At 43.7% G+C, this 121,896-nt stretch overlaps 2 protein-coding genes and 2 long non-coding RNA genes across 5 annotated transcripts; 1 reads left to right on the forward strand and 3 right to left on the reverse strand.

Moving 5' to 3' along the window:
* Nucleotides 1-4,624: 4,624 nt before the first annotated feature.
* On the reverse strand, nt 4,625-11,364 carry IL17F (interleukin 17F). Its single transcript, XM_061146117.1, has 3 exons — nt 11,278-11,364; nt 6,286-6,491; nt 4,625-5,204 (listed from the first exon to the last, which is right to left on the reverse strand). The coding sequence occupies exons 1-3, from the start codon at nt 11,302-11,304 to the stop codon at nt 4,940-4,942; spliced, it is 498 nt and encodes a 165-aa protein (XP_061002100.1). The 5' UTR covers nt 11,305-11,364; the 3' UTR covers nt 4,625-4,939.
* Nucleotides 11,365-44,724: 33,360 nt separating this feature from the next.
* Nucleotides 44,725-61,602, reverse strand: MCM3 (minichromosome maintenance complex component 3). 2 transcript variants are annotated; one of them, XM_061146901.1, is made up of 17 exons: nt 61,405-61,602; nt 59,991-60,103; nt 59,385-59,593; nt 58,784-58,914; nt 55,770-56,008; nt 54,978-55,086; nt 54,138-54,291; nt 53,648-53,779; nt 52,831-53,039; nt 50,767-50,941; nt 50,304-50,430; nt 49,267-49,417; nt 48,509-48,649; nt 47,526-47,629; nt 47,019-47,104; nt 46,560-46,629; nt 44,725-45,461 (listed from the first exon to the last, which is right to left on the reverse strand). In XM_061146901.1, exons 1-17 carry the CDS (start codon nt 61,480-61,482, stop codon nt 45,263-45,265), a joined length of 2,427 nt encoding a protein of 808 aa, XP_061002884.1. In that variant the 5' UTR covers nt 61,483-61,602; the 3' UTR covers nt 44,725-45,262. The 2 variants fall into 2 exon arrangements, with proteins under 2 accessions (XP_061002884.1, XP_061002885.1); XM_061146902.1 differs by lacking the exon at nt 59,991-60,103 and having other exon boundaries at nt 61,405-61,457.
* A 1,476-nt stretch (nt 61,603-63,078) lies between these two features.
* LOC133059579 (uncharacterized) lies at nt 63,079-121,453 on the forward strand. Its single transcript, XR_009693585.1, has 5 exons — nt 63,079-63,688; nt 80,932-81,055; nt 84,494-86,867; nt 117,265-117,495; nt 120,755-121,453. It is a non-coding gene; the product is annotated as an uncharacterized LOC133059579 (long non-coding RNA).
* LOC133059580 (uncharacterized) lies at nt 80,887-81,963 on the reverse strand. Its single transcript, XR_009693586.1, has 3 exons — nt 81,694-81,963; nt 81,434-81,541; nt 80,887-81,039 (listed from the first exon to the last, which is right to left on the reverse strand). It is a non-coding gene; the product is annotated as an uncharacterized LOC133059580 (long non-coding RNA).
* Nucleotides 121,454-121,896: the final 443 nt, after the last annotated feature.

Below are 121,896 nucleotides of genomic sequence, written 5' to 3' on the forward strand. Positions count from 1 at the left end.
CTCCAAGAAATTCTAGCCTGATGGATTAGTATTTTCAGAATTTTCCATGAGTGGTGTGTCCCTTCCAGGGAGGCCCATCGCTCTCAGACCCCACCCCAGCTTCACCACAGGCAGTCCATCCAGAGCTATGCCGCCCAGATCTGGTTTCTGTCAGAATCACGAGAATGTGGGTTGTGGGAAATGGTTACATGGGTTCTGGTGTTGTCCCCACCACAAACAAGGTCTGGTCCTTGCCTTCAGGCCATGCAAAGGGCTGTGGTGTGTCACCTACAGACACATGTAAGAAAACCACAGAAATAAGCCAGTGGAGTAGAAAGTCTCTGAGTTTTGCAACAGCCACAACTTCGAACAACTCATAAACCCATCTTTGCCTGGTACATTGATTTACTTGACTTTGAAAAACAAGAATTAAAAGGTGGGAGCATTGATTCACAGCCCTTGCATAAAGGGGTTGTAAGTAAGACTAGTAACAGCTAGTTAGAGCAGGAAGCTGCTTGATGTTTATTATTTCATTTAATCTATACCACAATCCTATGAGGCAACTATTAGGATCATCCTCATTTTACAGTTGAGGAAGCTGAGGCTCAGAGAAGTTAAGTAACTTGCCCAATGTAGGCTACAGTGAACATTTGGGCCCCAGGGGAATTTTATTAATGAGTTAAATCTATAGCTTCCTCCATAAAGGATCAGATTTGTGGTTACCAGAGGCAAGGAGTAAGAGAAGGGAGAATCAGACAAAGAGGGTCAAAATGTACAAACTTACAGTTATAAGATAAATAAGTACTAGGAACGTAGTGTGCATGCATTCTAAGTCATTTCAATCATGCCCAATTCTGTATGACCCCATGGACTGTAGCCTGCCAGGCTCCTCTGTCCATGGGATTCTTCCAGCAAGAATACGGGAATGGGTTGCCATGTGCATTTCCTTTCCTGGGGCCAAACAAAACGGGAAACAAGTTCTGTGCCTCTTGGGATAATGACAGTAACTAGGCGCTCACCATTTCCTGGGTGCTCAAATGTCTTTTATACTTTTTGTTTCAATTACATTACACTACTATTTTAAATAGGTGTTACCTTCCACTTCACATGTGAGGAAACTGTCTCAGAAGAACTAATTTGCCTACATTTATACATCCAGAAGAGAGTAGAATCAAGATTCAAAGTTAAGGGTTGTCTAAACATCAAATGAAATTTCTACCTTTCTTAGAAAAGAAAAGAAAACCAAACCAATTTCATAACGTTTCTCCTTATGCCACCCCGTAAGTACAGATGATTTTATTCAGGTTTGGGGAGGAGGAGAGAGGAAGAGAAAGAAATGAGAATGTGTTTTTCCACTCAGCCAAGTCTTCATATGTATGAAGTGGATATCAAAAGATAAGGCTATGTGCTTTGAAGTTTCCACGTGGAAAGATTTCCTTTCTCTACACACTATACTAGTGGTTGGTTTGGACACCAGAACCACTCAACTTGACTACTTCTCCTACAGGCAGAAGAAGACACTTCCAAGTCCCAGATAGCTGGGTGCAGAGTTGAGGAGCTCAGGAGGGTCTCAGGTGGTTGCCAGGGGAAGACAGGGAGCCATCATTCCCTAGGGACCTAGGCTAGGGAAGCTGGAGACAACAGGGTGCAGTGCGCCACCTTGTGAGGGGGGAAGGATAAGCTGTAACTCAGGGCTGAGCCTCCAGGGGGCGCCATGTACAATGTACTTGGAAATGGGGGCAAGGGAGGTCCTTCAGTCCCGGTTCCCAGAGCCAGCCCAAGGCCACAGAGAAATGACTGCTATGGGTCCTTATTGAAAATGCTATAGAACCAACATGAAAAGTCACGAGCTTGAAGTCGGTGAACCTGTTTCTGTCACTAATTACCCAAGTGACTGACCTTGAGCAAGTCATCTAATTCCTCTGGGCCTCATCAGCAAATGAGAAAGGGAGACAGGTGATCTACAGGGGCCCCTCCAGCTCTAACTTTGTGAGTCTACCACAGAAGTTGCCTTCTCTCTGACCGTCTTACTGGCCTTCCAGTTTTTACCCCTTTATACACTTGCCACCAAAATCCTCCTATGAAATAACAGCTGTGCTCTTTCCACATCTGTAATAAAGCATATACCATCCACCGTGGGCCTTGTCCTTCGCCTACTGCCACGTTCATTCATTCATTTACTCAATCTTTCTTTCAAGAACTATTTATGCGTATCCCCCACTATGTGGGCTTTCCTGGTGGCTCAGATGGTAAAGAATCTGCCCGCAATGTGGGAGACCTGGGTTCAGTTTCTTGGTTTGGAAGATCCCTTGGAGGAGGGCATGGCAACCCACTCCAGTATTCTTGCTTGGAGAATCCCCATGGACAGAGGACCCTGGCATGCTACAGTCCATGGGGTTGCAAAGAGTTGGACACGACTGATTAAGCGCAGCACAGCACCCCACTAGGTACCCCCACATTATCCCAGGCATATGCTGTTCCCCAGCACACAAAGGTTTTTTGAGCCTCAGTGCTTTTGTTTATACTGTTCCCTTTGCTAGGATTGCCCTTCTCTCATTTTCTTCTAAGTAAGTAACTGTTAGTTGCTCAGTCCTGTCTGATTCATTGCAATCCCATGGACTGTAGCCTGTCGGGCTCCTCTGTCCACGGAATTCTCCAGGCAAGAATACTGGAGTGGGTTACCATTCCCTTCTGCAGGGGATCTACCTGACCCAGGAGTCAAGTCCAGGTCTCCCTTATTGTGGGCAGATTCTTCACCATCTGAGCCACCAGGGAAGCCCCATTTTCCTCTAGAGGAATTCAATCATCCCAGTGCAAAAGTCATTGCCTCTCTGGAATGTCCTGATGAGCTATCGTCTTCTGTGTCTTCTCTAAATTTCAGACTTTGATCATAGTACTTGGCACATTGTTTTGAAATTACATGTGACCACATGTAATGAGATAATATCTTAATACACACAGACATGTATTTTTTCCCTCAATGTCCTTCACCTCTATATTTCTCTCGCCACTCAGTTGGAAGCTTTCTAAATGTATTACCCTCAGGGTAAGGCTATTACTGCCAAAATGAACAGAGAAAGGTCCATTGCACAGATAAGAACACCTATATGGACTTGTGGGATTCACAGCAAATTCATGAAGCTGATAACTATGAGAGAAAATATTCTTTTAGATTCCAAGAGGCTGAGCACTTTAAGTACGAACATCAATGTTTATACCATAAGCAGAAGACCCCGCAGCAAGAAGAAGAACCCACTTACCAGTGACTCCAGCCCCACCCCCACCTACAGACAGTAAAAGTTGCCCCCACTAAAGAGTGCAAAATGGCTTCTGAGCTCCTGCCTCTGCCCATCCTCAGACCAAGTTGCAGATGGGAATGAGAACTGATGTCCTATATCCTCTCTGGAAGGCAGCAGAATGCAGATGTGTCCTGAGCAGGTGGTGTGTTTCAGTGAAGGAAGAAATGTGGTGTATCTGGGCAAGAGAGGAGAGGGACCAGTGAGCCTCAGAGCAGTAGGGAGACCAGAATCTCAGAAGCTTTGTGTCCTCAAGAAGCATAAGCGATGCATGAAAGATCACCAGTGACCCCAGATGCAGTGACCACCATGGCTCTCGTGACCAAGGGGCTCTGTGGGCGGCTGCTACCAAGACGGTTGGCTGCCCACCCACCATGTGCATTTCTTACTTTTCTTCGTGTCTACAGTGGCTTCCATAGTGGCCAATGGATGTTCACTTTGTAAAATAATACAGCCAGGAAGATGGAGTAATAAAGAGTTATCAGAGAATGTGAGCTCTGTTTTCACCATTTTTCCTTAACTTTCCTGGTAATCCCCAAGAATCACTAATAATAGAGTAACTCTCCAAGGCATGGCAAAACAGAGGGAAGACTGATGGTTGCCAAGGGCAGAGGATGGGGGGAATGGGCAGATTTTGGGTGAAGGAAACATACTTTCAGTTATGAGATGAATAAGTTCTGAGGATTGAGTGTACTGCCTGATGACTGTACTTATTAATAACAATATTGTATTCTTGAAATTTGCTGAGAAAGTACATCTTAAATGTTCCCACCACACCCACAAAAAAAAAAAAATACCTAGGTGAAGGGATGGAAATGTTATCAAACTTTATTGTGGTAGTACTCATCTCTCCATACATACATGTATCAAATCATTACACTGTACAACTGAAATTTACACCAGGTTACTTATCAGTTAAGTCTCATTTAAGCTAGGGGGAAAAAAACTAATATTACCAAAATCATTCACAAATAATAATAGTAATTCTGACACTAGCACTCTGATGAAACATCAAAAATAAATGACAGCTATATAGAATTTCATAATCTTCAGGTTCACAAGGTTTGTGAATACAAGCTAAGACAGAACACAAAGATCTCAAGTGTCTTTCAACCATTAACAGTTTATTATATTAGCCCCTGATATATTAATTTTTCTCCCAGAATTTTATATAGTCCGTACATCATAAATACCTGGAGAGTTTCCTTACAAGTATAAATATCAGACCAACCTCATCTGTATTTAGCAATTTTAATAAACATGTGCTAGACCCTTAGCCCCACCCTTGCCACCCACCCCAGCCTACACAGCCCCTCCCACACTCTCTTACATTGTGGTTACATATCTGTTGCACTCTGTGACCCAGAAGTCAGTTTTGCAAGCAGAGCCCCCACCCACTGACTGTATGACCAGGAGATGGTCATCATAGCACATAAGCAGAATGGGACCTGCATTCTCCTCCATCTATTTTTAGGGGGTTGGGACATTGGAACATCTCAGGACAATATAAAGATTCTGACGCCCCAGAAAATGACTCTATCTAACACGAAGCCTGGAGGATCCCATGCAGATATTACGAAGAGACCTGGGAAGTGGAGGGAGATGGGAACCACGCTGGACTCATGACAGAGTGCTGGCTAAGCAGGGGCGTTTCTACAGCTTCTTCAGCTGAGCTGATCTGCCACCCTCGAGTCACCCACGTGGCGGACCACGGGGGTGACGCAGGTGCAGCCCACAGTCACCAGCACCTTTTCCAGCCGGAACAAGCCAGGACAGCCCTGGGGCTCCCTCCGCAGGACCAGGAGCTCCTGCTGGATGGGGACGGAGTTCAGGGACCAGTCTTCCTCCCCCTGGGCGTTGATGCAGCCAGTGTGTCTGCACTGGGCCTCCGCGATCTCTGAGGGGAACCGGTTGGGGTCCCGGGTGATGCTGTAGGAAGAAGCAGGGAGAAGTGGATGGTGAGATCAGGCAGGAAAGATGCACAAAGCCCCGCGGCACTGGACGCCCACCTGCAGGAAGGCGATGCAGGGTAACACGGGGCTGCAGCGCAGGCGCAGAACACACAGCCTGGACTCAGATGCCGGCCCCTGGCGGGGTGCTTAACTCCCTAAGTCTATGTTCCCTCAACTATAAAACATTGGCATCCATAAATGTTAGATTTTTTAGTTCCTTTTTTTTTTTTTTTTACATTTTTATTATGAGAGCCATCTTTCATCCTTTGATTAGAGATTGAACATCACTAGGAGGTCCCCCAATATACAGTCTCCAAAGCCTGCTGCTTGGGAAAGAAAACCAAAGCCCAGGGGGGTTGTGAATACAATGCCTTCTTTCAATTTCTCCCTCCATGCCAGGAGGCATAAAGGTCAATCCAGCCTACTAGCCACAGTACATACTCCCTTTCCGAGGAAAGGAAATACATGCGGGCAGCCCCAGAAACACTTCTAATAGTCCCCAGACTCTGTTTTCATACTTATATTTAGAGCATCTAAATGAAAGTTTGGTACTCCAAGAATCTCTGTGTAAGACAAAATCCCAAGTCTGTATCCTGAACATCCCCACCTAGCATCTTCCTTCCCCAGCTGGCCTTTCTCCTCCACTCTGCCCTCTCCACTCCTTGAAGATGGAAATCCAATCTGAGTGGCTTTCTCTGAACTGACTTTTCTGGTCCCCTCCTTATCCCCACACAGAGACCATTATGTGGGCTGCTTTAAAGAGCCCTCTCTTCCAACACACAAAAAAGTTTCTCAGTTCCAAACCCAGGGCTGCATGAAGCAGAAAAAGGCAAAGCATCAGGAGAGGTTGGAGGCAAAACAGGCTTTTGAGCACATAGGAGGACTTAGCCCAAAGTAGCAAGAAAAGGGGAGCTCCCAGGAAAAGTGGGATTTCTGCTTTTAAGAGTCAATGTAAGGACTCTTATTTTTTCTGTATTTTTGAACTTCTTTACTGTATGGTTAGAATAAATTAACATATTTTCCCAAAGAACGTGGAGATCAGTCTCCTCGGCACGTACTTGTAATCCCAGGGGGAGATGGAGCGGTTCTGCAAGTTGTGTGAGAGGAGACTTCCCTGGCTCTGCCTGCGGATGCGGATGTCAACCCTCACAGTGTGGTCTTCCAGAGGAGGGCAGAGGCCAGGATCCCCAGATTTGGGGGGTTTCCGAGCTTCCCCCTCCCCCAGGAGGGTGAGTCCCAATGTCAACAGCAGCAGGGACTTGACCTGGAAGTAGATGAGAATAAGGTTGGTTAGGGACTCTATGGTCATTTGCTGACAAGAGACAGGTCAATGCTTCAGCTGAACTCAGCATCCCTGGGACAGGATCAGGGCTCCTCAGATTGTCTCCTTCCTGGCAATGGGAGCAGTCAGACATGAAGATTCCAGGGTACCAACCTGAGAACTAAACTCTTTAGCCTGGTGAATGCACCCTCCACAGTTTGAGAGCTTTTGAACAGGGAGACGCAAGGATATCAGGATCTGAGACTGGGTTTAAATCCTGACCTGGTTCTCTCACTGAGCCTCTGCTTTCTCTTCTTTCCAGCCAGAGTGTAACACTTGCTTTATAATAATATTTACAAGATTAAATAAAATGTTCTTTGTAATGCAGTTATAATAAAAAATAGAGCCTTAAGAAATGATAGCTCTTCATTTCCAACCTCACATCCATAAATCCTCCGCAAAACCCTTTGTCCCAACCATTGCTGTCCCCACAGCCCCAGCCATCTAAATTTCCCCCTTCCATCAAGGACCCACTCAGACGTGGTCTCCTCCAGGAACTGTCCCAAAAGTAGTTCAATTAGAAGTATGTTAATTGCCCTCAAATGATAAAGCTTTTACCATCTAGCACTCAAGCAGCCCTTCTTTATTGTCTGGACATCTAGTATTTATGTTCACACACGTCTTCACCTATTAAACGGTAAGTTCCTACAGGAGAATATGTCATGGAACAGGTGTTTCAAAATACCTTCTGGATGAATGAAAGATCTGGTAGACGAATGAATGAGCAAAACAATTCATTTAAATTACCAACGTAGTTAAGCTCAACGCATTAAGAAAAACACCGTGCAAAACCAAATATAGCAGAGTTCCCATGATCCACGCCGACTGAAGGAAGCAGGGGCATTAAGGACATACAACAGAGAAATAAACACACATCTCTTTAGCTCCAGAACATTTATTTTTTATACTTACTTTGAAACATTGGTTTATCTGGCATTACAGGAATGCACAAAGAAAGCGCTTTGTGAAAATCTAATTAAAATAAGAGCTAAAAATTTCTCCAGCTTCCCTTTGTCAGAACCCCATGGTGACCACCAACCCTCACTGGGGATGGACAAGGCTCATCAATGACTCTCAACATAATGAAAGTGAATTGCTTTCATCCTTGGGGCTCCATGTTGGTCAGATTCACACCTTCCGTGAGTCAGGGTTGGGAAGGTGCCTAAATGTGTTGGTTTAAATTGCCTTCAATTTTTATCTTTTGCAGATGCTGGAGGCAAAAAATGATAAGAGTAAACCAAAAGGTCATGATGCTGTACTAAGGTAACTGATACTAAAAAAACCTGTAAAGCGAGATTGACCCAGATAAGCCCGAATGGGCCTAATTTGCCTCCAGATAATCAGCAGATGTCTACTTTCATCTCCCATAATCATTCATTCATTCAACAACTCTTTCTTGTCTCTGGAGTGTGATGATAAAGGACATGAGCTCTGGAATCAGAAGTCCTGGGTCCACAGCCTAGTTCCAGGACTCTCACTAGCTGCAACTCAGTTTCCTCCACCAGAAAATGTGGTGATTAAATGACAGGATCCATAGAAAGCGTGAAGAGCAGGGTTGGGATTTGGAGAGTATTCAGTACAGGAGCTACTGTTAGTTGACCTTTCCCTAAAGATGGGAAAGATATGGAATTTGCCCTCCTGTACCTTCTGTCTACACAAAGCACGATGATCCCGTATTGTAGGACCTCAGTTCCCCAACCAGGGACTCAACCAGAGGTCATGGCGTGAAAGCCTGGAATCCTAACCACTAGGTCACCAGGAAGCACTGTGAAGTTTTAAAAAGTAAAAGGAAACCTGCTTGGACAAGAGGGTCCTTAGCTTTCCGAGCATCACTTCCTTAAATTTCTTAAGTAAATCCCTCTTTTGTGTCTCCTCTTTCATTTTTTTGTGTCCTATTCACTGACTCATTTCCAATTTTCATTATTGACGCTTTAGAGTAAGTTACCTTGGCGTTACCAGGTTTATCAATGATTACCAAATATAATAATGAATTATAATTCTAATTAGTCATTATTACATTTGCATGTATCTTTAGAGTATTATAGAAAACACTTTCACATCTCCATAATCTCTAGATTCTCACACCTACCTTGAAGGATAGGTAGAGCTCATAATTAGTTACCCCAATAAGGCAGGTGAAGAAGCTCTGTCTGATGCTCTCCAGCCTGCTAGTGCCAGCCTGAGGACTCGAACGAGGTGTCTGTGGTCAGTGTTGCCACAGCCCCTGAAGCTCCTTACTGTTGTCATCAACACAGAGTCACCCACAGTGTTTCATCTCAGCTTTGTCTCACTAGAGGAGCCAGGCATTTTAAGCCATGTGACAGCCGTGTCAGAACTGCGTCAGTGTCGTAGGTCATGTAGCTTTTTATCAGAAATCAGATGAAATCTGCAAATCACTCTAGTGTGCTGCATGAAGCTGTCGATCTGAAACTGTAGATTTCAGTGGTTATGAAACACAGACCAGGGGCTGGATAAAATTCGTGCTGGTTCTTAAGAATGATACACAGAAGCGCACTTCTCTGAGAGGCTCAGATTATTTTAGTCCCAGATTCTTCTGTGCTGGCTTTCCTGGGGGCTCAGTGGTAAAGAATCCACCTGCCAATGCAGGAGATGCGGCTTCTATTCCTGGGTGGGGAAGATCCCCTGGAGAAGGAAATGGCAACCCACTCCAGTATTCTTGCCTGGAAAACTCCATGGACAGAGGAGCCAGCAGGCTACAGTTAATAGGGTCGCAAAACAGTCGGACAACAATTCTTCCATGCCATCTATGAGGCAGGCAAATGGACATCACGCCTTCTCTGTCTGATAGGAAACAGAGGTAAGAGAAAGCGCCAACGGAAGGTGGGCAGTGTCAGGACACCGACATGCTCAGCTTAACCCTGTACTTACTCTACTATGAACTCCCCTAGGAGAATATCTGAACACTTGTCTCTTGAACTCACTTGTGATTTGTGCTCACCCCCACGTAGAGATGTGCTCCAGAACCCAGCCAGCTCCTAGTCCATGAGATTTGCCTCACCTCTCTATTGAGGATGTCCCATGTGCCTGCGCCTCCAATTTCTAATATTATTCTAAGGTCCTTTGCCCTGTCATATTTCTTGCTGACAGTCCAACAGATTTCCTCAGAGAAACCAGAAATAGACATGGCTTTAGAACACAAAACTATCCAAAAATTTGTTTAAACACAATGGCTTTAAGTTCAGAAATCTTGCTTCTAAACCATTCAAGGGCAGAATGTTGTACTTGAAGTCATAAACCTAGATTCATGTCCCTTTTCTTGGGCATACAGCATCCGATGATGTTAAATCACTTAAATTCATTGAACTGTTGTTAATCTGTACAATGGAGACAGCAGTCCCAATTTGCTTCATTAGGTTGGTGGGAGATTCAGAGGTAAAAATAATCACATAATTAGTATTAGTATTTAATACTCTAATTTGAAAACATACATACCTCCTAATGTTTATAGGGGCACTGTTTCCAATAGCTGAAACACAGAAGCAATCTCAGTGTCCATCGACAGACAAATGGAAAAAGGAGATGTGATACATATATACAAGGACTATTACACAGCCATAAAAAAGAATGAAATAATGCCATTTGTAGCAATATGGATGAACCTAGAGATTATCACACTAAGTGAAGTAAGCCAGAAAGAGAAAGATAAATGTATGATATCCCTTGTATGTGTAATCTAAAATATGGTACAAATGAGCTTATTTACAAAACAGAAACAGACTTGCAGACATATAGAACAAATGGATGGTTACCAAAGGGGAAGAGGGGTGGGGGGAGGATAAATTAGGTGTTTGGGATTAATATATGTACACTATTACATATAAGATAGATAATCAACAAAGACCTACTGTTAGCACATGAAACTGTATTCAATATCTTATAACAAACCATAATGGAAATGATGATCTATTTATGCTATTATATATAACTGAATCACTTTGCTGTATACCAGAAGCTAATACAACATTGCAAATCAATTTTACTTCTATTTGAAAAAAAAATACTCACTGAATTCTTTCTCTGTCCTTATTGTTCATTATATTAAGTGGCCAAGTTAACAGAAGCTATGACTGCAGAGATCTGCTATTTCAGGGTATAGGTTTTATCATTCTCAGTGATATCAACTAATCCTCCATGAGGAAGATGAGAGGATAATAAGTCACAGAGGAATAACAAGGCACAGAGAGCTTAGGTAACTTTTCCCATATCCCACATTTAGTAAGTGGTGAAACCAGGTCCCTCCCCCAGGAACTGTCCAAGTGCATCGCTAGGTGGTTTCACTCCCTGCATCCAGAGGCACTCCTTGTCTGCCAGTCATCTTGGGAGAATCATCACCCCTCTCAGGGCCCCAGCTTCCTTGGTTAAAATAAATCTATATAGATCCTAAAAGGCTGGCTAAGCTTCCCCAGGAGATAGGGCCAACTTAATTCTATAAGCAAAGACCATGTCCAGTTGGTGATGCCAGGAATTTCACAAACTAATGCCAACCATGCCAAAGCCATTGGTAAAGAGCTATGGTTTTCACCCCACTATAACGTCTGGCTACTTTTTTCTTTTTCTCCAACAGACCAGGGTCAGTATTAAAGTCAGCTCTGTGTTTTAAAGAAATGAAACCCCAAAAGACCCCAATCCAGCCTCATTTCTTAGAAATCTGCTCTCCTGAAATCCCAGGGCTGACTGCACCCGCACAGGGGTGATGCTGACCACTCACCACGGCCGTGTCACACAGGACAGTCATTGTCACTTTGCTCCGGCCGCTTGCGTTGTGCAGGAAGCTCCTTCTGAGCCCGTGTCGCCTTGTGTGTGCCAATGTGGCGCCAGCGAGAGTACCTGTCAGTTTTATAGCAATCTCTGTCCTTGTTTCAAGTGACCTGCTTACTGCCTAAGTTGTGGTTGCCCCAGAGAAATTGATGAATGTAGTGTTTTTTTGTTTTTTCCTATTCCACTTCCTGAAGGGGAGTCGAAGGGGGATGACGAAGAAAGGACCAAATCTTCCTCTCCTCTGCCCCACCCCCACACTCACTGCCCTCAGTTCAGTTCAGTTCATTGCCCTCACACTGTAGCAAATCTCTTAACTGATGTACCACGGAGATGAACCAAATGACAAACGGCTGTCATGGGTTTTCATGTTCTTCCCCAAAATGGCTAAGAACCTAGTCACGCACCTTCTGTTCTACTTTCCAGTCATGCAATGTGAACCGTGATTTAAGTGGACGAGTCATCCTTCGAGGAGATGCAGTATCAGACTATCTTTAGCTCCACTTTATGAATGGAAAAACAAAACCAACGAAATGAGTGGCATCAGTGAGAGAGTCAGAGTTGATATCCCCAGGCAGTTAGTTTCATGGTTTCCCTGAAGTAATTCTGTTTTAACCCCATGGTTAGACTCTTACTGGTGTTTAATAGACCGAGAATCATTATTCACAGGACATAAAAACAACCGTTACCTTGGCTCTCTCTGACTGAACATGATTTGATTTTTTTAAACAAAATGGATTAGCAAGTAGAGCCTTTAAGTCTCTGATGTGTTATTTTAGATGACCTGCAAAAAATTAATTTAGTTCAGTACTGGTCAACATTTATTAAGAACATGCTGTATGCTGGGCAATATAGCCTAGGAATACACAGACATTTCTGAAATAGCAATAACTTACTTTTTTAAATGTCCATTCGACTTAGTCACTCAGTCATGTTTGACTTTTTGTGACCCTTTGGACTGTAGCCCAGTCCATTTATAGTATAAGCCCTTCTTATACTATAAATCATGGACTAACACTGGGGACACGTGATGAATATATGATGAACACACAGCTGATTATAGTGGAAGCTTTTCACTAACTGGCCCTGTACCACCCATGACCCAAGCTATTACCAACTTTTAAGTTTCAGTAATTCACCTGAAGCTGTCATTCAACACAGCCGACTGAAGGAAAGCTACACAGCTCAAAATAGCCTGGAGTTAAAACTCCCCTCCAGGTCCTCCCCACCATTCTATACAGAATAAAGAACTTTCTCCCCTGAAGAAAGGAATGGACATTAAGATTGATTACTTTCAGCTCCCAGCCAATCCCAGTTTCCGGCCAGTCTTAGGAATTCCTTACCCCAGTGGTTGAAAGCTAACTAATCAAAAATAATCATGAGGAAAAACAGACCCCCTCAAAATGATACATCTCCACACATACATGTTTTATATATATACCTACTCTCTCTTCTTGACTTAGCGCCGCAGTCCAATAATCTGACTGCTGCCCCTTCTCGCCTCATTCAAGGTGATCTGTTCCTGTAAAGTGTCCGTCTCATGTTTTTTTTTTTTTTTTCTCGAACCTCACCTTCCCTAACTCCCTTACCTTACATTTTTTGGTGCTGAAACCCAGGGGTTGAGGTTTCCTCTCGTTCTCCACGGACGGCTCTTCGGAGCGTGGAAGCCTGCCAAGCTCACTTTCCTGCCCAGGCTTTCAAGACCTCCTCGAGAGGACGCCCTGTGCCTGCTGTGAGTGGTACAAGCCCTGTGTTAGGGCTTTATGGGTTTTTCACGTACCCCGAGGAATACTGGCCTCCTTCTCTCTCTTCCTCTTTTCTCTACATTCTCTTTTTCACGAGACCGACCAGCTCCAGGACAGAGGCCTTTTACCATTCGACCTCCCTCCATCCACCATGAATTCTCGCCTGACCCAGTAGCCCAGGTAAGCTCAGACAGTACTCTAGGGCGCCAGAGACGATTGTCCTTTCCGGGTTCCCGGGGAACCCTCCGGCCTAAAGGCCCTCTGGGGAGGGACTTGGGGGATGCCCCTCCCTCCTTCAGAGTCTCTCTCTCCCTTTTCCTGGTCGAAGGATTAGGTGACGATCTTTTCTCTCGACTGAACAGTCGCTAGCCATTTGCTATGGGGTCAAGCCAATCCATCCCACAGGATTCTCCCTTGGCTTGCATAAAATGAAACCGCAAACCGCTGCTCTTGACCGATCTCAAGGTTCATAAACTGGAGTCACTTTGTACTCACATTTGGCCTCAATACAAATTGGATAACCAAAACTACTGGCCTGAGTTTGGGACTTTCAGATCTCACTAACTTCCTTGAATGGAATGGCAAATGGTCAGAGGTCCCCAAATTCAAGCCTTCTGGGACCTTAGAAGCCGTCCTTCTCTCTGCAAGGACTGTTCTACCTATCAAATCCTTCTCTGTTCTCTCTCCCCCTCCATTACAAAATAATCCAAATCTAAAGCCCCTAAAAGGCCCCCTAAACCCTCAGCCCCCGATTGCAACCCGGCAGATGAGCCTCCTCCCTACAGCCCCAGAGATGAGGCTTCCGGAGACAAGACCCCACCCTCTAGTCCTTCCTCCTCCAAATCGGGAAGTGATGACCCCAAAACCCCAAAAGAGATTTCCAACCCCCTCCATCAACCAGGACCCAAAGCAAACATGTGTTTCCTCTCAAGGAGGTAGCGGGACCGGAGGTCCCTACACGGGTTCATGTGCCTTTCTCAACTTCTGATATGAGCCAGATTGAAGAAAACTTGGGATCTTTTTCAGCAAATCCTACTAGATATAGGAAGGAATTTCTCCACCTTACACAAGCATATCATTTAACCTGGAAGGATCTTTATTACATTATAAATGCCACTTTAACCCCTGATGAAAAGGAACGGATATGGCAGGCAGCCTGAGTTTATACTGATCAGCTCCATAACCAAGATAGGGTTCATCCATCCAGTGGCTGCTGACGCAGTTCCTTTAGCTGAGCCACGGTGGACACATCAATCCGGCAATGCTGGCCTCCGGTACATCATATGATCACCTGTTTACTATAAGGAATGCTAAAAAGCTCTCACATTCATGTTAACTATGATAGGATTAGGGAAGTGACCCAAGGATGAAAATCCTGCCCTTTTTCATTCACGGCTTACTGAGGCAGTCCAGAAATGCACAAACCTCCATATTTCCACCCCCGCCGGACTCCTATACCTACATGTCCAGTTCATAAGTCAGTCAGCCCCCGATATTCAGTTAGAAAAGGGCCCTGAGGGAGGGGGGATTGGGACGGGGAACACATGTAAATCCATGGCTGATTCATGTCAATGTATGGCAAAAATCACTATAATATTGTAAAGTAATTAGCCTCCAACTAATAAAAATAAATGAAAAAGAAAAAAAGAAAAAGGCCCTGAAACCCCTCAGCGAGATCTCCTAGAAATAGCCTTTAAAGTTTTCAGTAATAGAACTGCCATATGACCCAGCAATCCCACTCCTGGGAATACACACCGAGGCAACCAGATCTGAAAGAGACACGTGCACCCTAATGTTCATCGCAGCACTGTTTATAATAGCCAGGACATGGAAGCAACCTAGATGCCCATCAGCAGACGAATGGATAAGAAAGCTGTGGTACATATACACAATGGAATATTACTCAGCCTTTAAAAAGAATTCATTTGAATCAGTTCTAATGAGATGGATGAAACTGGAGCCCATTATACAGAGTAAAGTAAGCCAGAAAGATAAAGGCCAATACAGTATACTAACACATATATGTGGAATTTAAAAATATGGTAACAATAACCCTATATGCAAAACAGAAAAAGAGACACAGATGTACAGAATGGCCTTTTAGACTCTGTGGGAGAAGGCAAGGGTGGGATGTTCTGAGAGAATAGCATTGAAACAAGTATACTGTCAAGTGTGAAACAGATCACCACCCCAGGTTGGATGCATGAGACAAGTGCTCGGGGCTGGTGCACTGGGAAGACCAAGAGGGATGGGATGGAGAGGGAGGCGGGAAGGGGGAGCGGGATGGGGAACACATGTAAATCCATGGCTGATTCATGTCAATGTATGGCAAAAATCACTACAATACTGTAAAGTAATTAGCCTCCAACTAATAAAAATAAATGGAAAAAATAAAAAATAAAGTTTTCAGTGATAGGGAGGAAGAAGCAAAAAAGGAAAAAGAAAAGGAAAGAAAGGCCAAATATGCTTTATTCTCTGAAGCTTTCCAAGAAAAAAAATTCAACCCCTCTGGCCCATCAACCTCGACCCACCCCTATGGGACCTAACCCTTCAGGCCCATGTTTCATATGTAACCAAATGGGACACTGGGCTAAGTCCTGCCCAAACCCCCAGCCACCCACCAAACCCTGCCCCACCTGCAAACAGTGGGGCCACTGGAAAATGGATTGCCCTCAGACGCTACCCACCAAATCTCGGGGTCCACCCCAGGCCCAACAACAATGGGTCAGGGGCCAGTCTCTGGGGGTCCTAGCACCCCAGACCATGGCTCCTCAGAAGAGATGGGAATTGACTCAATTGTGCCTGAGTTATTCCAGTGATGGAGCCCAAACTCCAGACCCCAAGTCCGTCCCATACAGACGGACTCGAAGCTTCAGGTAATTGGCACAGTGGCCAAACACAAAGTCTCATTCCTAAAAGACACTGGAGCGGCCTTTTCACTTTTAACCTCCTTTAAGGGCCCTCTCCAGCCTTCAGAAGTGGTCATCGAAGGGGTCTCAGGCATCGCTTTTTATCCCCAAATAACCCCTCCTCTCCTTTGTTCCTTTGGCAAAACAACACTAACACATTCTTTTGTAGTAGTTCCTCAATGCCCAGTGGCATTGATGGGACGTGATCTTCTGGCTAAGCTACAAATTTCTATAAACCTCCCATTCTTAGATCCCATATCAATTCTTTACATCCAAATGGCACCTGAACCCGTGGCCAGCCCTCACTCCCAAAACCTGCCCCCTGATCTTCCCCCAATAGATCCTCGGGTTTGGGACACAAAAGCCCCATCAGTAGCTCGACACCATTCCCCCATACAGGTGTTTCTTAACAATCCCTCTCAGGTCATAACTCAAACTCAGTACACCCTGACCACAGAATCCCGTCAAGGACTTAAACCAGTAGTCTCCCGAGTGCTCAAAGCTGGCCTTTTGCAGCCTATCTGTTCTCCTCATAATACTCCTATACTGGCAGTCAAAAAGGGACCCCACTCCTGGCGTCTAGTTCAAGATCTTCGCAAGATCAATGAGGCCATAATACCCGTACACCCCGTGGTCACTCACCCCTACACCCTTCTCTCGTATAGTCCCCCTGGCATACTCTACTTCACAGATTTAGACCTCAAAGATGCTTTCTTTATTATACCTCTACACCACTCTTCACAGCCCCTATTTGCCTTCACCTGGACGGACCCAGACACACATCAATCTCGACTATTAACTTGGACTGTTTTACCACAAGGGTTTAAAGATAGCCCTCATTTTTTCGTCAAGCCCTCCAAAGAGACCTACAAACTTTAGACTTAGGCTCTACTACCTCACTCCAATATGTAGACGATTTCTTGTTATGTGGTTCTTCTTGCCGTAACTGCCTAGTCCACGCTATGACAGTATTAAATGCCCTGGGCAACTGGGGCTACAGAGTCTCACTCTCCAAAGCACAAATTGCTTCCAACACTCAGTTACATGGGACTGCTTCACAGTCCCACATCCAAAAGAATTACAGCTCAGAGACTTCGAACCCTGACACAGACCCCCAGGCCCCAAACCAAGAGGGAACTTCTTTCTCTATTAGGTCTATTAAACTTCTTCCAAATATGGGTCCAAAATTTTGCCCTCCATGCAAAACCTCTCCACCAAGCTACTCAAGGAAACTTAGATGAACCCTTATTGGCCCCCACCTCTCTCCACACCCCAATACGAACTCTTATCAAACATTTACTACAGGCCCCTTCTCTTTACTTGCCTGATTACACCAAGCCTTTTTTCCTCTCTGTACATTCTCAACGAGGACATGCCTTAGGGATTCTTTGCCAGAAACTAGGGGATATATGGGGACCCCTAGCTTACTTTTCCAAACAACTCTATCTCGTCATGCTCAGATGGTCACCTTGTCTCCAGGCCTTAGCTGCAATCACCTCTTAATACCTGAAGCCCAAAACTAACCTGAAATACTCCTCTAAATGTATGTTCTCCTCATTCCTTCAAAGATTTGCTCTCTCATCGGTTTCCTTTGCTCTCTCATTGCTTTCCTTTCTCTGCCCCCTGCTCGACTACAGAACCTCCACACACACCTCCTCGACCCATCCCTTTCTTTTATGTCCTGTAAACCTCTTAATCCTGGCTAATTTACTCCCTACATCAGATCCAGAAGCAGAACACCTAGCTTTATGACTGTGTTCAGATCTTAGATATGACACTTAATCCCTTTGAACATATAACCGATCAGCCCCTTACTGACCCCACAGTCCCATCCTGGTTCATAGACAGTAATGCCCAAAAACAAGCCCCATTTGGGGCTGGATACACTATAGTCCAGGGACAACCTGACAATTTTATTCCCCCTCGCCTCATCAAGTCAGCCACACTCCCAGCTCAGACATCCTCACAGCAGGCTGAACTGATAGCTCTTACACAAGTCTTGACCCTAGCCAAAGACCAAAAGGTAAACATTTACACTGATTCCAAGTATGTCTATAACATATTACATTCTAATATTATAATCTGGAGTGAGAGGGGATTTCTAACTCAAAAGGGCACAACTATTCTCAATGCTTCTTTTATTTCTGAACTCCTCCATGCGGCTCAGCTCCCAAAACAAGTTGCTGTGATACATTGCCGGGGACATCAGCGGCATAGCCCTATCTCCTTTTATAATAACATAGCAGATCATGAAGCAAAGCGGCAGGCCACCTCTGTCAGTTCTGTCTTTACTGTAGCCCAGGTTGATGAACCTGACATCCACACAGTACTTTCATATTCACATTCCCTTTTCTACCCCTCTGCAAAAGTACTTAAGGCTTTCCTTCAGAACTTTATTGAGTTAAGTAAGGACAATGTGACTCATTTAAATAATCTGACCCAAACTTATACCACTTGTCAGTGGACAAATCCTAATTCTAACATGTGCCCCGCTTCTTTCCCTACCCACTAAACTCACGGGTATCTTCCCGCACAAGACTGGCAGGTAGATTTCACCCACATGCCACCCATCAAAAGGGTTAAATTCCTCCTAGTCTTCATAGATACATTTTCTGGATGGACTGAAGCTTTCCTGACTACTAACAAAGGAGCCCCTACTGTGGCTCGCCTTATTCTTACTGAAATCCTCCCCAGGTTTGAAATGCCTTCCTCCCTCCAGTCTGACAACGGGGGCCAAGTTCACATCCCAAATCACCCAAAATATTGCAAGAGCCCTTCAAATTCCTTGGAAGTTTCATATTTCTTACCAACCCCGGTCCTCTGGTAAGGTTGAGAGAGCCAACCGAGTCCTAAAAGAAACTCTGATCAAGTTAACAATTGAACTTCATCAAGATTGGACTAAACTAAACTCCTCCCTTTAGCCCTCTTAAAGGTCCGGGCCTTACCAAAAAAAACCTCTAAATAGCAGTCCGTTCGAGGCCATGTATGGGAGGCCCATAGTACCTTTAGGACTCCCCCACTTCCATGACGGTCCCAAACTGCCATCCCATCTTCCTTTTCCCTTGCTTGCCAAGATGTGAGATGCCCTTTGGCAACATATGGATAACCTCCTCCCTCGACCACATCCCAATCTCCCATACCCATCCCTCCAAATAGGAAACAAAGTCTATATGACAGTTCAGTCCCACTCAGATCTAACCCCAAAATGGCAAGGACCCTATACGGTAATTCTGCTGACCCCTACTGCTGCAAAATTAAAAGAAATCACCCCCTGGGAGCACGTTACTTGACTAAAAAAGGTTATGCAGCCCAATGATAAGAATGCTTACCATATTAATTCTTACCAAGTTTCTCACACAGGCCCTACAATGCTAAAGTTCTCACAGCTTCCACCGATCCCAACTGATAATGGATGAGCCCTTCAGTTCATTTGTATCACAGCTACAATTATTTCTGGAACAATTCCTGGCATATGTCTGGGTTGCGAGTCCTCAAGGATCCACGTTTGAACACGTAGATTACATCTTCACCCCATGGCTGCAGGGAACCTTTTATAACTTTTATCCTTTTGAAATCCAATTCTTCATAGTAGTCTATCTTATATTCGCTTCCCCAAATGTTGGTTAACATCTTCTTCTTATATTCTTTCTTTCCTCTGACCCAAGAACCCTTTCAAAACCCTAACCTTAACTAACTATTCTGGATCCTTAATTTAACCCATACTCTTCTCAATACTTCTAACTCACAATTGGCTAGAGACTGCTGGATATGTCTATCCATAACTCCTCTGGGAGATTCAGCCCTCCCCACATCCATCTTTGACGGGACCACAGGTATCATATCCATACACCGCTCATACCGTGGGGAGCCTTTATTTATGTCATATCTTAAATATCTTCACACTAATAATCAAATCTGGAATTCAGACAAATTCTTAGAATCTTTACTCACTGACCTTCCCTCCTACAATGGCAAACCTCCAATAGGAGGCCCTATCACCCAGAGAGTAACACTATTACAACCAGCTCCTTTTTGCATATCTAAAAACTCCCAAAACAGCTCATATGACCAACCCACGAGCATAACGCCTAAACCCATGTGTAACCATACATCCACTTTACTCTTTGCCACTGGAAAGGCCATATATAATGTTTCTGGTCCTACAGGACACTCTTTTACCTTTACAGGAAGGTTCCCCTCAGCATATTTCTCCACTTCTCCCATCATTGGAGCCACCATACCAGGGTCCCTGACCATTCTTTAATGAACACTCAAACCACCCCCCCGCCTCCCTGCGCCCGACTCCTGTTCGCCATCCACTTCAGCTGTAGTATTGTGACACCTGGTCTGTTTTTCTTACGTGGGGCATCTACATACCTCTGTTTACCTACTAATTGGACTGGAACCTGCACCCTGGTATACCCCAGTCCAAACATTTTTATAACTCCCAATGATCAACCCCTACCTATTCCTCTCATTCATAAGTGAATGAAACAAGCCATTCATTTCATTCCCCTTTTAGGGGGACTAGGGATAGCGGCTGGAACTGGAACAGGAACTGCCGGCCTAACCACCTCCATCTGAAACTACAGGCACTATCTAAAGACCTATCAGACAGCCTCCAGGAAATAGCCCAAGGTCTAATAACTATCTAAAATCAACTCGATTCCTTGGCAGCTGTAGCGTTACAAAAGAGAAGGAGATTAGATCTACTAACTGCAGAAAAAGGAGGTTTGTGCCTTTTTCTAGACAAAACCTGCCGCTTCTATGCCGACCAGTCGGGTATTGTCCAGGAAGCTGCAAAATACCTTACAGATCGAGCCTCTCAAATCCGCCAGAGATTAAGCAACTCCTGGCAGTCATGGTTGATGCATTAGAACTGGATGCCTTGGGTTTTGCCCCTTCTCGGACCATTCTTATTCATTATCCTCCTATTCACATTTGGACCTTGTTTGTTTAATCTTTTCCAGGGATTCCTCCAGGACCGAATCCGAGCCATTTCTCGAGATCAAGTCAAGACTGTCCTTCTGCTCGAGACCCTGGCAGCTAGGATAGAAAATCAACACTATGGGCCTTAGACTTCCTTCCACCCAGACCACAAACCCCCGACCCTCATTTACCAGCATGAAGAAGCTCTGAACATTGACAACGCCCATCTCTCTTTCTCTTTTTATATATTCTTAAGGGTCTGGAATGAAGGAAAGCTACACGGCTCAAAATAGCCTGGAGTTAAAACTCCCCTCCAGGTCCTCCCCACCATTCTATACAGAATAAAGAACTTTCTCCCCTGAAGAAAGATTGATTACGTTCAGCTCCCAGCCGATCCCAGTCTCTGGCCAGTCTCAGGAATTCCTTACCCCAGTTGTTGAAAGCTAACTAATCAAAAATAATCATGAGAAAAAACAGACCCCCTCGAAATGATGCATCTCCACACATACATGTTTTATATATATACCTACTCTCTCTTCTTGACTTAGCGCCTCAGCCCACTTCTGACTGCTGCCCCTTCTCGCCTCATTCAAGGTGATCTGTTCCTGTAAAGTGCCGGTCTCATTTTTTTTTTTCCCTCGAACCTCACCTTCTCTAACTCCCTTACCTTATACCAACAGCTACAATACTGTCGGTATACCAGGAGCCTGAAAAAAGAGACAGCAGAAAACTCCGTAGTTGTATGAATGAGTTACACCAAGCCTCCATGTGTAAAATATTATAGCTGCTCAAATATCCAAGTTAGTAAGGTTTTTGTTTGCCCTCCCACCTGCTGTGTTACAGGTAATAGACTCTGCTGGAAGAATCTCTACCTTAATGAGTTTAAAATCTAGTCTTGAAAAGAAAGCAAACACACGTATGTTAACCAGTAAGATAACAACATGGAATTAATTGTTGGGGATATTGATAGTTAAACGTACACATTTAATTTTACTAAATGTACCCTCAAGAGATTTCATCTTTACTCAAGAATGGGGAGTCTAGAGATCCAAGATGGTAAAGGAATAGGTAGACATGGAGTACATCTCTCTCCGCAGATATATCAGGCATACACCTCCAGATACAGAAGATCTTGCAAAACACCAGCTGAGAGTGAGCGGGAGTCCTGTCTATGGGAAAGGAATATATAGAACCACGCAAATCTCGGTTGGACAAAGGAAGGAGGGGGAGAAAGAGGAGAGTGAGTAGGAATGGATCTGCACATGGAGGGGTGAGGGAACTGAAGCAGGGGTCAGATCCCCACATCGGGGCAACTGTTTGGGACAGAGGTGAAGCATTTGAAGCTGTTGGAGAGTGAATCAGCTTATCTGTGAGCGTCTGAATGGAATGACAATCACACAGACAATCCTATTTGAGTTTGATCCCTGGGTTGGGAAGATCCCCATACGTACCCCAGGCAGGGATGCAAGTCCCCTAGAAAGCGCAGCAGCTGGGAGCTGGAGCATAGAGATTGGAGAGCAATCCCAGGGCGAGGTCGACTCTTCACTGCGGCGGCTGGAGGGAACCTGAAGGAGGAGATCGCGGTGGGACATGCTTGCGAAGGAAAGCCAGGCAAAGTGAAGGCAGGAGGATACTGCTGAATCATACGCAGTGGGTGGAGCCATCCCTATATCCTCGATCTCCCAACACGTCAGCACTTAACACCTGAAAGACCCCAGAGAGGGCTCTTTAAGCACCTGATGTCCTGAACCAGCCAGGGTGGCCCTTTAAATGCCTGACACGCCAAGAAATGGAGAAGGACCCCAACCTATGTACTGCACTTAGTCGCTCAGTCGTGTCCAACTCTTTGCGACCCCGTGGGCTGTAGCCCACCAGGCTCCTCTGTGCATGGGGATTCTCCGGGCAAGAATACTGGAATGGGTTGCCATGCCCTCCTCCAGGGGATCCTCCCAACCCAGGGATCAAACTCAGGTCTCCCGCATTGAAGGCAGATTCTTTACTATCTGAGCCACCAGGGAAGCCCAGGAAAGTCCAGTTTCCACAGTGGTTATCACATTCACCTAACACATGAAAGTTTCCTGGTTCAAAACTGGGTAGAAACATGAGTGCTCCTCTCACTTCTGAGTCTTCAGGGCTTCCCAGGTGGCTCGGTGGTCAAGAATCTGCCTGCCAAGGCAGGAGATGTAGGAGACATGGGTTTAATCCCTGGGTCGGGAAGATCCCACAGAGGAGGAAATAGCTCCCCACCCCGGTATTCTTGCCTGGAAAATCCCAAGGGCAGACGAGCCTGAAGGGCCACAGTCCATAGGGTTGCAAAGAGTTGGACACGACTGAGTGACTGAGCGACTGAGCACCTCTTATTCAGGACCCCAACCAGAGGATCCTGTAAGTGCCTGACTTGCTGAGAAACAGAGAAGGACCCCAAACAGGGGTCCTGTAAGTGCCTGAATGGGCCATGCGGCAGGGAAAGACCAGCCAAAGAGGCCCTCTGATTGCCAGCTGCCAGGGGCCAGGGAAAGACTCTGATCGGACCATACTCCTGCGGCTGGGGCAGCTGATGTCCCTGCACACTTGATGCCACCAGAGTTCCCATGATTCAAGCAGCTGTGCCACCTCTCAATCCTCACTGGGGCAGAGCTGCCAGAAGCTAGAAAAAATCCTACTAGCACCATACCTCCTGTGGCAATAGATAGCACCCCTGCATCTCTGTCATTGCCAGGGTCCCCATGATCCAAGCTACCGTGCCACCTGCTCACACGATCCCCACTGGGACATAGCAACCAGAAGCTGGGAAAAAACCCAAAGAGTGCCGTATTTCCTGCTGTCCTAGCCACCAGCTCCCCTGAGTACCTGGTACTGTCAGGGCCCCTGAGATTCAAGCAGCTACCCCATCTGCACACCCGGTCCCCCCTGGGACAGGCCCACGTCCTCCAGGGCAGCCTCAGAAGCAAAACTCCTGTGGACGATTCGCACACAGCAGTGGAGATAAAACCACAATTAAAACCCAAGGGCAGTGTGGCTAAGGAAGAGAACCCAAAACCTTCCCACCAGTGGTACAAGCTGCAGATTAAATCCACACGATCAACTAGGCAGACTCTGTGTCTATGGAATATGTAAAAGGACAAGGAGATGTCCCACAAAATAAAACGCACTAGCACTGGCAGATGCCGACATTAGAGGCAAGAACATGCAGAAATAGAACCAGATTAGAGTCAGAATTGCCCCTATAACTGGTCCAGAGACCAGCTCAGTATTGGAGAGCATCCTAGGCAGGTGAGGTAGTCTGTGACTCACAGAGATAGAAAAGATACTGACAACTGAGATCCAAGAAAAATGTTTTTTATTTTTATATTTTAACTTGTTTGGTAGTTGCTTCTGGATTTTTTTCTTTTTTCGTTTTTTCCCCCTTCTGTTGCTGTAGTTGTTGATTTAATTAGTACTATTAAATTTATTTACACTTTTGAGAATTTTTTGTTTTTGCTTCTGTTTTTCTTTTTTTTTTTTTTTTTAAGATTTAATTGTTTGTTTATTTCCATTTCCATTTTAACATTTTCTTTACCTTTATGTTTGTGATATCTTCCACCAACCTTACAAAATGCTTCTGTTTTTCTTAATCATACTTTTTATGTCCCTTAAATACTTCTGCCTGTACATTGGCCTTTCAAGGTTTTGAGGGGTTTTCCCTTTTTTGCTTTCTTTTTTAATTAAAAAAATTTTTTTTCAATTTATTATTATTTTTCTACATATATACTTTTGTTTGTTTTTCTTATTCTTTTCCTATTGTAGCTATTCTTTAATATATATAAATCCCTTTTACCTCTATTCAGCTTTGCTTTTCATTTGTTTCTTTCCTTTCTTCTTTTTCTCACCATATTTATGAGTCTGTTTTTGCTTTCATTGCTTTATTCCCCAGTTGGCACACTGCTTTGGTTTTGTTTTCCAGTTTATATTTTACTTAGTTTTGTTTTTAAATGGTTGATAACATTTTTGCTTTCCTTTGCTTGCCAGGTCAATCTCTTCTACTTTCTTTTTTTTGGACTGCTTTGGTTTTCTTTATGTGTATATATGTCTGTGTATATATTCCATTATTTTTGCTAATATTTGCCTGATTTTGCGTTTGCCATTTTTCTGAGCTTTGCATTTTGTTTCTTGTTTTAGTGTGTTTGTTTTAATCCCCTTTTAATGCCATAACAAACCATCTGTGGAATCTCAGTTCCCTGGCCAGAGATCAGGCCCTGAAACTTTGGAGTGGGAGTGCTGACAATACGACTCAAGACTACCAGAAAACTCCTAACCCTAGGGAGTATTTATTAGTGAGAACTCCCACAAAGGCCTCCACCTGTATACAAGATCTGGCATCACTCAACTAGCTAGCAGCACCCAGTGCAGGATGCCTCACCCAAACAATAAACAAGACAAAAACAAACCAAATCATCAGCAAACAGAAGGACCACCTCATACAGCGCTGCCCATCAGAGGGAAAAAAAACTTACCTCCTCCCACCAGAGCGCAAACCTGAGGCCAACAGAATTCTGCACAAAGCACTGGATCAACCTCAACCACCAAGGGCAGAACCCAAAAGGAAAAAGGAATTCGACCTCAAAGCCTGAGAAAAGGAGACCTCAAACACAATAAACTTTTTTAAAAAATGAAAAGGCAGAGAAGTATAGCGCAAATGAAGGAACAAAGTAGAAACACACAAGACCAACTAAATGAAGAGGAAATAGGAAACTACCTGAAAAAGAATTCAGAATAATGATAGTAAAGATGTTCCAAAACCTCAAAATTAGAATGGAGAAAATTCAAGAAGCAATAAACACAATTAATACAATTACCAAGGACATATAAGAAATAAAGAATAAATAAACAGAGATGAATAACACAATTACTGGAATTAAAAATACTCTAGAAGGAACCAATAGTAGATTAATGGAACCAGAAGAATGGATGAGTGAGCTGGAAGATAGAATGGTGGAAATAACTGCCAATGAGCTGAATAAAGGAAAAAGAATGAAAAGAAAAAAAGGAAATAAAAGAAAAAGAAAACGAAAAGAAATAAAGGAAAAAGAATTGAAGATAGCCTCAGAGCTCTCTGGGCAGTATTAAATGCAACAACATTCGAGTTATAGGGGTCCCAGAGGAAGAAGAGGAAAAAAAAAAGGCCCTGAAGAAATTTTTGAAGAGATTATAGCTGAAAACTTCCCCAGCATGGGAAAGGAAATAGTTAATCAAGTCCAGGAACCACAGAGAGTCCAATACAGGGTAAACTCAAGGAGAAACACATCGAGACACATACTAATCAATGGATACAAAAATGAGACCCATACACATGCTGTATACAAGAGACCCACTTCAGACCTAGAGACACATACAGACTGAAAGTAGAGGATGGAAAAAGATATTCCATGCAAATGGAAATCAAAAGAAAGCTGGAGTGGTAATTCCCGTTTTAGACAAGATAGACTTTAAAATAAAGACTATTACATGAGATAAAGAAGGATACCACATAATGATCAAGGGATCAATCCAAGAAGAAGGCATAAAAATTGTAAATATCTATGCATCCAACATAGGAGCACCTCAATACATAAGGCAAATACTAACAGACACAAAAGGGGAAATTGACAGCAATACAATAATAGTAGGGGACTTTAACATCCCACTTATACCAATGGACAGATCATCAAAACAGAAAATTAATAAGGAAACACAAACCTTAATGAAACATTAGATCAAATGGACCTAATTGATATCTTCAGAACTTTTCACCCAAATGCAGAAGACTACTCTTTCTTCTCAAGTGCACATGGAACATTCTCCGGGATAGACCACATCTTGGGTCACAAATCAAACCCCAGTAAATTCAAAAAAACTGAAATCATATCAAGCATCTTTTCAGACCACAATTCTGAGAATAGATATCAATTATAGGGGGGAAAAAACTGTAAAAAGCACAAACATGTGGAATTAAATAATATGTTTCTAAATAACAAATAGGTTACTGAAGAAATCAAAGGGAAGTAAAAAAATTCCTAGAAACAAATGACAATGAAAATACAACAACTCACTATGGGATGCAGCAGAAGCAGTTCTAAGAGGGAAGTTTATAGCAATGCAACCCTACCTTAAGAAACAAGAAAAACATCAAATAGACCACCTAACTTTACACCTAAAACAACTGGAAAAGAAGGAAAAAATACCCAAAGTTAGTAGAAGGAAAGAAATCATAAAGATCAGAGCAGAAATAAATGAAAAAGAATGAAGGAAACAGTAGTAAAAATTAATAAAATTAAAAGTTGATTCTTTGAGAAGATACAATTGACAAACCATTAGCTGGACTCATCAAGAAAAAAGGAGAAGAATCAAACCAACAAAATTAGAAATGAAAAAGGAGAGGTTACAACAGACAAGGCAGAAATACAAAGGATCATAAAAGACTACTATGAGCAACTATATGCCAATAAAACGGGCAATCTGAAAGAAATGGACAGATTCTTAGAAAAGGTCAATCTTCCAAGACTTAACCAGGAAGAAATAAAACTTATGAACAAGTCAATTTCAAGCACTGAATTCGAAACTGTGATAAAAAAATCTAACCCCCTCTCCACCCCGCCCCCCAAAAAAACAAAACTCAGGGCTAGATGGCTTCTCAGGTGACTTCTATCAAACATTTAGAGAAGAGCTTATCCCTATCCTTCTAAAACTCTTCCAAAAAATTGCAGAGGAATGAACACTTCCAAACTCATTCTATAAGACCACCACCATCCTGATACCTAAACCAAACAAAGAAAACACAACAGAAAAAGAAAATTACAGGCCAATATTACTGATGAACATAGATGCAAAAATCCTCAACAAAATTCTAGCAAACAGAATTCAACAACACTTTAAAAAGATCATACACCATGATCAAGTCAGGTTTGTCCCAGGGATGCAAGGATTCTTCAGTATACACAAATTCATTAGTGTGATACACCATATCAACAAATTGAAATATAAAAACCATATGACAATCTCAATAGATACAGAAAAAGCTTTCAACAAAATGCAACACCCATTTATGATTTAAAAAAAAAAAAAAACTCCTCAAAAAAAGGGCATAGGAGGAACTTACCTCAGCATAATAAAAGCCATATATGATAAACCCACAGCAAACATTATTCTCAATGGTGAAAAACTGTAAATATTCCCTCTAAGATCAGAAACAATAAAAGGGTGCCCACTATCACCATTATTATTTAGCATAGTTTTGGAAGTGCTAGCTATGGCAATCAGAGAAGAAAAAGAAATAAAAGGAATCCAGAGTGGAAAAAAAGAAGTAAAACTCTCAATGTCATTTGTAGATGACATGATACTATACATAGAAAACCCTAAAGATACCATCAGAAAATTACTAGAGCTAATCAGTGAATTTAGCAAAGTGGCAGGATACAAAATCAATACACAGAAATCACTAGCATTCCTATACACTAACAATGAAATATCAGAAAGAGAAACTAAGCAATTAATCCCATTTAGCACTGCAACAAAAAGAATCAAATACCTAGGAATAAACCTACCTAAGGAGACAAAAGAACAGTATACAGAAAACTATAAGACACTGATAAAAGAAATCAAAGACAACATAAACAGATGGAGAGATATTCCATGTTCCTGGGTTGGAAGAATCAATATTGTAAAAATCACTATACAATTAAATGTAATCTACAGATTCAGTGCAATCCCTATCAAATTAACAGTGACATTTTTCACGGAATTAGAACAAAAATCTAACAGTTCACATGGAAACACAAAAGACCTCAAATAGCTGAAGCAATCTGGAGAAAGAAGAATGAAGTTGGAGGGATCAACCTTCCTGTCTTCAGACTGTATTACAAAGCTACAGTCACCAAGATAGTATGGTACTGGCACAAAAACAGAAATATAGACCAATGGAACAAGATACAAAGCCCATAGAAAAACCCACACACCTATGGATATCTTATTTTTGACAAAAGAGACAAGAATATACAATGGGACAAAGACAGTCTCTTCAAAAAGTGCTGCTGGGAAAACTGGACAGCTATGTGTAAAAGAATGAAATTAGAACACTTCTTAACACCATACACAAAGATAAACTCAAAACGGATTAAAGACCTAAATGTAAGACCAGAAACTATAAAACTCTTAAAGAAAAACATAAGCAGAACACACTATGATATAAACCACAGCAAGATCCTCTATGACCAACCTCCTAGAGTAATGGAAATAAAGAGAAAATACACAACTGGTACCTAATTAAACTTAAAAGCTGTTGCACAACAAAGGAAACTATAAAGGTGGAACGATAACCCTTAGAATGGCAAAAAAAAAAAAAGGTAGTGAAACAGCTGACAAAGGATTAATTTCAAAAATATACAAGCAGCTCATACAAATCAATACCAGAAAAACAAACAACCCAATCAAAAAATGGGCAAAAGACTTAAACAAACATTTCTCCAAAGAAGACATACAGATGGCTAATAAACACATGAAAAGACACTCAACATCACTCATTATTAGAGAAATGCAAGTCAAAACTACAATGAGATATTACCTCATACTGGTCAGAATGGCCATCACCAAAAAATACAAACAATAAATGCTGGAAAGGGTGTGGAAAAAAGGGAACACTTTAGCACTGTTAGTGGGAATACAAATTGATACAGTCACTATGGAGAACAGTATGGAGATGCTTTAAAACAGTAGGAATGAAACCACCATTTGAAACAGCAATCCCACTACCAGACATATATCCTGAGGAAACCAAAATTGAAAAAACACATGTAACAACAGTGGAAACAGTGTCAGACTTTATTTTTGGGGGCTCCAAAATCACTACAGATGGTGACTGCAGCCATGAAATTAAACAACGCTTACTCCTTGGAAGGAAAGTTATGACCAACCTAGACAGCATATTAAAAAGCAGAGACATTACTTTGTCAACAAAGGTCCATCTGGTCAAGGCTATGGTTTTTCCTGTGGTCATGTCTGGATGTGAGAGTGGGACTATAAAGAAAGCTGAGCACCGAAGAATTGATGCTTTTGAACTGTGGTGTTGGAGAAGACTCTTGAGAGTCCCTTGGACTGCAAGGAGATCCAACCAGTCCATCCTAAAGGAGATCAGTCCTGGGTGTTCATTGGAAGGACTGATGTTGAAGCTGAAACTCCAATACTTTGGCCACCTGATGCAAGGAGCTGACTCATTGGAAAAGACCCTGATGCTGGGAGGGATTGGGGGCAGGAGGAGAAGGGGATGACAGAGGATGAGTTGGTTGGATGGCATCATCGACTCAATGGACATGGGTTTGGGTAGACTCCGGGAGCTGGTGGTGGACAGGGAGGCCTGGCGTGCTGCAGTGCATGGAGTCACAAAGAGTCAGACATGACTGAGCGACTGAACTGAACTGAACCCAATACTCATTGCAGCTCTATTTACAATAGCTAGGATATGGAAGCAATCTAGATGTCCAGCAATAGATGAATGATTAAGGAAGCTGTGGTACATGTATACAATGGAATATTACTCAGCCATAAACAGTAAGCCATTTGAGTAAGCCTTAATGAAATGGATGAACCTAGAGCTTATATACAGAGTGAAGTGAGTCAGAAACAGAAAAACAATCATTGTATACTAACATATATATATGGAATCTAGAAATATGGTACTGATGAACCTATTTGCAGAGCAGTAATGGAGACACAGACATTGAGAACACAACCTAGCAGTATACATATGGATACAGAAATTGATGCCTAGAAGTGAAGAGCTTCCATAGCAGAAGGCTGAAATTATGGCATTGTCCATGGTGGTCAGTTAGTAGACCATGAAGACAATGAAATCGGAGGCTAAAAAATGATGATCAATGTTGGTGGCTCAGACGGTAAAGAATCTGCCAGCAATGCCGGAGACCCAGGTTCGTTCCCTGGGCTGGGAAGATCCCCTGGAGAAGGAAATGGCAACCCACTCCAGTATTCTTGCCTGGAATATCACATGGATGGAGGAGCCTGAAAGGCTACAATCCATTGGGCAGCAAAGAGTCGGACACTACTGAGCGATTTCACTTCATTTTAATGTTATGAATGGCAAGACATTTGGTAAATTATTGCATGCAACAACTTCAGAGGCAGATATTGTACTTAGAGATCCAATAATACCTCTAGAGAAAAGTAAAACTGTTAGTTGCTCAGTCGTATTTGACTCTTTACGATTCCATGGACTGTAGCCTGCCAGGCTCCTCTGTCCATGCAGTTCTCCAGGCAAGAATACTGGAGCGGGTTGCCATTCCCTTCTCCAGGGGATCTACTTGACCCAGAGATCGAACTGGGGTCTCCTGCACTGCAGGCAGATACTTTATCACCTGAGCCACCTGGAGGGCCCTGGAAAACAGAATATCAGCTATGTGTGTTGGAAGCTATCACCTATATTTTGTGAGGTAACACAGGGAAGACAGCTCAGGAAAGAGACGGCAGGTCTGGAAAAAAAGAAAAGAAAATGAAGAGAGTCTAGAAATTCAGAGCCTTGCAAGACTAAAAAAAAACACAACTATTTCTATTCCTCCCCCAAAGCAAAAGATACTATTGGAAAAGCCTTTGAGACAGGAGTCCCCAGTACAACCTTTCAACCAAATACATTTCCTACAGGCATGAAACAAAAAGAAGCATTTGGAAATTTCTTAACATAGGTAAAAGGGACTCAGAAAAAATGGTCTAACAGTAGAGTTCTAGTAATCTACCAGTAAATCAAGAGAGGGAGAATTATAGGAATGGAAAAGCAAAGAAGTAGAGATGTTCTAGGAATTAAGCCACAAAGAGAACTGACTTAAGTAAAATGTTCAGCAAATTTTTGAGAGAGTTCTCAAAATTAATCATGAACCAAACCTCAGTCCTGTAACCATCTAGAAGCTAGAACAGGGCACCAAGGAAGCTACACTTGCCATCATTACTTTAGATGTGGCCAAAGAGATCATTGGGGGAAAAACCTCCCAAGGCAGGAGGTGGAGGCAACGACCTCAAAAAGTATTGGGAAGTAAGCCTCCCTTGAAAAGCAGAATTGGGGTATGATCAAAGAACATTCCACATGCTGTGGCCATGGGATTCCCACAATGTCAGCCAAGCAGGATTTCAAGGTTGTAACAGATCAAATCTACTGCATACATTTCCCATTCTTTCTCTCTCTAAATGGAAGTGTTTTATCCTAATCTAAACTGACTGAGAGAGATAGTAAATAATTTTATAGGCTTCTCTGCTTATTTTCACTTTTTTATCAGAGCTCTGACTCTTTATTAACAGCCAGTTAAACAATGTTGTTATAGAACAGGTTTAAAGAATAAATGCATAAAGAATTAAATGCAAAAAATGAATTATCACTATCTTATTATCATATCATTCACTATCTTATTCACCAAACAAAAACCATTAGCAAATAATTTACTTTAACTCCACTCTTCTTTTCCAAATGATATTAAAACACTGTCTCTAATTTCCCTGAAGTACTGATTTATGTTAGAGTTAGACTCCCTGAATATGGGTTAAAACATTAGGTCAGAATGGCCTCAAAGCATTATGGTTTTTATTCCTAACTTTCAAGTTTTCTTGCAGCTCTTCTCCTCAAGCACAAAAATTCTTCCTCCTCTTGGGTTATTCAAACAAATTAAGTATATGGTTTATTTGCCTTTTCAGTCTGAAGATCATTTTGAAAGTGCATGTCCCATTCCCTTTCATAAACCAACATCTCCATTGCCTATTGGAGAAAAAACATGGATCATTCTTATAACTATAAAGTCAGAGACCCTACAAACTCCACATGATCCATTTTTCTCCCTTTCAATGCAAAAGATTGTTTCTAGTTTCAGCATTTTTTGTATCCAATTCATTTTTACCTATTTGTTTGAGTCAAATATTCAAACCCATTATGTGTTGGGTTAGCCAAAAATATAAGATGTTACAGAGAAACTCAAATGAATTCTTTTGGCCAACCAATATTTAATAGAACCTCTGAAAAATGACATTCCATAGCAACCAATTCTTTTTTTTAAGGTCAACGTATTTCCACTGTGAAAAGATTTTCAAGAACAAAATGGCTTTACTTTCGGTTTAAAAATCAAAATTCATTACAGTGATTGTTTGTCAGGTGAAAATACCATGCCAGGGTCTTCATATGCTGATGACTGTGGGCATAGGAATTACTTGGGGCTTAAACACAGAAGCCTTCTTCCCTCTCTCTCACTCTTCCTTTCCCTCTCCTTCTCCCTTCCCTCCCTTCCTCTTCCTGTCCTTCCCTCCATGGGTGTGTTGATGTGTGTATCTGTCTATTGCCTAAAAAAACAGTACAATTCCTGATCTTCTGATGAAAAAGTGAAGAACCTATGAAAGAATTACAGGGGATAGAATTCAAAGGGGACAGAAATGAAGGGAGAGGATTGGAAGCAAAGGCTGAAAAGAAGAAAAGTAACATATGGTGGGGGGAGACTTAGGAAAGGATTTTCCCAGAGTGCTGCGTGAGAACCCTGGATGGAATAGAGTTGAGGTCACTGGAGAAAAGTTCCAGATTGCATGCAGGACCACTCAATTCTGAATCTATTCTATGAACCATGGAGCTATTTGCACCAGAATTTTATCTCCTCGTTAATAGAAACACCATTTATTAAATGCTCATTCTGTGTCAGTCACTGTGTTGAGTACTTGACACAGATAAGAAGAAGAAAAATAAAAGTACTACCCAAAAAAGAAGAAAATCAACATTACAGTTTCCTCCATCCAGGAGTGCCGTGGACTTTCTGTTAGATGGCACTTCTGTTTTGGAGAGAACTCACCTTGGACCTTTTTGGAAGTGCAAAGAAGAAGCCATCTCTCTCTAGGATAAACACAGAGAGGGAAGTTCTATTCTTTGAGGGTGAAACAGAGAAGGAAATTGTTACATATACAATTAACAGGAACTTGAGTTATCACCCCGAAGAGAAATGGAGAGAGATGCTAGTTAGAAACTTCAGAAGCTGACATAACAAGGGAACTTTACAGAGTCCCGAGTCTAGTATTCAAATTGTTTCCACGTCTACTTTGTGCCTTAATTCTCTTCCCTGATTTCCATGCCTGAAATAAAATTCTTTATGTGCAAAGCAGTCCTGTGAGGTCCACACAGCAGCAAAGTGACGTAGAAAGAAAGAAAGACAAGGCAGCCTCAGGAAAGGAGCCAGCAGAAATGGGTCAACAGGAATTTGGAATGAAAAGTACTTTCCTGGTGGTCCAGGGGCTGAGATTCCTGTGCTCCCAAAGCAGGGGGCCAGGTTCGATCCCTGGTCGAGAAACTAAGATCCCACATGCCACAGCTAAGATCCAGCACAGCCAAAAAATGAATTTTAAAAAAGAAGAAGAATTTGGAATGAGAAAGTAAGCACAATCCCCCCAACCCCCATCTAGAAAACTAGAACCTGGGAGCTTGTTAAAAAGGCAGAATCTCAGTTGATGAATATTAACCAAACTTAGTATGGTGATCATTTAGCTATATATGCAAAGGTGGAATTGTTGTTTTATAGCTGAAACTGATATACCAGGTCAATTATATCTCAATTATATATATAAAAAAGAAAAAGTTAAAAAGTTTAAATTAGAAGAAAATAGATAATGAATACATGAAGAAACAGGTTAGCCTCAAAAGCAAAGTAATGTAAATTAGAATAGAATTCCATATTTAGGCTATGAAATTGGCATAGATTTTTAAATGTGCAATATTAACAAGAGAATAGGAAAAAGGGACATTTTCAGGTATTTTAGCCAGGAGTGTATTGGTACAACTTTTGTAGGGTATTTACTAATGTAAAGCAAAAACCTAAAAAAATGTTCTACCCCTGGGAATTGTTCTAAAGAAATAGAGAAGTACTTGAAGATCCACGTACAAGAATATTCAGTGTGGGAAAATTGAAAATACATGGGATTTCTAACCGTAGAGTAATTGTTAAGTACCTGTTAGCATGTATTTATGATAAAACCTATGTAGCCACTAGAAATTATTTTCCAAGAAAACTTAATAACTAAAAATATCTTTTTCATAACAAATTTTGAAAATATTAAGGTACAGTTCTTCATATAAAGCAGGACATTCCTTTGATGTAGATACAAACATAATATATGCATGCATGTATATACTTGTATATATATGTATTAATGTATGCTCGGAAAAAAGTCTGAAAATATATGCAAAAAATAAATGCAGAATCTTGGGCCCTCATGTCAAATCCATTGAATCAGAGTCTTCCTTTTTATAAAATTTCCAGGTGATTCTCCTCACATGAAAGTCTGGGGTGTCCTGCTTTAAGGAACATTAAAGAAAGTGTGGGACATAAGAAATTTCTTATGAAATCACAGCGGGGCTCACTGGACACATTCCATTTTCTTAAGCTGAGAAATTCAGTCAAGTACCCTTGAGAAGTGATTGGGATAAGATCAGAGCCTTCAATCTCAGAGCTGCACTGCCTTAAAGCTAAGAACTGTGCACCTCATCTCCTGCTCTGGAGGGTCTCTTGGCAAGTGTAGGAATGGAGAGACCAGAAAAGTGAGGTCTTTTCAGGTCAAAACTCAGCAGCCGCTGCTTTAGGTTGACCTGACCAAGCCACTCATTGGCAAGCTGCAGGCAACTCAGGGTTTCGTGCAGGCTTTCACTTACTCAGCAAATAAGCTAATTTCCTGCATTGAGGTGAATGGTATTAGTCAGCTGACTACCGGAGTGCCATGCTCGGGGAAAGCCCAAGTGAGTGTCTGTCAAATGTTCCTGGCTTCCTCCCACCATAATTTCTCCCCAGCTGTTTCTACCAGGGTCATACAGGAACCGGGGATCAGCAACGTTCGCTCCTGGACTTCCCCCAGTCCCAGGCAGACAACCCACAAAATTTTGGGGTGGTGAGTGGGGATGGAGGAGCTTGCCCCAGAAAAATGCCCTTGCACTCCACTCTTGCCTCTGGGTGGGGATGACCAATCCCTGAGACAGTGGCCTAAATCTGATGCATGGCCCCAATCTAGTTTGTTAAAGGAAATCACCTTCCCAAACCATCCACATGAAAGAAACTCATTTTCCAGCTTCTGCTCCACAACATGTGTTGTATTTCTGAGCCCTTCTCCTCTGAAGGCCAGATCATTTTTCTGGGACGATCATATCAGTTCTTCTGCTGATTTGAAGTGTTGATCGCTCAGTCTTGTCTGACTCTTTGCAGCCCCATGGACTGTAACAGACTGTAGCCTGTCAGGCTCCTCTGCCCATGGAATTCTCCAGGCAAGAATACCAGAGTGGGTAGCCATTCCCTTCTTCAGGGGATCTTCCCAACCCAGGGATGGAACCCAGGTCTCCCGCACTGCAGGCAGATTCTTCACCATCTGAGCCACCAGGAGATTTAGACTCCACCCAAACTCCTGGACTCTTCCACAAAATCCATCTCCTCTGATGCAAAACCCACTTGTATCTGTCCCTCTTCTGGCCTCTCTGCTTGCTCTCGTGGCATTTCATTCAGCAGTTCCTGGAGACAACTTTTCTATTGTCTCCTTGAATGGCTATTTTCATGTACTTTGGCTTTTTAAACTTTCAAGTGTTTGTTTCTAATCTGCTCTCTGAATCTAGAACACTTTAGAAGGGACACCCATGATTTCTGCACACCCACATCCCAACAAATACACTAGCCATGGCTGATGCTCAGTGAATACTTACTCACTTGACTTGATTTAATTTGATGGTCATACTAGTGAACCTCCTCCTCCACCCAGTTTCTTACTAATGAGAAGGATTAGAATATGCCACACAAAAAATGCCACTTTGGCATAAGGTTTAATTTGAACTGAAGGCAAACTGAGAAACAGCCGACTCAGGAAAAACTCTCTGCCTTCCCTGTTTCTGTCTAAACGTACTCGACTTTGTGTGACCCTATGGACTATAGCCCACCAGGTTCCTGTGTCCATGGAATTTTCCAGGCTATTTTCCAGACAAGAATATGGAGCAGGTTGCGATTTCCTATTCCAGGGGATCTTCCCAACCCAAGAATCATATGAACCAGAGTCTCTTGCATCTCCTGCATTGGCATATATATTCTTTACCACTGCACCATCTGGAAGCCTTCTGTCTAGCAACCAGGCATTAATTTCCCTTTGTAAAGGTAACATAGATCTCCATTTGTAAAGGAAATTCACATATTACCAAGAGGTGGACAGCTCTTATGGATGGAAAAGATACCAACTTGAGTCAGCATAACAAACCCTACTAAATTACCGTTATCTTTAATTAGCTTTCCCCATATACTTACCTTCCCACTATCTACTTGCCCTAAAAATTCGACACTCCCTGTTTCCTTTGTCTAGTTATCTCTCTACATTTATGACTCTTTGTTAAAATGGTATCTAAGCTACTGAGTCTAATTGCATCTTTGAGTCTTCACTTCTTTTCTGCAAAAGCCTCTGTATACAAGCATAATAAATCATCTCTCTGGTAATCTGTTTTTGTTCGTTTAATTTGCAGGACCCCAGGTACTGAATCCAAGAGGGTAAAGGACAAAGTTTTTCCTCTCTTTCATTATTTTCAATTTCTAGTAGACCAGTAGCTTATGAAAAGTCTTAATTAGGACTTCCCTGGTGGTGCAGCGGATAAGAATCCACCTGTCAATGCAGGGGACGGGACATAGTTTCGATGCCTGGTCCAGGAAGATTTCATGTGCTACAGAGCAACTAAGCCCCTGCTTCACAACTAATCAGCCCGTGTGCCACAACTACTGAAGCCTGAGCCCTAGAGTCTGTGCTCTGCAACAAGAGAAGTCCACTCATGGCAAGGAAGAGTAGACCCTGCTCACAACTAGAGAAAGCCCACACATAGCAATGAAGACCCAGCGCAGCCAAAAATAATTAAATTTCAAAAAGATCTTAATTAAAGAGGGATATTTTGGAGGAAAAAAAAAAACTTATAGGCACACAACATTAGTTCCAAGTATTTAGAAAAAATTTTTAAAGGGAGAGGGATCAGACAGTCACTAGAAGATCATACTAAAGCTTGATAAACATCTGTAGTGACATTCCAGATAGGAATGGTGCACCAGGGAGCTCTATTTGAACTGGACCATCTCCATGTTCTCTTCCAATTTGGGGATCTGTCTCAGTCTCAGGAGTAGAGGTGTGTGTGAGTGCACACATATGTGTGTGTTTTAGTGTGTGCATATCCGTGGGGGGTGAGGAGTAACGTATCTTTGGTTTTTTTCCCCTTTTTCTGAAAAGCAATTTGAATCATTCTAAGTGCCATCATTTCATGTTTTCCATGAAAATACAGATTAAGAAGAGAAAAAAATGGAGGGGAGGAGGACAAGAGAGAAAGGCGCTGAAACAACCACACTTCTGAGAAATGTGTCACTTTCACTCCTGTGTGGACTGACTCAGAATGACAAATGAATCTCAGGTTCTCCTAGCGTTCCTAGAAATGCTGTAGAACCACAGGATGAAATGGGTTTCCTGTGAGAGACAGTTCTTCATCTTTGCTGAGGCGAGGGGATGAAGGATGCTTGAAGAAGAGGGTGGAGGAGAAGGAAATCGAGAGAGAAGAGGGGAGGGAGGCAGGAAGGACAGTGGAAGGGGCGAAACAGAGAGAAGTGCTTCCAGTGGGCAGGGCTCCCTCCAGATCTGCTCCATTGCGTTCGTCCAGCAGGAGATCAGAGGAAGGTGGTAGGGACATGGAGAGAAAATGAGGACTCTGAGAAGGCTCTTGGCCACGCAGACCTGAGCACTTACCTAAACTGGAGAGGAAGCTTCCTGTAAATTGCACATGACCATGTGCATTACGCAGGTTTTACGCCAACCAAGAAACCAGAGGGGACCCCATTGCCAGATTTCCTATCCTGTGATCCTCTCATACCCACAGGTGTCCTGAGCACCCCTTCACCTAGCACCCAGTTTAGATTAGCCATTAAGATAGGGGAGACAACTCTATACCTTGGCGGTCTGCTTCCATTGTAACTTTCAGGAGTAATCTGATTCAACCCTCTGACTAACGAGGGTGTTGGATGGTTTTCCTACAGATGGACCCAGACCGTGAGCCTTGCCTGGCTCCAAGCTTCCCATTAGTCTCCACCTACAAATAAAGGGATCTCTCTCTCCAGCTCTTCCAGGGCTGTTTTTCTCTTTAACAAAATGCTATGGGGAGACGAAAATGATTATAATATTATTAGCCTTACATTGTAGATAAAGCCATACAGCTTACAAAGTTTTTCTCATATATACCACTGTATTTGATGCTCACAACAAACCCATAAATCTCTCCACTTCACAGGTTAAGACTGCAAGGAAGTGCATGGAAGCAGTCATGTCTGACTCTTTGCAACCCCACGGACTGTAGATCACTAGGCTCCTCTGTCCATGGAATTCTCCAGGCAAGAATACTGGAGTGATAGCCATTCCCTTCTCCAGTCAAAAGTCACACAGCTATTAAATAGCAGAGCAGAAATTCAAACCCAGGGCTCATGATTCTGAGCCAAGAGAAGGAAAAATAACTTCCTCCAGATGCAGGGTGGGGAACATGTGAAACCAAGGCTCCCAGGGCCTGGTGGAGAGTGAGGGGTTGTCAAAGGATCAGACTTGTAGGATGAGGAGCATCTTCTAAGCCATGTCTGCCCTGAAGTCAGCACATCTGAGACACTCTGCCTGCTCGCTGAAGAAGATGGGAAATGAAGCCAGTCTTTCATCTTTTTTTTTATTCTAAATACTCTTTAGCCTTTGCACATAACCTTACACACATTTATTGGAATTCCAAGATAAATGAACATGCAATCAGATGGTTTCAATGACAGCTCTTAAGATGTCTCACTCTACCAACTTATCACCTCTGGTTCTCAAAGATTGTAAAGTGGTAGACAGTTGCCTTTTCTACATTTGTTATGTGTAATGATAGGAAGAACTTACCACTTACATAACTCTAAATTGCTAGTGTTACTGAAGGTATGATATGAAAAGTGAATGATATGAGATCTTAAAAATTAATTTCAAATTCCAACCAGAGTAAATTTGGCAACTTTAAATAGGTGAGAATGGGTGAGTAAATGGGTGAGAATAGGTGAGTAAATTTGGCAACTTTAAATAGATGATATCCAATAAATCATAATGGGAAAGAATATGACAAGGAATGTATCTGTGTATAACTGAATGTTGTCCAGCAGAAATTAACAAAATATTTTAAATCAACTGTATTTCAATAAATTTTTAAAAAAAAATTAAGATGGCCCTGGGTTTGGATCTAGAATCCACCATCTACTAGCCATGAGACCCTGGGAAACTATGTAATTTCTCTAAGCCTATTCCCTCCTCTACAAAACTGGGATCACAGAACCTACTTCATAGAATTGCAGGGAAGGTTTATCAAGATAAACTATCTGATGCCTAGTCTATGGTAAACCCTTAACCATGATAGTTATCAATGGGGGCCAACTCCTTCGTACCTTCCCCAATCACTACTGCTCAAAGAAGTTGTCTCTGAGTCAGAGTTTGCTTGGGAACTTGGGACAGCATCCCTGTGTTAACTTCAATTTGCTTAGTTTTTTTTATCATCCATCAGAGTGAAAAATATGACAGGTGAACTTTTGCACTTCTTCTGTAGGAAGATTTTCAGAAATCTGAGTTTAATTCAATGTTTCAGAAATACTCCTAATCCAGGACTTTCCTGGTGGTCCAGTGGATAAGAACCCATCTTACCATGCAGGGGACACAGGTCTGATCCCTGGTCAGAGAACTAAGAACCCACATGCCTCGGAGCAACAAGAGATCCCTCATGACATAATGATGATCCCTCATGCCACAGCTAAGACCTGACACAGCCAAATAAATAAGTAAATACTGAAAAATACTCCTAATCCCTAAATTCCTGTTGTATATGAATGTCAGTCTCAAACGCCTGATCTGTAACTTGCTGATACCACTGGATATGTTGTGAAGTGTCACCTTTAAAACTGGTTTTAAAGTTCACCAAAAAAAAAAACAAAAAATAAATAAAGTTCACCAAAAATAAATTATAGTAGTTACATTGGAGTGGTAAGATAATTTTTGTTCTCTGTTTTCCCCAATACTCTATATTGTTTTACTAGTCACAATTATCATTTTTAAAAAACAGAACTATGCCCAGAGTTAAATTCCAACTTTATTCAATGTTTTGCCACGCCCAGTTCCAGCATCACTCTCATTCAGGACTCGACCCACTTAAATTAGTACAACAGCAGCAGGAGCTGACCTTTCTATGTCAAAGTTAAATATTGGAACTTAAATGTAGGAAGGTTTAGCTTGCTGGGAGTACCTTCTGGGAGAGCTATTATCAGAAGGCAAACCTCAGCAGAGGTTAATATCCTCTTACCAATTGTGGGAAAATACATAGCATTTTAATAGTAAAAATGTTTAGGAAAAAGAATTTAGAATCTTAATTCTCTCCCTTGAATTCTCTTTCCCTTGAGGGAAAACGGAAGAGAATGAGGTAGAAGTCCATTCTGGTTAGTAAAGAACCAGGCAGAAACCAGCATTCATCACCAAGGCAGCAGACCAGGGAAAAAAAAGAAAAAGAAGAACTTATTAAAACCAATTAAAGTGAAGTTAAATAAAAATTAATTTTATTCTAAATTTTTTTCTAGGAATTAAATACAACTCCCTGAGATAGTGGGAAACATCCTGGAGCTCCAGTCACAAAATTAAGAAGCACAAATATCACTAACCTCAAAAAGTGTATTTAACAAGATAGTAGACTCATTCTGACCTGCCTCCACGTGGTACCAGGGCTAACGTGTCTTCTGGGTAGAACTGACCCCAGTGTCTCATGCGTTACTGGAAGGGACCTCAGAGATCATCACCTAGTTCAACCACCTCCTCTTCCAGATCAAGAAACCAAGCACTTCCCTGCAAGGAAGTGGCTCAGCCAGCCTGGCACATGAACTCAGCCACTTACTGCCGGAAAGGAACTCAAGCTCAGGGCCCCTGCTGCCCAGTATGTGTGTGTGGTGGGGGTGGGGGTGGGGGTCCTCACTTCCTCTGCCAGCTTTAGGCTCTTGGGGGAGGTTACCTGCCCATCCAGAACCAGGGCACAATGCCCCACCTCTCAACTCCCCTCCTGTGGAGCAGAAGCGGTGGCACCTGGCTCCTGGGGAGGGAAGGGGGACACTCGGGAAGGGAAGGACTTAGTTGGTATGAGGATGGAGCAGCCAGGGAGCTGACCCACAGGTGACCCCAGCACCTGCCTGATTCCACTGACCACACCCTCTGGGGAAACCTCACCCCAGAAAAAGTCTGGAGTCATTAGGACAACAGGTGTGTTGAAAACTCAGGGAAAATGAGAAGGGGACAACCTATGGATTCTTGGTTTCAGGGTCTTTCCCCTCCTTTCCTTCCTCATCCATGTTGTCCTGATGACCCCATCTTGCAGGGCTCTTGTGAGGCCCGACATGACACTGCCCACGTTGGGCAGGCTTTGTCCCTGGGGGATGGCCAAGAGCCCATTGTCATACACCAAGGCAGGAGTCCTCCCTGTGAGATGGGCCTGGGTAAGAGCTATTCAGACTGGAGGACAGGAACCATCAAGCAAAGCTTGGAAGGACCTCCCTGGGGGCCCAGTGGTTAAGACTTCACCTTCCAATGTAAGGGTTGCGGGTTTGATCCCGGATCGGGGAGCTAGGATCCCACATGCCTTCTGGCCAAAAAACCAAAACATAAAAACAGAAGCAGTACTGTAATGAATTCAAAAAAGATTTAAAAAATGGTCCACATCAAAACAAACAAAAAAATTTGTTTTAATTGGAAAAAGAAAGGAAAGCCTGGAAAGGCAGGAAAGAGGACAGAGCTCTGGGACTCCACGGGGGGATATTATTTTCAATGATTTCAATACAAGGATAGTGAGTCTTTTCCACACACCAAAATGACTCACTTTGTTTTAGTGAAATTTGTAATTTGCAGTGATAAGGGCAGAACCATGGAGTATTTCCCCGCCAGCTAGCACCTAACAGCTGCCCTCAGTCACCTCACAAAGGAGAGGTGCACCTGCAAAGCCAGAAGTCAGCCCCATTTTACAGATGAATTAGCAGCTCAACACCTGAAGTTATTTGGTAAGTGGCAGAGGACTGCATTCCATCGGCATCGACCAACTCTCTGTTTTGACAACTCTCCTCTCACACTGACATGTCCTTTATCTAGGAGGGTTCAGGAATAAGGTAACAATCTTTCAAGACGTAACTGATTTCTCAAAGACCCCCAAAGTACTTGACCTTTTTTAGATGGCACACATAAATGGAAACAAACTTCTGTTTTGGAAAGAAGTGCTTTTCCCCCCCGGTAAATTTGGGCCACCTCTGCCATCTCTGTGGCCACGGCAACGCCCTCAGAGGACACTGACCCACAGACCAGATCCCCTCTGCCCAGCAGCCTCCTTCAGGTCCTTGTAGCAGAAGAGGGGGTCTCTGGGCAAGAAGTGAGAATTATTTCCTTTAAATGCTCAGCAATGCTCTTCTGTTGCTTTAAGTTGGGAAACAACACACACATGTTTTTAGAAACTCAACATGGAGATTCACTGAGTACCTGAGTCAGGTTATTTAATTCGGGTAACATCTATTTTGACAACTGATACTCTTCTACCTTCCATTCTTATGGTTAAATGTGGTATTACAGCTGGTGCCAAATCACCTTATTCACCTAGTTACTCTCCCACCCCGTGCCTGTTTCATCAGGCGTGAAGGAGAGAGGACTAAAGTCCCACTGACAAAGCATTCGGCCTTCCAAGAAACGCTCCCCTGAGGAGACCTTAGCTCTTCTTCCTACAGCACATCAGAAGCTCCCACCTCGTCCTGACTCTCCTGGCCCGTCAGTTCCTTCAGCTCTCATGTGCATGTATTTTGGTTTTCAACTCTTCACTGACACATTAGATATGTATATCCCCAGCCTGGAGGCCTTCAGAGCATCAGGTCCTCTATCTGCACCCGGCACAGTCCGAGACGTGCTGCCGTGTGCAGTTCTGTCCAAGTCCTCCTCTTGTATCACTGCTCAGTCCCTGGGCTGTACTCTCTGGGGCTCTGCCAACAAACTTGATATTTCACGTCTGTGAAAAAAACATGAAGATAAAACTGAACTCCCCACCACTGCTTCATGGCCTCAGGGTGACAGGCCCCCTCAGCAACAAGGGGAAGGAAGCAGCTCCCAGATCTCACAGCTGGGAACCCACACCACCTCTTCTCAGAGCAGACTCAAATCCATGCGACCCAGGCCTCCCGTTGACTCACAATTTTTTTTTTCTTTTTATTTAAATAACCTCAAAAGTTCCTCAGAAGCTACCAAAACCATACAGAGGATAGAAGTCTTGCCCTGGACCCTCCAAGACTTCTGTGCAAACAGACCCCAAGGGCTGGACACCAGGTGTTAGGAGGTTTCACAAGGATCCTGTAAGGGGATCTCTTAATGGGCAAGAATTCACCAATTTTGAGGGTCTGACATACTGGGTATTATTTTTGCATGAAGGGGCTTTGATTCCTGTTCAGAAAAGCCATGCAAAGGGTCAACTCTCCTAGATGTTCACACACTGGCCTCCTGTGGCCACTAAGCTATCCTGAATTGGCAAGGTTTGGTTTGCAGTTTTAACAAATAAATGCTGATGTCCTTGGGGAAGAAATCAGCCCAGAGGAGGCTTAACCCCCAATGAGCACGGCAGCCTGCTGCCACCTATTGGTGATGCGGTGCAAACGCAGGCAGCCCATCCCACAGGGTGGAACTTTTGGAGGAAAATACAATGAAATGAGTCCAAAAAAAATCACACAGTATTTAGGCCACATGGAGAGTATAAAATATGAGTGTTTATTTAATGTCTTGGATGTTTGGGTCAAAACTCCATGAGTCTTAACTGGTGCTACCGCAAAGCAAGCTTTCTAGGCCTGAGGATTTGCCTCAGAGTTTCTCCATCAGCACAGAACCACCGGAGTCTGTTCTAGACCAAAGTGCTGGGGGGCAGAAGCAAACACAGAAAGGATGAACAGAAACCAGCTGTGACCCCCTAACATACTCAGAAGCTGTGCTGTCTACAGTGAAAAATGGTGTGGCTTGTTTGGGGCCGGCAGTGGGGATGGTCCAGTCTTGTGCAGTGAAGATGCATCTCCTTGGTCCCGTCCACCTTCTCTTGACCCCACGGCGGTTTTCCTGACCCGTCCTCAGGCTTCCACCGAGTCCTGACTCTGCTTGTCACCCATCCTCCACTTCAGTTCAATTCAACACTGACATTCAAGGAATGAAGGCAAAGGCTGGGCTGGAGGGAGGGTGAAGAGGAAATTGGAAGGAACGTTCTTGGCTGGACCCCACAGTCGAAAGACGAGGGCCCTCAGATGAGGAAGACGATGCCCTCGGAGACCATGACCTGGTTGTCGTCCTGCATCCTGCTCAGCGCAGCCTGGATCTCCGCGGAGGAGAAGGGCTCTTCGTTGTCACGGTTGACGGATTCCGTGAGGCGACTCATGCCAACTGATTGTGCGTGAGCTTCCCGGAATACCTCTAAGAGGGCCGCCTTGAAGGCCTTCAACCTGCTCAGGATGGGAGAGAGGGGGTGAAGGAGGAGGAAGCTGCCACAATGATGCTGGAGCCCAAGAGCATCGGTGTACCCCACAGACTGTCCCAATGGCTGCTCCGCGCCTGAGCTTCACCCTCAAAGCTAAGCGATTAGGTTACAGAGCTTCCTGCCCATAGAGAAATAACAGCATTTTAAAAACCAGAAGCCACTGAGGATATGGGAAACTGGCATCTGTACACTGTTGGCAGAAATGCAAACTGGGATGACATCTTTGGGAAGCAAGTTAGCCACATGTGTTATAATTCTTAGGTGCATCTCCTCTGACTCTGGGAATCCATTCCTAGAAACTAACCCCACAGGTCCATCCTCACCACTGCAGTGACATGTGTTAAGAATGTGTTTTACTGTAAACAGCAGCCTTAGGAAAGTCAGACATCCCTCATTAGAAAACACAAGAATGTACATGTTCATACTATGGAAAACCCGCAGTCATTGAAATGAGACCTCCAAGATTCAGAGAGTACTTTCAGATATAGTTGATTCGCTGTCCTGGGGGCTGGAGTTACACTTGATCTTAATGTTTCTTCCTAAATACTTTATGATGTGTTTCAACTTTTTTCAGTGAAGACACTGTGTATGTTAAGGCTAGCCATGGAGTTCCTTTGATATCCAGTAAATATAGATAAAACAGTTTTAGATAAAACTGTTTCTGAATGTCTACTGGTAAAAACTGATTATCTCAAAACAAATAACAACCATCCAGTGAGAAAAAAAAAATACATGTTTTTTAAGTATATACATAACCTACTGAGAAGACTCCAAGGTTACAGTGAGACACAAATTCTAGCCTTGCTCTAAGACTCCTCTTTCTAATGGCACAAGGATATCAGATTTTAAATTCTCACAGAGAATTATGATGCAAATGGTAAAACCTAAACAACCAGGGATTCTAAGAATATATGAGTTCTTTACACAATTTTCATAAGTTTTTTCAAGCCTGAAATTGCCATCAGAATATAAAACATTCTAGAAATCCTTGGGCCTCTAGTTTTGAGCTCTGTTGATAACAGCTTATTTCCTACCTCCAGGGAAGAGGTCCTTCCCTACTCACCTGGATTCACTCAACTCCACCTTCTGGGACTCCTTGGTCTCCTGTGAATCTGTCGCCTTTGGAGTGTGCACTTGAGGGGAAAAGGTTACAGAGAGCAGAAAACAACAAGGTGAAGCCACGTCCACGACCCCAGAGGCCCCTCTCCACCCGCTGAGCCTGCAACCCTGGGGCTCACTTGGGGCCAGCCAAAGCAGCTGGAAGAAAGGCTCTGGTCAGGCAGGAGCCCCCCAGCCCATGGGATCTGGGACGCTCACACCAGGCTTGGCAAAGAGCATGGTGCACCAAGGAGGTAGACGAGAGGGCAAAGCTTACTTCCAAAGCTCTGAGTTTCCTGGATTCTTGGACACAGGGCCCCAAGCAGCGAGCTGAATGGGAACCCACAAGCAAATGCATAACACAGAGCATTAAAGAGCCAGGAGACCCAGACCACCTTTTTACCAGTGGGGGCTGCTCGCTCACCCTGAGGCATTTCCTCTTCCGTGTTGGTGAAGTCATAAGGGTCATAGGAGTCCCCTTCCTTGGCATCCGAGGGATGGGTCCTCCTCCTAAAACACCGACAGTCCAAATGGAATGCTGGGCCTGGGCCTGTACAAACCGCTGCCTTTTCTCAAAGAGACCAAAGGTCCCTGGACTAGAGCACAAGCAGGCCCTGCTTCCCGAGGCTCTCTCCCTGTCGCCCACCCTCAGAAATTCAGTCTCAGGCCTGAAATGATAACCCGGAGGAAAGACTTCTGAAATGTGAACCCAGCAGTCTCCCAGAGCTTCTCTAGCGAGAGAGAGGGCCAAATCCTCACATGGAGGACAAAGGAGGCTGTAACCCTGTCTGTCCGGGTCACCTCCACCCTCCAACCCTCTGCAGCATTGGTCTAGCCACCTCTTCCTGCAGCCTTGACCTCCCCCCCCACCAAACACCCTCCCCAGTCCCAACCAGAGTCTTTCATCTCCTTCCTCTGTGCCCCATCCAACCTCTTCGTCTTCTGCTCCTCGTCCTCCTGGCTCTTCTCCACTTCATCTTCCGTCTCTGATTCATCCTCATTTCGCTTCTTACGTTTCTTCTCCTTCTCGAGAACCTAGGACCAAGCCACGTGTGGGTGGGCGGGAGGGTCATGGATACTGGGGACCGAATGAAGAACAGCCCCCACCTGCCCAACCACCAGCAGCAGCAGTGACCCCCGTGGGTCTGATGCCCTGGCCTCTCATTCATCCCTGAGCCCAGGATGGGGGGCAGGGAGTCAGCTGTGACCCATCTTTAAAACTGCTAGGAGCCGTGTGCCACACCCTTCTCAGAGCATGCACTCTAAGAGTGTCCACTGAATACAGAGGTGAAAGAGAAAAAGTCTATCCCATATTGCTTAAGTGGAAAAACAAGCCATTTCTTTATAGATTAGGTATTTAAGACAACTCCCACGCGAGCAAAGAGATTGTCAAAAAAAGCTCATCAGACCCACAGTTGAACACCCAAGGGCTACAATCCATCTGACTGGTGGGTGGGGAGGACAAGGTGGAGAAGGGAGTCGAGGTCTCCAGGCCCACTGTGTAACAAGACAGACACACACTGTCACAGCAGCAGACACGGGGGAACTTCCGGGAGGAGCAGCAGGTGGAAAGGACACCTGAAGAAGCTGCCAAGAGGAAGGCAGAGACTCTGGAAACACTTGCTTCTTCAAGAGGCAAAGAAGGAGCAGACAGAGGAGCCGTCAGCTGAGATGCCGCTCATCAATGAAACCAGAGTCTTTGAGGCCTCCAGGGGCTCTGACTTAAGTATTTTAAAGCCTTCCAGCTGGTTCTCACATGCACCACGGTTGACAACTACTGGAGAGGGAGGGCACTGGAAAGGCCGCTGCTCTCTGCCAATGTTCCCGATGCCGGGGTCAGCCATGCCTGGCTGGGAGGCCCGAGCACAGACGACCCACTCAGAGGAGCTGCAGGCGCAGCGCCTGGACGCTCACCTTCTTGAAGTAAGCGTACTGGACGAGCTCCACAGCCTCCTCTGCGTCCTGCAGGTCCACGGTCTTGCTCATGCGGGCCTTGGCGTGGGCCGTGGCCAAGCGAATCAGGGTTTCCAGGGTCCGGGCTGTCACTGGAGATGTCTGGGGGGAGAGAACAGGGGGACCATCCTCCAGAAACCCGGCGGCGTGCCCGTCAAACCCACCTGCACAGGGAGGGAAGTCCAAGCCACCTAGCCAGAAAAACTACATAAAATTCCCAAAGAAAAGTAACCAGGGAAACATGATAGAGAGCGTTGAAGGAGGGGGGACGAGTTGAACAGGGAAGAAGACAACCAGGTGTCTCCCGGCTGGAGTGAGGACAGTGGGGAAGAACCTTCGCCACAGGGCCCGCCACAGGCCAGGACCCCGCTTTTATGTTCAGTGCCAGTCATTAATAACCTGGAGCAGCTTTAGAGATGAGGAAGAGGGGACTCAAGAGTTTCAAATACTTTGTCCAGAGTCACACCCACATGTCGGGGGGAGGGGGTTATGAGAGGGGTTATCTGACGACAATCTTTCTAAAGCTGGGAGAACCCACTGAGGCCCAGATGACGAGCAACCGGGTAACAGGAAGCCCTTCAGGCCAGAGAGGAAAAGGGAAGGAATCACGGCACTAAAATGACTCCGTGCTCCTGGGGGCGCGGGCACTCCTCCCCGGCCTCGTCCTGAGGGGCTCCGGTCCCCACTCTCCGGGTCACCGTCCCCGAGGGCGGGCTCACCCTGGCGGTGTCCGAGCTCATGCTGTCCTGACTGCGCAGGCGTGAGTACTCCTCCGCGATGTAGGCGGCTGACTCCTGCGTCAGCGCCGGCTTGATGATTTTGGCCACGTGGATGTACTTCCGCATGAACGCCGCACTCACCATCTTCTCCCTGGACCCACACACACGGTGACTGTCAGTCCCCTGCCGCAGCCCGGGCACCTGCCTGGGGTCCTGGCCGTGCCCCTCCTCGGGGAAGTCAGGGTCACGTGACAGGGCACACATGGCCTGGAACCCAGTGTCACAAACCCCTGTTATACAGGACATGTCCAAAACCCTCTCGTGGGTTTTATTTAATTCTACAGTATTACTTAAGTATTACTTGTGACGTAGGTAGTTTAGGTGTTATCTGTCCTGCTTTATCGGTGGGAGAAATATGGCTCAGAGAATTTTAAGTGGACTCAAAATTCCTTTTCTGACTCCAAATTCTACATTCTTAAACCAGTGTGTTTCAAGATTACACAGTGTTTCCTACTGCACCATGGCCAAACAGAGGCATGCCATGGCTACCCACTCCAGTATTCTTGCCTGGAGAAGCTTATGGACAGAGGGGCCTGCTGGGCCATGGACCACGGGGTCACAAGGAGTCGGACACAACTTAAGCAACTGAGCACACCTGTCAGGCTCTGGGCACTTGAGCACAAGTCTCCTTTATCCACATCTGCCTGCAGACTTTCCAGTGTTTGTGATCTACCAGCCCCTTCAACATGCGCTCCAAGGGCCATGTGACTTGTGCAATGCTTCATGTGCATGGGTAACAAGACACACCCACCACCGGTTAGGCAGGTCGTCAAAGCCTTCCATTTTAGGAAAAGACCAGAACCTAAGTTTGATCACCCACAAACATTCACAAGGCAAGTGACCATGAAAAGTTATGCCAATCCGGAAAAGAAAACAGATCCCCACGATGATGACTCCAAGCATGACCTTGGCCTGGGCAGCTCTAACGTGACACAGATCTCAGGTTCCCTCCAGGAGGAGGTGTGGAGAATGCTTACTTCTTCTTCTTGACCCCGTGCAGAAGGCTGTCATGCTTCTCGTAGATCTGGGTGTCCTGCTGGTCATCCGGGCTGAAGTTGGGATCATCCGTGGCCAGGATATCCACAGCGCTGCCTAGAGGCATAGCTGAGAAGCCCAAGTTGGGAGAATGGAGTAAGAAAGAGCTGAACCCAGAGAAAAATCGCTTCGTCTGAAGACAGGTGAGACTCACAAAGTAAGGATCCAGAAGGAAGCAGACACATGGGCCCCACAAATAAGGAAGCAGAACCACTTGGTCCACAGGAGATGCTCTGAGGTGCTCCCAGACCCCAAGATGGACAAGAGACACACCGTAGGAACCAGGGAGGCTAGGGCACCTTCACATCAACCCAGATGCCGCCACGCCCACCACCCCGGGCTGGGCCTGGGCGCGGCCTGTGTCTGGACACCCCCCACATCAGTCCATCTCTCCCCCCGCCTCACCGTCACCATCCTGCTCTCCGGGTGCCCTGTATCGGTGCATTCGGAGGACGTGGTCTGAGATCTCCCGGTCCTGCTCGGGATCCATCTGGTCCAGCATGATGAAGAGGAGGTCGAATCGGGATAGCAGCGAGTCCTGCAGCCCGATGTTCTCCATGGGGGTCTTGTACTGATCATACTGTAGGGGGAACACGGAGAAAAGGAGTGGGGAGATAACGTCGATCACAAGAAAGAACAAGGAGGCCAGATCAGTCATGGGAGTGAGAACAGAAGGCCAGACCCTCGGAATACAAACCAAACAAGCTGTGAAGAAGTAAAGCATTTCAAAGCTACTAGGAAACGGAATTCATCTCCTCTGCCTGCAGCCCTTTCCTCATCTATGCTCTGTGAACAGAGCCCCAGCCTCCCAGCTCCAGTGCCTCTAACAGGCCAAGTGTGGGTCTCAGAGCCAGCCTCCTCCTTCTCAAGCTTTACTCTGTGCTCACTCCCAGGCAGATCAGCTCTAGAAGATGAGTCCCTTTTTCTACCTATGATGAAGACATGATAAGCTGGCTAAGCCAGAAACACCTGAAACCTTGGGCCTCTTTACTCGGAAGGTACTGGGTAAAGTCTCAACAAAAATGGGTGATAATCTATAAGCCACAGTACCTTAAGGACCCAAGGAGGTTTTCCTGGGATTCAAGAACGCCTATGCTCTTATCCTTCAACTCTAGGCCTACCAGCCGATGGCTCCCCACAGTCAGAGGCCTGAAAACCTCACAGGTAACATTAACGATTCTGATCGCGTTCACATTTCAGGACCTGCCATTTTCTCCCTACATTTGCCAAATAAACCTTCAGAATGACATATCACATGTTACCATTAAATCTAAATATCGTACGGTTCTCAACCCACACTAACCCATTAGAACCAACCTATGGAGCCTTCCTAAACCAGAGCCCCCAGGAGCCCCAATCCAGAGATTTGGATTCAGAGACTCTGGGCTAGGACTGAGCACCTGTATGTTTAAAAAATATGCCACCAAAACACGTGTTTCCATGCACTGTGGGATCATAAACTGTCAGCGCACAGCATGGGCTCTGGGTTGAAACCCTCTCTGTCATTTTCTAGTTTGTGACTCAAGCCTTTTGTGCTTTCATTTTCTCATCTGTAAAATGAAGATAATACCTCCCTCCCTCACACAGTTAGTGAATGAAAGGAGATAATAAATGTAAAGCATCTGTAAATATTAGTTAACAGTATAACAATGGTACAGTCTTTAAAGGGGGCAAGTTAGTAATCTCTACCATAAAAATGCATGTAACTGTTAATCCAGTAATCCCATTGCCAAGTATTCATCCCTGAATGTTTAACATAATGCACATTAAGGGGTATTCACTGCAGCTTCAGTCATAATAGCAGGCAGGAAAAAGGGAAAACACCAAATGTCTATCACGTGGAGACTGGCTAAATAAATCTTAAGTCCATACAATGGAATAGACTGTTGCTTTAAAAAAAAAAAAAAAATCAACCCCCTCAAACTACACAAACCCCAAGCTGCATAAATATAAAAGATTACACCTAAGCACATCATAGTCATACCAAGAAACAAAGACAAGTACATTAATTCTTAACAAGGAGATAATATATTTACTGGCACAGGCTTAAGTTTTGGTTTCCTGAAGCACTCAAGAGCTGTCAGTAGTTTTCTCTTGGGAAATGAACAGGAGAGAGAAGGCAAGCTATCAATCTCCTTATTATATCTCTCTGCTCTGTTCATAAACCCTTCCACCACATGCGTATAGTACTCTCATTTCAATGTCAATATCAGCTACCTGGGTTGTGACGCTGCAGGTCACTTTGGTTTTCTTCCTTGTATTTTTAAAAATGTGTTTTAAGTAACTTTCCAGGGGATTCTGATGTGGATGAATGGGTGAGGAACCACTGTCCTAAACCAAGGGCAGTAACAAGATGACGAACTTACTGTAGTCTGTAGTCTGGGTCACCTGGAATAAACTCCACAGCCCAGTTACTCGGCAAAACCATATGAAGGTGAGGACAACAGCTGAGTGCCTGACTCCACTCACCCTGCCGTAGACGGGGTTGGCAGCTGCCAAAACACTACAGCGGGCGTTGAGGCGGGCGTGGATGCCGGCCTTGGCGATGGTGACTCGGCCCTGCTCCATCACCTCATGAATGGCCGTGCGGTCCATGTCAGACATCTTGTCAAACTCATCGATGCAAACCACGCCTCGGTCAGCCAGGACCATGGCCCCCGCCTCCAGACGGCGCTCACCTGGGAGGTGGGGAGGGAAAAACACACACTACCATCCAGGTTGTAGGGGGACAGGAGGGGAGATGTCAATCTACTTTCTAAGCATCTTGCACCATCACATGAGTGGGAGAGTGGAATGAAGAGGTGTCAGCTTCTAAGACTCAGAGCAGACCCTGCGATCATCTGTTCAAGCTCCGATCTGGACAGTACTACTTGTCCCACTTTGATACCTAAGCAGCCAGCCTCCAACAGCCCTCCTTCACAGATTTCCTCTTTGAGCCTCATCTTCAAGCCATTTCCCAACTAGATCTCTGTTCTCTTTTCACTGGCCTTCAAAACCCTTCCTCTAATGTATAAAGTAGTAGCAATCTTCATTTCTATCTCTCTTCAAATGTCAGAAGCTTTCTCCTTCAGAACTCTCTCTGACCACCTTCCAGGAGACATTCTTGTCACTAGACGGCCACCCAAGCCATTTACATCATTTACTCACTGTTGCCAGTCCCCTCCAGGCAGGCCTGCTCTAACCTCTCAGGTGTATCTTCCCAACACCAGCCAGGGCCCAGAGCAAGCTCTAACCATCTATGCGCACCTCACTGCCGGATCTCTGCTAAGGACCCTCCCCCCCTTACCTGTTTCCTGGTCTGTGGTGACAGCGGCCGTGAGACCCACACCGGAGGAGCCCCGGCCGGTGGTGGGGATGGCCCGCGGTGCTGTGCAGAGCACATATCGCAGCAGCTGGGACTTGGCGACCGATGGGTCTCCTGCAACGGGACAGGGCCGCGGTGACTCACGGAACCCCCCACCCCCACCCCCAGCGCCCCCAGCCGGTGCTGCTTTTCTAGCACAGATCTTGACACAACAGAAATATATAGTAACGGGTTGTTCGTGTAACTTTTTTTTCAATTTCCCTTTACCATTCCTGGAAGAATAGACATTAAAAATCAGAAAACCCAGAAATAATAAAGATATAACTTTAAAAATTCACTTCAGACTTCTGCCCTTTGAAGGAACTGAAACACAGCTAGGTACAGACACACACATTGACAGATGCCAGATCCTGCAACCACACCCCACAGGGGAAGACCAGGCAGCCAGGCTACACAAGTCCCCACACCGTACCTATGAGAAGGATATTGATGTCCCCACGGATGTGGCTGCCGTTCTCGAGGTCTCGCTCCACCCCGCCCAGCAGCAAGCAGAGGATCGCCTTCTTGACATAGTCGTGCCCATGGATGCTGGGCGCCAGTGACCTGGCCAGCTGGTCAAAGATATCCTAGAGGAGGGACAACCACGGAGTAAAAAGCCTGAGGAAATGCCCTGGGGCTGGATGAACTGGCTTCATACTTCAGGCCACAGATGATGCTTGAAGAAATATTTTGTTTCTAATGGTAAAAGCTTCTTCTCTAAGACTTTCACACTGATCAGAGCATTATCAAAATAGACACAGAGAAAGCCTGGATTCCAACTCCTGCTTGGAGCTTTAATTTTTAAGGAAAACAAAAAGTGTCTCCAGGCCCAAAACATTTTGGGTTTAATAAGACTGTGTACTATGCTTCAGCAGTAACCTTTGTCATACATGCACCTGTTCAGTTCTAAATATGGGCATTCTGTCTTTAAAGATAGAAATTTTTTAAAGAAAAATAAGAGAACTAAAACAAAAATAACATATTTCAAATTTAAATAGCAATCAATGTATCACTGATATATCCCATATAGACTTTGTACACTAATATTCTAACTCCTATTCTAATATTTATATTAGGTTCACTTAACAGGGAACACAACAGAAATATTAAAGAAAAACACCCTTTTGCTTACTGACTCAAAACTAGAAGCTGGCACCAAATACTTCAGAGAAAAAACCTTGACCTTCCTCCTGATCCAAGACAAAGATGGCCATGCCCAAATATGACCCTAACAAATTTATCCCCACCCTCAGATCCCCAGTGGATGCCAGACCTTGGAGCGGGTTTTACTGAACTTCTTGATCTTGGCTATGTCCTCAGCGGAGAAGGAAGGCTGAACATCCTTGCTCATCTGTTTCACGTTACAGGCAATCAAGACAGTCCTGGGACAGAGAGGAAAGCATGAGGCTATTTTCAGTTGCTAACACCAAAACCTTCTTAGGCTCCTAACCTAGGATGGCAAATCAAGAAAGGAAGGAAGTAGAAGGGAGGAAGAGTACAAAGAGGGAGTAAGGAAGAAAAAAAGAAAAGAAAAGCTGTTCTGAATTCAACCACTGATTCTCTTCAGCTACACTAGTGGTAAAGAACCCGCCTGCTAATGCAAGAGACATAAGAGATGTGGGTTCAATCCCTGCGTTGGGAAGATCCCCCGGAGAAGGAAATGGCAACCCACTCCAGTATTCTTGCCTGAAGAATCCCATGAATGGACAAGCCTGGTGGGCTACAGTCCAAAGGGTCGCAAACAGTTGGACACGACTGAAGTGACCTGGCACGCATGACACAAATCTGCTCATGGCGCCTCACCTTGTCAATTCACCCCCTGCTGACCTACAGAAATGAGTGTCCTGGAGGGAGGTGGAAACACACGAGAAACCCCCAGCAAGCCAGGAGGCTATAACCATGAGACCAGTAATTTCCACTCTTAGCAAAAGACAGTTCATCTTGCAGGCAGGCAGTGTTCTGTCCATCTAATGGAACTCTCATGACGATGGCAAACTGGAGAAAGATTGCCACCAGAATGCACTCTGCCAGCTGCATTCCAGACACCTCAGGACGGACCATGTACCTGAAGGTGCCCGAGGTGTAGCCTCCCTTCTTTCCGGGAAGGCAGCGGTAGGTCCCCACCACCTGCACCCGGTCACCGGGCTTCACTCTGTCCACCAAGTCGTCATCCAGGATGACGTCCACGGAGCGGGGAAGCTGGCCGGCGGGAGCCTTCTCCGGCATTTCCTGGATGGTGATGGTCTGGTGGTCCTTGTAGACAGAAAGGCCATATTCTGTCTCAAGGGGATTGTTTTCCTCATCCTGAAAAAGGCACACGGAGCAGCGGTCACCTCAGCCCTGTCTTAGAAACACCACACACTCGTTTTGTTACAGGAAACAAATATAATTCAGAGATACCCTCACAAGATTAGTATCTAGGAACATAATGCCCCAAGTGTCTTCTCCAGTTCTTCACAATCCTGTCCTAGTAACAAACCATCAAATGGAAGGGGTGATCTACAGCCAGAGGGACCACGGTTATATTAACACATACATATAAGATACTCACTTCCTCTGTGCTAGGACTCGGTATTTCCACTCCTAGGTTAATACCCAACACAAATGTTCACCCAAAGCCACATACATTACAAGTACTACTTGTAATAGCCCAAAACTAGGAAAAATTCAAACGCCATCAACAAGATGGTTAAATAAGTGTGGTACATCCACATAAGTGAACACGACGCGGCAATGAGTGTATGGAGTGCACCTATACACATGGATGAATCTCAAAAACATACACTGAACAAAAGAAGCCTGACACAGACAAGCATTTAAACATAAAAACAGAGAAAACTACTCGTAACTGCTGTAGATGTCAGGATCTCGAGGGCAGAGCGGCCTCAGGAGGGACTTCTGAGCACTAGTAAGGTGCTGCTTCCTGATTCGGATATTGATTTTATAGTATATTCATCTTGTGAAATTTCACTGAGCTGTACACGCAATGTAAGCTTTTCTGTACATTGTGTGTGTGTGTGTGCTGTGCTCAGTCATGTCCGACTCTTTGCAACCCCCAGGACTGTAGACCACCAGACTCCTCTGTCCACCGGATTCTCCAGGCAAGAATACTGGAGTGCGTTGCCATTACCTTCTCTAGGGTTCTGTATATTAAAACTTGAATAAAAAAACATTTTGAAGTTTTACTTCCTTGCCATTTAAATTTTCTAAAAACACAACAGCTATCACTTACGGAGTGCCTACTATGTGCAAGGCACTGTGGTGTAACTTCATAAAATTATCTCATAGGATCATCACCACAACTCAGTTACCAAAGCAGGCCTTTTTCACATTTTACAAAAATAAGGAAACTAAAGCTGGGAGAGGTTAAACAAGTTCCCCACGGTGATCGCCAAAGCCCATGCTCTTAAGAACCATGCTAGACGGTCACCAGAACACCTGGTCTGGTATATTTCAGGTCCTGAGCTAAGAAGTTTGGCCACAGCAATCAGGAGAGTACCCCCTGAATAATTCCAAGAGAATAAATTCTAGAAAGTAGGGATCCTAACGAAAAAGAAAGCTGGGTGCCTCAGAAAATGCAAGTGGCCCGAGAGTAAAAAGACAGGGTCCTAGTCCTCGGGGCCATCAGTTACTGGAACATAAGCAAGTCATTCCACCTCTCTGACCTTCACATTTCACCAGGAAACAGGCTAAATGGCTCTCAAGTACAGCTCAGTTACAATTCTAAGAAACTAAACCTTGCTTGGAGAAGGCAATGGCCAACCCACTCCAGTACTCTTGCCTGGAAAATCCCATGGACAGAGGAGCCTGGTAGGCTGCAGTCCATGGGGTCGTGAAGAGTCAGACATGACTGAGCAACTTCACTTTCACTTTTCATGCGTTGGAGAAGGAAATGGCAACCCACTCCAGTGTTCTTGCCTGGAGAATCCCAGGCACGAAGGAGCCTGGTAGGCTGCCGTCTAGGGGATTGCACAGAGTCAGACACGACTGAAGTGACTTAGCTGCAGCAAATCTTGCTTATATGTTGATTCCTCCACCAGGTGATAAAACTGAAGACAAGGACTCAGTCTTCTTTAGATCTGTGTTCTCCTCAGTGCCTGACAATCCTTTGGATACAGTCGCTCTAAATTAACATTGGATGGCAGGAACTTTTAAAAACTGCCAGTTTTCGTGAGATGCAAGTAAGATAATTTGAAACCAGGATATTAATGATTTCTCATCTTGACTTTTTTTTTTCAATTCTAACATAAAATGAATTTGATTGGAAAGGGAAACGGCTACTGGGAAGCAATTTGCTACTGTTACAGTTATCTGTACATTCCTTGTTTAATTGAAAAACTAGAAATGGAGGTAAAGAATTTAAGATAAGAGTACTGATTGGATGATTAGCATTGGCTTTTACCTTTTTGTTCTAACAGCAGGAAAATCATTTCTTTATATCCCCCTCCTTCACCTGTATCAATTTTGTTTTCTACTGTTAATTACATTGTATATTTATAGTTCTTTACTTACTGTTGTGTATGTACTGGCAATAAAAACATTACTTGGAAAAAAAATCTGATGGCAGGGACAGAATGAGTTCAGATATCAAATAATCAATATTAATCATCTTCTTTTGTCTCATTCAGTAAGAAGGCCTTACACATCCTCAAGTCAAATGAATTTGAACATCAAGACTAAAATCATGTTCTACGCCAACCTTCTCTCAAACCCAGAGTAAAATATTTGCAAAGATTTCAGAGTAACATGACTGCATTAAGTATTTTTCCATATTACTCTAAGTAGATTATGAAATCATGATACTTTAACTTTGCTAAAAGATAAATGTACATTAAGTGACCTTTTTGCTTCCTTCAACTCTTCCCTAGTTTTCCAAATTTCCTAAGAGAATATTTTCCTCAAAAAAAAATTGTGGCGTTTTCATATTAAACTATGGCTAGCAATCTTCTTTCAAACGAATCCTTACTTTTCACCCTACTCACATTTAGAGGAAGACTTTACATATTACCTAATTACTTGCATTAAAAAACAACTTTGAACCCAACCTCTGAAGAGGTCCAACTAATTGATTCCCCTCACCTTGGTGGGATAGACAGAGCCGGAAGGAAAGGCCACCAGGGTGGTGAGATCAGAATAACGTCGCTCTATGGTCTTCTTGGTAGCAGGACAGTAGTGGACACTGCGGACGACTTTGGGACGAACTAGAGAGCCTAGAAATAGAAAGTCACCCAACTAAGCAGTGAGAAGGGGATCTGACCCAGGCAAGTCCATGATGACTCCAAATTATGTTCTTCCAACTAGTCAGGTTATCCCAATACTAGCTGTCGTTAATTCATTTTTATATTTACACATAGAATAATACCATATCCATGTAAAACCTTAAAGTATCGCTGATCCCGACCAAGCAGAAGGAGGAATTCAGGGTCAGAATGAGGAGACTGCCAAGAGCCAAGGCTCCTCCATTCTCAGCAGATTCACCATTCTGCTGGCACAGGTGGTCACTCAAAGCTCCCCTAGTTACTGTGCAACACTTGAGTTCCTTCAAGTTTCACCCGGTAATTTCAGTGCTGTACCTTTTTGAAGCCATAAGCTCCCCAACTCTATTCCGCCTCTCCTGCCTTCCATACCCCCAAGTCTACCCTACCTCCCTTCCGCGGGTCTCCAACTGTAGCCCACTTACATTTAGTAACAATGCCCTCCACACAGACGACACAGCTCAGGAAGCAGGAGGTAAGGGTCCGAGGAGAGACATGCTTGGAGCCAAAGCTGCCCTCCAAGCCTATGTAGAACTCCTCGTACTGCTTGGCATACGTAGCATCAATGGAGGCCACGAAATCCTTCAGGGCCCGCTGGAAGGCAACCAGCTCCTCAAAGGCATTGCTCAGGAGGCTGCAGAGAATCATCAGGCAGAGACTGCAGAACTCAAAAAACTTGACCCACAAGACAGAAGTGGACATTCTTACTTGATCAAAGCTTAGGAGTGAAAATCTAGATTCTACTTTCTCCTGCCATCCTACTAGGCCCAGTAAAACACATCAGAGCTGCGGGCCAATTTTAACTCAGTGATGGGGAAATGATACTCAGTTAAACATGGAAGGAGAGGAAAATGCCCACCACCTAGTTTGCGAAGAAGTAAAAAACATAGAAGCAGGTGAGGGTGACGTACTAAGGGCTTCCTGGTCAAATATATTTCATCCAGGTCCTCCCCTGGGAAGCTTGCTCCAACCTGGGGAAGAGAGAGGAGCCGTTCTCACTCAGGACTAGGGATGTGCTCTTGGAAACTCACCGGTTAGCCCTCTTCTCGTTTTTCCTACGCAGGTCATTCACGTTGACAATCAACCGGTACTGGTTATCACTAATCAGCTCCCGAACTTTGCTCTGATAAATTCCCTGGTCTTCCTGCAAAATAACCACCACATGCTACAGCAGCTCACAAATTAAAACACTGAATGTTTTTAAAGAGAGGCAGCTCTCACAGCAAGATAAATATATCCATCCCTGCAGCAGACCTGAGCCCCCACTTCACCCACATTTTCACTCATTAGCTTCGGATTCCAAATACACCCTAAAAAGCCAGTGTATAAATTATAACAACTTCCTCAAGGTTATTATTCCTATTATCACCAACAGCTCTTCTGTATGCAGTCACTTCTCAACTTTTAATGGGGAATTAAAACAAGCTCATAAGAAGTCTAAAAAGACAAGTAAAAAACTTGTCAAAATGTAAATTAAAGGGACTTTTAATATATCAAAGTAACTAACTCTAACTTAGTTGCAGTAATATATCTGCAACTTCTGTTGCAGAATCTTGTGTGAAAATAAAATATTTTACTTCCCTATTATCTGTATAACATAAAAAGAGTTCTCATATAAGGGACCTAGGAGTTGGGAGCCTTAGTTACATTTACAAACAGCACTATCAATCCTTCAAGATGCTTTACCAATATTCCATGGCTGTCAATCCTAAATTGCCTATAGTGAAAGTGAAGTCACTCAGTCGTGTCCCACTCTTTGCGACCCCATGGACTGTAGCCTACCAGGCTCCTCCGTCCATGAGATTTTCCAGGCAAGAGTACTGGAGTGGGTTGCCATTTCCTTCTCCAGGGGATATTCCCGATCCAGGGATCGAACCCAGGCCTCCCGCATTGTAGGCAGACGCTTTTACCGTCTAAGCCACCAGGGAAGTCTATAAAATCCCCTTTATTTGCGTTACCAACCCTCTTTCTCCGCTTCCCATCAGGTATGAAAAAAGAATGCGGCCAAATTAGAAAGTCTTTTCCTCCGGGTAGGAAGTCAGTCATTAAAGCCTGGGGACCCTATAACGGGGCGGGTCACTACCGATTTCCCGCGGTCCTGTCCCCACTCTCCCCCCAAATTAAGAGAGCAGGGAAAAGTGGGAACGATCTCTAAAAGGTCAACGTGGGCTTTACATTTGGTTTGCACTTGGAGAAAACCTGTTGACTTTCGCGAGACTTAGCCACCATTTGTACTCAAGAGAAAAATTACAGGATCGCTCTTAACCACTCCGTCGCCAGGAAAGCTACCAGATCGGGGTGGAAGGTCCCGAGCAGCCGCCCAGCTGCCGCAGCCTGGAGGCCCGCGGTCCCCTTGGCCCCTAGTGTCTCCGCGGCCTTCCTCAGCTCCTGCGCGGCCCCTGGGCCTCCGAGCGCCCTAATTTCGTGACTCGGCGCCTCTCTCACCTCGTCGTCCAGGAAGTCCAGGTAGTCTCTCTGCGCCTCTCGCAGCTCCACATCGTCCAGCACCACGGTCCCCGCCATGCTCGCCGCCCAGGGATTTCTGCGCTGATGCCCTTTGGCTGACAAGCCCCGGCGCGAAAACGTCCCAACTTTTCCCGCCAAGAAAAGTAACCTCAAGGAGGGGGCGGGGTATCGTGGAGCGTATGTACATTCCGATTGGCTGATTTTCTTACGCTACAACAGCGAGCATCCAATCGAGAGCTGCTGCTTTTCCGGGTTTTCCGCGCGGCGTCTCGCGGTGGCGGGAAATGTTCCATCCGGCGCCCTCCCCTCTCCGCCCTTACTGACGAGAAGGCGGACCAATTGGACGAGAGGATACTCGCGAAACCCGGTCCGGTCATTGCAGAGCCCGCGAGACCCCGGAGCTGCATTCTGGGAGTTGTAGTCGTCCCCCTTTTCCCTGTACTTTTACAAACGTTCGTGTTTTTTTCCCCCAAGTTGTTTCCTGACCTGCTGAAGAGTGAAGAAACTCAGCCCCGCTATTGGACTGAAAGTAGCTTAGACGTCAGAGAACAGAGGTTTAGAACGCAGGGCGATAGAAACATAAAGGCAAGTCGTTTAAAAAATATATTCAAATCAGTTGTGCATGGATATGTTTTTCAGTCAACCAGTCTCTGGTGGTATCCGGGGCGGGTGGTTGGGGGGAGTGAATTTCGAGAATCTGAGGGGAAAATAGAATAACATCTTTGGAGAAGTTCTGTAGTTCAGTGACTCGTTTGCTAACTGAATACCGGGGCCTGAAGTAGCTCATAAAAATATCAAGCCGCAGAGGAGGGAAAAATGAGATAAAAATGGTCGGGATGTTACCCACTCTCACCCCTACTTCCCGCTGCCCTCCGAGGTGGCCTTATATATGTTACACGAAACTGTGGACGTAATTACTATACCATCCTACTTGCAAGCGGGTAAGTTAAAGGCTTTCTCCCCTTATTAGAAGGTCACAAGTTCTTTTTTAAAAGCTTAGTTTATTGAAAGATAATTAGGAGAAACAAAGGTGTTTCAAGCCTCTTAAGTAATGAACAGGACTAGACATTTGGTAACCATATCTGAAATTTCGACAAATAATTATTATGTTTGAAAGTCTCTGGGGCTCACTGTACACTTAAATATAATCCGCCCAAGCAAAATGTATATGCCATCTATTTGTATGTGTGTATTCTTAGTTATTACACAGTTTATAGTTAGCATATTTTTTGTGTCATCCTAGCGGGCAGATCCTTAGTCAGAGGAAAAAGGCTGTCATCTGGCTAGCTGCTTTTGTTTATAAAGGGAAAAAAAGGAAGGAATTCTAGATGAGGATTCTGTTTGCAAGTATGTAGTAAGATAATTATTTATTAACTTGAGAATGCCTTTATCACTTGATCTTAACTGTCAGTTTATGACTGTATTGAAGACCCAATGTCCTCTGCTCTGAAATCAACTTGAAATTAATGCTAAAAGAACCAGGAAGCTTAGTTCAAATAAGTAAAAAAAAAAAAAATTATTTGCAATGGAAAGTTCAAAAAAGTAGAAATATGAAAACCAAATCTTATGTTTCCTTTTTTTTTTTTTGGCCCTACTTGTGGGACTTGTGGGATCTTAGTCCCTTGACCAGGGATTGAACCCAGGCCCCCAGCAGTGAAATCATGGAGTCCTAAGCACTGAACCACCAGGGAATTCCCAAAAATTTCATTCAGAGTTGTGGAATTTTGCACAGAGAACCGTCCTGCCATGGTTCTGGATAAAGACTGGGTTTACTTTAATGTCATTATCCTCAGCTGTGAAAGACATTCAGATTTCTTTAAAGTTTTCATGTTATATTGGAGTATAGTTGATTAACAATGTTATGTTAGTTTTAGGCGTACTGCAAAGTGATTCAGTTATACATACATGTGCTTCTATTGCTTTCACATTTAGGTTAGTACAGAATACTGCACAGAGTTCCGGAGAAGGCAATGGCACCCCACTCCAGTACTCTTGCCTGGAAAATCCCATGGATGGAAGAGCCTGGTAGGCTGCAGTCCATGGGGTCGCTAAGAGTCGGACACGACTGAGCAACTTCACTTTCACTTTTCACTTTCATGCATTGGAGAAGGAAATGGCAACCCACTCCAGTGTCCTTGCCTGGAGAATCCCAGGGACGGGGGAGTCAAGTGGGCTGCCGTCTATGGGGTCGCACAGAGTCCGACACGACTGAAGCGACTTAGCAGCAGCAGCAGCAGCAGCACAGAGTTCGCTGTGCTCCACAGTAAGTCCTTGTCAGTGACGTTCAGATATTTATTCTGTATTATCTTCCTTTCATTAAGGAGTGAGATCTTTGAGCTGAGAAAGTGTATTTCCTTTGTTATGCTCTGCTTCTCCAAACTGTTCAGAAGGGACAATCAATCACGTTGTTGCTTAAAAAAAAGTTAGGGGCATTTGTATGTATGTCATATAGAATCCAGCAGAGCCAGTTGCCCTCCTCTACTTATCGATAATGAAGAAACAGGTGTTACCTGATGAAGCCCGGCATCTGTGGTTTCCGTTTTTGCTCAGATTCTTGTTTTCTCTCTGCATCTTTTTTCTCTCCACCCTAGGCCTTGGTAGACCTAAACCAGTCTCCTAAACTGAAGAAACACTAGGGGTCTCCTTGTAGAGCAAAAGTATGCAGGAAGCCAGTGAAAAACAGATTGCAAAGTATGGTAATACTTAAATTTTCCCTTGTCCTCTAGGAATGAGAGGTACCCAAAGGCACAAAACAAGCCCGTAATAAATATACTAAATAACATATATGTTTGCTCAGACCAATGAACAACATTATAAGTTGCAGAACTTTTTAAACAACACTTATGATTAATAACTAGTTTTAACAGCACAGGGAATATAGTCAATAATACTGTAATAACTTTGTATGGTGACAAATGGTAACTAGACTTATCCTGGGGATCATTTTATAATTTATAAAATAGATCACTGTCTTGTACCCTTGAACTTAATGTTGTAAGTCAATTATACTTCAACTTTTAAAATAAATAAATAGAAGAAATGTTTGGAACACACAAAACCCTAGCTTTAGGCACTCAGGAAAGTGCTAGAATCCATTACAGCTTTTTGGCAGTACCTCAAAGACCACAAAATTTTGGAGGTCAAAAACTACACCTCTAGGTGTCGGAGCAGCTTAAATTAAAACCTAGGAGTCTAGGCTTTCCCTGATGAAGCAGATCTGTTCTCTTCTTTATCAGAATCTTCTCCCAATGCTGGAGTCTAGGGTCAAGAGGGGGCTTACCTGGGCTCAGTGGTAAAGAATCTGCCTACCAAGAAGGAGAGGCGGGTTCCATCCCTGGGTCAGAAAGATCCCCTGGAGAAGGAAATGGTGACCCACTTCAGTATTCTTGCCTGGGAAATCCATGGACAGAGGAGCCTGGCAGGCTACAGTCTGTGGGGGTTGCAGAAGAGTCAGAGGAGACTTAGTGTCTAAACAACAAGAGCACCAAGACAAGCAGGCTCATTTTTCTTCTGGGCTGCTCTGCTATGTGACTGTGGTTAACTTAACCACTCTGTACCTTGGTTTTCTTTCCTACAAAATTAAAAGTAGCATCCAGTTCAAAGAATGGTCTGAATTTTGACTGGAACCAGTCCAGACACTTCTTTGAGTGAGACCTTCTTTGCTGCAAATTGGCTAAAGGAGGTATTGTTTGGCTCAGGCTCTGCCAGTGTTGAAAGCCATCAGAGGCATTTACTTCATGCTTAAAGAACATTGTGGAAGAAGATCACAAGGTCCTTAAGAGTTAGCCAGAGTGTCTTGTAAAGACAGGAGAGTTGCACAGCCTCTGCTCCATCTTTTGCTTCCTGCAGTCCTTCAAATTAGATTTGCTACAAGGAGCAGAAAAATCCAGGAGCCAGAGAGCTTCAGGGATCCTAATTTGCTCATTAGATTTGACAGCATAGTTGACCTGCCAACATTTGTGGTTCATTGTTATTTGCCAAGGTTAATTTCAGTAGCCAGGTTTCTTAGTCCCTGAAAAGTAATCATTCTTTTGGGTTTTTTTTTTTTTTCAGCTTTATTGAGGTAAAAGTGACAAGAAAAGGGTCATCCCCATTCTTAATTGCACAGATTTCACAGAAGCTGTGTTTGAAGAGTTTTACCTCATTCCTTAAAGACTTCCAGAGAGAAATTACAAAAAACTTGAGTGAATATAATATATGAAATTTGCTATTAATAATCCTACTCTGTAAATCGTGTCTAGGTTTATATGCATTAAAAAAAATAGTCCTTTATACTTTTAACTGCCAATGCAATGAAATGATGAAGAGATTTAGCTATATCAATCAACCAATCAAATATTAGTTAAGCATCTATATATTTTTGTTCTTGACCAGACTTTAGGTCAGCACTGCCCAACAGAAATAGAATGGAACACACATATATAAAAATTTTCTAGTACCTCCATTTTAAAAAGTAAAAACAATCGTTGTATATGTATAACTGAATCACTTTGCTGTACACTTGAAACGAACACAACATTGTTAATCAACTATACTCCAATTTTAAATAAAAGCTTTTTAAAAAGGAGAAAATTTTTTGAATACTAAGAAAAAAGAAATGTGAGATTAGTTTGATAATGTGTTATTTAACACAGTATATCTAAAATAGCATTTTAATGTATTTGTGTGCTCCATTGCTTCAGACATGTCCAACTCTTTGTGACCCTATGGACTGTAGCCCACCAGGCTCCTCTGTCCATGGCATTCTCCAGGCAAGAATACTGGAGTAGGTTGCCATTCCCTTTTCCAGGGGATCTTCCTAACCCAGGGATCGAACCCATGTCTCCTGTAGCTCCTGCATTGCAGGTGGATTCTTTACCTCTGAGACATCAGGGAACATGTAATCAATGTTTAAAAAAATATTAACGAGGTATTTTGCATTTTATTTATAATGAGTTTTTAAAATCTGCTGTGGTTTTTATACTTCCCTACAACCTGGTTCAGACTAACTACATCTTAAGTGCTCAATCACCACATGTGGCTAGTGGCTACCACATTAGACAGCACAGCCTTACATCTGTGCTGTCTAATGGTTTCCTGAAATAGCCTATAGAATCCGCCTACAATACGGGAGGCACAAGAGATGCAGGTTCAATCCCTGAGTCAGGACAGTCCCTTGGAGAAGGAAATGGTAACCTACTCCAATATTCTCGCCTGGGAAATCCCATGGACAAAGGAGCCTGGCAGTCTGCAGTCCATGGGGTTGCAAAGAGTTGCACATGAATCTGCAACCAAGCCTTAGTTTGACATAATAGCAACCATGTACTGAACATGTACTTTATGCCAGACATTCTGCTAAGTATTGTGTAACCTCATTTAATCTTTTCAATACCTTGTTACACGGTTTTTAAAAAATACTTATTTGTCTGCACTAGGTCTTGGTTTCAAAACTTAGTTGCAGCATGCAGAATCTTTAGGTGCAGCATAGGAACTCTTAGTTTATTGCATGTGGGGTCTAGCTCCCTGATCAGGAATGGAACCCAGGCCCCCTGCATTGGGAGCGAGGAGTCTTAGCCACTGGACCACCAGGAAAGTCCTATGATAATGGTTATTTTCAATCCTTATTTTACAGGTGAGGAGACTACAGCATAAAAGATCCCAGTAAAGAACATAGGTAGGATTTGGCCCCAATCTATATGACTTTATCAAATAGCGTTTTAAGAACAAATGAGTATGTTAAGATCCAAATACAAAATCTAACTCATGAAATTCAATAGAATTTACTTAAATATTAAGCAAACAGGTGTTTTATATTTTAAAATACTTTACTTGCATTAAAAACACAGTATATTGTATTTTTACATTAGTATATTATAGTTTTGCTTATCCATTTTACTGTCAAAGGTTTAGAGGGACCTTTCTCTGGACATGATGGATAGTTTAAGTTGGAGCAGCATCACACAACCTTATAAGTCAGTTATACTTCAATTTAAAAAAAGTTGGAGTAGCATCTGTATGTGTCTTATAACATTTGCTTATTCATTCATTTAATCAATTGCATGTAAGCTATATATGAGACAATAAATTATATATAATTTATAATCAGTTTTTATTCTATCTTTCAAGTAAACCATACATCATCATTTTGTGTGGAAAGCTCAGCAGAGTAGACTCTGAAAAAAGGACATGGACAGCCTCTCTGGGAGACTGACAAAACTTTACTTCTATAGCAAATCGTTTTATACATGAAAGCAAGGAAATAGCTTACAAAAACCAAGGTTACACAAATGGAGCTTGTAGAAAAACCAAGGTTACACAGATGGAGCTTGAGCATGTACAAAGTTGATAACAGCAAGTTTACAAAGTTCATGAGACACATAGACTCTATTTTCTCAGGATCAAAAGACAGTCTGTTTTCCTCAAGGCAAGCTTGTTATCCTCAGCACTATTCTCATGCAGTCGTAAAAGCCATATATGCAGGAAATGTTTCCCAGGGCAAAACCTTGAGACATGCCTGGCGGTCCTGGCCCTTTGCCAGTTCCTTGTGAGGACCTTCTCCTCAAGGCAGTCGCGTAGTTTCCCTCAACAATTTTGAAGTTGCAAAAATTTAAAATACCTGTCTTTATTCAGCTTTGAGGTGAATTCAGCTTTGAGATGCTGGTATTTATTCATACTGTAAATAATACTACTGGTATTTTATTATATGCAAGATATTTAGGGGAATACAAAGGTAAGATGAAACGTGTACAATCCAGTATCTAAAATAAGGCACAAACATAAATAACCATGAGAAAAGGCACATGTGTTCTAGCATGGTGCAGGGTGCCATATGCATTAAGAGAGGCAGATTTTTATGCATGTTTTTGAGGCACCTTGCAGCACAAGCTGCAGGTACAAATGTGCACAGGAGTGATGAGGGGAAGCAAAAGAAAGAGGGTAGTATTTGATTTGAGGATCAAAAGGTGGGCAGTAGTTCCTCTAGGGAGATGTGACAGCGGTGACATTCTAAGCAAAATGTAAAGGCAGCGTTGACTGGGAGAGGCCGAGGTGGATGGAATGAAGGGTCAGTGGGACGGGTTGGGGCACGGTAGAACTGGAAGCAATCAGGTGCATCCAGGCTGACTGTAGAGGACACTGACCAGCAGGGAAAGGAGATTGAGCTTCAGTTAGTAGGCAAGAGGGAGCCATGGATAGCTTTTGAGCAGAAGAGAGTATTAAATTTGTGCATCAGGAATGCAGACATGCTTTAGACATGAATGTCTAATGTAGACAGAGGATGTGTGAAATGGATTATTTTAATCAGATAGAGAGGAGAGCTGGAAAAGATATTCAAAGAAGGGACAGAAAGAAGAGGATGAGAGTGAGATATTCCAGAGTAAAAAATGGACAGATCTAAAAGCTGTTTGGATGAAGTGAGAATGAGCGGGAGAGAGAGATAAAAATTACCTATATGTAGAATAGATACGTTCTCACAGACAGTGCCTCAAGGACTTAAAAAAGCATATAGTTGGTAAATGATCTTTAGTAAGAATCAGTAATTATTTTGCAGTTAGGACACAGAAAAAGAAACTTAAGAGACAAACAAGTCTCTTAAAACACCAGTAGTTGGGAGAGGAATACAATGCTAGCGTTAGTTTCACAACTTTATTTCAGACAGTATGGAAAAGGAAGGAAATTTATATTTTGTTGAATTTTAAAATGAGGTATATGTAAACTGTATCTCCATAAAGTGAAGTATGTATAAATTATGCCTCAGACAAGTTTATTCTGAAAATGTAAGCAAAGAAAATAAATCATAAAAGCACTATGTGTGTGGTCAGCTTGACATGAGGGGGAGGAAGAATAAGTGCTCTTTGAAGTAAGCTGAATGTTCCTTTTAATTGGTACCTTGCCATTTGTCTAAAAACCTACAGTTCCAGTCCATAGCATTTACAGTTTGATAGAGGCCAGGGTCTGAAAAGACTGAATCTCTTCCTATCTTCTATTCACTAAACATTTGACAACAGCAGAGCAGGTTTTGAAAGATATATTTGTGAAGCACCGTGGTATACAAGCTTCAAAAATGGTTGTACTGATGACTCATCTGTCCTTTACAGAGATACACTTAGATCACCTCCTCTAGGCCCCAACCTCCAGCTCATACCCACAGTTCACTTCTAGGACCTTACTACATTCTTCTAGCTCAATTGTGGGAATCTTTAGATAAAAATTAGTACAAGCCTTTGTTATCCTTCTTCCAGCCCTGCACTATTCTGGGTTGTTTTTTTTTGTTTGTTTGTTTGTTTTTTAGTGTAGAAAATCCTTTAACACTCTTAATTTTATATGTTAAGTGCTACAGTGTTCAAAACAAAATCTCTGAGAAGCAGAGAGGTTTAGTGTTCACCTCTTTCCCCAGCCTTTCACTGGATTCTTTGATAAGCTTCCAGAAATATCTCAGATCTGAAACCAAACCCAGATGGATATTTTTCCTGGCCTGTGTTCATCTGGTTAACCACCTGTTTCTCTCTGTGCTCACACACGAAGGAGATATGAGAAAATGGAAGGTGTTGGCTCGGAGCCCGAGAGGTCTGGGGAGGGTGGCTTTTAAAATAATGATCCTTTATTCCCTGCCATGTTCCAGTGCGCCTGCATTAATGTAAATGCAGAGTGTGCCAGCAATGTTTATTAGAAATAAATGAATATCCGAATTGCAGAACTGGAAGTCACCTTAAAAGCCATTTAGTCTAAAGCCTCATTTTATAATCTAGACAACTGAAGTCCAGTTTGATTCTGAAATCAATATATTTAAACCAGATTTTTTTTTAAGGTAAAGAAATATTTAGGAGACAACAAGACCCTGAAGGAAGGGTAGATTTGAGCAAATCAAACTTTTACAGTTGGAAAATAGTTATTGAAAGCATAAATTAAGACTAGTCAAAAGCAGAATAGAAACATTTGTAAACTAGAAGATGGAGCTGAGGAAATTGCCATAATGCAGCAGAGTGGGGAAAATGAAAACTAAAGAGAAATTAAAAGAAAGAAATGATAGAATGAAAAGGTTCAAAATATATCCAGTGGGGATTTCAGATGGAGAAAAACAAAGGAAATAATAGTTGAAAATTTTCCAACATTGATCAAAGACTAGAATCCTCAAACTAAAGAATCACAATGAATCCTAGGCAAGGAATATTAAACCTTCACTTAGACCCACTGTAGTGAAATCCAGAAATATGGGAAAACTATTCAAAGAAATCCCAAAGAAAAGAGGAACATTCTGAATAATAGATTTCTCAATGTAATATCAAAGGCCAGAAGCAATGGAATAATATTTTAAAGGTTAAAAAAAAACCCCAAAAAACCTAACAACCTATAATGCTGTACTTTGTTAAGCTGTTATTAAAGAGGTAAAATATTTTCAGAGTAACACTCTGGACCTTTGTTGAATGGACTCTGTATTTGTCTCTAGGGCTGCCATAACAAAATACCATAGGCTGGATGGCTTAAACAACAGGTCTAGAGGCTGGAATTCCCAGATCAAGATCTGGAAGGGTTTGGTTTCTGATGAGAGTTCATTTCCTGGCTTGCACATGTCCATCTTCTTACGGAGTCCTCACATAGTCCTTCCTTTGAGCATGTGCAGAGAAAGAAAAAGCTCTCTTACACTTGTAGTAAGGCAACCAGTCCTAGTGGATTAGGGCCTCACCCTTACGATCTCATCTAACCATAATTGTCTCCTAAGGACCCTATCTCCAAATACAGTCAAATCGGGGGTTAGGGCCTCAACATATGAATTTTGGAAGGACACAATTCTGCCCACAGCCAGCTCCCAAAGGATACATTCAGAAAGAAAGAAATTGAATATGGAAGTAAGAAATGGGGTGTGAAAACATTGGTGAGCAAAGAAACTGGTAAACATAAAGGTAAATCTAAAGAAGTATTGACTCTAAAAAGCAATACTGATGATAATGACTAATTTGGAGGGAGGTAAAAACTAGATGGAAATAACTCCATTGTCCAATAGTACCTTCCACAATGATAGTATTCCATATCTACTCAGTTCAGTATGGTAGCTATTAGCCACGTGTGGCTACTGAGCGCTTAAAATGTGGCTATGCAACCAAGAAAACGAATTTATTTAACATTACTTAGTTTAAACCTAAGTATCCACATGTGACTTGTGGTTACTGTTTTAAATAGCACAACTTTAGGTAATAGTAACATGGCAAAATTAAATGTTTTAAAGTCTTTATTCATTTGGAAGGAGAATGACATTTTGAAGGCAGTTATGTTAAAAGTTTATGTTAAAATTTTTTAGGGCTTCCCTGGTGGCTGAGCTGGTAAAGAATCCGCCTGCAATGTGGGAGACCTGGGATCAATCCCTGGGTTTGGAAGATCCCCTGGAGAAGGGAACGGCTATCCTCTCCAGTATTCTGGTCTGGAGAATCCCATGGACTGTATAGTCCCTGGGGCTGCAAAAAGTTGGACACAACTGAGCAACTTTCACATACACACAGGTTAAAAATTTAAGGACAGGGGCTTCCCTGGTAGTCCAGCAGCTAGGACTCCATGCTCCCAGGTTCAGTACCTGATAGGAGAACTAGATCCTACATGCTGTGACTAAGAAGTTCATGTGCTGCAGCTAAGACACAGTGCAGCCATATAAATAAATACATCTTTTTTAAATTTAAGGATAAAGACTAAAAAAAAATTTATCACTGCCAAAGCAATAAAGGGAAAAGAGAAATAAAACACTATTGATGCATAGAAGACAGTAAAAGAGGTGGGGAAAAAAAGAAAAGCTGAGTAAATAGCATAAGAACTATTATAAATAAGGAGTGAATTGGTTATTCTTATAATGAAATGTAGACGTTTAATCAGGAGACTGCCACGTGAAAAAATCAGGTAGCAAAAGATACGTACAGTCCGTTTTATATGAATGCTTTCCTGGCCTCTCGTTAAAGTCCTCCAAGCCTTTCTCACTTGCTCCACTACCTTCATGAGTCCTCTTGAGACGTTTAGAATTTTAAACTTGGAAGTCTTTTCTCTCTCCTGCTCTAAGCTAAGACACTCAAACCAGCTTGCAGGGGTTGCCCAGGGCGCTTTGTCAGGAAGACAAGGGAGACAGACTAGGGGCAGTGTCTGGAAATGAGAACTTTCTGGGGGGGCCCCAGAAGCAGCACAGAATTGTACATCTGCCTTGTCTTACCTTGTGGGAGCCAAGAGGGTAATGGAGAGGGACGTGACAGTTGCTGACACCTAGTGTTCATGCCCTTCCTACCCTGTGTACCCAGCTGAAGTGTGGAGCCCCCAACAGCCTCCTCACAACCAGTCTTGGCCTTCCAAAGCCAGCCCTGGTCTTTATAACAGTCCTCTCTTTTCAAAAGGAGTCAGCTGGTGCTTACAGCTGTGGGTGGTATCTTAACAGAGACAGCAGTCTGGCCCAGCAAGATATTTCTGTCAGCTGTGCTGTGCGAACCGATCTGTTCTGTTTGGTTTCCATTGCAGGGATTTTCCAACAAAGATGTTTGTGCAGATGGTATGGTGGAGGGTGACTGGCCCTGCCTTGAGCCGGCTTCCTCACTGGCCAGCCAGCCTGAAAGATCTGCTGGCCTTAAGCAATGAGCAGCGCAGGGGCCCTGTTGAGGTGGAAGCAAGTAAGTGGGGGGCCAAGTAAAGCCCCCTGCACAATGCAGTGAAACAGACACACGAGGGCAGAGCAGTGGCTCATTTGGAGGAAGCCTGTTGTTTGCTTCAAGAGGGGACAAGACAGTAGGTCTATACTTACCTCTCCCTGTTGACAGATTGGGGTGGCTGTGGTGGGTAGGAAACTCCTTGTTGGGACCTGGGCAGGTCTAGGTCAGCCAGGATGGATGAAAGCCAGGAGACCAGCTCTCTGGTTCTGTCCCTCCCTGCGCAGACTCCAGCTGGAATGAAACAGGGGTCCAGTCTAAGGGCCTCGGACATTAGGAAGCGTTACTATCTTGGACCCTCCACAGCATCATCTGTTGTACCAGGCACATCCCTAATTATCTCCAGCTGCTAAAAGAACCCAAAAGGCAGCAGCCACAACAAATTCTGCAGCAGTGGGGCTTCTCTGGGAGTCCTTTTCTCAATAACATCATCCTTCACCTACTGCCATTCCAGCCACTCTGATATAGAGGTAGAAACAGAGTGCAGGGCCTTTTGTGTTAAACTGGCCTAGGTTAAGCTAGGTTTAGCTCCACCCTGACCCTCCCGTCAGCCCCAGCACCTTCCGGGGTGTCTGCAGTGACCCCTACAGCACACGTGAGCCAAGTGCGCCAGCTCCAGCCCAGAGCCACAGTGTCAGGTGCCACCTGACTTGCTGCCATGATTGCCTCTGATACAGTAGAGAAGAGGTGCCTGGTCAGCGAAGTGGCCTGGGAATCAGCTGCTGGGCCACCAAGACCATCACAGTTCCCCCATGGCAGTCCTGGTCCAAGACACCTACACCCGGCTCCAGGAGGCAGAGCCATTCTTCAGGACAGAATGGGGTGAGGGTGACGACTAACTGCCTGACCTGACATTGGAACATTCTTGTGTGGTATTATGGTAGGTGTCTCGTGTACAAATGGTTTTAGTCTTTGTAGGCATAGATACTGCCCATATTGGGCCTTAGGGTCTCAAAGCATCCTTGGTGTCTTATTTAGGGTCATATAGTAGAGAGTAGGGGGCTTCCCAGGTGGTGCAGTGGTAAAAAAAAAAAATCCACCTGCCAATGCAGGAGACATGGGTTCAGTCCCTGGGTTGGGAAGATCCCCTGGAGAAGCAAATGGAAACCCACTCCAGTATTCTTGCCTGGGAAATCCCATGAATAGAGGAACCTGGTGGCCTATAGTCCATGGGGTCTCAAAGAATCAGACACGACTGAGCACACACTCACACAGTAGAGTAGAATATCCAGATAACTCGTAATGATCACCTCCAACTCATCCTCAGGGGGAGGTGTGTTAGTGGATATTTTCAAACTCTCTGATGGGAAGACGGCCACCTGTGATGCTCTCAGCAGATGATGCTGAATCTGTGGGAGAGACTTATGTCTTTCTGTGCTTTTGGCTTTCTCAACCTCTGCTCCATTGTTCACCTCCAACCCCCGCCTTAGCCCGGCCTCACTGAGGCCATGATCAGACCTCCAGGTAGCTGCCTTCTGTAGTTCCAGAAGGTTGAGGCTGCAGGGATAGGAGAAGCAGGGTCCCTTCCTCTCTTCCCTTCCACTGCCACCCAGCTCCACCCAGGAACTGGGACTGACTCTGATCAGCAGCCAAACTTGACCGACGCCCCAGAGAATGCTGCTGGGTCTACAGTGCGTGAGCACCGTGACAACATTTTCACACGAGAAGCCAAGTGATCCTAGAGCACCCTGATCTCAGTTGGGCTCGCTTGTGTAACAGAGAGACCAGTTGAGACCTGAAGAGATTCCAGGACCTTGGGGTCCTAGGAGATGGGGTTCCCAAGTTCAGAACTTGTCCAACTTTAGGATCCACCCAAAGCTTACCTTCACAGACCGCCTCAGCTCTCTCCCCAGAAGTTTTCTCTTGGCAGAGTGCCTGCGCAAGTGAAACATGAGCCTGGGCTGTGCTTTTACCCTCTTGATCCGAGGACTGAGTGCCACCCCTTCTCCATGGTCACTGATTCCAGCTGCCTAAGGTCCCTGGGGCCCCAGGACCAGCCTTCCTCTTGTCTCAAGCCTGAAACAGCTCAGGAGGAGGCTTGTTCCTCTTCTTTCTCACCTCCAAATTAGCAAATAAGCGCCTGTCCCATCTCAACTGTATCCCCTGAGCAAAATAAAATCTTCCTTGTCTGCCTTGTTTTCATCATTAACTTTAAAAACCACCTATTACCCCCCCCATCAACGCCCCCACCCGCATAAACCTTAAAGGAGGGGAAAAGAGGAGGGGAAAAGTTTAACAAAAACTTTTATTAAGTTACACTTTTTAACTAGTAGAGCTTTCCTCATTGTGGTGTAGTTTTCACCCTGAAGTCCTCCCCACAACCCCCACCCGCCTCCCCACCCTCACTGCACCCACAACATGTTCACCAGTGAGTTTTTTCACTTCTAGGACACTGAGGGGAGGAGAGGAAACTGAAAAGGGGCAGGACACAAGGTAAACACAGCAAAATCAAATCGTAGCTGGGTCTAGGGGTTGTCTGGCTCCACTTCGAAAGATGGGGAAACCAAGGCTCCTGTCCAGCTCTGCACGACTCCAGCCCACCATTTGCCTCTGAGAGTTGTAGCCTCAGCTAGGTGGGTGAGGGTAGGCTGGAAGGAGGACCGAGAGAGGCCAAGGAAATGTTCTCACCTTCTGAAAACTGTAAGGGTCAGGGCAGAAACCACCTCTTTCAGGAATCCCTCTGGTTAACTCAACCCAGAGAACGAACAGCCCCATCATCCAATGAGCTACTGGGCTGCAGTCCTACAATGGTCAATCACAACCGGAAAAAGGCGGGTGCTTAACAAGGCAGAAGTTCTTGTGTGGTCTAATTGATTACCCTGCACACACACACGTATTCTAATTGACTACCACACACACAACTGTACCATTCACTCTCCACCCTTCCCGTGTAACTCCTGCTCACCTCCTAGCTGGTCCTCCTGTCCCCAGCTCCCTCTCCTTCCCCCTCCAGTTCATCCCTCTTTACTCCCGAAGGGTTATCTTTGTGTAAAGGCCAAAGTGATCATGGTACCTCTCTGGGTAATTTCCATCAGTGATTCTCTTTGGCTCTTAGGAAGATGTTCAAGCTCCTTAGCTTGGAGCCTCTGCAGCCCCACACTTCCCCTCTCACCCTACCCGGCAGAACTAACTGCAGTTCTCCCAGAGGACCACACTGTGTCACCCCTGTGCCTTCTGCAAGTCCCACTTGTGTTATGTTGCTAAGTTTGTGGCAGTTTGTTACAGCATATGTGCTCTGCATGTTTGCCTGCTAAGTCACTTCAGTTGGGTCTGACTCTTTTCAACCCTGTGGACCTTAGCCTGCCAAGCTCCTCTGTCCACAGGTTTCTCCATGCAAGGACACTGGAGTGGGTTGCCATCCCTCCTGTAGGGGATCTTCCTGACCCAGGGATCAAACTCATGTCTCATGTCTCCTGCATTGGCAGGCAGGTTCTTTACCAATAGTGCCACCTGGGAGGCCTGATACAGCAACAGTAGGAAACTAATACAGATGATTATTTGAACAGAGTTGGTTAAGAGAGGGCATATTTGTGTGGGTACTGGTGTAAAGGCATATAGATAAATACTTATACCTTTATGAGTGATCAAAGTGGGGCCTAAGAAATTTAAAGTAGAACCAACAGATGAGCGTGTCGGCCACTATCAACTACTTGGGCTATAAAGCAGCCACACACCTGTAACCAGTTGTTTACAGGCTCCTTTGACAGTGAAGACAATTTGTTCCCCTATGGCTGGGGATGACCAGCGTGCATGCCCTCTCTCAGCACTTTATAAGAAGATAGAACACCTTGGAGCCTTATTAATACAAACATCAGCAACAGTACTTTCTTCTCAGGAATGGGAAAAGGGGGGTTAATGTGGAGGGAAGGAAAAGGACCTGAAGGGGAAAGTCAATGAAAAAGCAGGATGGATAGTTATCACCTCGAGTTGGCCCGGCCTGGAGTGCCAGGTTCTGGCTGTTGGCTTGATGCACTTGGAACTTCAGCAGCCTTTGTGCCTCATCCTTTGTGGTTCTTCTCTGTGCCATAGCAAGGGTGGAGGCTGTGGTCCAACTCTGGGCATTAGACCTCTCCTCAAACAACCCAGAATATTCTTTGGAAGGACTGATGCTGAAGCTCCAATACTTTGGCCACCTGATGCAAAGAGCTAAGTCATTGGAAAAGACCCTGATGCTGGAAAAGATAGAAGGCAGGAGAAGGGGACAACAGAGGATGAGATGGTTGGATGGCATCACCAGTTCAATGGACATGGCTTTGAGCAAGCTCTGGGAGATGGTGAAGGACAGCAAAACCTATTGTGCTGCAGTCCATGGGGTCACAGAGTTGGACACAGTTGAGCAACTGAACAACAACAGCAGCAATGCAGATTATGGAGCCAGCAACAACCAGTGACCACCTCACCGATACACTCTGCTTCCCAGTGGCTATACTGCTGCTGGCCTGTCAGCTGCCTGAAGGCCTGCTCCACAGTGCCCCAGACAGTCTGCTGAAACACAGCTCCTCAGGGGTGACAGGTTGGTGGTACTGGGCTGTACGCCACTGATGGAGAGGATACGTTCCACCACCCACTGGGACAAGCCCTGTGACACCCCCCTATTTCTTTCTGGACAGTGGGTAAGAGAGTGCCTGCATCTCCCCTATGGCAAAGCTGACTTGCTTCCAACACATGTGAATTATGGCTGGATCCAAGGCAGCTGACAAACACTTGGCTGACATAAAGGTCGAGACCAGCAGGACATGAAGAATCACTGAAAGGCTCTGACAGCTGTTAAGATAGTTTTCCACATAGGCCTCCAGTAGCCCCACCTCATGTTGGGATCTTTCCATGACCTCCTGTAGGTCAGGCTGCCTTTTCTGGAGGTCCTGAAAGGTGGCACAGATGGCATCTCCAGTGTCTCGAAAGGCATGCCCAGCTCTAGATGAACACTCAAGGTCAGAGGCACCAGGGAGGCCAGCCAATATGGTCTAACAGCTGCTTTCTGAGGCACAGAGAGAAGCAGTTTCAAGTGGGTGGCCTCCCTTTGAAGCTACAGGCCAGCTTTTTGCAGATAAAATAAAATGTCTCCTGAGACATCTGGAAGGCTTGCCTCCATCTGTGGGGGCTTAGTCTACACACTCAGAGGTCCTGCCAAATATGAAGCAGCGTGGGGAGCACCCTGGTCCTGAGCTCGTCTTCCAAGGTCGGGGGGACAAAGTGTCTCTATAAGCAGAGTGTGGATGACCACAGATAGAGGATGGCTTGATTCAGTTGGACCTGCATGCCCTGGGCTGGGGCAGCTACCGCTCAGCCTCCCCACTCCCAGCCAGAGCATGGCAGCCATGCAGCACTTCCCCAGCTGGATCCACAGAGCCTGCTTGGGGGGTTGTGGGTGCCACTGAGCTGAGCTGGCCAGAGTGATGTGTGGGTGTGCATGCTTTTCCTCATGATGGTCAGTGAAATGTTTCTCCCCCAGGTAAGTATGGGCACCCACCAGGAAGCTCAAGGTTGTGTTAGCTGATGAATATCAGCCCTGCCATTATGAACTGTTTAAGGGTGTGAATGTCATTACAGTTATGTAAACCACATATGGGCATCTTCTGCCCATTTTCCTACAGACTCAACAGTACAGTAGCCAGGACAAAGTGGTGGTGATTTAGTCACTAAGTCCTGTCTGACTCTGGCGATAGAATGGCCCAGAGCAAATAAAACTAGGTTCTTAGTGGGAATTTGAGATTGTTTTCTTTTCTTCACAGATGATTTCTGCTAAAGGACTTTTAATTTCTCTAGGCCTTCTGACTCTCTTCTCCAAGCTAACATATTAGTGAAATTCAATGGAAAGTCCCCTCCCATGCACTAAAATCAAAGAGTGCCTTGAAAAACCAAACTACTTCACAGATTTTACTTGTCCTGATCATGCAGTGCTCCCACAAAGAAACATATGAAGAGATAGGAATTTTTTGGGCAAAAAAGACAAGATCCTTTTCAATCTCAGATTTCTGGGTTTTAATTAAAATTTTAACTCTGGATTTTGACTTTATTATTATGAAGAAGGATCTGCTTCACAGGAGTGCAGAAGAAGGACAGAGAAGTTATTCCTTAGCATTTTCAGGATGAACAACCACTAGGAAGAATAGACTTTAACATGAGAGTTCTGACATTGCCAACTCACATGGAAAGCCCTATGAACTGCCTAGAGCTGGAACTAAGAAGCTGCAGAGGACTTCTGCTCAGGCCACTGCAGTGCCTTTCCTGATGCTTTTCCTCCTAATGAAAATCCACTTTGATAATATATGTCCTTTAGGTTACTCCTTCTCTAAGAACTAGCGTTCATCCTAGACAAAATTAGAAGTCAGAGATGATGCATTTGTATCCTAGCTCTTATAGGCTGTGTGACCTTAGAAAAGTTACCATCCCTCTCTGATTTTCAAGTGTTTCTTGTAGAACAAATAGGTTAACTCACCTAGCCCTAAAGTCCCTTGCTGCACTAACATCCTCATGCATGTCCAACTCTTTGTAACCCTATGGACTATAGCCCACCAGGCTCCTCTGTCCATGGAATTCTTCAGGTAAGAATACTGGAGTGGGTCACCATTTCCTACTCCAGGGAATCTTCCAGACCCAGGGATAGCAATGGCATCTTCTGCATTGAGGGGGATTCTTTACCCACTGAGCCACCTGGGAAGCCCGCAAACATCCTCAGGTTCTTTTTTTAAAAGACCAGATCCCACAGGATGTCAGCTGAGAAGATGGCTGAAACGCTATATCTCAGGGTTTGTCTCCAAGGTAGTTTAATAAATATAATGGAGTAAACATGAAACCAACAGTGCATTCCACAAATATTTATTGAGACTTACTATGTTCAATTGCAATAGGAACAGAGCATAAAGTGAAATAACCATCATAGGTACAGAAACCAACCAAATTTCATGTTGGTTATTGGACCAGCATCTTGGAGAAGGAATGTACAGTGGTCATCCCCTTCCAGGTAGTTGTTTATAACTGAAAAGTCTGCTTGTTATTGATGGCTGATTTTTTTACTTGGACAGGACTGAATATTCTGACACTTAAGCCTTTAATGATTACAATTATTCCTTTTATGAAGTAATTAAACATATTTCCTAAAACCCTATCTGAGGTAGAGTTTATTAGTCACTGTCTCAGAATCTTGGGGCTGACTGCAGTTTCGTTGTAATAGCATATTCCCTGCCCACCTGTCTGGAAAATTATCTCACTAAACTTTTATCATTTTTCACTTGGAAATGACAATGTAGCCAACCCCCACTGATCTAGAGGAAATGTAGGTTTCTCTTCTGCTTTCTTGGCCTTATGATTTCCTTTGATGTAAGGTAAGACCTCTTCATGACCCGTCTTCAGCAATAACTTCTAAGATCTTCACAACTCTGGGCTTCCTCCTTAGTTACTACTAACTCATTACCATCTTAGGACTTCTCACAAATCATTTAAAGTTCCTCCAAGCAGTCCTAAACTGATCTCACTGGGCTGTATGCAGAGATGGAGGTGAAGGGGAGTCACCTGCTGATTTTCTCCCATCCCATCGCTACATAAGAAACAACCGCTGCTGCTAATAAGCCACTCTCTATTAATTCGTTGGTGAAAAGAGAGGAAAATTAAGGTTCCTACTTGGCCCCGCCCCACAGCTGGGGAAAGAAAGAAATGCATGAGGAAGGTTTAAGAACTTTATGTTCCCATTCAGGTTCAAAACTTCTCTCACAGAAGCTAGTCCCCAGATCCCCTTTACTAATTGCTCAAATCGCTCCGTTCTCCCAAAAGTGTCTCTCCCCCAAGCCACCCCCCAACCCGCGCCACCCGCAGTTTTTAAAGGAAAAGGTGTTCTGTTAAACATGAAAACCTGCACTAGGTCGTTGCAGTGCAGAAGCCACCGATGAACGAAGACCGAAAGCCTCGCTTTCCCGCCTTCCTGGTTCACTTCGAGAGGGGCTTCTGTTCACCGAACTTGAGCTTCAGGCTTCAAGCAGAGGCAGGTGAGAAACGCCGTCCCCGCCCCACCAATAGCCCCCTCTTCCCCAGAGCATTGGAAGCCGGGGGTCCACAAGCTGTGCACTCGCAGCCCGCACCCACCTTGCAGCCCGCACCCACCTAGCAGTCCTGACCGCCCACCGCACCGCCCCCTCTCTCGCCCCGCCCCGCCCCCTCTGGCCCCTCGCTCCTCCTCCCGCGCCCTGACACTGTCTCCGACCCCCTCTCAGACTCTCTGCTCTCCCTCTTTACGTTCTTCTTTTCCTCCTCCTAGCTTCCTCCAGACAGAACTTAGTCACTTTTTTTAAAGTACCTTTTTTTTCCCCCCCCAATTTATGGGGAAGTTTCAAACAGGGTCGGAGGAATCCCCTTCCGCCATTTACCTAAAGTCGCCAGTCGTCGTCTTTTGCCCCATTTACTCTCCGTAAGTAGGAGGGGTCCTCTCTCCCTCCCCAGGCCAGCCGGGGGTCTCGCTGCCACCCACCGAGGGCCTGCAATTCCAGGGGTGGGAAGCCGACTGTGACGTTAAAGAAGTTAAAGAACTGCAAAACCTTTCTCAGGAGGGAACAGGTGACCTCGAGTACCTTCTCAAACCTCGGGGCTGGGGGTTGGGGCGGGGAGAAAGAATCCCTGGGCCGCTGACCTGGCTGCTATTCACTCTTGAAGTGAGGGAGTGAATTGGTTTTATTCCAGTCAGATTCTTAGCTGAAAGCCAAGGAAAGTAGGTCCTCAGAGACAGGTCCAGGGCGAGGGTGTCCCCGTCCAGGACCGTCTGACTCGGATTCTGCATTTTGTGAACTTGGCGCTCACCAAGGGAAAGCTAGAATGAAAATGAGAGAGAAAAGGGAAAGAAGAAAGTACTCCAATGAAAGAACAAACAAACAGAACCCCCAACAAAACAAAACTTACACGTTCTGGCTACCACTTCCTCTGTGCAGTCAAGGTTTTCCTGAGCAACTACAAAACAAAATTCAGAAGTAACACTCACTGGTGCAAGACGTTGGCCCCTAGGGAACCTAAGCTGTTAGAAAAATTTACACTTAAATTCCACCTGTGACAGTGAAATTGCTCAAGCTTTGTCAGCGTGCTTCTAGTTCTGTTGCATCTACAACCAGCTGTGTAGCTTCCAGAGTCCAGTGTAAACGACTGGGGGGCTGTTTGCACCTGAAACATTGAACACTCTGAGGCCAGGCTCGTGGTCCAGTGTGCTCAACCTGAAACTTCACACTTCAGACAGAACTCAACCCACAGTCTTCTAACTGAAACCACACAGCCTGTCTTAGGACTTTGTGAAGCCCAGGTTCTTTTTGTCTGGGCCAGAAGGAATTCAGCAAAGTGACAGGTAAGAAGTAGATTTATTAATAGCCTTTGTAAAGAGGTTGCAGGAAAATGGAGCTCTAGAGGATGGTCATGTCCCAGGTCTCAGGAGAGTTATGAAATAGGCTGACATGTGAGGGTCTTTAGCTTTAGGTAGGAAAGAATTCCCAATGGCAACCCACTCCAGTACTCTTGCCTGGAAAATCCCATGGACAGAGGAGCCTGGTAGGCTGCAGTCCATGGGCTCTAGGAGTCGGACACGACTGAGTGACTTTACTTTCCCTTTTCACTTGAATGCATTGGAGAAGGAAATGGCAACCCACTCCAGTATTCTTGCCTGGAGAATCCCAGGGACGGCAGAACCTGGTGGGCTGCTGTCTATAGGGTCGCACAGAGTTGACACGACCGAAGCGACAGGGCAGCAGCAGCAGGAAAGAATTCAAGAACGGAGCCATAGAAAAGTGAAAGCGGAGATACACAGTCCGTAGGCAGAATGAGGTCTGTCTCAGAAAGTGAGAATGGTCCCCAAAATATGAGGTAGTTAGTTTTTATGAGCTGGATAATTTCACAGGCTAATCAGGGGGAGGATTATTGCAACTATCTTGGGGTAAAGAAGTGGAGATTTCTAGAAATTGGGCCACCACCCACTTGGAACCTTTTATGGTCAGCCTCACAACTGTCTTGGCACCTGTGGGTGTGTCAGTTAGCATATGCTGATGAATTACAATGAGTGTATACTGAGGCTCAAAGTCTACTAAAAGTCAAATCTTGCTGCCATCTTGGGCCTAATCAGTCTATTTGGTTCTAACCAGTTTATGTTGTATCCTCAATGGCTGTGTTGTGCCCTTTAAAGGTTGTGCCCTGCCCCCTTACCCCCTGTGTCAGATCTGTCTGTGGTCTTATGTTCTTTTAATTTTTAAAAGTTAATTGCTAATACTAAAATATTAGGAGATTTGTTATAAAATCTGGATTTCCAGCTTTGGGGGAAAAAAGATTCATTCTTTTCATCAACCCTGGACCTTTATTTCATCACATTTTAGCAGAAGACAGTTATTAGATACATTAGATGCTATCCTTACCACACCAGATGCACATGTTGCTTCCTGTCCAGTCCCTGAGGGAATTTGAGTGTGGGCCTCTGCCCTAGCTCTCTGCCCCCTGGGAGCACTCCTTCCCAGAAGGCTGACCCTCATCTTCTGCACTTAGCCTACTCTCATACCTCCCAGGGACTCTTTGGAACCTTGCCCTGCCTCTCCCAAGTCTTGAGAAAATATTTTAGGAAGTCAAGTTGAAGCCATCAATTGATATAAAACCAAAGGAAACTGAAGAGACAAGGAAATGAATATGGTCATAGATGACAGTTAAAGAAATTTAACTACTTCATCAAAATAAAAGGAGTTGATAAAAGACTGTTAGAAGACCTGTGAAAGGATATGGTTATTAACATTGGTATCCTGTGCTTCATTCTATCCTGTGCCCTCTTCTAGTCCCATGACTTAATAGTTTGTTGAAAATAATAACAATTCTCTCTATTGAATATTTACCATACACAAAAGATGAACTCCCCAGGTCGGTAGGTGCCCAATATGTTACTGGAGAAAAGTGGAGAAATACCTCCAGAAAGAATGAAGAGGCTGAGCCAAAGCAAAAACAATGTCCAGTTGTGGATGTGACTGGTGATGGAAATAAAACCCAGTGCTGTAAAGAACAATGTTGCATAGCAACCTGGAATGTTAGGTCCATGAATCAAGGTAAATTGGAAGTGGTCAAACAGGAGTTGGCAAGAGTGAACATTGACCTTTTAGGAATCAGTGAACTAAAATGGATGGGAATGGGTAAATTTAATTTAGATGACCATTATATCTAGTACTGTGGGCAAGAATCCCTTAACAGAAATGGAGTAGCCCTCATAGTCAACAAAAGAGTCTGAAATGCAGTAGTTGGGGGCAATCTCAAAAATGAAAGAATGATCTCTGTTCGTTTCCAAGGCAAATCATTCACTATGACAGTAATCCAAGTCTATGCCCCAACCACTAATTCCAAAGAAGCTGAAGTTGAACAGTTCTATGAATACCTACAAGACTTTCTAGAACTAACACCCAAAAAACATGTCCTTTTCATTATAGGGAACTGGAAGCAAAAGTAGGAAGTCAAGAGATACCTGGAGTAACAGGCAAGTTTGGCCTTGGAGTACAAAATGAAGCAGGGCAAAGGGTAACAGAGTTTTGCCAAGAGAACGCACTGATGATAGCAGACACCCTCTTCCAGCAACATGAGAGATGACTACTCTACACACGGGCATCATAGATGGTCACCACCAAAATCAGACTGATTATATTCCTTATAGCCAAAGATGGAGAGGCTCTATACAGTCAGCAAAAACTAGACTGGGAGCTGACTGTGGCTCAGAGCATGATCTCTTTATTGCAAAATTCAGACTTAAATTGAAGAAAGTGGGAAAAACCTCTAGACCATTCAGGTATGACCTAAATCAAATCCCTTATGATTATACAGTGGAAGTGACAAATAGATTTAAGGGATTAGATCTGATAGAGTGCCTGAAGAACTGTGGACAGGGTCTGTAACATTGTACAGATGGCCATGATCAAAACCATCCCTAAGAAAAAAAAATGCAAAAAGGCAAAATGGTTGTCTGAGGAGGCCTTACAAATAGCTATGAAGAGAAGAGAAAAGCAAAGGAGAAAAAGAGAGATATACCCATTTGAATGCAGAGTTCCAAAGAATAGCAAGGAGAGATAAAGTATTCCTAAGTGATCAATGCAAAGAAATAGTGGAAGAGAGTAGAATGGAAAAAACTAGAGATTTCTTCAAGAAAATTAGAGCTGCCAAGGGAACATTTCTTGCGAAGATGGGCACAATAACAGACAGGGACGGTATGGACCTAACAGAAGCAGAAGAGACTAAGAAGGGGTGGCAAGAATATACAGAAGAACTATACAAAAAAGATGTTCATGACCCAGATAACCATGATGGTGTGATCACTCACCTAGAGCCAGATGAAGTGGGCTTTAGGAAGCATCACTACGAACCAAGCTGGTGGAAGTGATAGAATTCCAGCTAAGCTACTTCAAATCCTAAAAGACAATGCTGTGAAAGTGCTGCACTCAATATGCCAGCAAATTTGGAAAACTTTGCAGTGGCCACAGGACGGGAAAAGGTCAGGTTTTTATTCCAATGCCAAAGAAAGGCAATGCCAAAGAATGCTCAAACTCCTGCACAGTTGTACTCATCTCACACGCTAGCAAAGTAATTCTCAAAATTGTCCAAGCTAGGCTTCAACAGTATGTGAACTGAGAACTTCCAGATGTTCAAGCTAGATTTATAAAAGGCAGAGGACCAGAAATCAAATTGCCAACATCCACTGGATCATAGAAAAAGCAAGAGAATTCCAGAAAAACATCTACTTCTGCTTCATTGACTATGCTAAAGGCTTTGACTGTCTGGATCACAACAAACTATGGAAAATTCTTCAAGAGATGGGAATACCAGACCACCTTACCTGCCTCCTGAGAAATCTGTATGCAGATCAAGAAGCAGTTAGAATTGGACATGGAACAACAGACTGGTTCCAAATCAGGAAAGGAGTATATCAAGGCTATATATTGTCACCCTGATTATTTAACTTTTATGCAGAGTATATCATGCAAAATGCCAGGCTGGATGAAGCACAAGCTGGAATCAAGATTGCTGGGAGAAATATCAATAACCTCAGATATGCAAATGACACCACCCTATGGCAGAAAGTGAAGAGAAACTAAAGAGCCTCTTGATGAAAATGAAAGAGGAGAGTGAAAAAGCTGGCTTAAAACTCAGTATTCAAAAAACTAAGATCATGGCATCCATGGCAAATAGATAGGGAAACAATGGAAACATTGATAGCCTTTCACTGCAGATGGTGACTGCAGCCATGAAATTAAAAGATGCTTGCTCCTTGGAAGAAAAGCTATGACCAACCTAGACAGCATAGTAAAAAGCAGACAGATTACTTTACCAACAAAGGTCTGTCTAGTTAAAGCTATAGTTTTTCCAGCAGTCAGGTATGGATGTGAGTTGGACCATAAAGAAAGCCGAGCACCAAAAAGTTGATGCTTTTTAACTGTGGTGTTGAAGAAGACTCTTGAGAGGCCCTTGGGCCACAAGGAGATCTAACCAGTCAATCCTAAAGGAAATCAGTCCTGAATGGTCATTGGAAGGATTGATGCTGAAGTTGAAGCTCTAATACCTTGGCCACCTGACGTGAAGAACTGACTCATTGGAAAAGACTCTGATGTGAGGAAAGGTTGAAGGCGGGTGGAGAGAGGATGACAGAGGATGAGGTGGTTGGATGGCATCACTGGCTTGAAGAGACATGAGCTTGAGCAAGCTCCGGGAGTTGGTGATGGACAGGGAAGCCTGGTGTGCTGCAGTCCATGGGATCACAAAGAGTTGGACTTGACTGAGCGACTGAACTGAACTGAACCATACACAAGGAACAGTGAGGTTAGTACTGTTATTATCTCCATTTTATGGGTGAAGAAGCTGATGCCCAGAGAGGTCACGTTCTTTCACAGGTCACAAAGCTAGTGAACTCGTGGAGCTGGGATTTGGACTCAGGGTATAATTCCAGAGTGGGGACTCTGGTGTCTGTGCCTTGGAATGCCTTGAAGTCTGGGAATTAAGTCTGCCTTTTTGCATCTCTCCACAGAGATATAGATGCTCAGAAATTATTAAATGATAGTAAGTAAGGAAAGGAAAAAGAAGGGTGGAGAGAAAAGAAAGAAAAGAAAAATGGTGGTAAGAGGGATAAAGTTATCTTTCAGAATATGTAAAGCTGCCCTCATTCTGACTGATTACCTGGTAAATACCTACTCTTGTTTCCAGTTCTAATCTCAGTGGTTCCTCCTCTGTGAATCCTTTTCTGACTTAGATGCTAAGTGATGCAGCACTGCACCTAGTTCATGCCTTCATTGTTGCACTTTTCTTGATTACTGTAACTTTATATGCCTGTGTTGATTACAGAAAAACACAACTTGAGTTTCAAGTTGTTTTATTTGGGGAACAAAACCAAAACAACAACAAAAGTTTTATTTGGAAAACTTACTGAAGACTATAGCCTGGGAGATAGCCTCTCAGATACTCTGAGGATCTGCTTCAAAGAGATAATGGAAGAGCCAGGATAGATTGATTTTGTTGGGAGAAAAAAACCCTACAACTGAACATCAATAGATTGCTGCTAATCACACACACACACAAAAAAAACACCCAGATATCTCAAGTAAATAATTGTAGTGCTTTTCTATATATTGGAAGATGCAAGAGTCTGGGCTCATTGAAATGAACCCTTTGATATGCATCTTAACTATGTAGGGCCACTGTCCTGTTTTTTTTCCATCCTAAATCTCCCAAAGGATGTACCATCAGGGTCAGCTGTATTGGTTGATGGCTTGATGGTGGGATGGCTGACAGCATTCCTTTTCCACACATGTCTTCCACACTATGCTCTGAGCTCTTTGAAGGTAGGAGCTCTCTGGGTGCCATCTAGTGCTTAGGATGGGCGCAAAATCTATAAATCATTTAATGGCCTATTATGGGGTCTGATCACAGATTGACAAATAATACCCTTCTATCCTCTTGCTATTCAGCCACAAAGACAGAGAGAATAGGAAGGAAAAATAGGAAGAGGGATGCAAGACCAAGGAGGCTTCAAAGCTGTATATGCCACAACTTCTACAGGCAGCCTGTTTATTCATTTCACAATTATTAAGCACCTGCTGTGTGCTGGAGCTGTGGTTGGCAGTTGCATACAGCTGTAAGCAAAACAGTCAAGATTTCTTTTCGCATAGTGCATATATATGCTAGGGCAGGGAAGAAATAATAAACAAGTAATTAAACACATACATAATATTTTTTAAATAATAAATGAAAAGAAATGAAAGAGGGAAGGTAAAGCAGAGTGAGCAGGCTGGGCACCATAGGGTGGGTGATCAGGGAAGGCTCCCTTGCAGAGTTGACCTTTAATCTGAGACCTGAATAATGAAATGCAGTGAGATCTAAGTATCTGGAAACGAGTGGATTGTTTGGTTGGGTTTTTTTTTTTTTTTTAATATTTATTTATTTACTTGGCTATGCCTGGTCTTTGTTGCAGCACACAAGCTCTTTTAGTTGCTGTGTGTGGAATCTAGTTCCCTAACCAGGGATCGAACCTGGGCCCTCTGTATTGGTAGCACAGAGTCACAGAGTCTTAGCCACTGGACTACCAGGGAAGTCCCTGGAGAAAAGTGTTTTGTGTAAAGAGAATAGCAGGTGCAAAAACACTGATGCCTCTTTGTGCCATTGGCCACAGGAATGAATATCTGAATGCCATCTGAGAATTAGCTGGTGTACTATTTTTATTTTGGGGGGCTGTGCCATGCAGCTTGTGAGATCTTGGTTTGCCAGCCAGGGATTGAGGCGTGACCTAGCAGTGAAAGCACCAAATCCTAACCACTGGACCGTCAGAGAGGTCCCTATTTTTAAATACAAGTGATATGGTACCTGATGTTCAGGCCATTTATAATGTGGCCATGCATCTTATTTAACTAATGTGATTACCACTCTCCTCTCATTAGCCATCCCTCCCTTTAAGAGAGCTGGTGCCCTCCCTCCTAAATTCATCCATGTCTCTGATTTCTTTCTCTTCCTTACTCTGAAATACTCTCTTCTTTCCTTTGTCCTTCAAAACTTACTTAAAATTCCATCTCCTCCATTAAAATTATTTTTGATGTGGAGCTATTCACTACCTTGACTGCAATGGTCAGTTCAGCTCAGTCGCTCAGTTGTGTCCAACTCTATGTGACCCCATGGACTGCAGCACACCAGACTTCCCTATCCATCACCAACTCCCAGAACTTGCTAAAACTCATGTCCATCCAGTCAGTGATGCCATCAAGCCATCTCTTCCTCTGTTGTCCCCTTTTTGTACTGCCTTCAACCTTTCCCAGCATCAGGGTCTTTTCCAGTAAGTCAGTTCTTTGCATCAGGTGGCCAAAGTATTGGAGCTTCAACTTCAGCATCAGTCCTTCCAATGACTATTCAGAGCTAATTTCTTTTAAGATTGGCTGGTTGGATCTCCTTGCACTCCAGGGGTCTCTCAAGAGTCTTCTCCAACACCACAGTTCAAAAGCATCAGTTATTCAGCGCTCAGCTTTCTTTATGGTCCAACTATCACATCCGTACATGACTACTGGAAAAACCATAGCTTTGACTAGACAGACCTTTGTTGGCAAAGTAATGTCTCTGCTTTTTAATATGCTTTCTAGGTTGGGCATAGCTTTTCTTCCAAGGAGCAAGTGTCTTCTAATTTCATGGCTGCAGTCACCATCTGTGGTAATTTTGGAGCCCCCCAAAATAAAGTCTCTCACTGTTTCCATTGTTTCCCCATCTATTTGCCATGAAGTGATGGGACCGGATGCCATGATCTTAGTTTTCTTAATGTTGAGTTTTAAGCCAACTCTTTGACTCTCCTCTTTTATTTTCATCAAGAGGCTCTTTAGTTCCTCTTCACTTTCTGCCATAAGCGTGGTGTCATCTGTGTATAATTGATACTTCTCCCAGAAATCTTGATTCTAGCTTGTGCTTCATCTAGCCCGGCATTTCGCGTGATGTACTCTGCATATAAGTTAAATCAGCAGGGTGACAATATACAGCCTTGATGTACTCCTTTCCTGATTTGGAACCAGTCTGTTGTTCCACGTCCAGTTCTAACTGTTGCTTCTTGACCTGCATACAGATTTCTCAGGAGGCAGATAAGGTGGTCTGGTAGACTGCAATGGTAGATGAGCAATACTGCATAGGTGATGAAATTGTATAGAATTTAATACACACATACAGATGAGTACAAGTAAAACTGGAGAAGTCAGAATAAGATCAGCAGGTTATATCATTAACTTGATTGTAAAATATACTGTAGTTTTGCAAACTATAACCACTGGGACAAACTGGATAGTGTACAGAAGAGCTCTCTGTTTTATTTCTTACAACGGCATGTAAATATACAATTATCTCAATTATTTTAAGTAAACAGCCAAAAAATTACATTTTTTCCTGAAAACAAGGAAAATTTAAATTCTTTATTAATTTGAAAAAAATTCCAACTTGCTTTGAGTCCATAAATGCTCATTCTAATAAGCATAAGACATTGTCTAAATAAAAAAATACAATTCTTTTACCCTATAAAAAAATCCCACTGAGATTCATCTGGAATAATGTCTTCTCAGGGAGAACATGCTGGCACCTACTAATGATTTCCTTCCCCTTTTTGATGTTCATGAAATGCCCTTCAAGAATTTGCCCAGGACTGGCTCCTACCATTGGAAGAATCAGCTTTCTTCCCCCTCTCCCAAATTGGAACAGTGTGTGCCCATTGACAGTCCTCTGGCATCCCTCCCTGGCTCCATAGTCCCTGGAAACCTGCCAATGACCTTCTCATATATAAATTCTATTGGTATCCCAGCTGGAATTGGTCCAGGCTTGGAGACATAGCTCATTTAAAGGCAAGCATGCCTTCCCTTATAGTATCCCACACTTTTTGTGCTTTGGTATCTTCCTACTGATATTTGTATGATGTGTATCCAACATCATGAAAGTCAGACCAGGTAAGGTGTTCTGAGGTGGGAGCCAGGAGGTCCTGAATGCAAATCCACATCCCATGATTTTCTAGAAATATGATGTTGGGCTAATTGATCCAATTCTCTGAGCTTCAGTTTGCCCATCTGCCAAATAGAACCAATAGGACTAGTAGTAGCTACCATTATTCTTAGGTGGTAAGATAATAGTGAAAAATAAATGAGATGGTATTTGTAAGAGTGCTGAGCACAAGTTGATAGTAACAACAGAGCAGATGAGATGAGTATATCTGCTTCCTCATCAGTGTGTGGATATATGTGAATTCACGGGACTTCAGAACTGCAAGGTCCTGGAGAAGTTGTCCGGTCCTCCCTCCCACTTACTGAGATCAGTGTTCATGAAACAGCAGATTTCAGCGTTAAACTCCATCACCCATTACCATCACAACTTCTGCACATGAGCAATATACCTGTACCAGCTGTGCTCTGTCAGAACTTGGAAAAGCCCTTTTCTTTGGTCCAGGTACTTTAAACCTCTATCTCATTAATTCTTACTACAATCCTGTAATGAATGCCCATTTATCTTCATTTTACAGCTGTGAAAACTGAGGCTTAGAGATGTTAAGTAACTTGTCCAAGGTCACACAGTTAGTAAATGGGATTCAGCCCAATTCTGTCTGAGTCTGAAGTCCTTGCTCTTTTCTGCACGATTTCACTACTTTTAAAAAAAAGTGTTTATTTTCTTCAAGTCTTGTCCCGCTTTTCTGTATAACTTTTGCTATGGACTGAATGATGCCATCCCAAAATGTGCATGTTGAAGCTTTAACCTCCCATATGATAGTATTTGAGGATGGGCCTTCAGGAGATATTTAGGATTAGTTGAAGTCATGAGAGTGGGGCCCTCATAGTAGGATTAGTGCCCTTATAAGAGGACTTCCCTGGTGGTCCAGCAGCTAAGACTCCAAATTCCCAATGCAGGGAGCCTGGGTCAGGGAATTAGATCCCACATACTACAACTAAAGATTCTGGATGCCACAACAAAGATCAGAAGTGTCACAACCAAGACTCAATTCAGCCAAATAAATAAATATTTTAAAAAATCATTATAAGAAAAAAGAAGGAAAGGCACAAAAGAGCCCTCCCCACCTCCCTCATCCTTGCCCCCATCCCATGCATGCAAAGAAAAGGTTCTGTGAGCACTCAGCGAGATGGTGGTCACCTACAAGTCAAAAGTCAAGAAAGGAGGCCTCCCTCAGAATGAAGCCTACCTTTGCTAACACCTTGATCTTGCACTTCCCAGTCTTTAGAATGTGAGAAATAAATGTCTGTTGATTAAGTCTCAGTCTGTGTATTTTGTTCTGACACAGTCCGAACAGTTCAAACAGACTCAGACACTTGCTGCATTCTTACCTTCCTTTTCCAAACCTGACCTCATTCAAGGTCTTGCATTTCAGCCTGTCTGTCTCTCAGCTCCTGGCCTCCTGCCCTTCAGATTGTCAACTGAAGTTGGGTTGTGACAATAGATTTCTTTGAAAGAAAATAGGAGAAGAATGATGAAAAGTGGCCTAATTTCATTTTTAAATGTGCGGTAATTTTTGTGGTAATTATTTGCAAGAAAGATAATTGGACTACCTACTTAACGTTTTGGGGCCTCCCTCGTGGCTCAGATGGTAAAGAATCTGCCTGCAATGCGGGAGACCCAGGTTTGATCTCTGGGTTGGGAAGACCCCCTGGAGAAGGAAATGGCAACCCACTCTAGTATTCTTGCCTGGAGAATTTCATGGACAGAGGAGCCTGGTGGGCTACAGTCCAAGGAGTCCCAAAAAGTCACACATGACTAAGCGACTAACACTTTCACTACTTAACATTTTAATGCTCAATTTAGGGCTAGTAATGTTTAATTAACACTCCTCACATTTTACATGAAAAATGATAAATGAAAGGTATATATCAGTCAGGATTCTCTGCAATAAGCAACAGAAGTCAATTCTGGCTAATTTAAGCACAAACAGGATTTTTTTTTTTCTTTTTAATATTGGGAAGGTCATAGAATTTTCCAGAGTATAAAAGCCACATTGCAGAAAAGACATCCATGATGATGTTTAGATTCATGTGGACACCTAGTGAAAATGTACTGGTTAAGCCAGGATGCAATTTAGTGACCCAAGCATGATCTTGAAGGATAAAGACCCTTCGCTATAAAAATGGGAAAGTGTGGCCTTGAGGTTTAAATTGTATTTACATGATAGATGACAACCACTATTTCTAATTTAACTCAAGTACAAACACATCCACCATCTCATAAATCTTACAAAATTGAATACACAGGGCACTGTAAATAATGCATATATCCTATCAGTTGTATTGCAAATACAGACTAGCAAGCCCAATATTAAATAGACACCTAATTTATTTGTGCATATTTAAGGCTCAAAAGTTGCCCCCCAAACTCTCACAATCATTTTGAAGCCACTTTTAAGAATTTGAGAGGGATTAAATTTAATGGATTAAACCCATTAAAATGGGTTATTGGCGGCCATTCAGGTCAGGGCAAGCAGCCAGCCCTGACATTCTGACTGTGAGGCTTGCAATACAAAACAGCTCATTATTTCTTCCTCCCACCAGAACAGAAAGCACCTTTGTCCCCTCTGCAGATGGTTGCTGTAAGTCACCAAGATGCCTTCACTTCTGCTGGCTGCAGGTTAGAGAGATAGGGTGAGAAATAGTAATAGATGGTCTTTGGACACCTGAGTCTGGGACACCCTTGGGGTCTAACTTGACATTTTCTCAGGACATCTTCAAGGACTATCGACACGACCTGAAAGTGTGGTTTCTCTGTTATTTGCTGCTGTGAAAGAGGAAATGCCCCACCAATGTTCCCTGTTGCACCATCTTGCTACTTGTAAGATAAGAGAGAAAAATAATGGTAACACAAAATCCCAGCTCTTATTGAGCAGACACTGTGTGCCTGGGATCGGGCCAAGCACTTAGATGCTTTCTATCCTTTTATCCTCATGAGAATTCTGTGCAGAGGACACTGCTACATCTCTGTTTTACAAATGAGGAAACTGAAGATCTGAAAGGTTGTACAACTTCTGCAAGGACGAACACATAAATAGAGAAAGAGAGAGCCTGGAATTAGAATCCAGTCCGTGATGGAGCCACCATGCCTTGCTTTGCTCCTTTCCTGTGGGACCCTGGCTTTTCTTTCCTTCTTGGCATTTTTACTAACAAGGACTGCAGTCTCTCAATGCCCTCCAGTTCTTTTCACACCTTTCTCTCTCTTACTTGTTAGTCCCACACCAATGCCTTGTGTAACTATTAGCATGGCTTGCTGGCCAGTCTCTGTGTTCTTACTGGAACATCACAGAATACAGTTGACCCTTGAACAACGTGAGTTTGAACCCCTGTGTGCATCCATGTATACATGGATTTTTTTTTCAATAGTAAATGCTACAGTCCTACACAATCCGACGTTGATTGAATCCATGAATGTAGAGAGTCAGCTATAAATTATATGCAGATTTTTGGCTGCAGGAGGGTAGGTACCCATACTGTTCAAGGATCAACTGGAATGAAGTTATTAATACCAAATTGACCACTATCTTAGGGGCATCTATTTATCTCTCACCCTTTCAGATCATGATATCTTAGCCTCTTTTCCAAGTTTTCAGCCTCAAACTTCTTTGGTTAATATTTAAAAGTACAAGATACTTTAGAACACTAAAACTCTAAAATATATAACTCACAACGAGAAGAAAGTCATCGAGTATATTTTGATGGCTGTGGTTATTACACAGTCTTGTAGTGTGTGTTTGCTCACTCAGTCATGTCCAACTCTTTGCGACCCCATGGACTGTAGACTGCCAGGCTCCTCTATCCATGGGATTTTCCAGCAAGAATACTGGAGCGGGTTGCCACTTTCTACTCCAGGGGATCTTCCCCACCCAGGAATTGAACCTGTGTCTCTTGCGTCTCTTGCATTGGCAGGTGGATTCTTTACCACTGTGCCACCTGGGAAGCCCTATTGTAGTTGTTACTCTTTTTTTGGCCACCTCGCTCAGCTTGCGGGATCTTGGTTTCCTGATCAGAAATTGAACCCAGGACTGCTGCAGTGCAAGTGCTGAGTCCTAACCACTGGACTGCCAGGGAATTACCTGTAGTTATAATCTTTTACATGGTGGTCTCCATTGATAAGTTATGATCTTCCTTGAGGGCTGGAACTGTTTTATTCCTTTTTATGTTTCTAGCACTTAGCTTAGTGCTTCAATAATGTTTGTTGAAAAATTAAAGAAAAACTAATAATCTAATCCTAAATAGACTAAAATAACTATCATTTGCAAAGTGTCTGTTAATGTCAACTGGCATTGATGTCAACCAGCCCTATTTATCTTAAATTTTTTGAGACCGTGAAACATAAAATAATGTTTTTAGGTGACAGCTCCTTCCCATCTTGGCCTGGTTCTCTGTTTTGCCAACAAAATTTCCACTTCAGATGCCCACCAACCCCTCTATCACCAAACACCATCTGCTTAAACTGATATTACTATGCTGGACAGCCCAGTGGCCTGAACAATGTAGACAATTGAAGATTCCACCTTCAGGTGAAGGGCAGAATAAGGTGGATACTTCTGGGTGTTACTTTTTTTTTTTTTTGCCTGTACTGTGGGGCATGTCGGATCTCAGTTCCCTGACCAATGATTGAGCCCACACCCCCTGCACTGGAAGCATGGAATCTTAACCACTGGACCACCAGGCAAGTCCCCTGAATATTGCTGGATACAGCATTTTGTAGAGCAGAACAAGGGACTGAAATACTTCTGCATAGTTCCTATTTTTGTTTTCTGTCATTTCCAACTTTTTTGCAAAAAAGGGGGGAGGGGAATCAAAATAAGGCCTGGCCTACTTTGGGATCTCTCCATTTTATTGGTGGTCTAAAACATTCTCAACATAACACAAGTCATAACTGACTCAGAACTCAAAGCAGCATCCACTGACTCCAAGTCCAGTGCACTTTGCAATAGATTAGGACTTTGCTTCTACTTGAGTTTTACTCATCAGAAACCCATTCACTAATTTGGTGACAGAGGTGAGAGTGTGCCTTCCAATTTATAAAAATGTCAATAATCCCAGGAACATTAATACACAAGAGGAAATTCAAATAACAATAAATTTAACCTCAGTTATGATTTTCCAAAAAGATACCAAGAACAAACTAATATGATAATGAGATACTGTTTTACATTTATGATTCTACCAACAAAGTCTATTGTGGTCATTTTGAATGATGGGAGGATTATGCTGAAATCCTCCTTGATGCAACAAGATAGATTGCTATCATTTTGGAGAAAGCAGTTTGTTAACAAATACCACAGGCCCCCAAGATAGATGGTTCACACCCTCCCACTGGATCACTTGAGTACACAGGATTTAAATCAATTGAAGAAGATAACCATCTGAAGGAAGATACTGATTTTATGGAAGATATATTCTATAATATAAATAAATCTAAGTGCCCAACAATACAAGATGATTTTTAAAAATTATGTTACAGAGACTTCCCTGAAAGTCCAGTGGTTAAGACTCCACACTTTCAGCAGTGCACTCACTCCAAGGTCCCATCAAACAGATACAGGGTCGCCCCTTGCTCCAGCTTCCGACCACCCTCCAATGTTTTTCCTGGTAGCAACCTTCAGAATCAGCCACTCAGCTGTCTGTGATCACCAGGTCCAGCCAACACCATTAAAAAAATTTTTTTTTAGCTAAACTGCTTATTACCAATCAACCATGGGCTCCCAGATTTGTCAGAATTATTTCACTGAGATACAGGCCACCATCTCTATGCACCTGCTGACCTCCTACACCTACCCATCTCTGGGATTCTCTTTTCAACCTTAACAATGTGGCTCTGGAGGGTAGGGGCCACTTTTTCCTCGAATTGGCCAAGGGGAAGCATGAACACCTCTTGAAAATGCAAAACCAGCGCGGCGCCAGGACCTTCTTCCCGAACGTGCAGAAGCTCAAGATGAGTGGGGTAAAACCCCGGGTGCTATGGAAGCCACCCTTCTGCTGGAGAGAAACCTGTACTAGGCCTTTTGGATCTGCGTGGCCTGGGTTCTGCCCAAGCAGACCCCCCACTTCCATGACTTCCTGGAGAACCACTTCCTAGATGAGGAGGTGAAATTCATCAAGAAGCTGAGTGACCACCTGATCAACCTTGAAGGCTGGCTAGTCCCCAGGCTGGGCTGGGCGAATATCTCTTCAAAAGGCTCACCTTCAAGCACAGCTGGGAGCCTCTGGAGCCCAATGGTTTTTGAGGAGCCCGGCTAATATCAGGGCTTCTGCCTGAAGCCCCTCTCTGCAGCCAGTGGGCAACTTTTTAACACCCTGGAGCCCTCTCCCAAGCCTTGGACCAAATGGAAACAATAAAGCTTTTAGTAGCAAAAAAAAAGATGCTGCACTTTCCCTTGCAGAGGGCACAAGTTTGATCCCTGGACAGGGCACTAAGATCCCACATGCTATGTGATGTGGCCAAAAAAAACAAACCAAAAATTATGCTACAGCAAATGAAGGGAATGTTATACTGACATTAAAACTGTAATTAGGAATAATCTGTAATATGTGAAATAATATGTGAAAGAGTTTATAATGTTTAGTTAAAAAATAAGGAACACCAAAGTACATATACCGAAAGATAACAAACAATAACAAATATATATATGAAAGAGAGAGAGATAGAAATTTGAATGTAAGAGGTTTTTTACCTCTTGATTTCTTGGGATCAGCACCTGAGGGAAAGTTGGACTGAGGCGGAGTGGAATTCCAGGAGGAACATTCCTGGGAAGTTGCAGTGGCTTTGGGTGAGGCAGCTCTTTGCAGCCTGGTGGACCTCCTTCCTCAAGGGAAACTTCTAAGAGACAGGTTAATGGGAAAAACGAGTCTCCACCGCTGCAGCTGGTTTTGAGACCCACTCAGTAGTCAGTTATCTCCATCTTCTATCAATACTGTCCACGTTGAAGTCCCCGCCCCCTGAGCGAGCATGTTTGCTGGTATAGGTGGCTTTCCTAGGCAGGATGACCAGGACTCTTAGGCCTTAGGAGTCTGAGCTCCTGGTCACTTTGCCCCTCTCAGGCTAAGGCTGCTGCAAGGAAGTACCAGGTAGATCATCTGGGGTCAAATACAGTCTCCCATGCCCCCACTGTATTGGGTTGGCCAAAAAATTCACTCGGGTTTTTCTGCAGTTACAGAAAACAGGCCTACCTCAGGATGATTCTTTCCCTATTTGAGCAGGTGACTTCTTTCCAAGTTTGCTCATTTCTTGGTATGAGGAAGCTGAAGTGACTGGGCAGTAGACAAAACTTGAATGGGATTCCTGCTGTGCACCCTGGTGGAACAGCCTCTTCCTGGGAGCCAAGATCTGTAAGCCCTCAGAGCCCAGGGTTTCAGGAACAGGAGAAAAGGATTCTCCCAGTAGGTCTCTGGGTGCGTGGGGAGACAAGGCCTTGGTTCTCAGACGCATGTATTCTATCCTTCAGGGACCCCACACCATAAAATGGTGGTGGATTTAGGGAATATACTCTAAGGTACAGCCTCCCAGCCAGTCTCTCAGTTCTGCCACAACTATTACTCTCTTCTGTGTGGTACAGTTCAGAAGAGGGCCACGTCCCCATGGGCAGGTACCCACTACGACACTTTATTTCCTACCAAGTACGTCCCTTACTCAAATGTGATCTTTGGCAGGATCTCCTTTTAGCAGATTAAACACTTTGTAAGCCCTTGAAAAACGGTGCTGAGGCCTGTAAAAAATTATTGTGTATGTGCTGAATCGCTCAGTCGTATCCGACTCTTTACGATCCGATGGACCGCAGCACACCAGGCTCCTCTGTCCATGGGGATTGTCCAAGCAAGAATACTGGAGTGGGTTGCCATGACTTCTCCAGGGGATCTTCCCAACCCAGGGATCAAACCCAGATCGCCTGTGTTGCAGGCAGATTCTTTACCAACTGAGCCACCAGGGAAGCCCCCCAAGTTATTAAAGAACCTCAATGAAGTAGAGTTGGGAGACCAGAAGGGGGAGCTCTCATGCCCTGCTACAATAGCAGAGCCCAACAGGAAGAAGACAGGCCTTTTTCCCAGCAAGGGCTCAGTCAATGAAAAGCCTCAGACTCTTCTTTAAAAAAAACAAAAACAAAAACAAAACTACAGTCCTCCCGACTTCCTTTCCTCCTCTATAAAAGGGGTCTCCTTCCCTTGCTGTTTCGGGACTTGCATGTGGCTTGCCATGCAGACCCCAAACCTCAATTCTCTGCTGATCTGAATCAACACATCTTTGCTGGAGAAATATCTAGCAGTCTATTTGTTTCAGGGCAACAGGTCCTATAAATAGGAAAGTCAAACTCAAGAGCTGGAATGTATGGATTTAAAAAAATTTTTCTTTTTAAATTGAAGTATAGTTGACTTATAATGTTGTGTTAATTTCTGCTCTACAGCAAAATGATTCAGTTATATATGTATACACATTCTTTTTTATATTCTTTTCCATTATGGTTTATCACAAGATATTGAATATAGTTCCCTGTGCTACCCAGTAGGATGTTGTTGTTTATCCATTCTATATATACTAGCTTATACTGCTAAATCCATCTGCCACCCAACTGCCAAATCCATCCCATGGACTATTTGATTCCAATCAAGATGAATTGTTGCCCCTTCTGGAGTAGGAGTTCAGTGAAGTTAATTTGGGTCTTCTTCAAGAAGTGGTGCTGTACCAGGGACATAGTGCTGGTCTTTGGAAGCAGCTGCAGCTAGAGGAGACTTGCTGAGTGGGAGCTGGGGCTGTTGGGCCCATACCTGCCTTCCATCCCTCCAATTGCGGCTACTTTGTTGTGCCAACAGTTGAGGCACAACAAAGAGGCTAGCTGATGTCAACTGACGGAGTCATTCTGTCTTCTTAATGCGAGATATCTTTTGTGGTTTAGTCTAGAGTTCTGGGAGTGAAAACTGACTCAGATATAGAAACTGCATGAGGGAGGGATCATGAGTTTGTACTGAGGAAGCTGCCCTTAGCCTCTTGGTCATTCATCCTTGATTATTTTGATTGGATAGATTGAACAGTACTTTTGTTGTTACCCATTTACCTTGCCCATAAGGATGATCTGTTCTATTAACCATCTCCACAGCTTTCTGTGTGGGCAAAGGTCCATCTAGTCAAAGCTATGGTTTTTCCAGTAGCCATGTATGGACATGAGAGTTGGACCATAAAGAAGGCCGAGTGCCAAAGAATTGATGCTTCTGAACTGTGGTGTTGGAGAAGACTCTTGAGAGTTCCTTGGACAGCAAGGAGATCAAACAAGTCAATCCTAAAGGAAATCAATTCTGAGTATCCATTGGAAGGACTGATGCTGAAGCTGAACCTCCATACTTTGGCCACATGATGGCCTCATTGGAAAAGACCCTGATGCTGGAAAAGACTGAAGGCAGGAGGAGAAGGGGATGACAGAGGATGAGATGGTTGGATAACATCACTGACTCAGTGGACATGAGTTTGGGCAAGCTCCGGGAGAAGGTGAAAGATCAGGAAGCCTGGTGTGCTGCAATCCATGGAGGTAGCCAAGAGTCAGACGTGACTGAGGACAACAACAGCAGCTTTCTGTAGGTCAGGCCTTTCTTGCTGCCTCTCCAGCGTTGCCTGTCACTGCAACAGCTGAAAGTACCTTGTTTCTAATGGTTAAGGCACTCCCATGACCTCTTATATTTCAGGCTGTTATCATTCCCATCAAAGAGCTCAGTTCTATAATGACACCTCTCACCATGAGCTCTGGACCATAAAGGAGAGCCCCCAGTGCGTTTCTCAGTGAATCTTATATCCCTCTTACCATATCCTGCCTTGCTACTTTGGTAAATGTCCTCTTGGCCTGCACATGGTAAACCTGATTCAATTTCCCGCCTCGTTTAATAAATCTGCTCAAGTATACCCCCTTCTATAAGACATTTGGTTCCTTTTTTTCACTGCCTAAAAAAGAAGTTCCAGCATTTATTGCTCATTGAGTGTGGGCATCACTTTTCCAAGTGCCAAGGAGACATCTGAGCGGCATGTTCTGGGGGGTTCTAACAGTCCCATTGGCTGGGGAGTTCCCTGATGGCCCAGTGGTTAGGACTCTGCACTTTCACTACCAAGGGCTCAGGTTCAATCCCTGGTTGGGGAACTAAGATTCCACAGACTATGCAGGGTAGCCAAGGGGAAAAAAGAAAGAATGCTCCCATATTAATATTCTCTTAGTCAACTTTATATTCTGCTTCCCGTTGACCTCCCGTTGATCTGCTGGTACAGATCAGCCAGGATCCACAGCTCCTTCAAGGAACAGTCTCTTTTCTCCTTAGCAGATCTAAGTGTATCCCTGATGGTACTTGTTTTGACTTAATGGTTTGTTATTGGCTATAATGGGTTATGATGGGTCTAGTGTCAGTAAGGCAAAAGTGGCAGAACCTTTTGGGGACACATGTTGTCCTGCAAGGCCTTGGGCTTTCCCAATTGTAGCTTGAATTTAGGTGTAGCAGACTTGCCAAGGGGAATTCAATTTTTTCTGGGCCTATTACTTTTATGCTTAAATCTTGAACCTGAGTTTCGGCATCATCTACCCTCCAGCTATGGGATATGCGCCCATGCCACTGTACTCTGCCAAGGAGGCCCTCTGACTTTTCTGCTTAGCCTTTAATTGCTCATTCATTACCCTCAACCTTTCCTTGTCTTTCTCCAGAACTTCCTTTGCCCCCAGGAACAGCCGTTTGATACCATTACCCTTATAATTATTAACTTGCTCCTGCTTCTCAAATTACTGGTTCCATCACCTCAGCCAAAGCATGCCCTTCCAAAGGCATGCCCTCCCAGAAAACATCACCACTCCTACTACTGCTGCATGCCTGGCTTTATCCGTGCTCCGCCAGCCACCCACCATGGGCTCCTTATTTCTAGCCAGCTGGTGGGTGACCCAGCTTTAGCATCTGCTTTCTTGCACCCACTCTTACCACCACAAGCCAGGTTTCCCTGGAAGGCAGACTCTGCAGTGGAGATCAGCATGCAGGAGGCTTATTGGAGGATGCCCTTGGAGCAACATCTGTAGGGGTATGAAGAGGCGGGATTGAACAGAGAAGGAAGCCTTGACTGTGAGGCTGTCACTGTAGAGGCCTCCGCAGATTCCGTGAGGGTCCTGACAGAGCTGTCCTCAAATCCAAGACACTGGCCAGGCTTTGGATATGGGCTGTCTCTTGGAAGACGACATCGATTTGGATGAAGCTGCTCACTTCAGCAGAGGGTGATCGGAGGGAGGGGAGACTTCAGTGGGATCTGCCAGTCACCCACCCTCCCTCTCCAAGCAGCTGGAGGAGGAGGCATAAACGATGAGCTCCATCTGGGCAGCACACCACAGTGTCCACTGCCATGTTTTTGAAGTTGTTATAATTGTCTTTTAGTTGTTAAAAAAAAAAATCAAGTCATTAAAAAAAAATGCTCAGGAGAAAAATGATGACATCCTTTTGTCCAGAGACTCCATGGTTTGTCCTGGGGAAGTTTCCCCCACCTGAAGAATGGTCCAGACCTCCCACAAAACAAATAGAAACTCAGGAGTGGCTTGGTCAGTGAAACTGCGATAGGGGGTCAATTAGCCTGACATGACTCACCTGTCCCCAGCCTACCCAACCCAGACCCAAAACGGGTGTGTTGGGTGTGGATGCCAGGCTACTCCATAGCCATACAAGCAGGCAAACCTGTGTGACCCAAACAAAAACATGGCGGCCTGAGAAGTTCTGCTTGCAGAGGCAGAAGTGACACCCACACTAAAAAAGAAACATAAATCTGATGCCCTAGACCTTGAAAACTGATTTATGTCTTTCCTGAAGTCTGGTGAAAATATGCAAGGACGTTTTACCACACTTCCTTAAAAAGTTATAGTTCCTAAAAGTCCTATTTCAACAGCTCTGTCCACAAAAAAATTAATTCATAATCAACCTAAGAAAGGGAAACATTTATTTGAGCCAATTTGAGGATTGTAATTTGAGGATTACAACTAGAAGACAGTCTCTCAGAGAATTCTGAGAACTGTTTCAAAGAGGTAAAGGGGAGGCCAGTCTAGATGTGATTTTGGAGAAAGGGGTGTGTGCAATCAAGCGAATACCTTGGTAGAGTTACTGCCATTTTCAAGGAATGAAAGTGACAGTCGTTCAGTCATGTCTGACTTTTTGCGACCCCATGGACTGTAGCCTGACAGGATCCTCCGTCCGTGGAATTTCCCAGGCAACTGGTGTGGGTTGCCATTCCCTTCTCCAGGGGATCTTCCCCACTCAGGGATCAAACCTGGGTCTCCTGCATTGCAGGCATATTCTTTTCTGTCTGAGCCAACAGGGAAGCCCGTTTGAGGAATAGGTATCTTAGTTAATGGTTTTAGTGCTCCTCTAAGTCAGGGAAGAGGCAAGAAACTGGATTCATAAAAATTTTTCCCTGAAAATATCTAACAACCTGAGGGCCAGTTCTCAGTTTTCCTGCAGCACAAAATACCTCATCCTGAATTCCTTTTGGGGTGTACCTCTTAATTTTAGTGTTTGGGAGGCATTTCATGACCATTTTGTCCACGGCATTAGAGATGCTCACTTCCAGGTGGTCAGGTGAGGATTTGGTTGATGGACCACTCAATGTGCTATTACTGGACTAGGCCCTGCTAACAGTAGCCAAAGCCTCTGGATCACCTGCTTTACATTCCATTATGGTTCTAGGAAGTGGTTCCCTCATGTCATCTCTTCCCATTCCTAGAGTTACACTATAACAATCATTGATCTCAAGAACTATATATTTGGTCAGTCTTTTCCAGTAGCCCAATTGTCGGGTCTTTCCTGTAGCTCAAACGGTAAAGAATCTGCCCGCAACACAAGAGACCCGGGTTTGATTCCTGGGTCAGAAAGATCCTCTGGAGAAGGGAATGCCAGTCCATTCCAGTATTCTTGCCTGGAGAATCCCATGGACAGAGGAGCCTGCCAGGCTACAGTCCATGGGATTACAAAGAGTTGGACATGACTGAGTGACTAACAGCACACCAATCATTAATTTTATTGGAGGCTCAGTCACACATCTGGTAATGCAGGAAACAATAATCTTGTACAATAGGCAGAATAATAGTAATATAACTAGTAGTTATATTATTAATAAGATCATAAGTAAATATTTAAGTGAAGAGCTTCCAGTAGGTGTGGCCGAATGTCTCCCAGGGTTGTCTAACTAGTCTGTTTTGCATCCATCACCATCTTTAAGGGAAATGGTATGTTGTTATAAGTTCACTAAAGATCTCTGCAGGTACGAGGTGAGTGATGGATCATGGTGATCCCTTAAGGATAGACAAAAGAATGTTATCTTGTGAGGAGTTATGGCTGGTGTTAGAAGAACAATTGATATTTATGTTTGAGCAGGTATTTCTGCCACTGGCTAGTCTGGCTAATGCAGATGCACAATGGACAGTAGACAGGAGGAAGGAGGCCAAAGGGCAGAGAAAAAGTTTGTGTTCAAAATTTTCTTGTCCTGCCTTAAAATGTGAATTTTATTTCATCAGCTCATCCTAGGCATCGTTCATCCAAGGCATTGTTAACAGATCTCTTTGCTGCGGGCAAACTCCAGAGACCCTTTCCTCTACCTGTGGACTTAGTGCTTTCTTTCACAAGTATATATGCAAATCAGTTCTATGTATGCAAATCAATTCAGCCTTTCTCTGCACTTCTCCCTTCTCCCGTCCTCATTGCTCTCAACAGCATGCAAAAGGCAAGCAGACTCATTAACCGGGGAGGGGAGCTGTAAATTTAGACCCTGTAACCCTTGAATCAGCAAATATGTTGTGTTTTTTATCTCTGTATTTGACATGACACACTTCACCATAAGAGAAGAACCCAATAATAATTAAAATATATGAATCGACAACTTCTTTGGAGCTGTCATTTCATTATTCTTAAGACTTCCATCCCTTCCTTTGTTCCACTGTCCATCAAAGTGTTTCCACCATGTTTTGTCTGGTATAGACTTGGCTGTTCCACTCGTCCTTTCAAAGAATGCTTGTCAACCTGCCTGATTAGAACACACGGATATGAGGTGCATACTGTGCATATACACACAAACACAATTTTTCATATAATTTCAGTGAGTTCATGGACACCTGATTAGGTCCCAATTGTGCTGGTGCTCAGTCGCTTCAGTGGTGTCCAGCTCTTGCGATCCCATAGACTGTAGCCTGCCAGGTTCCTCTGTCCATGGGATTTCCCAAGCAAGAATACTGGAGTGCCAATGGAGAGCCATTCCCCTCTCAAAGGGATCTTCCCAACCCAGGGATAGGACCTGGGTCTCCTGCATTACAGGTGGATTCTTCACCAACTGAGCTACCAGGGAAGCCTAAGTCCCAATTAATAACCACTTAATTACTTTATTTGTCAAGCTCTCAATTCATAAAATTGCAACTGCCAAATTTTAGCTAAATACACCTAGATGCCCTCGACAAGGTACAAACTCTGTTTTCTTTTGTGGATTGGCAAATGAAACATCCTTATAAATTTCATAAAGTATATATAAATTATGTACCAGAGAAGCCAACATTTTAATTCATTCCTTCCTCTGTTTCTTATTCATTCATTTAACAAACATTTGTTTGCTGTGAACTTACTATTTTGAAGTAAAACATTTATATAAAATTAATCTCCAACTTCAAGAATCAAAGCAGATAATGGGAAGAAGTGATGTATAAACAGACAATGTTGATGAAAACACTCATCAATAGTCAACCTAATAAAGAAATGAAAATTTTTATTAGAGCCAATTTGAGGATTATAACCAGGAGACAAGTCTCTTAGAGAGCTCTGAAAATGGATCCGAAGAGGTAAAGGCAGAGGCCAGTTACATAATTTTGGAGAAGAGAGTACGTGCAATCAGGCACACACCTTGGTAGCTTTACTTCTATTTTTGAGGAATAAGTATCTTAATGGTTTTAGTGCTCCTCTAAGTCTGGGAAGATGCAAAGAAACTGAATTCATAAAATTTTTTCGTGAAAATATCTAACAACCTGAGGGTTGGTTCTGTCTCTTTTCTTGCAGCACAAAATGCCTGTTCTTGATCTTCACCCTTTGAATGAATTCCTTTTGGGGTGTATTATATAGGTCAGTGACTGCAGTGGCTAATGACTTGATCCTTGTAGAAATGATAGTGGGCAACATTCTTTGTTTTTATAGTCCCTTCCCTTTTGGCCTTAATTTCAACCAATGTTTGGGAGGCATTTTGTGACCATTTTGTCCCATGGCACTAGGGGTGCTCACTGCCAGGTCAGGCAAGGACTTCTTTGATAGGCCACTTAACGTGCTATTTACTAGGACCTGTGAACAGTAGCCAGAAGTCTCTAGATCCCCTGCCTTACATTCTTTTATGGTCCAGGAAATAGTTCCCTCTTGTTTCTTCCCAAATCTAGAGTTAGTTACACTATTATAGTCATTGATCTTATAGAACTGTATATTTGGCCAATCATGTCAAGTCACCTAATCATCATTCATTTTACTGGGGGCTCAGTCACACATTTGGTCATGCAAGAAGCAATAATCTTATACAATAGGCAGAATACAAGTAAGATAGCTGGAGGCATTAACAAGGTTATAAACAAGTATTTAACAAAGTATTTAAAGCGAAAAGCTTCCATTAGCTGTGGGCCAGTTTCTCCCCAGGTTGCTGACCAGTCTGTTTTATATCTGTCATTATCTTTAACGGAAATGATACATTGTTGTCATAAGTAAACTTTACTAAAGATGTCGGAGCAGATACATGGTGAGTGATGGATCATGGTGACCCCTTAAGAATGAACAAAGGAATGTTATCTTCTGAGGAGTTATGTGGGCTGGTGTTCAAAGAAGAGCAATTGATGTTTATGTCTGAAGAGGTTATTTCTGTCATTGGGAACTCTGGTTAATGCAGAATGTAGATGCACGATGTATAGGAGAGGGGAGGGAAGTGATTAAAGAGCAGAGAAAATTTTATGTTTCAAGTTTTCTTGTCTTGCCTGAAAATGTGAATTATTTCATCATGCATATACACACAAACACAGTTTTTCACATTTCGGTGAGTTCAGGACTGCCAAATAAACCCAGTTAATAACCTCTTGATTACTTTCTTAGCCGAACTCTCAGTTCCTAAAATTCTGAAGCCTGCAAATTATAACTAAAACACTTTGGATGCCTACCACAAGATACAAGATCTGTTGTTTTTGGATATTTCAAATGAATTGTCCTTACAAGTTACCTAAAGCATATATGAATTGTGCACCAAAGAAATCAACTTTTTAATTCCTTCCTTCCTTCCTCTGTTAGTCATTCATTTAACAAACATTTGTTTCCTAAGCACTTTCTATTTTGGAGTAATACCTTTATGTAAAATCAATGTCCAGTTTCAAGAATCAAAGCAGTTAACGGGTAGAATCAATATTTCAAAGAAACAATTACAATTGTGTGCTGTGACAAGGGTCGTGGAGGAGCAGGAGAGGTAGGGGTGAGGGGAGATGTCAGTGGGGAGGGCACCAAATACAGTCTGGGAATTGGATACGGCCGAGAGTGGTTTCCGGAAGAGCTGTTTAGACAAGGAGGCACATGAGCTGTATCTTGGGGATTTCTTAGAGTTAAGACATTTCTTCCAGGAGGGACAGCATTTGCAAAGACCCAGAGGCAGGAGGAAGCACAGTGCTCCGGAGAGCTTGTTTGAGTTGGAGTGGAGCATGGCTACGGAGACTGTCACAAGAAGTGAAGCAAGGTTCACAGAGGGCCTGCAGTGCTGGTCTCAGGAATTTACTCCTTAAGCCCAGTGAGATGTGGAGCCTCTGAAAGCTATTTACCAGGGCATGATGTCATCAGCTTTGCATGTGGCTTGGCGGAGTCTTGCGGTCCTCATGCCCATGCGTGGAGAATACTTCTCTATCAAATGCTTTTAAACCCTGAAAATAGTGATCATGAGTTGAAATCATAAATGTCTTGCTTTTAGTACACTAAAATAGATACTTAATTGTACCTTTACACATAGCATTCTGAGCGGCTTGCTTTTAAATGTTCTTTTGAATGGAGTTATCACCAGAGCCTTGGGCATAGCATGCACTCCTCATACCCCTGCTTATCAGAGTTTCAGTTTAGCACCTGATGTAACCTCTAATACCAATGAAGATTCAAAATTGTGATTGTTTATCATTTTATAGTTTTCCCACTTTCTTTTTAGTTTTTGCAGTGATTATATGTTTAGTTTAAAATGGAGAGAAAACGTTAATGAAGAAAACATGCCTATAGCGTCAGTATCCTTAAATGGATATTTTATTTACTCACATAATTTATAATATGCTTTTATGAATATAATGTCCCTTCCCAGATTAGCCTGTGGTCTGTTTGCTTTTACTTTCCAGCAAATCTGCATCAGAATTGAGGTTAACTCAAGGAAATAGATAATGACTGTGAATGTATATTGCAACAAGGAAAAAAAAATTTCCTTGTATATTGCAAGGAAAAAAAAAATTTTAATCCAAGCCCTGCTTGAGTGGTAAGAAAACGACAAATTTTGGTAACAGATAGATTTCGGTTCAAGTCCCAGTTCTGTTAGTTACCAGAGATATAATATCAGGCAAGATACTTAACCTCTCTAAATCTTTGTTCCCTGTATATAAATTAGAACTAATAATAATTTCCTTGCAAGATTGTTGTGATAATTGGAAGAACATGTATCAGAGCGTTGTATAGGTGTTTTAAAAGCAGTGGTTAAACAAACAAAAACACAAACAAAAAACTAAAAAGATGTAAGTAAAACTATAAGGTAAACAGAAAATTAATAATTATAAAACAACAAACAAAGCAGAGCAAAAAAGAGAAAACAAATAAGTGAACAAACAAAAAAGTGGCGGTTAATAGTAGAAAGATCACTGTGAAGGTGATTTGAATGTGGATTCTGGGTTGCTTACCAAGACTAGGTATAGAACACTTCCTCAGTAATAGGAACATATGGCTCAGGAGGCCTAAACTAAGGCAGTTGCAAATACCTTTTAGAAATATTCAAACCTCGATGATTACACTAGAGTAAGCTAACTTACTGTCATATAACCTGCCCCCCCAATCTCTATCATATAATGAAGTTTTTTTTTCTCACCTGTGTTAGTTTGGATCTTCTGAGAACAGATGCCAGGATAAAATTAGACACACAGGAGATTTGTTGGGGAGAATTCCTGTGAAGGATAAATGATCAAACTAGTCAATCCCAAGGGAAATCAACCCTGAATATTCATTGGAAAGACTGATGCTGAAGCTGAAGCTCCAGTCCTTTGGCCACCTGTTGCAAAGAGTCAGTTCATTGGAAAAGACCCTGATGCTGGGAAAGATGGAGAGCAGGAAGAGAAGGGGATGACAGAGGATGAGATGGTTGGATGGCGTCACCAACTCAGTGGACATTCTGTTGCTGCTGCTGCTAAGTCGCTTCAGTCGTGTCCGACTCTGTGTGACCCCATAGACAGCAGCCCACCAGGCTCCGCCGTCCCAGGGATTCTCCAGGCAAGAACACGAGTGGGTTGCCATTTCCTTCTCTAATGCATGAAAGTGAGAAGTGAAAGTGAAGTCGCTCAGTCGTGTCCAACTCTTCCTGACCCCATGGACTGCAGCCTACCAGGCTTCTCCGTCCATGGGATTTTCCAGGCAAGAGTACAGTGTGCTAGATCCAGTGGGGCAGAGCTAGGGCCGTAGTACATCTTGTTCCCCACAGCAAGAGATCTGAACAGCATGCTTTCATGACTCCATGTCCCCCTCATCAGTTCAATTGATCCCCCTGCACAGATCAATTCTGGGAGTTGCAGAGTTCCACCAAGTCATTCAGGGGCCCAGTCTTCTTACATGTATGGCTCTGCCCTCCTCCAGGTTTCTAAAGGTCTCTCCATTCAGTTGGCAGATATCGTGTGAGAGGTTTCCATGAGTTTCACCTGGACTTTGTTCACACCACCTATGTTCAGACCACATTGACCCGGATGCAGTCACGTGGCCCCACCTAACTGAAGGAAGACTAGAAAACAGACCAACTCTTTACCCCCAGAACCATTTCACAGACCAATCGCCCCCCCAAAATTGCTCGAGGCAGATGAGAGACAGAGGAAAGTCCCCAGTTTCTGGCTTGGATTACTGGATAGGTGGTGGTGCCACTTCACGTGAAAAACTCAGAAGGAGTCTGCTGACTTCAGAGGAAGCGGAGCTGTCTCGTAGCCAGCTAGACATTCAGGCCTGGAGCTCAGGGTTAAAGATAACCCAGATGGTGGCTGACGCCATGAGCTGACAAGTCTAAGCACCAGAAAAGAAAAGGACAAGAACAGAAGTCTGAAGAACCCCGAAATGTAAGGGACTATGTGACTCAATGTCTATTTGGATCTCCTTTGAGCGTGCCTTCCTGTACAGAAAAGTTGGAAAGATAAAGACGTCATTCCCCAGACTCCTGGCAGCTAGGGTTTCCAAGGATGTGATTTAGGTTTCTGCCAATCAGACACCCTCACATAAGACACCAGCTTCCGAGCAGAATGAGTGGGGCGCAGGCAGGGTGGAGGCATCCCTTTGGCTGGTGCTGAGGGTGAGGCCCTAGGTCTCAAGTGGGCGGCCGTCCCAGCAGTCTCCTGGTTCAGTAGGCACTTCCTTATGGTGGTGGGAGCAGCAGTTCCCGTGGCAACTTAGCCCTAAGGATATCTACATTCCAGGTAATTCAGCTTAGGGCTCTAGTCATCCACGGATTCTATAAGCTGATGAATACTTTGTAATGATCCCTTTCTGCTTAACCTAGCCAGGGTGGGTTCTGCCCTTTGCAACTGTTAACAAACCATCACAGAGATGGTCACAGAAACCTGAGCCTTTGAAAGAGACTTAGAAGAAAAGTCCAGAGATAGAGCACTAAAACCAGGACAGACTGCTGCCCCCGAATCAAGGGAAGGGAGAGTTTTGATAAGTGGTCAGCAGTTAGATGCTGCAGAGAGGTCAAGACAGCTACAAATGTAAAGTAGAAATAACAGAGCCAGGTGGTCACAGGTGGTCTTGACAGGAGCAATTTCAGTGGAACATAGCAGGGGAGGCAGCCAGCTGCAGAGGTTTTGGAAATTCTTCCATTTTATTTGGACTCAACTTACGAAGTAAGAGGGAGGTGTTATAGTCAAGTATTACTACAACGAGTCCCCTACATATGAACTTTCAAAGATGCGAAGGTGCTTTCCATCAAGGTCATGTGTGAGTGAAATTGCTGCTTGCCCTCTACCTCCTATCGCTGACGATCCTTCAGCTCTACCATCTCCCACTGCCTCTCCCTCCTCCGATCAGTAACCCTTCTTTCCGGCTCACTCGATGCCAGCCCGTGTGTGCCTGCTGTTGTACAACTGGACTACTGTACTTTTCAAGGTACTGTAAGATTTAAAATGTTTTCTTTATTTTTTTGTTATTTTTTATGTATTATGTGAAAAATATTTAAACCTATTACAGTACAGTACTGTGGCTGATTGTGTTAGCTGGTTACCTAGACTAACTAGTGGACTTGTGAACGAATTGGACTTAGGAAAGCACTCTTGGAAGGGAACTTGTCCATAGGTGGGACTCTTCCCTGTGCACGATCTGATAGGTAGGGGGAGATTATTCTATGCTTATTACTGTGGAAATCCACCGTGGCCATGCAGTCCCTGTTGATGGAGGAACTTGTCTTCCGGTGTCACTTATTTGAAAGGGTTCTAGCTCCAGCTCTACTGGGTTCTAGAGAACAGGTCTCAGAACTTCCATTTTTGAAAGAGGAAAATATCCCTTAAAGGTGCAAGTGAAAGTTGTTCAGTTGTGTCCGACTCTCTGTGACCCCATGGACTATACAGTCCATGGAATTCTCCAGGCCAGAATACTGGAGTGGGTAGCTGTTCCCTTCTTCAGGGAATCTTCCCAATCCAAGGATCGAACCCAAGTCTCCCACATTGCAGGTGGATTCTTTACCAGCTGAGCTACCAGGGAAGCCCCTGTACTAATATCTAGCTTGCCTGCTGCATAGGCAGAAAGGCATAGAAGATAAAAATACAGAACTCAGACTTGGCCAGACCCAGGCCCTAATCCTGGTTTTGCCAGTAGTTGGCTCCATGGCCTTTGGCAAGTTGCTTACACCTGCCTTTCTCCTCTGTAAAACAGGGGTAATATTGTCAACCTCTGAGAGTGGACATGATGATTAATCAAGGTATGTAAGGCATTTGGCACAGGGTCAGGCAAGCAAGAAGTAGAGAGTAAATGAGAGTTCATTTCGTAAGTTGTCAGAAATACCTTTTGGGAAATAATGACCATGACTGCCTTCCTCACAGGGCTGCTGCCAAATCAGATAATGTACAGGAAAGTGAAGTATAAGTTCTATTATTAGAATGAACCAAGACCATGAGAAAGGTCACCTCTTTAAACAGAAATTGACGAGGTCTTTGACAACTATTATAGACTGTGCTATGGAGTCGGTGGGGAGGGGAGCGCTGGGAGAAGGAGGAGCTGAGATGAACTTCAATCATTGTACAGTTTTTCCAAGGAATGGCCCCTGTTGTGATAATAGCCCTTCCACCACAATGGGGCAGTTGATGAACATGTATCTGTTGGTACAGATAGGAACCCTGCCTGGTAAAGCTGGGTAAGTGAAAAGGTAAAGGGAGCAGATATATTTGCTTGAAATTAGGTAAAAGATTCCAAAGAAGGCAATGGCACCCCACTCCAGTACTCTTGCCTGGAAAATCCCATGGATGGAGGAGCCTGGTAGGCTGCGGTCCATGGGGTTGCTAAGAGTCAGACACAACTGAGCGACTTCACTTTCCCTTTTCACTTTAATGCATTGGAGAAGGAAATGACAACCCACTCCAGTGTTCTTGCCTGGAGAATCCCAGGGTCAGGGGAGCCTCTTGGGCTGCCGTCTATGGGGTCGCAGAGAGTCGGACATGACTAAAGCAACTTAGCAGCAGCAGTAGCAGCAGCAGGTAAAAGATTCATTCATCAAGAACTTCATTCTGACTGGTTTCAGTGCCAGACTTCCCTCCCCTCCCTGCCATTTTCTGGCCTCTGCAGAAAGGACATACCAACTCTGCAAAGTAAGAATCCAAAATAGCTTACGTGGAAATAAAGCACCTGCTTGTACAAACAGGGATAGCAGAAATCCCTGGAAATGGGCAAGAGCCTTCCTGCTTCCCTGCCTAGCCCAGCCTACTCTTGACCATCCACAACCACAAAGGGTAAACTTCACTCTCTCCAGTCTCCTTTCCTTGTTCCTCCTCCTGGGAACACATCCACAAATGTGCCCACACATGGCCAAAGGGGCCTCCTGATGTCACCACCCCACCCCATATCCCACCCTAACTCCATCCATTTACATTATCCTTGTACCTATTAGAGACTAGCCACAGCTGGAGGAATGAGTTTTTCACTGTGGATTATTTTATTTTTTCAATTCATCATTCCTCTAATCGGCAGTCATCCATCTTCCCAGTCACCTCATTCTATGGAGTGAAACATTTAAAGCTGTGTTAAACATTTAAAGTTCAAGGTGAAGCTGCCCCTCTGCAGCTGGAGGCTCCTGACAGCCCTAGGCTTTACTCACTAGGCTGGTGTTGGGAGTCTTTAGGGGATGGGCATGTGAGCAGAGGCAATGTGACCAGTTCTGCCACCTGCTGAATAGGTAACAATGATGGCTGAGTTGGTCTGTTAAGAGGGACCGTCCTAGCATTGTTCCAGGAGAGGCTTAGTAAATCCCTCCTGAGTGCTAACCTCTGAGACCTCACATCCTATAATTTCCCAAAACAGACCTGTGATTACAAATGCTAAACCTCATAATCATGTCCAAAGCCCAGGTGTTCTGAAGAAACGGGGTGTAAGCTTGTATTAAAAAAAAAAAACAAAACAAAACGATAAGGAGTTATTTGCCCAGCAAAGACTTTCTGGAAAGCAGATAACATGTACACATTGTACTGCCTGCCTCCCTCTTTTCCATCTACAAAGTCCCTACAAGCTACCAAATCAATGTTATATTGTGGCTGTTCTTTCTGCAGGCTCTGCTCAAATTGTTGTAAAAGAAAATTTGATTTTATTCTACTCAACTCACTAAGTTGATACATTAGTTTTATTGTTTTAAAAATAATTTTATTTATTTATTTGACTGCATGAGATCTTAGTTGGGGCTTCTCAGGTGGCAGTCATGGTAAAAGAGTCTGCCTGCCAATGCAGGAGATGCAGCAGATGAGGGTTCGATTCCTGGGTCAGGAAGAGCGCCTAGAGTGGGATCTTGGAAATGGATCCAAGGATCCAAGGAAATGGCCACCCACTCCAGTATTCTTGCCTGGAGAATTCCATGAACAGAGGAGCCTGGTGAGCTACAGTCCATGGGGCTGCAAAGAGTCAGACACAACTAAGGACATGCATGCGTGCGCACACACATATACACATACACTCACACACGCAGGTCTTAGTTGCAGCACTCAGGATCTCCATCACGTCATGCGGAATCTTTTTGTTGTGGCGCACAGACTCTCTAGCTGTGGCATAAGGGCTTAGTTACTCCACAGAATGTGGGATCTGAGTTCCCCGACCAGGGGTCCAACCTGTGTCACCTGGATTACAAGATGAATTCTTAACCACTGGACCACCAGGGAAGTCTCAAGGTCTTGATACATTTGTTTTAGCATCTATTCTATGCCTGGCACTGTGGGGGTGAGACATGAATTAACATATTAGGGCTGCCTTAAAGTACCTTGAGCAGAGTTAGAGAAGTAAGCTGCTTGAGTGCAAAGTCACTTCAGTCTTGTCCAACTCTTTGCAACCCTGTGGACTGTAGCCCACCAGGCTCCTCAGTCCAAGGGATTCTCCAGGCAAGAATATTGGAGTGGGTTGCCATTTCCTCCTCCAGGGGATCCTCCCGACCCAGGGATCAAACCCACATCTCTTGTATCTCCTGCACTGGTAGGCTGATCCTCTTTACCACTAGTGCCACCTGGGAAGCTCTATAGCCAGAGAAAGCAGAGCCAAAGGATGGGGAAAGAAAACCTGCATCCTGGTGGCATCATTTGGGCCTCTGTATCAAATCACACCTAAAGCAACATAACTTCTGGACTTTCTCACTTACATGAGTCATCAAGTCCCCTTTCTCCTTATACATTAATCCCTTTTTGTACTGAGTTTTCTGATGCTTATAAGCAAAGGGATTTTAACTGAGAAATAAATCTGTTAACATTGAATCCCCATTCATTCCACAAATACTTATCAAGCATTTTCTTTGTGCTAAGGATCGTGCTAATTACTGGAGACAATTGTGAGCTTGTCTACCTATCTCTATCTATCTCTACCTTCCAGAAGCCTGTAAGCTAGTAAAGAGACAAGTAAATAGATAATGACAGAATAGACCATTAGTATTCCACAACAGAGTTGTGTAGCATGCTATGGAAGCACAAAGAGGGAACACATAAATTGTCTCAGGGAATTGTGGAAGGCTTTTCAGGGGGGTATAATCTACATGGAGACTCAAAGGATACATAGCCAGGCAGTGATGGTGGGGAGGGATAAAGAATGTTTCTTGTAATGGAAAATAGTAAGCAAAGGCTCAAAGAAAATAGCACAGAGTATTTTGGAGACTTGTAGAAGGTACATTAGAGTTCTAGGGAGAGGGGCTATCAAAAGTGCAGAGAGATAAACAAGCTAAACCACAAAAGACTTTGCAAGTGTAAGGAGTGTGAGTGGAAATATGAAAGGCTTTTAGCACAGAAATGTGTGAACCTTGTCACCAACCTGGTTTGTGACCCATCCATTCCCATATATGTACATGTCCTCTTCTTCTGGGTTGATGATATTGAAATCTAAGTCTCAGACATCTGTCCTGAGCTCCAGATACACAGTTCCATGTGGATATCCTATGGGAACTCCAGATGAATATCTTCATCTTCCTTCTGTCTTGTTCTGAGTCCCCAGATTCAGTCATAGCACCATCCTCTTTCCAGTCACTGGCTCTCAAGTCCTGAGTCACTTGTCTCTCTTCCATTTCCTGCAGCATTGTGCCATACTCGGTGGTTGCCAAATCTCAGCAATTCCATTTTCAGAATCTCTTTCATATTCATGTGAACTGAAAGAGCCCAGCAAGCTTTCCCATCCCCCTTCTTCTGGTGACTGAGTGGGTATATGACCCAGGCCTGGCTACTCATGATGCCTATGGCAAACAGATGCCAAGGTAACCTCTCATAGTCCCCTCTCCCTTGTGCTCATGCCCCTGGGTGGCCCCCTCTCTTTGAGTGTGGGTGGGACCTGTGACTTGCTTCTAGCCAATAGACTATGACAAAGTTTATGGGCTGTGTATTCATTATGTTATATAAGACTTGTCTTGCTGTAAGACTTGCTCTAGAGATTCTTCTGGCTAGCTTGATGACTAAGTGGCGTGTTGGGGAAAGCCCACTTCACAGGGAACTGTGGGTGGCCTTTAGGAGCTGAGGGCAGCCTCCAGCCAGTAGCCAGCTAGCAAGCAGGGACCTCAGTCCCACAATAGCAAGATGTAAATTTTGCCACTCATTCACCCTGAGTGAGCTTAAAAGTGGACCTTGCACAAGTTTAACCTCTAGATGAGAACCTAGTGCTGTCTGACTCCTCGACCGAACATTTCCAAAGAACCCAGTGATGATGTTTTGCCCAAACTCTTGACCTATAGAAACTGCGAGATAAGACATGTGTCTTATTTTAAGCCACTACGTTGATGGTAAGTTTTTAATTTTATTTATTTAGGGCTGCAATGAGTCTTCATTGCTGCACGTGGGCTTTTCTCTAGTTGCAGCAAGCAGGGGCTGCTCTTTAGTTGTGGTGCGCAGGCTTTTCATTGAGGAGGTTTCTCTAGTTGCAGAGCACAGGCTCTAGGTACGCAGGCTTCAGTCGTTGCAGTGCATGGGCTTAGTTGCCCCGAGGCATGTGGAATCCTCCCAGACCAGAGATCGAACACATATCCCCTGCCCTGGCAGCTGGAGTCTTAACCACTGGACCACCACGAAAGTCCTGGAGGTAAATTTTTGTGCAGCCCTTGAAAACTAATACAGTATCCCATTCTCTGTAGCATGGCAGATACGTTGGTTGCTTATCAGCCATTTCCCCCCTATATTCCTTCTGTCAGAACACTGACTGTGTTTTAGGTTTTGAGTACCCATGTGCTTTATGGGTCCCTCTCCAACCCTTTGAGGTATAGGTCGTCTGGTCTAAGCCGGTCTTTTTTATTCCATTTGCCTCAGCAAAGATTGACTGAACGTGCATCTATGACACAATCTTAACCGATGAGACTGAAGATGGCACTTCTGGAAGCTTTCTTCATCCTAAATATAGATTCATGTCAAGGACTTGCTTCTTCCTGCCCTGGAGCTTGTTATACGAGGAGATGATTCTTAGAAAGTCAAAGGACAGCAGAGAAGCCCATCTGGGACCCTGTCATCATAGAATCACTGATCATAATCACTTAATCAAAGGTAACCAACCTCAGAGGTTCATGTGAGTAAAATGTTATATTATCCTCAACAGTTAAGCCACCTAGAAATGGATATTCTACAGCTCCCAGCCCAAAGCCCTCTAACTGAAATCTCGTAATAGGTTCAGAACAAGGAATGGGCAGGCGACCAAAGCAGAGCCTCTCAGAGTCATTTACTGGGATTGATGGCCTGATTCTGGACAAAGTCCTGTAGGCTTGCTAAGCTGGAGAGGGAAATGAATCCAGCCTGCTTGGGAGCTGTCTTCACCACCACATTACGAGGGCCTCTGTGCAGGGGAGAACGAGGTCAAGCTCAGAGAGAGAGGAGAGGCTTACCAGCAAGGAGTCCCCACACCAGGAGTCACCAAAGCTCCGCTTTCCTGCAGCTTGTAACGTTTAACTCTCTGAAACCCCTCCTGTTCTTCTCAGCTGTGCCAGCAATAAATAGACTCATCTTCTCTGAGTTGAATTTCTGTCACCTTCACAGAAAGAACAACTTCTACACTCTCTTTTCTGCCTTCTGGTACCTACCGTATCCTTTCGGAATTCACTGCCCACCAAGGGGTCTCTCGCCCCCTCAAACTCTTGTTTCCATGTATCTGGTTACACCATCTCCTTCCTGAAAAGTCCCCAGGGTGCCACATAGAAGGCAGCTGTAAGCCAGAATTCCTCAGACTGACATGCACAGTCTAGCCCCAGCCAACTTTTTCACCATTACAGTTTCTTAAACTCTTCACTTTTTATCATCACCCATAGTAAGAAAGATTATAATGTATAATACTACCAACTATATATAAAATATAGAATATATAAAAAGAAGAGAATGTAGTATATTACACATAGTAAGGGTAAATACTGTTTTGTAAAACATTTGTTTTTGTTATATGTATGTTTATATATATATACTCAAAATGTTTAAAATGCACATATTATACATATCTTTATATACCATATAATGTGTAACCATGTATTATATCTTATATATACTAATTATGCTTGTATATATACACTAATATATAGTGTATTCATTATACATTATATATTATAAAATATGCATTATATGTATAATATAATTTATAATTATATAGTATATATAATCTAAGTGAATATATATGTGTATTTATTACATTATAACCCTATAATATATGTATATACACACATATAACTAAAGATAAGTTTTACAAAATAATGCTTACCATTACTATGTATAATACATTACCTTTTCTTTTATATTCCATTCATTCTTTTTAAAAATGCTGGTTGTAGTAAAAATGTTCATCACAAGAGTGAGAAATGAGATTGCTTCACTGCCTTGAGCTACAGTCTTTGTAGGTATAGGGGATTTGAGATGTTCCATGCCATGAGGAGGGCAGATGAGGGACCAAGGACAGAGAAGGATGCCCTGGCTTGGTCTCCACACAGTTCATGGTGCCTCAGAGGCATAGGAACGCGAAGTTGGCATGAGGGCTGTAGTTTTCCAACTCCTTATTACAGTAAGGTAGTTGCTATATACTGTTTGGGTGGCTTGAAGATGAGAAGACTGATGTTGTTATGATGCTCTTTGTCTTTCCCTTACGGTCTCAAGGTGACTGAGTCAGCTCCAGCCATAGCCCATGCATTCAGGTCAGAAGAGAGGAAAATAAAAGGGATCCTGACTTTGTCCTGTACTAATAGAAGTTTTTCCAGAGCCAAGTCCAGCAGATTTTCTTTAAGTTGCATCACTCTCAGGCAAAGTCTTTCAAAATGGTGGTGATGATCCCAATGGCAGCATTCGGTTTACATGGTTCTCAATAAGCAGATGATGCAGAAAAAAAGTGTGTCTCTTTATTAGTGATTGTTGCTAGTCCCAGAGACAACACCCAATGGTCCATTTTGGGTTATATATTCATCCCTGCTGCCAAGGGGTTAGGAAACTCTGATTGGCCAGTCTGGATCCATTCCTGACCCACAGGCCAGGAAAAGGGAAGGAATGTGACTGTCAGCACTGCCATTTGAGGGAGGCTGAGCTTCTGAAGGAAAAGATGCCAGTAGAAACCATCACCAATACAGAAGGGAGTTGATATATTGTTGCTAAATTGAATTGAGGTATCATTAAGAGGTAGTGCTTGGGAATTCCCTGGTGGTTCAGTAATTGGGACTTGGCGTTTTCATTGCTGAGGGCCAGGGTTTGATCCCTGGTTGGGGAACTAAGATCCTATAAGCTATGCCATGTGGCCAAAAAAAAAAAAATAGTAGGAAATAGTCTACTCAAGATTTTGCTTGATTTTTAAATGCTTTTATTTTTTGACAGGGTACAAAAATTTGATAGTATTTGCTTTTAAGAAATTTATAGCCTAGGGTGGACAATTTATAGCAGGGTGGACAATTTATAGCCTAGGCTAAATAGAATTCTTTTGGTGACAAATAAAAAAGTATTTAATGAAATACATAGTGTAGACAAAGCAATGAGATTCTGAAGAACAGGGACTCAGAAGTAAGTTAATGGTGTCATTTGAATAAACAAATTGAAACCAAAGATTTAAATGATGTACTTACAGTTGCACTGAACGTTGTAACCCAAGTGGGGTCAAAATACAGGATATTTACCTTGAGGGGGTCAACTAAACCTCGTGAGTCTATCCGGCTTGCCATTTTAGATATGCCCTTAGGTGAGAGGTACTCCAACCTGGCAGACATGGGGAGTATCTACAGCCTGTAATTGTGTTTCACCTTGGCATGCTCAGAGCACCTGGCTAGACCTCAGACATTATACTGTGTCTGGTATTCCATATGCTGCCTGCAGCCTGGCTGGGACTCAACCAATCAAAGAACTGTGTCACAGCCAGTGATAGATGATGCGAGATATTCTAGGTTTCCTCACTTTCCTCTGATGAGCTTAGACTAAGACAGAGGCTGCAGAAAGTGGAAGTGGAAATCATAATGAGAAGACAGTTGCTGGGCATGGAGTTATCAGGTGGGGAGGCTCAAATGGCTTGGCAGTTGGCAAAGCGAGGCAGGAAAACCTCTTAAAACCAGTTCATTGTTGCCTTGATTTGATCAAGTATTAAACCACCTTTCCACAGTGTGCATCAATTCTTGCTTGCCTGCAAGACTCAAATTTCCTAGCAATTCGACAGATAGGTTCAAAGTGGCTGTGCACCCCCTAAAATGCAGTCATATCTCCCTATGAGTGATATTTATTAGGGTAAGTAGTATAAGCATTAATTAATATTTCTCTCATCATTAAATAATGTGTCTTTCATATTTGCCTGAAACCACAGGTGTGAGATTGAGAAGGCGAGAGAATGCTAAAGCAAAGACAACTGACGGGAAAATGAGGCCACAGCCTCCACTCAGACACACCTGTGTGATATCACTCACGTTTCTTTAGCTTTCTGGACCTGAGTATTCTCATCCATCAAATCAAGGAGTGATTCCTAAAGTCTCTTCCAATTCTATTCCTAATGTCTGTATTAAAATCATTCTCAATTTAGAAGTCTTTTTGTGACCAATAACAGAAATTCATAACTTTTATTTCTTGGAGGTCTTACAAAAGTGAAGACAAGAGAAGGGGACATGAGAGGATGAGATGGTTGGATGGCATCACCAGCTCGATGGACATGAGTTTGAGTAAGCTCTGAGAGTAGGTGACAGACAGGGAAGCCTGGTGTGCTGCTGTCCATGGGGTCGCAAAGAGTCGTACATGACTGAGCAACTGAACTGAACTGAACAGAAATTTGCATGAGCTAGTGAAAGCTAAAAAGGGATATTTATCAAAACACCAGTGTGTAACAGATGGAACCTTGGTAAATTTTCTTTGATTCAAACAGAAACCTGGTTCGGATCCTCCATTCCATTGTGCTTGCAGAAACTGAAGGATAGGGTGTGTGTAGGTGCAGGAATGTGGGTTTGAAAAGCAAAGATGATATTAAAAATATCTAACAGCTGCTAGAGCCACAAAGGTACATGTCAGCTGATCACAGGCCTGCCTAAAAGGGTGGGAGTTGGTGGGATGGAGTGGGTGGGGGAGAGAGAATAAATAAAAGAATAAAACACAATCTCTTCTCCTTTCGCCACCCCCAAACAAGAATAATAGTACCTCAATAAATTAACTCAACACATAAAGATACACAGACATTTAAGGGAACCCAAGGGAAAAGATGCAACCAGCCTGCAAGAATGAATTAGAACCAGGGGCTTGTTGGGCAGCAAGACTTTAGATCCTTCTCCTGTGGGCTCTTCTCTGTAGGACTCCCTCACTGGTTTGTTTTCTCTTTCATCTGTTCAGAGTTTCTTTGTCTGGTTTTCCAGTCTATATGCTCCTATATGTACCTTTTGTTGTCGTTCTAAATATCATACAGACTCAAGATGAACTAGATCCAAATTCCTCTTGAAAGGGGTCTAACTGGCAAAGCTTGGGTCA

The sequence above is a fragment of the Dama dama genome, chromosome 7 (genome assembly GCF_033118175.1).
Source record: "Dama dama isolate Ldn47 chromosome 7, ASM3311817v1, whole genome shotgun sequence".
In the NCBI taxonomy this organism is placed as follows: Eukaryota; Metazoa; Chordata; class Mammalia; order Artiodactyla; family Cervidae; genus Dama; species Dama dama.

Coding starts and splice junctions, on each gene's coding strand:
- IL17F (XM_061146117.1), bottom strand. CDS start 11,304: ATGACTGTCCTGTGTGACACGGCCGTG. Junction 6,492..11,277: donor TCCTGTGTGACACGGCCGTG/GTGAGTGGTCAG, acceptor ATCTACTTCCAG/GTCAAGTCCCTGCTGCTGTT. Junction 5,205..6,285: donor ATCTCCCCCTGGGATTACAA/GTACGTGCCGAG, acceptor TTCTTCCTACAG/CATCACCCGGGACCCCAACC.
- MCM3 (XM_061146901.1), bottom strand. CDS start 61,482: ATGGCGGGGACCGTGGTGCTGGACGATGTGGAGCTGCGAGAGGCGCAG. Junction 58,915..59,384: donor GGAGGGCATTGTTACTAAAT/GTAAGTGGGCTA, acceptor TTCTATTTCTAG/GCTCTCTAGTTCGTCCCAAA. Junction 47,630..48,508: donor AGTACGCTTACTTCAAGAAG/GTGAGCGTCCAG, acceptor GCTTGGTCCTAG/GTTCTCGAGAAGGAGAAGAA.